Genomic DNA, 143,453 nt, shown 5'->3' on the forward strand with positions numbered 1-143,453 from the left:
CTCTGCACCGTGAAGTCTTTAAACCACAAGTTGAGGTCTTCAACAGCTCAGACATAGGTCAGGAGTTTGTTACAGGAGTGGGTGGGGGAGATTCTGTGGCCTGCGTTGTGCAGGAGGTCAGACTAGAAGATCATAATGGTCCCTTCTGACCTTAAAGTCTATGAGCTTCCCTTATCAATCTTACACACACACACACCCTCAAACCCCCCCCCCCATCTATCTATCATTTCACTTCCCCACTGAAAAAGGATGGGCTTTTACCCAAAGTTGTCCTCTTTCTCAGTGTTAGAATAATAGTTTTTGGCCATCTAAAGTCATGGGGGCAGGGCATCAGTGAGGGTCCCACAGATTGAGAAGACAGGGATTGACATGGAGCCAGTGGTGGGCAGTATGTTTTGAAGGGAGGAATGAAGGGGGGGGGGCAAGGATGTGGGAGTTGGGAGGCAGAGCTGAAGACCCCCAATACCCTCCTGCACAACTCTAACCCCTGTTTTCCTCTCCATACTCTCCTACTCTGCACTGAGCTCCTCTTTCTCCCTAGAAACAGCATCACTGGGGGAAAAGGGGTAAGCCTGGTGCCCTGTCCCATGCCTGGAGAGAGCATGGGGAAATGGGGACTTCTAGGTTCCCTTCCCCTATTGAGGAGCAGGGGAGGGAAGTGGAACCCTTGAGCTCACCCCCGACCTGGTGGAGCAGCCACAGGGAGGGAGTGTAGAGGATGTTGGGGGTATTTGTAGGGGAGGGAACAGATTGTTCTCTGGGGCTCAAAACCACTGCCAGAACAGAATCAGAAAAGGGAAAGTTGGGGGAGCAAAGGCCCTTTTGAAGACCATCCCTTTTTCACCAAGGGATCAAATTCAGTTTTTCATCAGAGCTCTAGTCAATGAACTGGGGTTTCTAAAGCCAGGGTTTAGCTGGTCCCCTACATCTTCTCCACCCCACCATATTCTTGCCTGCTGCTCTGACCACGCCCCCACTGCTCTGACCACTGAGCTATGCACCACTCAGCTGCCAGTTCCACTTTCTCCTGGCCACTCTATGCCCCTGGCAGGCCCATGCCACACCTTGAGGGGAGGTGGTGGAGCTGTGAGGAGCGCATGGACCTGCCGGAGGCAGGCAGGGGCTGAAGAGTGTAGATGCAGAGTCTCTGCTCCAGCTCTGGGCTCTTTGAGGCACAGGGGGCTCTGCACATCCATCTGCGGCTGCAGCACAGGGAGTTCTGGGAGCAGTGAAGTAGCCCATTCATCTCAATGAGGTGTTCTCAGCTGAGTGAGACGCCCATGCAGATGAATACAGTCTGAAAGAAGAGGTGTCAACCGCTGCATTCACCTTCGTGGGTATTCTCAGCCCTCCCTCCTGTGGACCTGTGCCAGGCATGTTCTCAGCTCCCAACTATGATCTCAGAGCTGCGCACTGTGCCACACACCAGACATGCCCATTCTTAGCTTCCCACTTCCGTCAGGGGCTCCTGCACACCAGTCAGAGAGCAACAGCTTTGGAAACATCTTGAGCCTGGCCCCTGGTCCCATTGCTCAGTGTCTCAGGGCAGGCCGGGGCTGTACATTTTGGGGGGTGGGGGTGGTCAGGGCCTGAGTTTTGTCTCCTTCCTCTGCAACCTAGAGCGTTATAAGAATCCAAAAATGATAAAGCTGCTCAGGCTGAACTTTCTATCTCCGGAACCCCTCATCCCACTCTCAAACGCACCCCAGGCTCCAGCAATGAACAAGGATGGCCAAGCTGTCCACCAGCTCCAGCTTCCCTGGCTCCCCCTGCATGGGGCGAAGGATGCACACGGAGACTCCAATAACGGATAAACAGAGGCTATTGCTCCATGGATTTATTACTCTAAACAGAGGAACAAAGAGAGGAGCCCCCAGAAATCTCTGCCGGGGGAGACAGGGGGCTGGCCCATCTCGCTGGGGAGGAGCAGAGAACGAAAGGCGTGACGGCAAACGGAAGCAGACGGCAGCGCCCAGCAGCCATGCAGACAAACCTGCCTACGGGAACGGGTCCTTGTGGGCACAGCTCCCAGCAGGGACAGGAGACTCCTGCAGGGTCCGGGCCAGCCCCAGGGGTGGGGGACCCCCACAGCACAGAAAGCAGGAACAAGGCACACGGCAAGGTCACCGCACTGAGCGACATCGATCAAGGCGGGCAAAGGGGGCACCAATGAGGCCACGGGCGCTGGCTATGTACAGTGGGGAAAGGCAGGTGCCCAAACGCCCCCTGCTCCAGGTCCCGGTCCCGGTCCCAGTGTGAAGCTGTGCGCAGAGTGCAGGTCTCCCTCAGCCCCGCAGACTGCCAGCACCCCCACGCCCCGCTAGCCCCGTCTGGAACCCTGCCCAGTGACCATGCAGCAGTAGGTCAGGACGAGGGGCAGAGAGTCACGCCCCTGAAGATAGCGGTGATGGGAGCTGCCCTACTGCCAAAGGGAGTCACTGCAGACAGTAGCGAGGGCTAGGGGGTGCTTTTCATGGCATCTCCTTGTGCCATGGCCATGCCTGCTCTCTGGGGCAGGGGCCGCAACAGAGCATTGGGAAGACTGCCCCCTCCGCTGCTACAATGCACATCCCATCTCCTCAGCAACAGACACACTCGAGCCCAGGATCGCAGTGGGGGCCCAGGGCTGATCTCCTGCCTCATAAAGGCCCTACCTGGATGGGGGGAGCTGGCTGCAACTCAAAGGGGCCCTGGGTTAGGGTGTGGTTCTCTGCCATAGAGGCCTTTCCCAGGCCCCAGCATGGCAGGAATCCTATAGCAGGGGGCAGGACCTTTCTTGCCCTCCCTGGGCCTCACTGCTGGCAGTGCTGCATGCTGAGCGTGGAGCTGCTGGCTTTGGAGAGATGCTGGGCCTGACTCCACCCAGAGCTGAGCGCTCGACTCATCGGCCCTGCCCCAGCCAGGGTGACAAACTGCCGGGCTGCTCCTCCCCCACCTTTGGGGCCCACAGCTGTAACAAGGCCTAGCACTGCCAGTGCGCTGCTCCCCACTCTCTGCAGCCGGGCTCAGACACACCATAGTGGTGCAGGGACTACGGGGAGATGTCAGGGGCTGGGACTGGGGCCAGGGAAGGGTCTCTCCAGAGCTGGGAGGAGCAGGTGCCCGGGCCTCACCGCAGCAGGGAAAGTGGGCAGAGTAGTAAAGGACGAGGAACGGGCTATTCTCGCTAAGGGCTCCCCTGAACAGTGTCACTCAGCAAGGACCTGCTGGCCCTGGCCTTGCAGGGAGCCAAGCAGGTGCTGCTGGTGGCTGCCTGGCGGGGCAAAGTCCCCGCCTTCCGGCAGGACGCTTGTGCTTGTGTCTAAGGAGCTCAAAAAGCCGCCCTGGAGCCCACGGGTGCTGAAAGACCAGGCTGCCCTGGCTGTGAGCTAGGTAAGAGCCTGCCTGCAGCCATGCATGGCACCTGAGGGCCCAGGAACCAGGGCCTGGCAGGGAGGAGCCACACACGGGCTGGAGGGGGCAGGGTAGCAGGGGTGGCTGAATCCAAGAGCCCTGGTGCAGGATCAGGAAGGGGAGCGGCGGCCCCTGTGCCCCACGCTGGAGATTCGGCTGGATCTTCCCTGGGAAGGACTGACCCGGAGCAGGCTCCCTGCAGAGGGGCTGTCCCCCCTGTGAGTGCAGCCGGGGCCCTCGTCTCTTTGCAGGGGAAGGCATGAGCCCGTCCACCCTGCTCCTCCCACACAAGGCTGCAGGGGAGCGAGCGCCAGCTGCAAAGCAATCATGGGGTCACCAGCTGGCCAGGAGGCAATGCCACGCCCAGGGGACCGACGCCTGGAGGAGAGGGGGTGCCACATGAGCCCAGCTACAGACCGCCCTGGGCTGGGTGCCCCCAGGAGAAAACAGAGCAGAGCCTGGCCGGCCTGCAAGGGGCGACTGGCCCAAGGCGTATTTACAGGGGAGGGGCAGCGCCAGCCCACAGCTACAAGCAGTCATCGTGTGTACAAAATATACATGGGAGTGTCCTTCATTTGCACCCCCCACCAGCCCCCTCCCGCTGGCTCCTCGGGGGGGGGAAAGGGGCGGAGGGGTTAGAATGGGAAGTACTTTAAACATCTTTAAAAAACCAACCTGTGCAAAAGTTGTGCCCATTGGTGAGGGGAGCGGCCAGTCCCAAGAGGAAAGTGGGCGCCAGGGCCCCAGGGAGCCTGGCTCGAACCTGCTGCAGGGGGCAGCGCCTGCCTTCCACTTGCCCCATTTACAGACTCATTTAACACACCTGAGCCATGATCAGAGAGTCAGTTGGGGGCCCTGCAGGGCGCGGGCGGCTCCCGGCTCCCTCGGGGAGAGGAGAGCTTGTGCATGTGGCTTGGGACGCAGTTGAGACCCCCGCAGGCCTGGGTGGAAGGAAAGGCTGCGCGCGTCCTCCCGGCGGAACCGGGGCTGGTCAAAGAGGAGGGGCTGAGTGGGACTGTTGGTGCCATGGCTTGGAAGGGTTTCGGAGTCGGACGACCCTGAACGAGGGGAGAGAGAGAGAGACAGAGACGTCACAGCCCCTGCCGCCCTCTGATCAGCCTAGGGGTGGAGCAGGCGGGCGCAGGATGAGCTGAGCTACAGCTTGGGGGAAATCAGCCAGCATGTGCACACCGGAGGAGCCCAGTGGGCATGGGACCGTTCTGGGTGGGCCAGAGGGACTCATGCTGCAAACGGGATGGTCCCCACACTCCAGCAGATGCCAGGTATGCCCCGCTCCCCTTTGCTCGGGAAGGGGACTGCCCTGCGCTGGCTCCCAGGACAGAGGGGCTGGGTGGGGACCCATAAGGATTTCCTGTCCAGTTTCTTGGCTTTGCTGATGAGTGGATGAGCCCCGTGCCCTCTGCCAGAGTTCAGCAGGACGTGGACCCAGCGGGCACCAGGGCCTAGAGAGAAACCCCCAAGGGTTTCAGGCTCTTGGCCCCCCAGTCTTTGGGGAACCCTGCGCACGGTGAGCGGAAGCAGATCAGATCAGATCTCCTTGTGTGTATGAGAGAGGAGGTTTCTGGGCCAGCTCCGCACCCTGGCCACTCATGCTAACAGGGCTGAGTTACCCACACGTTTATGGGCTCACATACAGCCATAGGGCCTCCTGCAGGAGCATTCAGCGAGGGGCTGGGGGAGGGTGCTCAGCATAGCAGGGACAGGGCTCCTCTGTTCCTGTCACAGCAGCGGTGGCTGGAGGCACCATGTGCCCCGAGTCGCAAGGAGTGGGCTGAACTCACCTCGCTCTCTTGGGGAGAGGGACACTGGTGCTCTGCCCAGCAGCCTCCCCTCGGAGCCTGGCGGGGTGCTTGGCCTGGCTAGCGCTGGGCAGAGGGGACTCAGGAATGCTGCCAGTTGCTGCCAGGGGCTGGGATCAGAGCTGCCAGGTCAGTATACAAAGGAGGCACAAGCTGAGCCGTCTGGAGAGAGAAACCCAGGGAGCAGCTGAACTCCCGGATTTCAGGCCAGTTGGCTCCCACACCCTGCTCTGGGGCCTGTTACTGCCACCCCGTGGTGAGGGGAAACCATTGCAACAATGCACCATCCTGGGCCGAGCTGGAAGGGCAGGGAGGGGAGAAGAGGCCAGCCTGGTACTGACACATTCAGCTAGTCTGCCCCCACCACAGCCCCACCCTGAAAGGCTCCTGCCGCCCCATGCAATTCCCTGCGCGTAAGAGAGAATGAGACGACGTACCAGCTTACTCCTCTATCCCAATAGAGCAGGAATCGGGACCCAGTGCTGCCCAGGGCAGGAGCAGGGAGGCAGGCAGAAGGAAGGAGACATTAGAGAGATGCTTAGAACAGACTGCGACTCTACAGGAGAGAACAGGCTGCAACGACTATGGCTGATGGAGCTGCGCTGCGAGCAGCTCAGCCACGAAGCCCCCCGAAGCGCAATCCCCCACCCGCGGCACAGTGAGTGGGGCCCGGCCTGCCCAGAGATGGGCCCCTCCCCCGCACAGGATGAGCCCAGCGCGCCGCGTGTGGATCGTGGTGACAGCATGCATGCTCAGCGGCCCCAGCGTGGCAGGCCCTGCCTCTCCCTCCCTGGGTCAGCAGTATGGAGACAAGGAGTAATAAAGCCAGGAGCCTGCACTCTTCTCTGGGTGTGCCCGGGATCTGCTGCCAGGTGGGCTCTTACCCTTGGAGGGAGCTCACAGCTGGAGCGCCAGGGCCAGTGATCAGATGTGGCCATCACTAGAGGAGGGAGACCAGGGGTTTTCAGCCCCCCACCACGTTATGCCTCAACTCATGTATGCATGAATCTTCGGTTGGGGGTGGGAGAAGAGAGAATCTCACCAACTCACATGGGGAAGCCACTATCACACTTGCAACTGGGTTGCCCTCTAGTGGCTGCAGCCCAAAGAGCAGAAAGGAGGAAAGGGGGTGGGGTGGGGGGCTGGAAGCAGCAAGACAAAAAGGTGAGGGAGGAGGGGACGGCAAAGGGAGAGAGGGGAAGTGGAGATATAGGGCAAGTTACCTCTCTGGGAGCCCCACTTGCCCATGCCCCTGGGGGCAGCAGTTAGCTCCATATGATCATGGCAAGTGGGTGCTTTAGGGGAGAGTTTCGCTCTCTGCTGGAGACGAGCTGCCTGATGCAACGATCCAGGCAAGCAAGCTGCAAGCAGGGTGGCTCAGCCCGCAGCGAGTACGCACAGCACAGACCCCTTGCCAAGCCACGGCAGTGCAGCCCCCCACCAATCAGTGCCGTGCCAGCACAAGGAGACCTCCCCCGGCCCCCGGGCTGGGCTGTTACCTGGCAGGTACACATCGACTGGGGGGTCGCTCTCCGACTGCGTAAGGCTCCTGTGCTCGCTGCAGCTGCTCTCCGGCAGGATGTCTTCCATGGAGGGCAGGCGGCTGCCTGGAGTCAGCAGAGAATGCGGACAGCTTAGTCCCGATGCAGCGAGTGGGAGCCTTCCCTCCAGAGGAGAGGCCAGTGTCAACAAGGGCCCCCACTGGCATGTTCATGGGGAGAACAGGTTCCTTCCCCACGGCCCCTTGCCGCGCCCTGCAAACGCTGCCAGGTGACACGGCCAGCGACTGAAAAAGGCACTTCTCTTGTCTGCAGCCGAGACGCTTGAAGACACATCAGGCCTAGGGAGCCCAGCGAAGTCGTGCAGCGCCTCCTGCCATTTGTCCTGCCAGCCCTGCCCTGGGCACTGATCACAGCACCAGAGGGCGAATCCTAGCAGCACTGAGCCAGCCCCACGCATGCAGGACACAGCCTGGGTCTTGCCCACCGAGCAGCGCTGGAGTGGGGAGATGGCCACCTGGCATTGGGCAGGATGGAGAACCCACCCCCGGTGCTCTCCTCCCTCCCCATGTGGAAGGCACCTCCCACAGCGGATCAACAGGCAGCCCGGTGCTACTGAGGGTTTGTCTAGGGAATGAGATCTAGGCTTTTAAGTTGCAGTGAAATTTCCCATCAAGTGTTTGGGAATGGTGGGTGCTGCCTGGCACAATGGCCAACCGAGAGCCTCTGCCTCCCTCCTGGCCCTTGAGCGCAGGCTGGGGAACATGGTGACAGCAGCAAACGGGAGGGGAACACACACAACCAGCCTGGCGCTGCACTACTGATCTGCCCCGTCAGACCACCCTGGGAGAGCTCAGCTCCAGGGAGAGCCAGCTGGGAAGGAACGTGCGAGAAATTTCAGTCACTGTCGCTTTCCTAGTTCCCAACTGGCGCGGTTTCCCCTTCAGCTTCGGCCACTGTCCAAATGCAGTTTTTAAACACTCCCTTTGGAAGATCTGAGACACGAGAAGCGCTGGAGAGTGTCGCAGCGCACAGAGCTCTGCAGATCTTGATAGTTGGGGATTGGTCCTGTTTTGAGCAGGGGGTTGGACTAGATGACCTCCTGAGGTCCCTTCCAACCCTGATATTCTATGATTCTTCACACAAAGATCCCTGTTGCACAAAGTGCATGTTTCACTGGGCCCCAGCAGACATGGGTCAGGCGCTGTGTCTGTGCACAAGCACTAGGGGGCGCTCAGTCTCCAAGGAGATCAGTGACCTGGGCATGTGATCCCAGGCTGAGACCACATCCAACCCCAAGAAGCACCTTCCAGGGGGATTAGAAGGAGCCCTGCCATAAGCCAAGAGAGCAGGGGGTCACTTCCAGCCCCAAACTCCACCCTCTAGACTGACTTGTCTCATAGGTATGGGCAGGACGTACCTTGCTGCAGGGACGAGATCTCCTCGATTTCTTCAGCCACCATGCTCTGGAAAAGGAGAGAATAGAACAATCTCTGCAGGCTGGAACCCCTCCCCTCGGACTCAGTATACTCTACCGACGCGCTCAGCAGGCTGTGCCCAGGATGGGGGCCTGTCTGATCATGCCCTGATACAGGGTGCCCACCATTATCACCACACTAGTGCCATACTGGCCTGGGGAATGAGGGTGCCCACCTGTCCAGGCACACCACCCCCTGCTGAAACCCCCTCCTGGAGGTTCCCGGGTGTCAGATGCTGATTGTGGGTGCACCGGGCAGGCCCAGGCTGGGGGGTTCAGAGCTAGGAAGCTGCAGAGCCAACTGCAGTGATTGGAGCCAGAATTAACCTAGATCTCTCACTAAGGATGCCACCCAGGAACCCTTTTGCACCGGCAGGAGCATCCCATGTTAACAAAGCCCTTCAGGCGCCAGCCCCAAGGCGTTAGAAATGCCCTCCCTGGCTGTAATTGTAATTGTTCCCATTGTGCCCGGGGGAGGGGTTGGCAGCATGGGAAACCCAAGGCATTGGGGGTGGGGGATAGAGAGCTGTGGACTTAAGGGAGGAGGGGAAGTGTTCGGGGCTCCCCAGGAGTGGACTCCGGGCTCCTTCCCGTCCTACACTAAAGGGTTTACCCTGAGCCCTGTTACTCAGGAAGAGCCTGCCCGAAATGCAGCTCCCCAGACCAGCACCCGTAGCCAGCTGTCATGCTGCAGCCCAGGGAGGGGCCCTTCGCTGGTGCAGGGCTATGGGGCAAGGAGCAGCCAGGGTTGAGCAGCGTTTGGGATGGGGACTTACTCCAGGAGAGCTGTTCTCCCTCAGCACCAGCTCGGCCCCGCTCAGCGCTGGCTGGGAGTCCGAGTCCTCAGAGAGCTTCTCCTCATCCTCTTCGTGGATTGGAGACGAAGGAGATCGTAACGCACTGGGGAGGGAGGGGGAAGAGTGATGTTGCAGAGAGCCACAAAACACAGTGACTTCCATTCCCATGGCACCTCCCAGCCCCCGGCAGGCACAGCACAGTGGAAACGGCAGAAGCCAGGAGGTGCACAAGACTGCAGGCAGGGGTACGTGGGATCACGAACCTCCCTCTCATAGAAAGGGCCACAAGAGCATAAGCAGCCGCTTCAAGTGCTCAGACCCCTGTGCGTCTCATCTGAGACACACGCCAACAGTCACTTGCACAGAACCTGCTCAGCAGGGCGAAGGGCCACCTCAGGCCTGTTGGGATCTGAACCTGGCATTCCCAGGAGTTTCAGCCCCTTCTTGCAATGCTTGTCAGGGCTCTGCTTCCCGACTGGGCCTCCACGTGTCAAGGGCAGGTTCACCTGCAGCCCTGGGCTTGGGGCGCACGATCCCAGAAAATGCTCAAAGGAAGCATGGGCATGGAACTGGGGGTGCAGGACATGCAGGGTGTGAGAGCACGGCTGAAAAACCAGCTTGAAAATCAACTTTCTTCGGCGAGCAGTGAGCCTCCATGGAGTCCTCCAGCAATCGCAAGACAGGCATTTCTAAGGCTAAACGTGCAGGCACCACCCCAACCTCCCAGCTCTGAGCAGCTGTCGTCCGCCCACTGCTGCAGGGTTAGCAGTGCCGGGAGAGCTAGGCGGCAATGCAAAGCCATGGGCCAGGCAAGCCAAGGAGGAGATGACAGGGCTGTACTGTGCTGGGGTGGACCCAAAAGGCCCATGTGAGGAGCAGACTCCTTTGTTCCTTTGTTGGGGCTGACCTGTCTGGAGATTTGCTCCGCTTGCTCTTTTGAGGGCCACTCTCCATGGCTCTGTCAATCCCGGCTAGCGGGCGGCCGGCAGGGGGCAGCCCATCCACCACGCCGGTGTAACTGATTTCCTCGTACAGAGGAGCGGAAGGGACGGATGGGGAGATGGAGCGGAGGCCATTCAATGCTTCCAGCAGCGAAATGGGCTCATATCCTGGAGGGATGTTGTCGGAGCTCTGCAGGTGAGGAAAACAGGGGTAATGTTAGGCAACGCCACAAAATTGGACCCAGTGTGAAACTGGGATCCCTTCTTTATTCTTTGCACAGTAAATCCTTTGCTCCTTTCGTGGTTAATTTAAAGGGGCACCATCAGCTTAAAGTTTTGTGCGCACATCTGTTTCAAACAACAGTCAAAATTCTATAAGGGAAAGATTAGAGAGAGCAATATCTTATGTGCTTGCTATTTGTCAGTTTATTTCTTTTGCACATCCAACAGCCCTTCCTGCTGCTTCCTCCACATAGCGAGTTTCCTTTGTTGTCTGTCTGGGTCTTTCACATGACTGGGAAACCGGCGGCTGAGGGGATATGCAGTACATGTTGATGGTGTCCTGTTAAAAGCAGCTAAACCAATGTCAACTGAACCCAATTATTAATCACCATCATCAGCGGCAAACTGCACCTCCATTCTGCACCGCGGTGCTCATGTTTTGGGGGCGGGCCGGTAAATTCACGAAGGGAAGTTTTTATTGCGCTGAGGAGGAATATAAAGAATATGTTCAGCTCAGCATCTCTGCCGCTGACTGAGATGTTATAACCAGTTCACTTTGTGATGCCTTTCAGTGCCAACAACGTCTGCTCTGACAAAGCACAAGTGCCTGGTAGAGGTTGGTGCATGCGTGCCGGAAGCGAGGCAGCGAGGTACAGCACATTGTAGGTTTAGGCACTTGGAGAGGCAGTGAGGGATAGTGGGCTAAGCAAGCAATGAAATACTTAATTGCATTGACATTAAAACTGCCCCTAGGTTCCGGGATTATTGCCCCACCAAGCTGGAGGGGCACTGTTTACAGACACCGGCTCAGAGCTCCTGTTTCAGGAGGCAGCAGACGTGAGGAGACAGTAACAGATTGGTTTATATTGGGGACGTTTTTGTCGCAGTCATGAGGGGCAAGAACCAACCTTTTGATTTTATGTTTTCTTTCTAAGTGAAAGCTCAGGTGCTGTAGCTCAGTTCTGAGGCCGGGGGTGGATCCTGCAGTGAAGTCCACAGCAGGGCCCACGCAGGGCCCTGCGAATCAGTCACTGAAATTTACACACATCTTTAAGCAATGGCTCCCTCTCGTTGGGCACTAACCACCCAGCTGTCCCTGAAGCCTATTGCTCTGCCTACAGCACCACTGCAGGGTGCCCTGCGTGACCCTCGGAAGGCTGCATCTGCAGCTTGCAAGGAGGCTGCGGGCTCTGTCAAGCTTGTATAACAGCATCAGACAACAGCCCTCATCTTTAATGAAGAGATGCAACCTGCAGAGAACACAGGTCCCAGTGTGCCATGCTCCACCATGAGCCAAGCCCCCAGGCTGCTTGGAGCAAGAGGAAGCAGGAGCCTCCCTGGTACTGAAGATGAGGGTAGATGCAGGCCTCATGGGATAGGTCTAGGGGATAAAAATGGATCGCTCCTTCCTCTCTTAGGTCCATCACTTGCATTTATACTTCAGCTGTGCTTCCCCCTCCTGCTTGCCAAGGCGCAGCCCCTGCCCGGTGGTGGTGGCTGATTCGTTGCGCTGCACCCCAAGCATGAACAAGTCCCAAGGTGCAAACACTCACTCAACTGTCAACTAGAAGAGTTTTAGAGAGGTTTTTTTAAGCAACTTCACAACCAAAGCTGTTTTGCTTTACACAAGGTGTGCAGGGGTCTCTTTCCCAGTCAGTTCTGCTTGCATCTGAGACTTGGTTTGACTCTGCTATTGTCAACCCCAACCTCTCTGAACAAGAGTTTTACAAAGAGAGCCCAACACGCCCTTCAAAGAGATCAGGGGCTAGACAAGCTCCAACAAGCAATCCCATGGGTGGAACAGGAACTCGATAGAGGCTCTTTTGCCCAGTCCTAGGAGTCTGGAGCAGGAAAACAAGAAAGAAGGGGTTGTGATCTCAGGGTTCCAGGGTGGGGGCCAGGAATCCCTGTGTTCTGATACCGACTCCCTTTGGACTTCAGGCAAGTCTCCCAAAACTCTCCGTGCCTCAGCTTACCCACTCACTGTTTCCCTTGCACATTTCCTGTTGGGTAGGGAGACAGTGCTCACTTTGGGGGATTTAAAGGGACAGTTAAGATCATAATCATACTTGAAACAAGAATTTTCCTTTCCCATGTCACTCCCAGCTGAGACCATTCCCATGGACAGAGCTTTATAACTAGCTGACTAGCTCTTCGTGAGGCTGTCTCCACCTTACTCTGCACCCTGCTTCGGCAATCGCGCTGGCTGGGGCAGGTTCATTTGCTGGGTCTCAGCACTACTCCAAGGCTGCTGGGTGAAATCTGATTGTAACTGAGTTTTTACAAAATGCCACGGATGCCCGTTTCTGTTCCCATCACAGTTTGTAAAACAATTGCCCACAAAATCCCACCTTGGCTACTTATCAGCACCTCTCTCAACGTACTGACTGCCTTTCCGAAGAGTAGCGATTGGCCAACCAAACCTGCTCTCTGCTACGCTGAGCAGAGAGGGTCTTGCCCCCCAGCCCTTTGCCCGGCAAAGCATTGGATCCTCACTGCCGACTGGAAATCAGCCCCGAGACCTTTTTTAAACCGAAACTCGCTCAGCTCAGTCAGGTCAGGGAGATACCATGCCCAAACTCTGCATTCTGGCGCCCACTTCTTGTCTGTAGTGACCGCTCCCCCCCTCAGACAGGATTTCATGAGCCAGGGGAGCTTAAAGATGAGTGATCCAGGCTCATGGGGTGAAGGGGTCCCAGTCGCTCAGTCAAGAGGGTCTATTTGTGGTTTGCTCTGCAACCACATCACTGACAACGAGCAGTGCCTGCCCTTGTGAGCAATGTTCAGGATGGAGGCTTCCATTCTAGAGTCCGCAAAGGAATGGGCCAGGACGATGGGAACTGTGTTTATACCTGCAGGCCCCAGTATTTTGGAGCACAGCAACGAGTACGTATAGCGATACGTCAGAACAAGGGCAAGGGGAGCAAGTCTCTGAACAACGCACTGGAGCCGTCTTAGGCTACACCTTCTTCCCTGACGGGGCTCGTTCAGAACAGCGAGCAATGCTGTATTTGACAGTCCCCCAGTGGTGCTGATCACACTAGCTCTGGGAGATCTCACATATCTCACTATAATTAGCCGTGTACTTACACTGGTTGGGATATGAGCTTCCCCAGGAGAGCTGCACATATAGGGTTATTAGCCAGCACACGAGCAGACCTTAGAGGGGAATCAGGAGGCCAACGGCATTTCATCAAAACAACTTGCGGATGCAGATTTACACACAAGCTCAAACTGTAACCAATTATTCTTCCAACCCCAGAGCTGGGCCACCCCCCTCCAGGACAGGCACTGTATCCCGCATGGCCCAGGGAAACCTCTTCATGCTATGGCACATGGTAGCAGTTCCCGCTCAAAGTCATGCTGGCTAACAAAAGAGCGGAGACCGGGCCTGAAACAGCTTCATAAACCTGGCGTGGAGGGTAGCAGCCATTCTGAAAAGCCACAAGCCATGGGGAGGGGCTGCTCTCCAGCTATCAAGGGGTTCAAGAAGAGCAGGAGGTTCGAATGCTCAAGCATGAAGCTGATCCAAGTAGGAAAGGTTCACCCCAAACACAGTTCGAAGGGCCTTGGCCAACAGCCTCAGGAAAGGACATCCATAGACGGACCAAGCCAATGGAAATGGAGCCTGGGCATGGAGAACAGAGAGCCTGCCCGATCTCCGCTCGCTGGGTGGGGGGACACAGGGCCAGAAGCCACACAGGGTTGTGAGTTACTTACAGAGTGCTCATCATGGTCCATGGTCTGGGCCAGGACGGGCGACAGAGCCCCAGGCTTCTTCCTCACGGCTCGGATCTGCAGCAGGGCGCGGAAGGCTAGGAGGGAACATTGTACAGGTGACTAGACGGCAAAAGCAGCGCGTCAGACAGCGCCACCTTGTGCCACAGCCACTCCGCTAGGACACGGCTCAGACACTGCGCTAGCGGGCAGAATTCACCATGGTGAGACCCTGCACCCCGGAGAGCAGGGGCTCCTGGGGGGAGCTGCCTCCAGCTGACTGGCACCAATTTCAGGCTAAGGTCTCGCAGCTGAACAGATGGAAGCCAAGTGCTGATGTCCAGTCCCCTTAGCTCATCTGCTAGTGCAAGAAACTGGAGAGAGGAGCAGTCTGCCAGCAGACAGAGCCCTTGGCCCCAAGCAGCGTCTCTAGTGAATGAAATGGCAGCTCTATTTATATGGAAATACAGCCCCATGACCTTCTGGAAGCGCCCACTCTCATAACTAACCTGGGGGGTGCTGCTTCACCTGAACATGGCCCTACATCTGCTGCCAGCACCAGCTGTGTCAGTCTGCACCCAGCCAGTAACCCGCAGGGAGGAGAGGGGCTGACGCATGGCGGGAGGCCAGAAGTTGGTACCCGAGTACACTGTGATGATCCCCAACGCAGGCCCAGGGCAAAGATGCAGTCACCAGGCCCGGGCACCTTGGGGCAGCTCTGCAAGGCCCTCAGACTGGCGGGGCCCCCAGCCATGGCTCAGGAAGACACCCTGGTGCATGGGGTGCTGCACTAGTGCTGAGAGGTGTGGGGGTGGGGCCAGGCCTGGGGCTACTCCCAGAGAAGTGGGAAGGACAAAGAAAAGCAGGCCAGGCCCTGACAGATTTGCACGCAGAGTGCCAAGGAGACCGTCAGCAGCTCTCTGTGACTGCTCTGCAAGAACTGCACCAGGGGGCAGGAGACACAGCTCCCCCTGCTATTTCTCAGCCTCAGATTTGTGGCTCCAGGCCAGGGTGGGGGTGAGGAGCTGGCCACTGTTAATGGGGCATTAATTTTCTGGTAACGGGGGGAGTTAAGCGATGACTTGTTCACACGCTGGGGTAGGAGGCACATCAGATGTGCTGAAATCCCCCAATGAACAAGACTCCGAGATGGTCTGAAATGGGTCCCGGCCCATCCCATACAAAGGGATCAAGGTGGTTAAACTCGGGCCCCCTTGTTTCGTTGCACAGAACGTTTCAGTCACAGGCTCACGTTTGCCTCCATGTCACTACCCTAGAGTCTCTGCCCAGGGTGCAGACAAATCAATGGGTCCTTTTGAGGGAAAAAAATAGATTTTTTTCTTCACTATAAATCAAGGGTTGCTATTTAAATTACAAGTTTTTCTTTTTAAAAAGAAACCTGTTTAAAATGAAATCTGAATTTAATACAAAATACGTTAAGGCCTAAACTTACTATAATTTTTAAAAACATTTAAATAAAAAATAAATATACGGATTCCACGAGCCTCTATCAAAAACTCTGAGATAAAGTGTCTGCTTTATTGGTGTAAAGCAGGGATCAGCAACCTTTGGCACATGGCCCACCAGGGTAAGCCCCCTGGCGGGCCAGGCCGGTTTGTTTACTTGCCGCGTCTGCAGGTTCGGCGGATCGCGGCTCCCACTGGCCGCGGTTCGCCGCTCCAGGCCAATGGTGGCTGTGGGAAGCGGCACGGGACGAGGGATGTGCTGGCCACGGCTTTCCGCAGCCCCCATTGGCCTGGAGTGGTGAACCGCGGCCAGTGGGAGCTGCGATCGGCTGAACTTGTGGACGCTGCAGGTAAACAAAGCGGCCCAGCCCGCCAGGGGGGTTACCCTGGTGGGCCACGTGCCAAACGTTGCTGAACCCTGGTGTAAAGAATCCAGGGAACACATCTAGCTTTATAAATATGGCACATTAGGTAATGCACTGTATTAAGGGCTTATTTTGTTTAATAAAAAATCAATTTTATGTGCTGTTTTGTGTGTTTAATTAAATTCCAGTTACCATCCTATTGCAGCTTAACACAAATTCTGAGAAAAAAGTTAATTAGCTAGTAAATAAACAATATATCATTCACCATTTTCTAACATACTAAAAATATACAATTAATAAGAATTTGAAAATATTAAGCTATATAATTGCTTAAATAAATGTATGTAGTTATAGTGTACTGTCCTAGGTAGCAAAAAGATGTCCTAAATCTAGTGTAAAGGCTCTATTTAGTTGTAAATCAACATGTTTTAATGGTTATATCAACCAATGACAAGGCACCTTTCTGTAGAAATAACTGAAGTACAGGTGGAAAAGTTGATTTAAATTGATTACTTCAATCAAGGCTGTCCATGTGACGATTTACATCAATTCACCCTGCCTCCATCTCATTTCTTGCCCCAACTCTCTGGAGAGCTCTAATTTTGTCACTTTGCTCAGACTTAGGTTAAAGGGAGCCTATGAATATACCAGGCTTGCAACTTATGCAGCTTGCAGGTTGCTTGTGCTTAAAGACAACCCAGGGATTAGTCAGTTTCCCTGTTGCACTCAGCTGCTAGCAGGGGCAGCCTGAAGCCAGAGGTTACAGGGAGTTTGAGCTGCGTTGGCTGTAACTTTGTCTAAATTCAGTTTCAGGCCCAGACAAGAGCCTCTGATCAGGATGCTGCTGCGGACTTGGATGCTTGAGGCACTGCACACTACCCAATTGTCTAGGTAAGGGACATGCTGGACACCTAGGCAGTGCAGGCAGGCCGATATACGTGCCAAGCCAAAGGGGAACACCGGGTATTGGCTGCGTGTATCTCAAGCTATAACGTGAAGGTGCTTCTTGTGGCCTGGATGTATTATCAGGAGTATGTATCCTGCACATCAAGGGCAGCATACCAATCTCCACTCTCCAGTGAAGGGTAATGGAAGCGAGGGTGACCATCTGGAACTTGATTTTCTTAATAAAAGCGGTTCAACTTCCTGGAAGTTTTGGGGAATTAGGAATAGAATCCCTCTGTGATGACAATGAACCTTTTCTATTACACTCAATTGCAGAAGAGACCGTACTTCTTAGAGTAATACACTCTTCTGAGTTGGTCCCTGAAAAGGGACAGGGAAGGTGGGCTGGGGAGAGGGAGGTGAACCGGATAACACATTTCTCTTCACAGTGCTGAGCACCCATTTGTCTGACGTTATTTCAGTTCCAAGCACTGTAAAAGTGCAATAGGCATCTTTCAAAAGGTGGGATACATGGAGAAACTGGTATGCTGTCAAAGTGACTGTTAAGAGGCTGTCGATGTCTAGTGAGAAGGGCCTGATGGAGACAAAGCCATCTGGTGCCATTGAGAAGGCCTGGATCGTCTCTTAAGAGTCCTGGAATCTCTGCTGGAAATGTGATCTGTGGTAGGGCAGAGGTCTAAACTGTTTCCTCTTTTAGATTGGGGTGTACACCCCCATTGATCTCAGTCGTCCAGGAGTTTTTCAGGGTGCACGTGACGACGTCAGTCTTTTGAGAGAACAATTCAGACTGCTCAAATGGCAAATCCCAGATTGCAGCTCCTTTGGAATTCCAGACACCTGGAGCCACAGGGAACATCTCATTGCAAGGACAGTGGCCATGGATCACAAGGCCATATCAGTTGCATCAATAGCTACGTGGAGGGATGTTTTTGCCATGAGGTGCCCTTCAGAGCCATAAACTGTTCCCTAGGCTTCTCTGGTAGTCTGGCTAAAGCTGTAAAATTAATACAATTATATTTTCACAGGAGAACTTGACGGTTAGCCACCCTCATCTGCAGAGTAACTGTAGAGTGAGCTTTCCTGCCATATATAGCCAGTCTCTTGAGCAACTTGTCTTTAAGCTTGGCTTTGAGATGAGACAGGTGGGAATGCTCATTGGCAGCCAAAACCACCAGTGAGTTGGAGACATCAGAGAGTGTGATAACTGATAATCAGAATCCATTTGAGGAGCTTGGTAGCATCTTTCCAGTCTGTTGGCTGCAGGTGGAATAGAAGCTGGGGTCTGCCCAAGGGTTTTCTCTGGCCTCAAGCAGGGCTTCTTCAATGGGAAGGACCACACTTCCCATAGCAGGTGTTTGTGCAGCATCAAAGAGACTGTGCAGATTTTCTTGAACAAACTTCACCTGCACTCCTAAAGAATAGGCCACTCTTCTCATTAGGTCCTGGATGACCTTGAAGTCCTCTGGAGGTGACTCTGCGGGTGACAGCCTTGTCTGGAGACTATGAAGAAGTGCACGGAGGGACATCCAGGGGTTACTTGAGTATCTCATCCTCCTCAATAGGGGACAGTCGAAGGAGCCTGGTGAATGGCTTCTTGGACTGGAGAAGGGGACCCCGGCTGGTCTGAGATTCTGAAGGAGGTCTCAGCTCCCTTGGAATGGGCCACGACCAGTATGGCCAAGGGGGGAACTCCACAGTTGGAGCCTCCCACAGTGGAGGGCACCATCTTGGGGCTTCCTTGAAAAAAGACAGGTCATAGTCCTTAGAATCTGTGCCCCGTCATGATGTCTATGAGGTGATCTGAAAGGTCAGGATGGTGACAGAGTTCCGAGTCTGAAGAGGGAATGTATGACTCCTCAGGGAACAGAGGGAGCATTCCTGTTGGGGCTCATAGGGGTCTTGAGAGAGATAGGCCCTGCAGTCCGTATATAGCACGGGATAAGGAGGTCTGAATGCCGATGAGGTAATGGGTGTTGGCAGTGTTGAAGTTGACTGTATCAGTGATGACAAAGGCTTCGGTTGTGCTTATCGTGCTGGCAAAGCTGACTTCATCGGTGGTCCCGGGTATGTTGAAAATACTGGCAATGTCTACCACACCAGATGTGTCTGTGTGGATGCTGCCAGGTGTGTCTACAGTATGGACAGGGCCAATGGTGCTGATAGCACTGAGAATGCCAAAGACCCTGTGGTGGTCAATACCAGAGCTGGATGCTGCAGTAATGGAGAGGCTGGTAAAAGGAGACACCCAAGATCTCTTGCAGACAGGAAGGCTTAAGGAGCCAGAGGCACTGACTCGATCATTAGTGGATCCAGCATTGCCAAGGTGGTCTGGATTGTCTGTACAGGTGAAGAGGGGCCCAGTAAAGATAAAGACACAGGACTCAATGGCCCTGGAGGAACTGGAGTCTGATGGAGCTGGTGAGTGCTTATGTTTACAATGCCTCGAACCGGTACTGAAGGACTTACTGGAAGGCTTGCTCGGTGAAGACTGAGATTACAACTGCTTGTCAGCATCGGAATGTTTCGGGTGCTTTGAGGAGGCTGACGGTGAGAGGAAGAGCAGTGCTTTTCTCCTGACTTGCACTCCGAGATGCGGGCAGCTGGAGGGGCATTCCTTGTGGATTCAGAATCCATCATCATCTAATGTGCGGGTTCAGTTCCAAGGCAAACCAACCACCACAGTGAACTTTTCGGCAGAAATCCCTCTGCTTTTTTCTTCTAGTGTGGGAAGAGATACAAACTGGATATCTGTCCCTCACAAGACCTTTCCCTAGTTAGATTAAGCAGCTTTTGTGCCTGTCCGTGCCAAGGAACAGAGAGGGAGGCGGCGGACATGCCCCTTTCGTGGCCTTGGCTCAATGCACAGGGAGAGTAGGCGTGCATGTGCCACCTAGTGGTACTGCTGGCAAAAGCCTTTGACTTGAATGCACTGGGCACCCGTATGCCTGCAGTGTAACATACATGTGCTCAATCACTTGTTTTATCTAGTAGTTATTAAAAAAAAAATATCTACACACTTCAGCGCGTCTCCCCCCAGTGTGTCTTCCTCCCAACCCAGTTCTTATCCTTTCCCCCCACTTCTGTCTACTCCTGAGTTCTACATTCCTCTACTGTCAGCAAATAGAAACACATCAGTAGGTTTCACAGCTCTCATCTCCCTCTAGTGGCCAGTTCACAAGGAAGATAACAGCCTTCTATTACTACCAGTTACTCAGCTCAAGCGGCAGAGATCTGTGCTGTGGATCTAAAGATCCCAAACCCACTGGTGACCCATGTGAGGGTCAATATGGTTCCACATGAGGGCATCAGTTTTTTCAGTAAGTTTAAAAAAAAAAAAAAGAAAATGATATAAAAGACTATGTTCAAAAGAATGTTAAGATTGTACAGTGAAGCACTCATAAGTTAGCCTTAAATCTGGTATTTCCTGTCTGTACAACCTTAATTTGCCTGCTCCCCAATGCAAATGCATTATGATATAGTCTTTAGTTACATGATCAGATGCTGTTTTTTCCACAGGATCTTCTGAAGACCCAGCTATCCTTTTTAATGGTGATCTGGAAACAAATAGGGGTTTTCTTTGTTTGCTTTTTTATGCATAAAGAATGCCTGAAAGGGATTCTGTGGTGTCTAGAACAGGAGTTTGAGAGCGCTCTATGGTGCACACTACGTTCTAGGTCTTAGAAGCCACCAGAAACCAGCCAGAGCAGCAGTATATATGAAGCCAGGCCGTGTGCGTGTGCATATATTTAATTAACATGATTATTTGGGACCCAACTGCGCCTTTGTGGCTTCGTCACATTGTTTTTGTTATGTAAACAGCAAAAGCATAAGAGTTTTCTATTTAAAAAGAGGTTACTTTTGAGCGGGGAGGGTTCTTTTTCTTGGAGTACTCTATGGATCACTTGTTGATTCCCTGCTCTGTTCATTCCCTCTGAGGCACCTGGCATTAGCCACTGTCAGAGGACAGGATACTGGGCTAGATGGACCTTTGGTCTGACCCAGTATGGCCGTTCTTATGGAGGGCTAAAGAACTAAGGTGATATCACAAGTATCAAGGAAGTGAAACCCAAGGAATGACAAGGAGAAATGATGTCTAGTGGGACCATTTAAAAGTCTCTGCTGAAGATTTAAATATCCCCATCCTTTCAATTAAGGACCTATAAAGCTACTGCCCCCCTCCCCATTTCTCTGGTCTTTTCTCAGCAATTATTTCCCTCTCTCTCAGCTCCTCCATTACCCCTGACTCCCCCCAGCCTGTGCACTGCTTCTGGGGGTGTGGGAAATATGGTTCTGTATTGCAGTTTAAATTAATTATTACTCAGAGTTCTGTATTAATATGCCTAGTAAGGAATCTATTTGTCAAAAAACATTTCCTGAATCTTTTTTTGTTGTCTGTATTGTTACAGACATACTTGCCGACAGGTATTTTGAAATAAATGACCAAAAATAATTGAAACTGGTGTGATTATTTTGTGTTATTTTGACAAATAAAATATGCAGCATTTTGCAGAATTTTAAAATATTGTGCACAGAATTTTTAATTTTTTGGCACAGAATTCCCCCAGGAGTCATATTTGGTGCATTTATGAGCATCAGAGAGAACACTATCTTCTGAAGCAGCCGGGGACACTTAAATATTTATATTGCAGTAGCACCCAGAGACCCCAAGCAGGGTCAGCTTCCCAGTATGTTGGGCACTCCATAAATGCATACCAAGACAGGCCTTGTCCCAAAGATCTTACAGTCCAAGACAGTGAGCGGGGGACAGACTGGAGGGGATCCAGGATGGAGCAGGGGGAGAGGAACTCAAGGCAACAGCTGTAAATACATGTTTGAGGAATTTGGAGGTGAAGGGTACAGGAGAGATGGGGCAGTAATTGAAGAGGTAGGTGAGTATGGAATAGATTCAATACATCGGATACCATGGTTTGATTCCTGCTGATCATATGGCTTTGGGGTGGCCAACAAACAAGCAGGGAAAGCCAACTGCTTCAGGCCCTTTCAAACCATAACACTGAGCTGCTTAGTTTAAGGTTAGCCACCCAGCCCCAGAGATACACTGGTTACAATTCAACGAGCTTGTGTCCATGCTAGGCCCTCCCGGGGCTCAGAAGAATACTCATGCCTGGAAGAGCTCATGAGAGCCCAGGTCCAACTTGCAACCCCGCAACCGGCCTGATTAGCTCACAGCATGGGGACATGCTTGTGACCTAATCCAATTTGCCGTCTGATTCCCAGGAACTGCTGAAATACTAACAGGGCACTTAACTGGAGACAGGGCTGCAGTTACTCTGCTCTGCATCAGGCATTCATTTTTTGAATGAATAGGCCCTGAATTAGCCGATATGGAAAGGATTTAACACCTCCACGTGCCGGACGAAAAGCAGGCTGGTGGCAGAAGCCGAACAGACTCCTCACTCGCAAGAGCGCCATTGATTTAATAGAATGTCAGTGAGTTAGCATCAACCCTCTAGAGTGACAGTTTACTTCAGGAAAAACGATGGTGCTTATATAAAAGACACGCCCCTTTCCTCTCCCAGATGGGGCTGCCAGCTTGACACACAGAGTGAGTGGACTGAAAGGAAGATGAAGGTACACGTTGCTTGGACACTGGGTGGAGGAACCTAAGCAGGCTGCAGTCCATCTGGACGTTGCCTCCCCTTTTGGTCCCACTGGCCAAGCGGGAGGGGAGAGAATCAGGCAACAAGTTACTGCCCCACCCACGATCCCAGGGCACCAACCAGTCACTTGTGTTGCTGGTAGGTAAAGCCACCCCTGCCCAGCTAGGTTAGGGCTTTTGTACCCGAACGGGGAGACTGCAGCTACCCACTGGATGGCAGCGAGACCAGCGCCCTCTCTTGAGTGTACTCACGCAGCCTGCAGATGGGGCAGTTGTTGGCCTGGTAGCGCAGGGTGTCTGCACAGGAATTGCACAAGCACAGGTGCCTGCAGGGCAGGATGAGGGTGTCTCGCAGGTCGGACAGGCACACCACGCACTCGTTGCTATTGTCACTGTTCTCATCGTCGGAAGGCTGTTACGAGAAGAGAGGCAGTGCCACGTGAATGTAGGTGCTTCGCAGGGATGGAAAGGGACACTGCAATCCAATGAGGTCCTTGCAGCTCAAAGGTGAAATATGGCTCAAAAGGTAAAGGGGCTGCAATCCATACTCAAGGAGCTCAATCTATTTAACTTAAAGAGAAGGTTAAGGGGTGATGATCACAGTCCATGAGTATCTACACGGGGAATGAATATTTGATAATGAGCTCTTCAGTCTAGCACAGAAAGGTCTAACACACTATACACTTTTTAACCACTGCAACAATTTACCAAGGGTCGTAGCGGATTCTCCATCACTGGCAACTTTTAAAACCAAGACTGGATGTTTAGAAAAACATTTGTTCTAGGAAGCATTTTGGGGCAGGTCCCTGGCCTGTGTCCTACAGGAGGACCGTCTAAGGCTCCTGTCCAGCCTTCTTCCCCTGCAACCGAACAGACAACCAGCAGGGGAGCTGCTGAGCAGCAGGAGGGAAGGGGCAGCAGCTGCCCACAGCTCAAACCAGAGCTGCACCGGGGATGCTGGGGTAGCGGCAGTGGGAGGTGATGGCACCTACCATCTCCTCCTGCTAATTCACATACATTAATTTCGAAGCCCTGGATGCAGCTCAGGGAGCACTGCCCATTCAGAATCCAACACTTGTGACAGTCACCCTCCAGGGCCGCAATGCAGAGCCTCAAGGGCCTCGAAGCAGCCCCGGGGCCACAGACTGCTGCAGGGAGTTTGTGGCCTTGTTCAAAGTGAGATACCTAGGGTGGGAGAGGGAAGATGCCTCCGTCCCCCTTGGTGTAACACTGGTGCAGTCTGGGCTCTATTATACGGCTTTCATTAAACAAAGCCCTGCAACTTGCAGCTGACACTCAAATGCAGCAGTTGCTACAAAGAGGAACTTGCTCCCAGTCACAGCAGCTCCCTCTGCTGGAGCCGGGGGGGGGGGGGGGGGGGGAGGGACGGGGGGATCTTTCCAGCCCAGTAGACCCTGCTCCCCCCACACCAGCACCCCTTGCTGAAGCTGGAGCAGTCACAATTGTTGGGGCCCAACCATTAGTGACCTCAGTGATGTGCACAGACATGCTCGTCCTTTCGCGTGAGTTCCCTTTGCTGACGCACACTGGGCCGCACACCGCACTGTGGGGCGACCGAGACGTAAACAAGACGACAGCATCTGCTCCTGCCAGATGAGCGAGCCAGCCCGCTGACCACGCTAGCGAGCGGCTGGAAGCTGCCTGCGCACATCGTGTGCGCTCTTGATCTATTTCAGGGTTCCTGCATGTTGCGCAAGGACGTCCTTCCTCTCCCCTTTTCACACTGGCGGCTCAGTGTACTGGAACTGAACGACAAACAGCCCGAAATCACGAACTGACTAGGCTCTGTCTGAAAGAACTGAGTCCAAGGGCTCATCAGAAGACAGCAGGAGCACAAAGAGGAGTCTCTTAGGAGACCAGGTAATAGGATCTGAAAAAAGTTCCCAGCCTCCCGATGGTGCTACTTGGTGGAGCAGCCACATAGAGGGCACAGATGGTTAGCACAGGACTGGGAAAAGGCTGGGGGAGAAGGGGCGGGGCTTCCTCTGTTCAGTTCCCTTCCGAACCCCGCTCCCTCCCGCAAGCGCAGCATTGGGGAATCGAGTACAGCACTCACAAAAGCAGTCGAATTTGTAGCAGCCAACACCTGACACTCACCATGCTTCTTATCTGCAGAGCACTTCACAGATGAATACTCTCAGCCTCTCCCCCCGTCCCCCAAACTGGAAAGGTCAGCATTACGGATGGGTAAACTGAGGCTCAGAGAAGTTACATGACTTGCCCAAGGCCATGCAATAAATAAGAACCCAGGATCAAATTCCAGGCTTGTCTTCTCAAGAAGGGGCTGATTATGTTTGTAGTTGAAGCATTTTCCATATAATCCCTTTGGCACTAGTGAGACTCCCCAGAGTCAACTCCTCCACTGCTGCAGGGACATGCAGAGAACAGCAGTCCATTCCAACACCTGCCCATGCCCAAGGGATGCACTGCACTGGCAGACCCGGCACATGGGGAATCTTAACCCCTGGCAATGAGGAGCCAGCCTGCACACACTAACAGCGCAGCCACAGTAGCAAACCTCAGGGATCACGAGGAGAGAGCCCTCCTCAGCCTGCCCTGTGTTAATGGATGAGTCAGTTGCAAGGAGCGATCTCGGGGGTTGGGGTGGGGGTGGGATCAAGGGCCACTTCCAGGGGAGGAAAAGGAAGACATTTCTGGGCTGGGAAGCAGCCTGTGCAGGGCACCAGAGACAGAGCACACAGTAGCTGAGACTGGCACGGCTCTTCTCGTGATAGATCGTTATTGGTATGGGCTATGCAGAGAGGTGTCCACTGAAACTCAGCAGCAGCTGGTGCCTAACTCCCTCTAGCTCCTTTGAACATCAGGCACAGCACCCATCCTCAGGCTGCCGAACAAAACCTAAGGGGACAAATTCACCACTGACTGTGGCATCACAACAGAAGGGCCTGGCCTGCCATGATTAGTAGTAAGGTAACATGGCCTATTTCAATCCCAAACTGAGTGAGGGGCAGCGGCTGTGAGGAGTCTCTGATCCCCCCGTCACCTCCGGTACATAAAGTATCAGCCCATAAACAAACTCCAAGGAGAAGCCAAGCCCGGCTGGCAGCACAGCCAGGCCCCGCATGTGACTCAGCGTGCAGAAGGGGGTTTCTAGGCACCAGTACCTTTGTCTCCTGGTTGTTTTTATTCTCGATGCCATAGATCTCCTGAAGCAGGTAACTCACCCGATCCACCTAGGAAAGAAAGGGACATCACTTAGCCTAGGAGTCACGGCTGCTCCATTTGAATTTATTCCATTTTAGTCACTTCACCTGTAACAAGGGAGAGAATGGGCTGGCACCCGGAGCCATGCCACAGCCTAAGGCAGGGGTAGGCAAACTTTTTGGCCCAAGGGCCACATCTGGGTGGGGAAATTGTATGCAGGGCCACGAATGTAGGGCTGGGGCAGGGGGTTGGGGTGCAGGAGGGAGTGTGGAGTGTGGAGTGTGGGAGGGGGTGCGGTGTGCAGGAAGGGGCTCAGGGCAAGGGGTTGGGGTGCAGGATGGGTGTGGCAGGGGGTTAGGGGACTCAGAGCAGGGGTTTGGGGTTCGGGGTGCAGGCGGGGTTCGGGGTGCAGGCTCCGGCCTGGCACCACTTACCTTGAGTGGCTCCGGGGTGGCAGCAGTGTGCAGTGGGGCTAAGGCAGGTTCCCTGCCTGCCCTGGCCCTGTGCCGCTCCCGGAAGTGGCCAACATGTCTGGCAGTGGCTCCCGGGGGGGGGGGAGGGGGGGAAGGGAGGGCAGGCGGCTCTGCCACTGCCCTTGTCTGTGGGTACCACCCCCAAAGCTCCCATTGACTGCGGTTCCCCATTCCCGGCCAATGGGAGCTGCGGGGGGGGGGGGGCAGTGCACGGAGCCCTCTGCCACCCCCCCCCCCCCCGGGGCCGCAGGGACATGGTGCCGGCCGCTTCTGGGAGCAGTGTGGGGCCAGGGCAGGCAGGGAGCCTGCCTTAGCTATGCTGCGCCATGGTGCTGGCAATTCCGCAGGCCAGATTGAAAGCCCTGACGGGCCGGATCTGGTCCGTGGGCCATAGTTTGCCCTCCCCTGGCCTAGGGGATGTAGCACTGCCTGGGCAGTGCTGAAGGGGAGCTAATCTATACAAACACAGCAAAGGAGAGAGTCTGGATGAGCCACAGCCCAGCAGAGCCCCTCCCTTCGCCTTCATGCTGAGGAGGGGGCTTCAGAGAGGGATGCCGGAAAAGGGGGGGCCCAGGGGGCCATTCCTGGCGGTAAGGGCAAATGACGTGAAGGGAGGGGGAGAGGAGTGAGTGGAGGCGGGGTCTTGAGGAAAGAGGCGGGGTGAGGGCAGGGCATTGGGAGCAGGAGTGGCACTGGGAAGCGGGGCCATGGTTCCGGCACCAGTGACCCCCTCCACTTTTAGGGAGCTTCCGTCGCCCTGGCTTCAGAACTGGCTGAGGGGCAGGGACAGAACAGTGGTTACGTCAAACACAACTGATAATAGTGCACTTCAAAACACACTTGGCTCATAGCAGGCCTAAAACAGGCACCTGCAACTTCTGCTAGCTTCAATGGGTGCTGCAGGACCTGGCCCCTCTCAGGATCAGGCCCTTCTTGGTGGCTTAGCTTTAATCATGGATGGCCATGCTGAAATTCAGACCCTCCTGCTCAGTTCCGTATAGGAAAGGTTGGACAAACGCAGCAGCAGCAGGCCTCGCTTCTACACTGTGGCAGCCAAGTTTCCCCAGCACTCGTTACCAGCATGTGGTGTTCTGCTTGCAGATACACACGAGTCAACAGAGACTGAGAAATGGTTCCGTATGAGAAAGCTACTTCAGAGGGTCAGGCTCCAGAGAGCGCTCCGTGAGCGCTGTGCGTTTTGTTAAGAATTTACCTAGAAAAGTGCTTGAGCCCTTGCTGTGTCTCCACTTTAGGACTGTACATGGATAATTACTGGGATGGCATGTGCAAGCGCAAAGAGGCACTGCTGGCAAATCGCGGTAACTGGGTATGGACTGTACTGCAGCTGCTATGCATCCTTGGCCTTGCCATGTGCCCAACTTAGTGCCCCTCCACATGAAAACCCGTGGAGGAGCAGGATCAGCAGCTAGTGTGGTGATGCCTTGGCCTAGAACTCGTGTGCATGTAGTAACTAAGTCATAGGTGCAGTTCCCACTGGGGGAAGGCTTCTGAGGTTATGGTTTCCCACACTGGGGAGATGTGGCAGGGCAGGGGTCTGCCACTGCATCACGAGACAGCTGGGGTAAGACGGATCTTTTCTTCTCTGTTCCAGGAAAGGGTTGAGGGGGAGATGCTGAAAACTAAAGAGAGGAAGAAGGGCTCAGTGCTCAGAGCAGACAGGGGACTTGCCAGCAGGTGCTTCTACAGAGGATGGCTGGGGCGGCCGCGCTGGCAGATGCAGTGCTAATCTCACCTGAGCCCTCTACGCACTGAAGTGCCAAGGTAACGGACACAACCATTTATCACTGCACTTTGTTGAAGATACTATACAGCGAGCTCCACCAAAAAGCAAATCTCTCCTGGATCCACCCTGTGAAAAGCCCAGGGAGTGGGCGAAATGGTGGGGCGACTCTCAGTGACATCCTGTCCAGAGTGACATCCTGAAGATGGGACATGGAAATGTTTTACTGCATATCTCAAAACTGACCCTTTGCCACTACACTGCGAAGCCACCTGGAATCAGACGGTCGAACTCTCCCACCAGTCGGCCAGTTGAGTTTTGCACCTCCAGCCAATAACAAGAACTTGGTTGTTTGAAGGGCTGTGTCTGTGACTAAGAGCTTCAGTGCTGCAGGAAGCAGCACACACAGACGACGCAGGCCAAGCCTAATTATATCCACCCTGCTTGCCAGTTTAAAATGCTCTGACTCATGAACCAGCAGCTTAATTCCAGTCTCTCCCCATTGAACTCAGCATGGAGCCTACATCCATGCTGGAGCTGCATTTCAAGGCAATGAGGTCAGTGGTTGGACTCTGGAGTGAAATCCTCCGCAGTGTCTCTCAGCTACAGGCTGGGGAGTTTTAGAATTATTGTGTGGGAGCAGAGCGTTTATAGCTGGACATTTCAAAGAGGGCCTTGTTCCATCCTCCTGACTCCTTGGGTGATCAAGATGTGCAGAGGGGGTCAGCTCCGAGGTTGCCGATGGACGGAAGCGTGGGCACTGGAATCTAACCAGAGTGATGTGTTCCCTTTATTGAAAGGTCTCTAAAATAGAATGTAGGATCACACGCCAGTTAGAAATATACGAGGCCCATTCAATTGGGAAATCCACTCCTCCACCAAGGTAGAACGCAACTCCTGCTAGAGAGACCTTTAGATATTAATTAGTGCACTACACCCAATCTAGCCAAGAGAAACTCAGCTCAGATCATTAGCTGCGGCCCTTCCACCGCCAAAAGGCTTACAGCACTGGGCAGCCAGAAGATCTCAGGGAGTAACAGATGGTTACAAGGGTAGGGAGGGAAGGAAAGAAGTCTAATGACGGTAGGAGAAAAGTTTACATTAATATACACACACCTCACTCCACTACTTTTCAGCTCATTCTATACACACAGGGAGCAGACTAATGCCACGTTCGTTTCTGCAGTACTCTGTGTTCTTGTAGGAACAGCTTACAGGTCTATTTTAAAAACCTGGGAACATTATGGGAGGGACTGTTTAACTCCTAGATTTTATGAGCTGAGGAGGAAGGGACAATTAGGAAGGCAGAGAACTGTGTCAGCAAAGAGAGACAGACAAATACACACTATTTCACAGCAGGAATGGGCTCACTATATTGTGGTAGGCTGAGAACTGTCCTGGCGGCCAGTTAAAAGGAAACAGTTCTCCATTTCAGCAGGCTAAAGTACTAAGGGAGAGCCGTGCACATGTAATGTAAGTCCGTGCAGTAACTAGCATTTATTTGAATAGATCATTGCCATGTGGGCCAATGCTCTAGCATCAAGAACAGGCTGTTTTTGTGAGCTTGTGAATGCAACATTTCTTCCTGCTTTAAAAAAAACACCAACAAAACCAACCCCAAAGAGGAGACGCTGCTGATTTCACTGTGATTTCACAGCCGCAGGACAGCCTCCGAGATGGCATTCTGCTCTACACTGCCTGGAAGTTCTCAAATTCAGAACAACGACCGTTGGGGATAATCCCTTTCTGGGCTTTACTTCACACACATCAGTTTGTTTTCTGGGCTGAATTCTCTTGCTCCATATCTTGAACCTATTAATGGGAGCTACACGACCAGAGCAGAGACTGAGTTTTAATACAGCCAAATGCAAAGGGAGACATCTAGCAACGAGGAATGCAGGCCAGACCTTCTAAATGGGGGACTGTATTCTGGAAAGCAGGAACAGTGAAAAGGATTTAGGGGTCAGAGTGGACAAGCAATTGAACATGAACACCCAGTGCAATGCTGCAGCAAAAAGAGCTAATGTGATCCTTGGATGTGTAGACAGGGGAGCAGTGAGTACAAGCAGAAAGTGATTTTAACTCTGTATGGCACTGGCAAGACCAATACTGTAATACTGTGCCCAGTTCTGGTCTCTATATTTTAAAAAGGATGTTGAAAAACTGGCCAGGGTGTACAATGATTTGAGAACTGCAAAAAATGCCTTACAGTGAGAGGCATACAGAGCTCAATCTGTTTAGTTCATTCAAAAGGAGACTGAGAGGTGACTTTGTTACAGGGTCTAAGTACCTTCATGGGGAGAAAATACCAGGTATCGAAGGGTTCTTGAATCTAGCAGAGAACGGCAGAACAAGACCCAGCGGCTCGAAGCTGAAGCCTGACATATTAAATGAGAAATAAGGCACACGTTTTTTAAGAGTGCAGATGATTGACCTTTGGAACAAACAACCAAGGGAAATGGTGGATTCTCCATCTCCTGATGTCTTCAAATCAGTGCTGACTGCCTTGCTGGAAGATATGCTTTAGCCAAACACAAGTTATTGGGCTCAATGCAGGGGTAAGTGGGTGGTGTTGGTGGCCTATGATATACAGGATGTCAGACTAGATGATCTAATGGTCCCTTCTGGCTTTAAACTCTTTGAATCCCCAATGGCCTAGAGAAGAGTATGGGCTATGGTGAACATCAGCAATTCACCCCTCATTGTGGCCTACTGCAGATGAATGCATTTCCCCACTGCTTGAGTTCTTAGATGAGTACGTTTACAGCAGCTTGAACTAGAGCGAGCAACTCTGGCTGTGTAGATGTCCCACAGCCGGAGGCTTGAGACACTTTTCACACTGCTTTGACTCTGGAAAGCTCTTCTAAGGGCTTGTCTACACTTGAAACACTGCAACTGCGCTGCTGTAGACATTACCTACATCGACAGAAGGGGTCCTCCCATCAGCGTAGGTAATCCACCTCCCTGACAGGGGATAGCTAGGTCGATGGAAGAATTATTCTGTTGACCAAGCGCTGTCTACACCAGGGGGTAGGTCGGCTTAACTATATCACTCAGGGGTGTGGATTTTTCACACACCCTGAGGGATGTAGTTGGGTCAACCTAACTTTTAGTGTAGACCAGGCCGAAGTCAAGAAGATACCGCTTTCAGCCCAGCTTCCCCAGCAGTAACGGTCTAAGCCACTAACTCCCTGCTGGCTGCAGCTTCGGAGGCAAAATGGGCCAGCTCTGATATGGACAGTAGAAGAGCCTTATTTGACAACAAGTTTCCAAGATCGGTTCCAGAGTCAGAAGTTTATTGAGAACAGCTGTAGCCATAATCTAACTGCCTTTTGTATTTGCAAAGTTTCCTGGTGTGGAGCCTATATTTTTCTTTACACTATTTGCTCCCCTTTGTTGGAACCTTTGGAGAGACACTGGGATTGAAATGAGTCAGACGGAGCTCCCCTCTCTCCCGTACAGGTGGCCCCCCCAGGTTATGTGGCTGCTCTCCTTGCTGTGGATTAACAGAAGTGTAAGGCTCCATATCCCATTTCAATTCCCTGAGTAACTCAGTTTCCATAGCAAGCCTTCTCCCTCCCCACAAGTTTCAGTCTAAAGCAATATATTAGAGAAGGGCTAGGATAGATTTCATCCTTTGTGCAAGTCTTGTAGAAGCAACTGGGAGCCAACTCAGACCAGAGAGGATGCAGTTAGTGAATAAAGACAACAGCCCGGCCAGCTGCGTCAGATGCGCCAGGGCAATAACAGTATTTACTGAGAACAAATGACAGGTGCAGAAATTAGATCACCGACTGTAGAAACAGGCAAGCAAACTGAGTTACTGTTTGCACAGTGCTGGGAAAATGTCCCTTGTTAAGTATTATGATTATCACAGATCAAAGACAGAGTCCACTACTAAAAGACCAACCAGAACAGCAACTTATTAATGACATCCACATCAAACCAAGGTATCACATCATCTCACATTTTAGGGGCTTTTTACCTTGCTATTTTTCCCCACCAAAACGCACTACCTAAAAGCTACAGAGAGGCATAGTTTTTAAACCTCCCCCACCCACCGAGTTCTATCAGGACAAAGCGCTCTAACAGGCAATGCTGTCTCTAAAGCAGCTCAAGGAAAATGCAGCTTCATTCAAAAACTGAATATTCACATTAGAAATAAGGCACACATCTGCCAGGGAAGAGCAAGCCCCAGCACCCAAAGTCTTGGGGAGCGCTGAGTGAGGTGCAAAGAAGAGGGAGACATGATTAAGGTGGGGGGAAAGGAAGAGATGGGCAGTTGCACTGTGGGTGGACTGGAACAGGGGAGAGGAGAGAAACGGGTGGGTGCAGAAGTCTTTGTTCAGTGCCTAACACAATGGGGTCCTGGGCCATGACCTTAGCTCCTAGGCGCAACCGCAATACACACCGTAAAATCAAGGTGGTCATCGGTCAGGGTGCCACTGAATGGATGAATTTGGTAGTGGGGATAGAGAGGAAGGAATGAGTTTCCAAAATGCAGAGAACGCAACAGCAGGATCTAGGAAGGGCCTGGATGGGACAAGAAAATGACAACTCAGACTTGATTGACACCAACTCTGCAAGCTTTGGCCATGGGAAGGGAAGCGAGGCTGCCAATGGAGACATGAGGGAGAAGGGGAAGAAGATCAGGCTGGGTTTTTGCCATGCTATCCATCCTGTTGCTATGATACAAAGGAGTCTAACTGTAAATAAACTGCTGCTCTTTTTAAACTCCACATCACTGGTGCCTCCGGTCCTCAGCATGAGATCTGCTGGACTAATTCCTCCCTGCCGAGCAGACTTGTTGAGATCACCAGCTCAATGTCACAGTGAGCTCGGCCAAATTCCCATGAGGGAAGGGGCCACCTGTAAAAGCATCATATAACCAGTTTAGAATGGTCTTCCAGCAAGGGCATGAGTGGAAACTGCACATGCCCAGTCTGCTTCTGGATCAGATTGAATAGCCCCTGCATTCACCACAGCTTGCTCTTTGGTCTTCCGTTACCTCAGCTGAACATCCATGTGCTGCATCTTCTTCAACACCCTGCACTGCAGGTGCCCCCAAGCCACCTCTCCTTATTCCTTGCCGAGAGATCACGTCAAACTTCTCCCCCAAAGTCTGAATTCCTTGGGAACCTTGGTGTCTCGTAAGTCTTCCAGCTCTCAGGATATTCCCTTCAACTCTGCTTGGAATTATATGATGGCTTCATTGTCGCTCATTCTGGCTAGGCAACATCCATGCCAGCTCTCCCAAGCCCCTCTGCACTGGCAGGAGGATGGATCAGGTGAGTTAACAGCTCTTCTATCTCTGCTTTCTTGCAGTAGCTCCCAGGTTTCCTTTTAGCTGCCTGTGGATCAAGCACCCTCCATTTAGATCTCCTTGGACTGCTCCCGTCACCCCAGCTGTTCCTAGGCTATCACCAGAAAAAGACTTTCCTTTCCTCAGCGAATAAGGAGACTGGACACATTGTGCAGGGAGAAAACAAGTACAGAGATCCCTGCAATTAGCTAAGACACGCAGATATGCAAGGGAAAGAGCTAACAGTTGTGAGGGGGTGGCTAACACTGGCATGGCCAAAAAATGGTCCACCCAGTTAGACTTCTAGAGCCTCTCTCACAGAACAGAGCTGAAGGGGCATAGAGTAGATTCTGAGCAGGTGGTGTTTGTGCTGCCCGACACATCCAGCAATGACGCAATTCAGACAGGCCTCAAACTGATGTTGATATAGCTTAGTGAAGACATCAGGACAGTAGATATTTCTAAGGCACTTACCACTTTGATATGCCTAAGTCTGATATGGAGACCCAGGAGCACAGAATGACAGATGTTGATCTAAACACAATGCACCACTTAAGCCAGTACAAAAGGTGCTGCCCGGTGACACTACAGGTCCCACAGTGCAACGCTGGCACCTTTTGGCTGCACAGGCCCCACCTCACAATAAAGAAGAGGAAGGCTCCAATCTGCTCCTTAATCCAGACAAATTAGGTGCAGCCCTTGGGCTCCTGGCTATCTGCCAATGCAGCTGCCCGTTGGGCACATGTGGGCATCTCTGGGATGGCAGCAAACACCTTTACCCAGAACATTTTTTTTTTCTGTAAATGATATAAACAGGGACCATATACTTACAATCTGCTTCTGTTTTAAAGGCTTCACAGAGAAGCTGCCATCCACGTGCTGGTGGGGGGAAAGACAGAGAGGTTAAACAGACTATACGGAAATAGCCAAAGCAAAGTGCAAAGACACTCAATGCACAATTAGTATGTCCACACAGAGAATGAGTGCATAGTAGCTAGTGCACCCCAGGTCCTGAGGGCTTCTTCCTTGTGTAGACAACCCTTTGATGTTGCACCAGGACTAGTCCTTACTTTATCTATCTGCAAGTGTCACTTGAGCATTACAGGACTAGGGGCCCCATCCCACAACCAGGCAGAGCTGTGGTTTTCCCAACATTTGCCAGGCGCACAGAGCATGTGGCAGAGAGTCAAACCGGACTTACAGATGGTCACCATGTGCTCCTGTGACTGCAAACTTAGTTACTGCTACCGTGCTAATGGGCCTCGCTTACTTAATCGACTGTAAAAGCTAGACCAGAAGAACAGAATCTACTCCAGCTGCCCAGCACAAGACCCTTCAGCCACAGTTCGGCTCAATGCTCTGCAGAGCCCTTTGATTTTGTAATTGAGGCAATGTGTGCTCCAAAATTACCATCAGCAGGGGGGAAAAGAAAAGCCACAGCTTTTGCTTTGGGGAAGCAGCCACGCTGCAAAAAGGGCTGTTTGGGAGTTTGCCATCCAAGGATAAAGTTACATTCACTGGGAGCACAAGCCAAAGGGTTGCTGTGAAGTCAGGAGGGGCCTCCTGGTGGGATGAGGGAGATTAGTTTTATCTAGTACCTGGGTTATTTTAAGTGGATCGTCTTACAGAGTGTGAAGGGAGTAAGAACATCTCCAGAGACCTAGTGACAAGAGGAAATACAAACACTTTCCCTGCAGAGTTTCACACAGCTTGTGTGGTCTCCTTTACAGACCTACAGGGAAGGAAGGAATCTAAGTAAACAGAACTATTTACACTGGCACTCCCCAAAGCAGTTCTGTATTGCAGGATAACGGAAGTATGTCAAACTGACTGGTAATACGTCCAGCACCATGCGATCCTGCTTTGGGGAAGTGCACCGCAGATAAGGGGCTGTAATTACCAGGAGGAGACTGCTCCCTCCACTGAAAAACAGAAGCCAATGAAACAACTATTAGATTTTTTTTTTTTTTTTTAAACTGAAGTTGTTTGTGCATTGGCCTGTGGCCTCATGGGCAAACCACACAGGCCGCCCAAGGGGATGCAGAGAGACTGACTTTTCCTTTCAACCACGATCCTGAAAACAAGTTCATTTGGGCCTCCAGTAGCAGGTCCTGGGTATCACCTGCATATTGATAAAGGACCCAGCCACAGGAAGCTGCTCGGGTCAGAAAGTCAGAATCCCTTCAAAATGTATCTATTGCCATGCCCCCGCTAGGTGCTACCCCAGTGCAGGAGACTGTTCTCATGCGACTCCCACACCAAGCCAGGAGATCTGGAGAAACATCCCGCTGCTGGGACCTTATCCAAAATGGGACATTTGCCCAGTAGGTTTCTCTAGCAGGTGATTTCCTGATTTCTGAAGCTGCCACTACACTGCTGCAGCTGCTATTGTAACATATGGAAACTAACTAAAGCATCTGTCCCTGGGACTAGACTAAGACCAGCAATGAGGTTCTCTCAACAGACAGTCTGCCTGTGCCTTTGGTGTCCCTGATCTCCCTAGAGGCTTGTCACAGACAGGGTTTGTTGGGACGCAGGAAGCAGCGCGAGTGGCTCTGGCAGGTTTTCCATGTGGTGTGTGCACAACCATGTAGCTCCCCCAGAGCAAGACAGCAGGGTCTGACTACCCTATGGGGATGACACTGTTTTGTGTTTGTACAAACTCTTAAAGCTTTCAGCTGCTAGAAAGAAGGCCCCCATATATGAACTGGCATGAAGAGAAAGCAGCTAGTCTCAGCTAAAAATTCCTGCAAATTCAGTGCGTCTTACTTTATAATTCAGACATTTCACTATGGTTTCTATCCTGCTACTTATCGACACCCGAGCACAGGAGAGGCAGGCATCAAACATTTATTAGTGAGGCTACCACAGAATTCTAGTGACATCTTTCTCAATGCTCTGTTAAGGAGGTGCTCACCTCCCGTCACCCCGCCTCTGTTACCACCTCAGTACCCGGGTGTGCTAGATGGAAATGCAAACCTGCTGAATGAGTTTTGAAGCTAGGAGCTTTTTAAAAACCTGTTAAACAATTAACAGCTCTACAAGTACATCTCTGGATGCAAAAATGACAAGTGAGAGAATTGATGTGGGCTAGAAAGAAGAAGAATGGATGTGAATGGGCAAACGTAAAAGGGCCATGGGGGGAACTTGGCTGGTGGCAGCAGCCAGAGCTGTAATTTTACCATCAAAAGGTCAGCAGGACAGAGAGGTCAGGTAATCAAAGGGGCAGCACCTACCACAATATGCCCTCTGCAACTTCACATAACAATCAGGTTGAAGGTGTGGCCTAGACCAATGGCTCTCAACCTTTCCAGACTACTGTACCCCTTTCAGGAGTCTGATTTGTCTTAAGTACCCCAAGTTTCACCTCACTTAAAAACTACTTGCGTACAAAATCAGACAAAAATATAAGTGTCCCAGTACACTATTGCTGAAAAATTGTGAACTTTCTCATTTTTACCATATCATTATAAAATCAACCAATTGGAATATAAATATTGTGCTTACATTTCAGTGGACGGTATACAGAGCAGTACTAACAAGTCATTGTATGAAATTTTAGTTTGTGCTGACTTCACTAGTGCTTTTTACGTAGCTTCTTGTAAAACTAGGCAAATATCTAGATGAGTTGATGTACCTCCCGGAAGACCTCTGCATACCCCTGGTTGAGAACCACTGGCCTAGAGGAAAGAAAGCAGGGCAGGGCTCACAGACAGACCCACGTAAGCAAAAAGTGCCCCTCTCTTTTCGAGATTTTAAACATGAAGATGCACAGCCCAAAGCATATGTTTTAAGGCCCTTGAATGGCTATCTTGTCACTCTCTAAGACCCAGATTTTCTCCAGCAGCAACAATGACAAATTGAATCCGACTTCTTGCTTTTTAGAAGTGTCTCAGTTCACGGGGTCTGGAGAATTCCAGGACAGCGCAGGAATCAGCGCTACAAAGGGACTGGACTCTCAACACAGGAAACAGAGCATGGGTCCAACTTTGCAGGAGGTTCTCACAAAGCAGAGATGGGCAGAACAATTGGGCCCAGATTAAGAAGGAGCCTAGTCTGTGAACGAAGCTTATTGGAACATCTCTGAGGGTGAGATTTACCTGTAATCAGTTTCTTAACTGTATTAGGCTTAGACTTGCGTGTTTTGTTTTATTTTGCTTGGTAACTTACTTTGTTCTGTCTGTTATTTCTTGAAACCACTTAAATCCTTCTTTTTATACTTAATAAAATCACTTTTGTTTGTTATTAAACCCAGAGTAAGTGATTAATACCTGGGGGAGCAAACAGCTGTGCATATCTCTCTATCAGTGTTCTAGAGGGTGGACAATTTATGAGTTTACCCTGTATAAGCTTTATATAGAGTAAAACGGATTTATTTGGGGGTTGGATCCCATTGGGAACTGAGTGTCTGGGTGCTGGAGATAGGAAACCTGCTGAGCAGTTTTGGTTAAAGTCTGCAGCTTTGGGGGCGTGGTTCAGACCCTGGGTCTGTGTTGCAGCGGAGTAGCGTGTCTGGCTCAACAAGACAGGGTTCTGGAGTCCCAAGCTGGCAGGGAAAACGGGCTCAGAGGTAGTTTCAGCATGTCAGGTGACAATCCCAAGGGGGTCTCTGTGACCGAACCCATCACAGCTGGGTCCTACTCCTGGCTTTGCCACAGATCGTGTGTGACCATAGGCAAGACACTGAGTCACTCTCTGCTTCAGTTTCCCCCTTCATAAAATGGAACCAATTCCCACCTGCCTCCCAGAGGCTATGAGCCTGGATGAGTTTTTGCAAAGTGTGCTGAGGTTCATAGATGGAAGGGGCTCTAAGCACTGGGGATCACTATCAACACTTGCTAAAGAGCGGTATCTCTGTGTGCTTTTAGCACCCTTTTCCTTTAGACTGCCCAGGATCATTAGCAGCAGTTTCCTAGAACCTCAGGACCACCATCCTGGCCCATCCCTCACTCTCCCCTTTCACTGAATTTTCTCCCCAATTAAGATGCATTTCAGAAGAGCCCAAACTCCCCCACTTGCCCTTGCCCTAATAAGTTCTATAGCAAGTGTCTCAGTTCACAGGGTCTGGAGAATTCCAGGACAGCGCAGGAATCAGCGCTACAAAGGGACTGGACTCTCAACACAGGAAACAGAGCATGGGTCCAACTTTGCAGGAGGTTCTCACAAGAAACATGGGAGGGAGGAAAACCAGGACTGAAGCAAGAACAGCACAGGTAATGCTCTCCTTCTAGCCAATCAAACAGCTTTGTTTATCACTTTATTGCTACCTAAGGGCTTGACAGGGGACTTCTAACTATACTGGTATAATCATACTGCGATAGCTGAACTGCTGTAGTTATACTGGAATAACTCCCCGATGTGGACATACTTATTCTGGAACGTTAGTGGCTTTTGTTCCAGTTTAGTTCAAACTCCTTCTAGAGCAACAAATTGAAACAGAAAAGGCACTCCTACCAGAATAAGAGTGTCCACATGGGGAGTTATACTGGAATAGCTACAGTGGTTTAAATTCACACTCTACCTACTACTGGAATAACTGTCCCATGTAGGCACGCTCTAAGAGTTTCATACACTTTTAAAAACAGGGGGAGGAAGGAACTGAGGAACTCTATTCGGCACTGGTGAGACCACACCTGGAATACTGTGTCCAGTTTTGGTCCCCCCACTACAGAAGGGATGTGGACAAATTAGAGAGAGTCCAGCAGAGGGCAACAAAAATGATTAGGGGGCTGGGGCACATGACTTACGAGGAGAGGCTGAGGGAACTGGGGTTATTTAGTCTGCAGAAGAGAAGAGTGAGGGGGGATTTGATAGCAGCCTTCAACTATCTGAAGGGGGGTTCCAAAGAGGATGGAGCTAGGCTGTTCTCAGTGGTGGCAGATGACAGAACAAGAAGCAATGGTCTCAAGTTGCAGTGGGGGAGGTCTAGGTTGGATATTAGGAAACATTTCACTAGGAGGGTGGTGAAGCACTGGAATGGGTTACCTAGGGAGGTGGTGGAATCTCCATCCTTAGAGGTTTTTAAGGCCCGGCTTGAGAAAGCCTTGGCTGGGATGATTTAGTTGGTGTTAGTCCTGCTTTGAGCAGGGGATTGGACTAGATGACCTCCTGAGGTCTCTTCCAACCCTCTAATTCTATGAAGACTGAAAATCAGGGCGTTAAACTTCATTTGTTGCAGATGACAGTTGGAAATGGAAGCGGAAGCCTTGCAAAGAAGTCCACTGAAAAGCAACTTACAGGGCATTTCTACCCTGAAAAGGGACGTGTCAAAACAGCCCCGCCTTACTCAATAAGCCTTCTCCCTGGGGGTATTCAGAGCCAGAACTCTTTACACACTAAAACTGATTACTCTGTTTTACTGCTAGGAGTGCTCCAAAGCCAGCCCAGCTCTGAAAGGGGGAGCTGGAATCTAGTCTGGCTCTTGCACCACCCAAATTATCTCAGTAGCATCCCATTGGAAAATCGTTGCCGATGAAGAGTGAGCCAGAGACAGCATGGGGAAGTGTGCAGGGCTGGTAGGAAAGCCATCTCTTTACTTGCCAGCTGTGTAGATTTGATCTCGAGTCACGGACACAATTAACATGGAGCCCCATGATGCCATTTTCAGAGCAGAACTGTATTTAACTCATCTAGCTGGCATGTCTAGAGTTGGAACAAGTTTACAAATTTACATGCAAAGAATGCTAGAGATGGGACTCCGAGGCACTGTGCTTTTTTTCCATTTCCTCCATGTTCCTGGGGACACTCAAGGGACAGCTAGTCAGTTACAACCCAGAAAAGAAGCGGCTGATTGAGATATTTTGGGAACGGGAGAGGAGATTTACTGCAAGACGCTTAATAGCCCTGGGAAACATCTAGCAGATCGATAGGTGTGTACATATGTAAGCACGCATCTGTTCACTGAGGGAGTCATAAAAAGGAAAGAACTGCATCATTAACATGAAACACAAAAAGACTCAAGAGCCCCATTTTCCAGTCAGACACCAAGCTGCCAAGTCTACTCCTCTGACAGAGCTGCGAGGCCAGCAGACTACACATGTACTGCCGAGGTTACATGTTTGTTTTACCAATACATAAATAGCAAATTACTGAAGCCTGCTGGTATGTCCGAGTTCTGGAGCACCCTTCTCCGCTTGCTCTGGTGACTCCCGCAGTAACTGGATCCTTAACAAACAAAACTGCTTTGGATTAATGGCCTGCACTTCAAACAGCCCAGGACCTTTCTAAGGAGAGTAAATGTGATTTAAGCAAACAAGGTTGGGGAGGGGCATGGGTGGGGTGGAGGTTGTCTGGAAGGAACAAGGCTGTGGCTGGTAGAGCAGAAAATGTGCAGCTTCCTGGTTGCTTGAAGCCTGTATTCCTTTCATGAGCAGTGTGGGGGCTGCAAGAGACATTTTGCTGATATGTTCCACCTATGCTTGGATTTGCCTTCCCTAGCCGGCCAAACATGGGTGGTGGGTGAACCGTGGGCTCGGGGAGGCTAGCCCCCGGCCTGCCCCTTCTACCTGAGGCCCCGCCCCCTTCTCCCACCAGTGCCCAAAGGCCACACACACACCCCAGGCCACCTGAGTGCCCCCAGGCCCGGAACGCCAGGTGGGCAGTGCGAGCACCAGCTCCAGCCACCCGGAGTTCCTGGCTGCAGGCTGGCCCCCACTAGCCCCAGCCTGGGGCCCCGGCCATGGGCGAAGAGCCACAGAGCGCTGGAAAGCAGGAAGGAATCTGGGACAGAGTGTGGTCGGGGCCATGCAGGGTTGTTTGGGGAGGCTCATCCTCCCCTGGCCTCTGATACCCGCCGCCCATGATGCCAAAGTCCTTAAAGGTCATTGCACCTCACAAGCTCTCTGTTCAGACTGCAGTGGCGTAGCTCAGCCTTGCGAGCAGAGTTTCGGAGCCATGACAGAATCACGGCAGGATGCTCTCTCAGGTTACAAACATGCATCACAATCCCATCAAGCAAAGTCAAGGGACCATATCCCGATTCCATGGCTCCCTTGACACTCTCTCCCGTCTCCCACCAAGATTCCTGGCTGCTTAGCCCTCTGGTGAAGGATCCTAGCTGCTCCCTCCATTTGCTCAGCAGTGGGTAGCATGCTCTGGAAATTGCCACTGCATTCTGTGCCCAATGCTGGGCAGGACCCGAATGGCAACAGCCAGCAACGTGAATTCCATGCAAGGCCACCGAGAGTCCCGGCCTGCTGCATGAGCAGTCTGAGGGAGGCCAAGGCTGCCCCTGGGGACATACACATTGCTCAGGGAATGGACTGACAAAGAACCCCCATCAATAAAACACCTGAATGTTAAAATTGTACAGCTCCCACAGTGCGCCACTCACTACCAAGTCGCCTACTGGCATGGTGCAGGCAACACTGCTCCTCAGCCTGCAAACAGGGAACCAGCTACTCCTCTTTACTGCACCACCCCCCTTCCACCTGCCCCCAGCCTGACCCTCTTTCAACCCTCCTGCACTGCAACACCTCACACAGGGCCACGGATCAGGCCAACTCCCCCACCACCGTGCTCCCAAAACACCAGGCAAAGAATAACTCTCCATGCTCGCCAGTAACCCCGGACACAGGGGACCAAACCAGGAAATAAAGGAGGTAACCTGGCCCCTCATAACATGGTCAGGGCGTGGGAGGCTCCCCAAAGAAGATGGTGTCCCACCTGACTGTCCCAGGCCCAATAGGGGTGGGCTGGTCTGCATTTAGCCTTTAAGATGACATTCAACAAGACACAGGAAACCAAGGGCCAGCTATGGGGGCAGGAATTTGGGGGGGGGGGGGGGAAGAGTATGGTTTAGGAGAAGGAGCCATGGGTGTGTCCCACCCCCAGTCTAGGATCAGCTGGGCCCTCAGCCCCTCCACAGCATGAGGGGAGCCCCATGCAGTGATCACAGACTCTCTATCACCCCAGGACTCCATCCTCCATTCCACGCTGGCTGGACTGAAGGCAGGGGCTGCTGTGCAATGCTCCCTAAAGCAGTCTGGCAGCCAAGTCTGGCAGGAGGCACTCAGGACTGCCCAGAAAAACCACCAATATCCAGGAGCAGGCTGCACCAAGGGTGGTGATGCCCAGCTGGTGGGCTAGCAAGCACAGAGCAGCTGGGCAGTGAAGAGGAATGATGGTTCACTCTCAGTCCTTGTGCTCAAACATGGGGCACTCAAGAGGTCTGGGCACTGGACTGAGCGCAGCACCACTGATGCAATGGCCCAGGCAGCTTTAGGTGCTTTTGAGTTTTGCTGACCACCTTGCTCTGCTCTCTGAATATTAGGGAGCCACTCATCTCCACCTGGCAGAAGGTGCGCTTGGCATGCTTCCCCTTCAGCCGAAACCCCATGGACCTCCACATTACAATAGCTGGAGATCTCGGTGCTCTATGCATCAGGTCAAAAGCACCCAGATTCCTTGGAATTACAGGTTCAGCCCTTGGATCTTCTGAAGCAGAGAAAATTCCAGGAGGGCTCAAATCCCTGAGATCCTTTCTGCCTTACTTGGAGAGCAAGCAACCCGTGGGCCACTTTGTTGGGGGACAAGATCATTGCTAAATTTCTGCTCCTCCCCACCGTGCGGCAACATGCCGCGTGGGTACTAGCTGCTGCCTCTCTCCCAGAGTGAGCTGAGTGTCGGTGTCACTGTGCATCCAGAGCGTTGGACTCGCTGGGGCAGAAAGTGCTATTGAAATGGAAACTATCACAGCAGCACTAATGATTTCTAACAGAATTAACATGCACCATGGAATGTTGCACCTTCCGGTATCAGTCACAGTGAGGTGCCAATTCTCACAGCTCAGGAGACAAAACTTGCTCCATCAGCCGGAGGCCCCAGGGAACAGATTTCTATAAGAAGGGTTTATTATAAAGGCTGGCCACATGGTGCTAGAATATGGTGCCAGGAATGCAGAGCCAGGTTCATTTCAGGACTCCAGCTCCGTAACCACAGGAGGCTGGGCGCTATGCGAGAGTGGTGAGCTCGGTCTTCTCAAGCGGATAGTGGCGAGACAAACCCCATCCCTCCCACTGTCCTGCATACAAATTACACTGGCAGTGGATTTGGCGCTAGCTACTGCCAAGAGGGCACGAAGGCAGCAGCGAGAGGAATAACGAAGGGTCTTTGGGGAGCAGGGAACGGTGAACGCTCCGGCTACAGATGTTAATTCACCGGGCACCATGCAACATCACTCACTTTTGTCTCACATGGAACAAAGATCTGATCCTTCCAGTAATCTCGTCATAGTCCCAAAGGGGCACCTAGAGGACTTCCTCCCGCAGGCAACAGCCTGGCTCTGATCATCGCAGGCTTCAATACCTGCCCTCCTCTCTCCCGATTCACAGTATGGGCAGGGCCAGATATACTGGGAGAGAGCAAGTTTGCTCTTCCTGCTTCCAGGAGTATTTAGAGAAGGGGCAGGAGGGAATTCCCAGAGGAGGCGAGAGCTGCCCTTTTCCTTGTTCTAACAGTTCCCTAGCTGGCAGATGGCACCCCCAGCTGTGCTCTCGCCACCCATCGGAGGGCCCCCCCACGGCTCGGAACAAGAAAAGCAAACATGCTGCTCCCTCCGATTGCCCTCCCAGCCCCTCTTGCATCACTGCACTCCCTGAACAACCTCTAGGTAGTCCCACTAAGATGCCTTAACAGCTGCAGCATGGAGCAGCAGTAGCTGTACTGCTATCAGAATCTGCCTGCCAGAGGGGGAGACGCAATCAATACAAGGACCTATCCATACAGCAGAGTTCCCTGTAATATACCATGGTTTAGGCTTGCCCTCTGGGTGGGAATAAGCTACTATTACCATGTTCCCAAACACTGTGAGAGCCCTGGTCTTCACATATGACATAGCACCAGTTTGTAACAGGATTTAGTCTCAGACCAAAGAGTCATATAGCAGATCTGGTCCTGCAGATGGATCTTAAGGCTCTGACCATACTACCATGACAGCTTTCTTTTGTCTAAACACCACCGCATTTAAACATCCTGGATGCTGGAATCATTCCAATCCTCAGGGGGCCAGGAGATGTTGCCTACAATTGGCTGGTTGACCACCACAACTCTGTACTGAATACACCTGTATGTTACGTATTATGGTAGCGTCTGGGAGCCCCAGTCCTGGACCAGGAGCCCACTGTGCTAGGTAGGAGCTGTGCAAACAGAACAAAAGACAGACATTCTGTACCATGGACACTTCCATCCATGTGGCTATGTGCACACAGGAAAGGAAGCAGAATGGCAGGGCTCATTTACCTTTTCAAATGCAGCCAGGAGGACATGAGCATGGCCAGTAACTTCAACCACCACTGGAAAGAGAACAACATTGGTTAAAACCTTGAATAAGGTCGGCAGCTCCAAGCCCACCACACACAGAGGGAATAGAATGAGGGTTATGCTTTTCACCCCCATTTTGGGGGGGGAGGGGAATTTCATGGCTATTGCTCTGTAAGGCCAATCCCCTTATGGTTTGGAGCGTGTTGGGGAGAAGTGGTTCAGCATGAAGAATGAAACAGCCCAGGTTATTATGACTGGGAATCCAGCTGCTGCACACAAATCAAATTCCATCCCATTTCCCGCTTTAACTGGCCCATGCTGCATTTTAATCTTCGTCTGCAGTGTCAAGAGCTCTCCCAGTTTATACTGTCCAGGAATTCAATTAGTGGCTTCTCCACATTAGCCCCTGGAGAATGGTAAACACTTGGGCCCAGAGAACAGCCCTGTAGGGCCAAATGGCACCTCCACCCCGCAGACAGCCTGTGAACCACTGACCACTCAGATCCATTTTACCAGCTGCATCTCTCGCAGTTGTTCCGTACAATCCGGCTTCTCCTTTACAGACACCAGTGAACCAAAGCAGTGGGAGCGAAAAGCCTGCTGGGTTTCTTTTACTCCCTAAGCTTGTTATCCTCGCAAAGAGAGACAACAGGCTGGTTTATCTATAGCTGGCAAATCCTCAATGTTTATTGCCTTATTTTACTCTAGTCCTAGGGATTCCCAATGCATTTATTAATTGTACCAGCAGTTTATCAAGTATGGACACAAACATTTTGGTTTCATTCTCTGGCCCCTTCTGTCCTCTTTCCCCAAAACAGATATCACGTTTGGCCCCTTCCCAATTGGAGGTCTCCTCATTCTTCCAGGAGAGCTCAAAAGCAACCGATGAAGCTTCCAGCACTGTACGCATGGCTCCATCAACACTCAGGAGCCAAGCAAAAACAGCGTGTTTTAGGAGTCACGATTCCTGAGCTTGCTCCCAGCACTGACACTGATTCCTGTGACCACTTCCCCTTGATGCCTCAGTTTTCTCCTATGAAAATTGGGGATAGCACTTCCCTACCTCAGAGGTTCTGGGAAGATTAACCGGCAAGTACATGCAGAGCCTCGGATGAGAGTCTGGAGGAGTCACGAGGCAAGACAAGGGGTATAACTGCCTTTGATCCTACTCACACAAACACATGCCGATGAGCTAGGGAGGCAGGGAACGTTTTGAGTGACCAGCTCCCAGGCTAGTAACAGCAGAAGGAAACGACTCAGCTTCCCAAGGGAAGGGAGCTCAGTAGTTCCTTTGCAGCCCCAAAGGGCATAAACGACAAGGTGACCCATTCATTTGATTCTGGCTTAAAAAAGCAACATGTGGGAGGAGAAACTATGGACTGTCTCTGCAAGAGTGACTGGGGACACACCGAGCTCTCATGGAGAGTCTTAGCAGGTAAAGTATAGTTGGCAAAGATAACAGTGTGTGTATGGGGGGCTGATCCCTCCCTGCTATCAGTTAGGGGGAAACAAGTTCCAGGAGATTTTTCTGCAAACAAGCCAGTATAAATTCTAGTCTGAGCAATGGAATTAACTTCAGCTCTCTCATAAACCATTTTAAAGCCAAGTTAGAGATCTGAGAACCTAAACGGAAACTATGCTTGTTCGTTCAGGCAGCTTGCAAAGCCAGAACTAGACAGTCACACACTGCACAGAAATCTCCCCTCCATTAAGGCTTTTAAACTTAGAGCAGTTCCAGCCCAGTAGCTTTATACTCTCAGTTCTGCACAGAAAGGAGGCGCCTCCTGGCAGCTTTCGGACAAACAAAGCATTTGGCTGATTGCTCTTTTCATTTGCCGTTCAATTTTATTTAATGCACATGCCTATAATTTACCAGGCAATCAGAACACCTCTGACTAGCTCTTTCATTCATTAAAAGGAAAGAAAAGGGCACATCAGATTTTCTCAGATCCCTCTGAAGGGCTAGTCTACACTTACCGGGTAGTTCGACGGCTGCGGATCGAAGTTCCGAGTTCGATTTATCGCGTCTGGTGTGGACGCGATAAATCGAACCAGGAAGTGATCCCCGTCGACTGCGGTACTCCAGCTAGACGAGAGGAGTACCGCGAAGTCGACGGGGGAGCCTGCCTGCCGCGTGTGGACCGCGTCTGAACCGCGGTAAGTTCGAAGTAAGGTATGTCGAATTCAGCTACGTTATTCACGTAGCTGAATTTGCGTACCTTACTTCGACTTGGGGGGTAAGTGTAGACCAAGCCGAAGTGTCATATACTGTGTGCGTTGATGTTTTTCCTAGGAGGGGATTTAAAAGCCATTGCCTGTCTAGGTTATTAGGACAGATTTACAGAGCTTATTAAATCAAATGAGAGTGCACTATTGACTAAGAGACACTGCAGTATGCACACAGCTGTATGCTTGCTTCCTTATTCCCCATCTCTTTTTGTTCTATTTATCAGGCCACGATAGGCATTTTTATATGTATGCACCACTGCAGTATACAAGTATATTGTCAAAGCAGTCCCCAGACAGATGTAAAAGTGTCTTTCATTATAAGAAAAACCAAACTTCTTTACCAGCGTTACTAACAGCACCTTAGATTATTACAACTGCAAACATTTTACAACTCCTTTCCTTCATACTGTATTATGCCTTATTGCTCAACTTTATGTTGGTTCATAGTTGGGGATTTTTCTCAACTAGTTTTGCTTGCCATCAGTTTCTGGACAGTTTCATGTTTCTGGTTCTTATGCCCTAGCACAACGCTGCAATGTTTGTGCTGGAAATGGAGTTACTGTAAATAATCTGTTGGTCTCCGTGACATTATTAAAAAAAAGCTAGGGTGAAATCCTGGCCCCATTGACTTCAACAGGGAAAGGACTGCATTTAGGGCAAAGGTAACCAAAATGTCTCCCATTAACTGCTGACATTCAGAAGGAGTGGTAGCCACACAAACAGCCTGCAGAGAAACAAATCTCATGCAACATGAATGGCAGTCTAGACATTATATCTATTAGCCAGCCCTGCGTCAAAAAAAAGCAATGAATGTTTTTAAATGGGAGAATGTATTAAAAATCAACAAATAAAAAGCTGCTCTGGCTGATTGTCAAGTAGGGCCGAAAGAATTCAGCTGCCCATTGAACTATCCAGAGACTTTCAACATTCAAAGTTAGGTTTCACTGTAAAAACAGTTTGATTTAACAGTGATTTGAACAGCTTGGAAACATGAATGTTATTATAACAGCACCTAAAGATTTCACCCAGATCAGAGCCTGCCTGTATTAGACACTGCACATACACATAGCCAGAGGACTTGCAGTCTGACCACACAAAGGGCAAATATTACTATCCCCATTTTACAGATAGGAACGGAGGTGCAGCGGGATGAAGGGACTTGCCCCAGGTCACACCACAGTCTGTGGCACAGCCAGGAACTGAACCAAGCTCTGACCTAGCCAGTGCCTTAGCCACAAGACCATCCTTCCTCTCCAAATGAAATCTGAGCGTAAAAGGCAGATTTGACTGTTACCTGGGCCCCTTTCCCACGGATGTTTAAGTCATATTCCTGAAACATTTGAAACACATGGAGTCATTAAGCCCAACCCTGCAGGAAGCACGTGTTTGGGGGTCGCGCCCCTCTATGGCTATCTCTACATTGCAAGCCAAGGGTGTAATTCCCCTGCTTATGTACATATACTCATGCTGGAGCTAGCACAAGTATAAAGAGCAGGTAGCCGCAGAAGCACGGGTACTGGAAATGGAGGCATGGCTGAGTCGTGCTGAGTCCAACCCCCACCTGAAACTGGTGGGTACGTACTCAGCACGGCTCAGCCATGCGGCTGCTGACACCCCTTGTGTTACTGTGGCTACACTGCTATGTATGCTCACCAGGGCCGGCTCCAGGCACCAGCCCTCCAAGCATGTGCTTGGGGCGGCACCTGGAGGGGGGCGGCGCTCACCCGGGGAGAGTGGGGCCGCCGCCGGGCTCGCCGCCCTCCCCCGGCACTCCGGCCGGCTGGGAAGAGCGGGGCCGCCCTCCCCCAGCGCTCTGGCCGGCCGGGGAGAGCGGGGCCGCGGCCGGGCTCAGCGCCCTCCCCCCCCCCCCGCACTCCCCGCCGGGGGGGGGGGGGGGAAAAGGCAGCGGGAGGCTTTTTTGCCTGGGGTGGCAAAAAAGCCAGAGCTGGCCCTGATGCTCACGGTAGCTTGAAGAGAGCTAGTGTATGTGTATGTGAGAAGGGAACTCAGCCCCCCGAGCTCACAGTGCAGACAAAGCCTACAAGGAGCTTGGAGAAACAACCAATCAATGAAAAAGCATCTAGCTTACCATCCCCTTCATCCACTACGGCTTGGATCACCACAGGGAACACGCCACGATCCAAATCAAAGTTCAACTGAGAAGAAAGAAAAGAGGGTTTCAACAATGAGAGCCAAAGCCCACGTTAAGCCAACGTCAGGAAAGATTGAAAAGTAAGGCTCAAGACTGGTGGCTGGCTATGGGAACTGTACCGGGATACAGAGCATGGCCCACAAAAAGTGATGATTCTTTGCTAGGCCTGGGTGGCTGAGCTCCCCTCCCAGCTTTAGGAGGTGGGGCTGCCAGGGTAGAGCAGAGGCACTCTGGTGGGGTAGTATAGGGGGACGCCTCCCCGGCCACCTCCTGTGCTGTACTTGTTCTGTGGAGAGAGGACATCATTCTGATGGGCTGTCAATCCTCACTTTCAATGAATACAATGAATCCGTACCAAACATAGAAGACGCTTATCTTCCAGAAGGAAGAAATGAACATATTTATTACGGGTACGGTGATTAAACAGGAAACATAGCTAGCAGACTAAGGAACCAGAGCAATTTGGATTTATTTGCATCCCACCAATTCACATATCCAAAGGAGCTCTTGTGCAATTTCCAGCTGCACAAAGTATCTAGAAAATAACTAATGCCTTTAGTGATGTGTCAGAACGGTACACTATAGTAGCAGTATCTAATTGTAGTGTTGCAGATTTTGCTTCCTGCTTTATACAAACGAAGTATCACAAACTAAATATGAGTCAATAGTGAAATACTGCTGCAAAAAAAGCAAACATCATTCTGGGATGCATTAGCAGTAGTGTTGCAAGCAAGGCACGAGAAGTAATTCTTCTACTTTACTCAGCACTGGAGCACTGTGTCCAGTTCTGGGCAGCCCACTTCAGGAAAGATGTGGACAAAATGGGAGAAAATCCAAAGAGGAGCAGCAAAAATGATTAAAGGTCTAGAAAACATGACGTGCGAGGAGTGACTGAAAAAACGGGGTTTGTTTAGTCAGGAGAAGAGAAGACTGAGGGGGGACATCATAGTCTTCAGTATATAAAAGGTAGTTATAAACAGGAGGGTGTTAAATTATTCTTCTTATCCACTGAGGACAGGACAAGTAATGGGCTTAAATTGTAGCAAGGGACTTTTAGGTTGGCTATTAGGAAAAATTTCCTAACTCTCAGGGTAGTTAAGCACTAGAACAAATTACCTAAGGAGGTTGTGGAATTTCAGTCAAAGGAGGTTTTTAAGAGCAGGTTAGACAAACACTTGTCAGGGATGGTCTCTAGATAATCCTTAGTCCTGCCTCAGTGCAGAGGACTGGACTAGATAACCCACCGAGGTTCCTTGAGTCCTGCAGTTCTGTGATTCTATGACAGCAGTAATGTCCTAAGTGTAGTGGTACAGATTTTGCTTTCCACTTTATACCGCAGGACAGTAATAATAGGCTACAGCATTTTAAAAGCATGTTTTTCAGCTGATAAATTAGCGACCCTGCTTATGACACAAAAGAAACCCAGAGTGCCACATACAGTCCTTGACGTTAGATTAGCACGCAGCAGATCAGTAAACTTGCAATCTGGCATAAACCTCTCCCCCTGAATTCAAAGCTCCCCGGAAACACAGCACACGGATTTTCCTCTCCTGCCATGTTGTACACACAGTAGGTGAGGAACATGAATTTCAAAACAACAGCTGACAGTGACAATTTAAAATCTCACTTGAGAGTGCACAGCATAGGCCCAAATGCTTCCATTGCCTGAATTTCATATAGCACTTTAAGAACTGCAGGGAATCTTGTAAATTACAGAAAATGGAACTTTAAAGTATTGTCAGATGCCAGGAGAGGAGGTGTCTCAAGGATTGATTTCTGGGGTTTTCTGAAACTACTGCATCAGTTCCCCGGCTTCAACTTGCAAGCATGACTAAGGAAACCTGTTAGCTACAGAGCTCTAAGTAGCTGCAGTTAGACACTAAGCCATGGCTTCTCTTGTGCTCAGGACTGGCCATGAGATCTCCAAGGCAGAGGAGCAGTGTGAAAGGGACTGGCTTCCAGCTGGAGAAGGCACCAGCCCTGGGGGAAGGATATGGAGGAGGGCAAGAAACCCAGCACCTGAGGCTCTTGAGGCTGGGGTGACCCAAAACAGGCTGGGTTTCTTGCCCTCCTCCATGCCCTTCCCCCCAGGGCTGGTGTTGTCCATGGCCCCACTTGCCCTCTAAGGCTGTTTTCAATTTAAAACTGAAGGCTGACTTGAGAAGCCAGCCAAACCCTTCCTTTTGGGCTCCTAATGAGCAAGAAAGAAGAGTCCCATTGGATAAAGATGGGGCCTATTTTCACAGGAGCCTTTTGAGGGACCACAGATTTATTTTAATCTGAACAAGTGATCATCCTAGGTCAGACTATCAGAAATGACCCTTCCAAGGCCTCTTCCTGCTCTCTGAGCCCTCCACAGTTCAGAAAATAGGAACATTTAACTACAGCACCTATCTCACAATAGTACCCAAACACTGTGTCCGACCCATCAATGTCATACACACTTACGGCACACCTGCTGTCAGATGTGCACAGGGGATCTGAACTACATGAGCAAGGCTCACACAGATATAGTGGACTACCACAGCCAAGTTCCAATTTGCAGACCAAGAGTTCTCCCCCTGCACTTCAGGATAATCACCATTGTTCTACAAAACAGCACACACATTCCCCCAGGCACCCATCTATGGCGGTATGAGAAATGGCGGTCCAACTGATAACGTACTGCATTTGGTGGGAGAAAGGATACATGGTTAAGCATTAAGAAAGCCCCTGAGCCAGACCTCTGAGGTATCCAATGAGTCCTCCAACACCAACAATATAACAACGAAAACCCAATACTCCTACGGAAAAAAAATAAGCAGAAATTTCCTTTTAGGCCACCTTTACATAAAGCAGCAAAACGACCTCACAGTGCAGACACTTTTCCTCTTTTATCAGGTCTCATTTATCAAAGCTACCAGGCCAACCAAATGCCACAGGCAAGGAGACCCTATTCACGTGTATCTCCCCGGACAGATAATTTGAAGTTCCCTAGCAACTAATCAACTTTGCCTGCAAACAGAACCATAAAGGGCTGTTGCGGGCAATATGCTGCTTTCAAAAGCCATCTCAAGTTGTTAGTTGCCATTAATGGCCTCATCATTATAGCTGTTTACTGCATAAAAAAAAGCACTGAAAGGAGCCAGCCTTCTGCTCTTGCTGGCAACTGAAAGCAGTGCCTTAAGTGACATCTACACCACGAGCTCGGGGTGCGATTCCCCTGCTCATGCTACCTGAGTATAACTAGATGGGTAGCCACGGTAGCACGGGTAGATGCAGCAGAGGGATGGCTGAGCCATGCTGAGTACATACCCACTAGTTTCAGGCAGGTTTGGCTGAGCCGTGCCTCCACAGCAGCTACCCATGCTATCAAGGCTACACTGCTATTTATATTAGTACTAGCTTGATGAGAGCTGTCATGAGCGTGTGTACACGAGCAGGGGAGTCACACCTCTAGCTTGTGGTGCACATGTAGCCTTACACACACACACACACACTTTGGACGCTAGGAATGCAGATGCCCCAATGTAGCGAATTAACAAAGTTGGCAGGAGGGGGGCCTGCTGATTCAAAGGAGAGAAGCTGGAAAACAACACACGCCGGGGAAAGATGTTGCCAGGCTCACGAGGTTCAATGAACATCTGGTCTTTCCTTCCAATAGGGTAAAAATGGACTTGAAGTGCTCCCCCCACCCCAAACGCAAACCCTAGAACTCCTATGCCTTCAATTTCACAGGAATAAAGAGACCAGAGCATGCGTCTGTACAGTATGAGAAGAGACCGTAGCCCTTTAAGCATCGTTTCAGAAACATAAATGCTGTATTTTATAACCTCTACACTGGAGATTCTTACCGCAGCGTCTTCAGAAGTGGCTGATAATGCAGCCGATAATATGAAAAAAATCTCAGCCTGCCGCATGATTCTACAGGTCCCGGACCTTGTTTGCCAAGGCAGGGCAATGTCACATTCTTTAATGGTAATCTATTAACTCCAGCTAGATAGGCATCAATTGAAGATTGACCTTCCCACTGCCCTGGAATGAGATCTGTTGAACCGCAGTAGAAAGCAAACAAGGTACCGTTATTGACATACATCTGAGTCCTAGCTTAGACAGCAGCAACTCTTTTGCTGCAGGCTGGGGGCTGTTTACATTGGCTATGCCCTACAGTAAGTTTGCTCAAGGGGCACACACACAAGTTTGCATATTAAAGAAGGGGGAAAACTGATGGGCCAAATCTTGTAGTCCTTGCTCAAGCAGAACCATCCACTGATCTTGGTTATAATCATTAGTGAGGAGATCAATAGGGAGCTGCACAGGATTTGGCCTCACCGTAAAAAAATATCTAAAGTGAAGGCAAATCCCCCAAAGCACTGGAATTCTTGAGGTTGCTAAAATACCCTCAACTCTGTCCACTGCAGTGCACATGGGACAGAGGGTAGTTCTGTACTTTCAGACACTTGAAAAGAGATTATGTGTGCTTCAGTGTTTACAGAAAAACTACTGTTTAATCTCTATAAACTGCTGCTCCATCCTATAGCCTAAATGGCTTGTTTCCAGGCCCTGCGAAAGAGTGTACTACCTCTTTAAGAGACAGGCTGGAGCACATAACCCAACAGCCTGGATGTAAACAAGGAGGCCTCCTGCCCTGCCCTGGCGCTGGGTAATTTAAACAGGACAAGGAAGCTGAGTGGGGGAGAAGGGACTAGAAGTCCTGCTGACTGCACTCTCGCTGGGTTTTGTGAATCAGGCTCTGAGTGAGTGGGAAGGCAAAAATTGTATTGCAATGTTCAGCCATTAGGTGGTGCCATGTGTCACAGACCTTGCCTCAGCTGGTAAAAGCTGTACCAGGCAGTGCATTAAAGCGTCTCAAAGAGAATCTCTCTCTTGTGGCTCTCTGCATGACGGAAGCTCTGTCCAAATCTGGTACAGAAGCCTGACCTGCTAGTAACAGCCCTGCAGTGCAGCATGTTCAAGGAGTACATGACATTGAGGTAAAGACCTTCTGAACTTTGTTCAGGTTCCTCCTTCCCCAGACCTTCCTAATAACGATCGGCTTCCCCTTGCTCAGGTCCGTATAGAGCCCATGTACCCTGTAACAAGGCTGCATGGTTTCTGCAGCACTGCGGGATATTTATACCAGCTTCAAGTCAGTTAAAGATGTGAGGTCTATTTAAATATGAAAACAAATGAGCCAACTGGCACCTTGAGCGAGTTGTTACAAAACTCCATTCAATTTCTTTTATGACTGACATCTGCCATGGGCCGCAAAACATACTGAAGATACAACTGCATCTCAAATGTTGTGGGAACGAGGGGAAGAGGAAACATAAAATTATGCCAGCTGGGGATTTTGGTACTTGGGATACTAGGAGAAGCAGTTAGTGATTATAGATTAGAGCACCTTAGTTGAATGTTTTTGCTAAAATGATCAACAGTGAAATCATTAATGCTGATAACAGTCACCCTTATGCTTCAGAATCCACACCTTATTTAAATGCCTGGGGCAGTTCCACCATGCAAAGCTATTGTATCTGCCTACAGACTCAGGAAGATGTCGCTACATTGGTTACAATGAGTTCATATGTTTAAGGTTTTCTTCATGGCATGGGCTAGAAATAGACTTTAAAAGAAAGCTTAGAGTTTAGAGCAAGGAGAGTGGATTGTGAGGCAAATTCCACAGCCATGGAATTGCAGAGCATCTGAAGTCCTGCTTATTTTATTTGCCTCTGGCACCTGGGGTCATAGCCTCCCCCAAGCAAACTGGCACTCCAGGACATTATATTTCCATGAAGTCATCTCCTGCCATACAGGAACTGGCTTCATCAGTCCATTTAACAATCCCACATGCTCACTCACACCAAAAAGGAAATGTATTTAAATAAACCATCTCTTCTGGTTTAAATAAAGGATCACACACAAAGAGCTTCAGCAACATAATCAGTTTTAGCACAGAGCGGTTTGTGAGTGGCCTGGTTGGATCTACAATACCCAGAGGCCCGCACAAAGGTGAAATTATCTCCTACAAGCCTCCAGGTCAGAATGTAATTGATCCATTCCTGGCCACACAACTGTGCTCCAGAACCTATCAGTACCTTCATTTTCTAACATCATGTTTATGCCTTGACGTTAGCAAAGTAACCTTGGAAATGTGAAGAGAATGCAAGTTGCTTCAGCACGGCCGTTCAGCTCCTTCCTAGCAGCTTCTAAGACGCAGCTGTAACCCATGAGTCAGTGCATGTTACGAGTCACCCTCCGTGCCCAATCCAGAGGTGTGAGTCTGTTACCCTTGTCAGAGAGAGCCTAGCTCATGCTGCAGAGCCTCAGGCTTTTAACTCTGGCATCCCCAGTTCATTGCCTGGGGCCCGTTATGCATTTTGGATACAAAGCGCTGTGGCAGACCCTAAGATGAAAAGGTGGGAAGAGAGTAAAATAAATGGAACTGAACACATGCACACAGATCACAGAGGTACTACTGTGTCAGCTGCATTATTCGTTTCCAGCCTGCTTCCATTCAAAACTTCAAATCTGCCACCACAGAATTCCTGATCTGACGCACCAGCTGAAACCATGCATCTTACCGACGGGTTCAGGTTCTGCTGGCCCAGCAGGCTGTGGTTCCACAGCGCTCCCCTCTGAGAAGGTGCTACCATCATGGCGCCTCTGAGCCACTCGCAGAACTGAACAAAATAAATGGATCCTTTGTCCTATTTTACACACAGGCATCAGATTCAGAGCGACTCTGCCAAAACACTCCAGCATGTCCAGGAGGCGGCGCCAAAGCTGCAGCACTAGGGCAAGTTACAGGGACCCAAGTGCTTTCCTAGACACACAGAAGGCCGGGTCCCAAGCTCACCCCAACTCTGCCAGATCTCATCCAATCCCTGGGTCGGGGGAGAGGTGCCTCTGCACAAGGAGATTCATAAGAAGAAGTGGGGTTTAAGGAGGAGAGGGGGTGATGGGCATTTGGGAAGCGAAGGCCAACCCCAGAGGGCAGTGAAAGCAGGCGCAGAGCCAAGACCTGGAGATGGTTCTAGGATAGAGAGGGGCTAGGGAGCAAGAAGGGGAGGAGGGGGAAATCAAGGCAGAGATGTAGACAGGCGGGAATTAGAGCCCTGAAGGGGAGAACTAGCAGCTTGAATGTTACACAGAAGAGGGAGCCAGTGAAGAGTAGGGCGGCGCAGAGCCCATGGAGACAGCTCTCCAGGGCGCAGGTGTGGTTTGAGCACACTAGATACCAATCTCCATTAGCTACTCATTAAGTCATATTTTCAACAGGGTTCACAGACAGACATTCAGCTGCCCTCTGGATGGAGCCTCTATGCGAAGATGCAGCCTGGACCCAGTGTTTTTTGCAGCCATATAAACTCCCAAAAGTAGGGGATGATGAGTGAGCTGACAGTCCCTTAACTCAAGCACAGCTATAACACTGTGCTATTCTTGGCCTCAGCTCAAGAGTCAGGGGAACTTGCTGCCATGCAAGAGACAGGAGTGGGAAGGATTTGAGGAGGTTGGTCCCTTGATAAGAGGGCTGGGACTGTCAGGGAACACACTCTTTTCCCTAGGGGAAAGGGGAAAATGCAAAATATCGCGCTTTCTACCCCTTCCTCTTACATCTGCTTGTGGAGTAGCAGTGCTGCTGAATACTGCGTATCCTCCTCGCCTCAGAGCGAGTCAGTCAGGCATCAACAGGGGCTGGAAGAAAGTGAATGTACACAAGTAGAAAGGGACAGAGAGTCCTTCCCACGGTCACCTGCTCATATCCCAGTTCCACACCACCAGGCGGGCATACGCTCAGGCATGCAGCAACAACAAACTAGGCCAGCGCTCAGAGCAGCTGGATCTGCTGCTTATGGAGGTTGCAAAGTTCCATTTCTACGGCAAAAATACTGACCAAATGGAGCCGGTAGGCAGTGTAGGAGCCATATGACCAAAAGCTCAGTAGTACGATTCTTAATTACTTCTGCTCAGCTGCAGTTCACAAAAGCTGTGCCAAAATCTTCCACTCTGACACCCTCAAAACCTGGTCAGCGTCCTTCAGTCAAGGAGGGGGGGCCTCTCCAAATACAAACAAAATTGAGCGGCAGGCACCAAGCATGAGATACAGTTGTTTTACCCTTTGGGAGGCTGCAATCCTGCCTAGGGCTGAGGGACCATTTAAGACAGGGGCAGGCAAACTTTTTGGCCTGAGGGCTGCATCGGGTTTCGTAAATTGTATGGAGGGCCAGTTAGGGGAGGGGGTCATGGCCCAGCCCACCTCCTATCTGTCCCCTCCCCCCCCCCCCGAGACTCCTGCCCCATCCAACCCTCCCCCCCCCCCGTTCCCTGACGGCCCTTCTGGGACCCCTGCCCCATCCACACACCCCCGCTCCCTGTCCCCTGACTGCCCCTGGAACCTGTCCCTGACTGCCCCCTGCTGCCCCATCTAACCCCCCCTCCTTCCTGACTGCCCCCCTGGGAGCCCAGCCCCCATTCAACCCCCTGTTTCCCCCCAACCCCTATCCACACCCCTGCCCCCTGACCACCACCCTGAACTCTCCGGCCCTCTATCCAACCCGCCCTGCTCCCTGCCCCCTTACCGCGCTGCCTGAAGCACCGGTGGCTGGCGGCGCTACAGCCGCGCCGCCTGGCTGGAGCCGGGCGCCGCTGCCGTCACCACACAGCACAGAGCACCAGGTCAGGCCGGCTCTGCAGCTGCACTGCCACCGGAGCTCACAGCCCTGCCGCCCAGAGCATTGAGCCGGCGGCGGAGCGAGCGAGCTGAGGCTGCGGACGAGGGGGAACAGTGGGGGGGAGCCGGGGGCTAGCCTCCCGAGCCAGGAGCTCAGGGGCCAGGCAGGATGGTCCCGCGGGCCGGATGTGGCCCGCAGGCTGTAGTTTCCCCACCCCTGATCTAAGAGCTACTGTTCAATGAGTCAAGCGAAGCAAATTCTGTTCCTAATAATCAGAGCCCATCAGTGAGAGGCCACAGGCAGTGCCTCATGGAGACCGACCTCCCTTCTTGACCTAGACCTGGCCCTCAAGTAAAGTTGCCAACATTGTATTTAAAAAATAAGGGACAAACCTCAGATGGCCCCAGTCTGACTTGAACCTCTGAGGGCAAGTCCCTTTCTCCCCACCCCCATGCTTCCTAGGTTTCTCTCTCCCAGCTCTGGATGCTGCAGAGAGCCCAGCGCGTCAGAAGCTGGCCAGCAGCCGCTGTGACTGCCGTTCAGGGTCTGCACGGGCGCCAAGAGCCGAGTTGGAGGCTGCATGGCTGGTCTTTGCCTGCTGCGGCGCTCTTGCCAGACAGAGTTCCTTCCTGACCCTGGCCCTTCAGCGCAGCACCAGGGCACGCAGCCCTGACCACTTGCCCTGCCAGACAGAGCCTGTGCAGGGAAAGCAGAGGGGACTGTGCTCAAGGACTGGAGTCAGCAGGGGGCCATACTCATGGGTGCATCTGTCCACTCCCCTCCCGGCCCTGAGCATGGCCCCGTCTGCTTTCCCTGCGCAGCACTGAAGGGCCAGAGTCGGGAGGGGAATGGAAAGATGCACCCGTGAGTACTGGCCCCCTGCTGTTGAAATACTGGATAAAAGGTGTCCCAATTTAGTATGGGACGGGTAATTTTCCATTTAAATAAGGGATGTCCCTTGTAATACAGGACTGCTAGCACCCTACCCTCAAGCTAGGCTGAATCACAATGGCAGGAGGTAACAGAGGTGCGAGGGGATGACACTGCCCAGGCTCATTCCATGGCTACCTGACGGCTTCACTTTCCAGCCCTGCCAATCCAGCTGTAGTGACAATAAAGAAATCAATGCCTGCATGCTATGGGGCACTGGAGTCTCTCAAAGCCACAGGAAGACCCGATTCCAGAAAGGGCTCACACAGCTGCTTCACAAAAGCAAAACACTGTGAGAAAGGAAAGTGTCTGTGTCCGTTCTGAAAGGACACATCCCCACATGCCAGTGTCGTGTGCGCGCACTGGAAAAGGAAGAGAACGATGAATTCTTGCAGGAGGTTACAAAAAAGTTCCAGATGCTCAAGGTTCACTCTGGAAATGAAGGCATGAGAATGATGGTCCACAGTATAAGATGGCTTATACACCACATCTCCTCCTTGGGTCACAGACAGGCATCCAGATACGCTCCCCCTGCTAGCTGTACTGATGACCAGCTTCTCTGGATCCAACATCAGGTAGCTGTTAAATAGACACTCTCTCTCTCATTGGGTTTGATCAGCAGCAAAAGGTCAGAACATTTTAATCTTTATGTTTTGCCATTCTCACCCAATGAGTCAAATGGGAGCAGCTCACTCCTCTCAGAGGTATTGTTTCAGGCTGTCTGCAGCCAGAGGCAGACAGCACTGCACAGTGTTACAGGCAGTTTGCAATTTGAAGGTTATCTTCATGGGGCTAGAGATTTAGGCCTTGGCTACACTTGCAAGTTAGAGCGCATTAAATCAACCCCGGGCACCCTAACTCCTGAGGTGTCCACACTGGCAAGGCACGTAGAGCGCCCGGACTCCGTGGCTGGAGCGCCCCTAGTAATCCACCTCCATGAGAAGCATAGAGCTTGCTGTGCCCCGGAAGGAGCGCTGCGGTGCCAGTGTGTATGCCCTGGTCTATTAATGCACTCTGATCGGCCTCCAGAAGCGTCCCACAATGCCTGTTCTAGCCACTCTGGTCCTCACTTTGAACTCTACTGCCCTGCCCTCAGGTGACCAACCATCAGACCCACCCTTTAAATTCTCTGGGAATTTTGAAATTCCCCTTTCTGTTTGCTCAGAAAGGCATGTAGTGCTCTCAGCGCATCCTTCCAGGTGACCATGCCTCCACGTGCCAAGTGATCCCCAGTATGGAGCAATGGCAAGGTGCTGGACCTCATCAGTGTTTTGGGGGAGGAAGCAGTCCAGTCCCAGCTGCACTCCAGCCATAGGAATTACGATACCTATGGGCAGATATCAAGAGCCATGACCGGGACGCAGTGCATTGTAGGGTTAAAGTGAAGGAGCTGCAGAATGCCGACCACAAAGTGTGGGAGGCAAACCGCCGTTCCGGTGCTGCGCCCACAACCTCCTGTTTCTACAAAGAACTGGACGAAATACTTGGGGGCGACCCCACCTCCACTTCGAAGAGCACCATGGACACTTCAGAAGCCGTGGCAGCCCAGAGTTCAAGAAAGCAGGAGAAGGAAAGTGGGAGCGAGGGTGCTGAAGAGGAGGGGGGCCCAGAGCCAGAGGACAGCCCAGTATCCCTAGATGCATGCAGCCAGGAGCTGTTTTCAAGCCAGGAGGAAGAGAGCCAGTCACAGGGGACGGTGCTTGTGGAAGAACAAACAGCAGAGGAGGTGCCCGATAAGCGGCTTTTATTTTGGGAAGGGAGTTGTTCGGTGTGGGCTCTTGGGGCGAGGAGGGTTGCCGAAAAAAGGGTTAGGGCTGCGTGCATGCCTAGATGCGGATATAGGGCACTGATGTGCTCTTTCACATCGCGATAATCGGCCTTAGTGATCTCATCAAAGGTCTAATGCAGAAGCTGGGCAATCCGCTTGCGCAGGTTCCTTGGCAGAGCTACTGTGCTCCTTGTCCCAGTAAGGCTAATATGTTCACGCCACTGTGCCGTGAGGGGTGGGGGGACCACTGCTGCACACAGGCAAGCTGCATAAGGGCCAGGGCAGAAGCCGCATTGTAGTAGAAGACCCTCCCTTGCTTCCCAGGTCACCCTCAGCAGCGAGATATCTTCCAGGACGAACTCATCCTGTGGAAAATGTGGAGACAGTGTTCAGTATAGAGGCCCCTGCAGCTGTTGGCTCTTCCAAAGGCACAGAACCCCAGAGAACAGTACGGCCCTGAAACAATCAGTCCCCCCTTGCCCCTGTGCTTACTCACCATTTCAGGGCTCTTGTGGGTTATGTGCACTCGCTTTAGGACAGGCACTTTCTGCTATTGCGTGCACTGTGCTTGTCTTTAAGTTCGGCCGAATCATTGCTCTGTCTAGTGTGAACAATGCTGCCTGTGTTAAATGTTGCATTTTGGCTTTACAGATGCAACCTTTAGATCCCAGCCATTCTTGTTATCAACAGCCAAAAGGCTGCAAAGAATCAGGAAGCGTCCGCAAAGAAGCAAGGAGGACCTTTCGCATGAAGTCATGCAGCAGTCCCTTACTGAAAATCAAAAGTACAGGAGTGGCGGGTGACCAAAAGGAGGCTCCGCCAGGAAAATGCGGATCGCCGGCAACAAGCCACGGACTGGCTCCTAAGCATTATGAAACGCCAAGCGGACTCGAAGCAGGCCCTCATAGCACTGCAGATGAAGCAGATCCGCCTTTCCCTCTTCCCCCCAACAGCCCTTGTCACAAAACTCTTTCCCTTGTGCCCCCTTGTCACCGCCAACCCACTTTCCCCAACATCTGGTTTCTTATCGCCACCAGCTGCCTCCAACACCTGTAGCTTCACCACCCAGCCCTGCAAACTACGACCCTTACCCACTACACTCAACCCCCATCAACATGCGTTTTAGCCAGCCTGAAGTGCAGCGCTCATTGCACGGCACTCCAGACAGGAAGGCTGAATATGATAACAGGACATACGCAAATCTGTGATTGTCCCGTTCCCCACCCCACCCCCTTCCCTCCTCCCACACAGCACAGATGTATCATGCCATGTATGTTTCCCCAGCAGTTGTGTTTCTTTTCAATAAATGAATTTTTTGACTTTGCAAACATTTTTTATTGCATTAAGTAAAAGATAGCATAGCCCAGGAAAGCAACAGGCACTGCAAGTCAGTGCATCATACGTAGCAAACACAGATGCCTACTAGCATTGGAACCACTGCACTTTATTCCCGTGCAGGGCACCAAACATTACTGGTGTCTTTCAGCATCAAATTGCTCCTTCAAGGCATCCTTAATCCTTACAGCCCCGCGCTGGGCCCTTCTAATAGCCATGCTCTCTGGCTGTTCAAATTCAGCCTCCAGGTGTTGAACCTCCATGGTCCATGCCTGAGTGAAGCTTTCAGCCTTCCCTTCACAAATGTTATGGAGGGTACGGCATGCGGCTATAACTGTGGGGATGTTGTCATCGGCCGGGTCCAGTTTCCCATACAGACAGCACCAGCGGCCCTTTAAACGGCCAAAAACACACTCAACAGTCATTCTGCACCAACTCAGCGTGTTGTTGAACCGCTCCTTGATACTGTCAAGGCTCCCTGTGTAGGGTTTCATGAGCCACAGCATTAAAGGGTAAGCGGGGTCTCCAAGGATCACAATGGGCATTTCGACTTCCCCTACGGTGATCTTCTGGTCTGGGAAGAAAGTCCCGGCTTGCAGCTTCCTGAACAGGCCTGTGTTCCGAAAGATGTGTGCGTCATGCACCTGTCTGGACAAGCCTGCGTTAATGTCCATGAAACGCCCACGATGATCCACACCGCCTGGAGAACCATCGAGAAATAGCCCTTCCGATTTATGTATTCGGAGACTAGGTGGTCTGGTGCCAGAATTGGAATATCCGTCCATCTATCGCCCCTCTGCAGGTAGAGAAACCCATTTGTGCAAAGCCAGCCACAATGTCACATACGTTGCCCAGAGTCACGGTTCTTCTGAGCAGGATGCGATTAATGGCCCTGCACACTTGCATCAACACGATTCCAACGGTCAACTTTCCCACTCCGAACTGGTTAGCGACCGATCGGTAGCTGTCTGAAGTAGACAGCTTCCAGATTGCAGTAGCCACGCGCTTCTCCACCAGCAGGGCAGCTTTCAATCTCGTGTCCTTGTGCTGCAGGGTGGGGGCGAGCTTAGCACACAGTCCCATGAAAGTGTCTTTCCTCATCCGAAAGTTCTGCAGCCACTGCTCGTCATCCCAGACTTGCATGATGATGTGATCCCACCATTCAATGCTTGTTTCCCAAGCCCTAAAGCAGCATTCCACTGTGGTGAGCATGTCTGTGAATGCCACAAGCAATCTTGTGTTGTATGCGTTATGCGTGTCGACACCATCGTCTGACTCCTCACTGTCACTTTGTAGCTTAAGGAGTAACTTGACTGCAATTTGTGACGTGCTGGCGAGACCCATCAGCATATTCCTCACAAATTCAGGATCCATTCCCGCAGACCGAAAGGGAAGACAGAGCGTGCAGTACAAAAACTGTTGAAAGATGGCGCCAAATGTGGATGGAAGCACAGGGATTGCTGGGATGCGAAGCAATGCATCACAGGGCACTGGAACAGGATCCAGGATGCCCCGCGCCCCCCCTCCTCCTTCCCACAAGCCACAGTGCCAGAATGGGAAGAGGTGCTCTGTGGGATAGCTGCCCATAATGCACCGCTCCCAATGCTGCTGCAAGTGCCACAAATGTGCTCACGCCACTGCACTTGCAGTTGACAGCGTGAACACATGGCAGCGCTTTCCCTGCTGCGGTCTCCGAGGGCTGGTTTAACTCCCGGCGCTCTACATCTGCAAGTGTAGCCATGCCCTTAATTTCAAAGCAACAACGCTTATTTTATAGAGCACAAGATGCCCACCAATGAAAAAGCAGTGCTCACGGAGCAGCCATGAGCCTGTCCAATTGGACCCCTTATCTTGTTTTTTCCCCAAGACTTCATCTAGGACTGATTTTATCAGCTAGTATCTCAAAAACAGAATGCTTTATAACTGTTGACAACTGGAATTCCAAACATCCAGAGCACTCCTTTTCAGCTGTGTAGTTTCTCAGCAGGAGACCCTGAGTACATCTGGCAAATAGGGGGGGAGGGGGAAGGGGAGCAGAAGAGGAGAAACAAAAGAGTAAAGTCCCATGTAGTTAAAAGCATAATACCCAAGAGAGCGTGTGTATGGATAACTATCCTGTACTGAACTTGAAGTTCTAGTGTGTCTTTCCATCTCTAACTGCTATGAGCTTAATTTTATACCTAGTATCTTACCCACAGTTGTTCATGATGTTCCTTCAGGGCAGCATTTAGCATGCTGAGAACGGCTTCAATTTCAAACCACGGCACAAGGGGCACTTCTATAGAAAACAGAGACCCACTGTCCCATTATCTTTCTCTGTTCAGTGTGCTTCCTTCCATTAATTATAACCTAATATTAAAAGGTGTAACAGTGGGTCTCTTAGGCCTGCTCTACACTAAAAAGTTAGGTCGATCCCGCTACATCACTCAGGGTTGTGAAAGATCAACACTCTGAGCGATGTAGTTTAGCCGACCCAGTACAGAGCGCGCTAGGTTGATGGCCTCATAGGTAGTAGAACCTCTCCCACTGGTGTAGGTAGGGTCTACACTGAAGCGCTATGGCAATACAGCTGAAGCTGTGTTGCTGTAGCGTTTCAAGTGTAGACCAGCCCTGAAGTATACTAGCACCACCTACCAACATGGCCCATTAAATACCCTGCTGCACTGCCAACAGACAGGCACCATAAGTAATATCCTAGGCATATCAGACTGCAGCAAGCTCCCAGAGTTAGGGTAGATCTTCACTGGAAATGCTGCAGCAGCACGGGGGTTCTTCCCTCGCTTAGTTAATTCACCTTTCCAAAAGGCGGTAGCTAGCTCGATGGGGTCTACACTGGGGTTAGGTTGGCTTAACCATGTCACTCAGGGGGTGTGGATTTCTCACGCCCCTGAGCGAGGTAGCTGGGTCAAGTCAACTTTTTAGCATAGATCTAGCCTTAGTCCAGATTTCCACTACAAACTTATGTCGACTGAAGTTAGGTCGGCACAGAGCCGCTGCAGTTGGTACATTGCTCATGTGCATGCATACCGGCCCCTTTGTGTTGGCAGTGTGCGTACTCACCAGGACTGCTTGTCTCGATGCAGAGTGTGGTGCATCCTGGATAGGTATCCCACTATGCAACTCACCACCTTCCAGCACACAGTATTTTGGGAAGTCTTGGCAATGCATGATGCTGCCAAAAAGAGTCGCACAAGAGTGACTGGGAGAATGGGGTCAACTTCCCAGTTTGCAACTGTCTCCATCCCATAATGTTATCTGTATCCCAAAATTTTTGCACCTTTTTTCAAAATCCCACAAACCCACACGGCCCTCTTTGCTGTCCGCCACGTCTGACAGAAGCATGGCACCTGAATAGCTCTGCACTAATGTCATGAGCGTTGCAAGCACAGGGCGCCTGATCCTGCGGAATTTGCAGAGATGAAAGAACTATGGAATGAGGGAGGAATGTGATATTTCCCTGGAGGGCAGATTGCTGTGGGCCATATCGAGAACCAATTCAAGTTTGTCGGCGGCATTTGCGGAGCAGCTGCAGATGGTGGAGCGCCACTTTTGGGACTGAGAAACAAGCACTGACTGGTGGGATCACATCTTAATGCAGGTTTGGGATGAGGAGCAGTGGCTGCAGAACTTTCAGATGCGCAAGGCCACATTCCTGGATCTGTTTGCTGAGCTTGCTCCAGCCCTCCAGCATAGGGACACCAAAATGAGAGCTGCACTGGCAGCAGAGAAGCGAGTGGCGATTGCACTGTGGAAACTTGCAACGTCAAATTTCTACCGGTCAGCAGGAAATCAATTTGGAGTCGGGAAATCCACTGCGGGGACTGTTGTGATGCATTAATCGCCTCCTGATACGCAGGGATGTGATTCTCGGCAATGTGCAGAACATAGTGGATGGATTTGCAGCAATGGGGTTCCTAAACTACGGTGGAGCAATAAACAGCACGCATCTCTCTATTCTGGCACCAGACCACCACGCCACAGAGAGTGTATCAACAGAAGGGCTAATTTCCACGGTTAGGCAAGTGTTGATGGATCACGGGGAACACTTTACTGACATCAATGTGGGCTGGTCAGGGAAGGTGCATGATGCTCTCATCATTAAGAACACAGGACTGTTCAGAAAGCTGCAAGCAAGGACTTTCTTTCAGCATTGCAGAATGACAGTTGAGCATACTTTTGGTCGTTTGAAGGGACGCTGGCATTGTTTACTCAGTGACCTCAGTGAGAAAAATAGCCCAATGGTTATCGCTGCCTGTTGTGTCCTGCATAACATCCGTGAAGCAAAGGGGAAAAAGTTTCTGGTGGGTGGAGGCAGAGCAGCTGTCTGCTGAATTTGAACAGCCAGATACAAGGGCTATTAGAAGAGCTCAATCCAGAGCTACACAGCTCAGGGAAGCTTTGTAAGACCATTTTAACAGTGAACCAGAGTAGCATGTGTTGTTGTAGTGGGCTCTACCTCACCCTGCTTTTTAGTGGCCTGGTAGGAATCGTGTGGTGACTGCTGTACATGTAGGAATATAACATTGTCAATGCACCTATTAATTTTGTTTCTGAATGACCTTATGAGTTGTGAGACACTGTGCAGTAATAGGTAATTGGTTATTGGTTGCTTTCAGAACTGCTGAGCACTCAGCACCATATGTTGTGAACTAATAAAAATGAATAGTTACAAATAATAGAATTTTATTCTGTAACAAATTCAGTGCAAAAAGAACCTGTGCAATTTCAAAACAAATCCATTAAAAACAGAACAAAACTGAATTTATTAAGAGAACAGAACTTGTGAAGGGGAAAGAACATTCATGCTCATTTCAGCTACAAATACACCGACTGTGGCTGTCTCGGGTCAGTGTATGTAAAGCTGTGATTGTTTTTCCATGTGCCCCTGTGTGGAGTGGCAAGGGTACTGCAGTGACCCTTGATTCCGCGTGGAATGTTGAGGGGGGGGGGGTAGAAAGGTCCCAATGTTGGGCTCTCAATGGGCTGCAGAGAGGCGCGAGCCTGGGATTGTTAAACCTGCACCAGAATCTGCAGGATCTGTGTTTGCTGCCTGAGAAGCCCCATTATGTCCTGGTGCATCTCCGTCTCCTGGTCCTGCAGGGACTCCTGAGCCTTTCTTCTCCACTCACTCCTTCTCCAGGCTGTCCGCACAGTTCATCCTCCAGGCCGAGGGCTCATGGTACGGTGCAGTACAGGCTTGCAGGATCTCATTAAAAGAGGTCATCCTGAGATCTCCTTTTTCTTCTCCTTATCTGGCTCCACGGGTGTGGAGTGGGAGACCCTGAAGGTCGCAATGGCAGCAGCTGCAGATAAAACACACAGAGGTACCATTGTCAGCATATTCACTACAGAAAGCGAAACTTAAGATGCTGAATTCACACCCCTTGCTCCTCTAAAGTTTTAAGCTCTGCATTCTTGCTTCTACTTGGGATTGCTTGTGCACGGCACCCGTCACTGCACCAGCCATGGTGAGTATGATCCATTGGGGATAGGGGAAGTGAGGAGGAAATTGTTTGATCACATGATTCTAGCCATACAGGGCAATGGCACTGAATACTGAATGGCACAGATGGTGATGATTTTAGCTGATATCTCAGCCCTGAGGGTAACAGAGGCAGAGAGACTACAGCTGCTGCTGGCGTCCCAAAACTGCCTGGCCCATATGCTGCTAGCCTGTGTACTGCAATGGTGCCTGCTAAAATGATCACCAAGTGGCATGGGACAGTGTCCTACCACGGAAGAAGAAATAAGACAGCCCTCCCTAGCAACCTTCAGCTGACAACGGAAGAGGACTGCCATGAAAGTTTCACTGCGATCTCTATGGAGGATTCAAGGGACATCCCTGTGTACATAAACAAACTGCTCCACGTGGCCCCCTCGCCTAACTCTAGAGGGGAATGAAAACCTGATAGCAACTCTAACTCTCTTGGTTGTAGCACTCCCTCTTCTACATGAGTCAATTAATAAAAATGTCCTGCTACTTTGGGGATGCCACCCCTGTAATTTAAATATTTATCCACAGACACTTACCCAAGGCTCCTTCCCCTTCAATGGGCTTGCCCGGGATCAACAGGCGGGACTGGCTGGATTGCGGTGGAATCAAAAACAGGTCCTCACTGTGCAGCTGGATTCCCCTGGTCACCTGTCTCCCATATCCCTCCTCCTCCTCTTCCACCTCCTCCTTGCTGTTCATGGCAGGGACCTGTGACTCAGGCTCCTCAGAGAAATCCACGGTGCTGGGGGTGGTGGTGGGGTCTCCACCGAAGATGGCATACAGCTCTTTGTAAGAGCAGCAGGTCTGTGGCTCGGCACCAGACTGATTGATTGTTGGCCTTCCTGGCTTTCTGGTACATCTGCTGCAGTTCCTTGATTTTCATGCGGCACTGCTGCTGGTCCCTGGTCATGACCCTTCTCTTGCACCCCCTGAGCAATCTGCTCATAGATGTCAAGGTTTCTACTGCTGGTTCGGAGCTATGCCTACACAGCCTCTTCTCCCCACAGGCCCAGGAGAGCCAATATCTCCTGCCTACTCCAGGCAGGAATGTGCAGCCGGCATGGTCAACTGGGCAGTTTCAATCAACAATAGAGAGCTGCTAGGTGTGGTAGCCAAGCCAGGCAATCAGGAAAAGGAATTTCAAAAATTTGCAGGGCTTTAAAGTGGGGGGACGGGACATCCGGTCTCCGTGACCTCAGGGAAGCAGAGTTCACATTGGTGATGAAAGCAGTCAGCGTTGGGCATTGTGGGACAGCTGCTGGAGGACAGTTAAGGTCGACTTAAGTAACACAGCGTCTACACTCACACTGCATTGACCTAAGTAAATGGCTATGGCTCTTCGCTGCTTGGGACGCTGATGTTATTGTGTCAGCGTAATGGGGCGCTTACATTGGTGGGAGACAAAGTTAAGAATAGACACATGCACAACTAGGTCCACGTAAGCTGTCTTGCATCGACCTAACTTTGCAGTGTAGACCAGGCTTTAGTTACTTTGTGGAGTGTGCGGAAGAATAGAAAATTGGGAATCTACTACCTTTTTGTTCCTAGCTTCAGTCTAATCATTACAGAGGCCAAATGTTCTAGGAAATGTTTAACTATATTTAGTCTACAGGCTTCCTAGAAAAAGTCCCAGTTCTCAATTATCTAATGACACTACTGTGTATCAATTCAGACCAGTTGCTATTAAAGGTCTTGTGACTGCAACCACTTCCTGTCTCAGCTCACCCTCAAACACTGTGAGATCCTCTGCAGGGGTACGCTGCGTCTCTAGCTAGCCAGTTTCAAACTACCATGTCTCGCTCCAAACATTCTCAACTCATTAAAGATAATTGACTACGGTGTTGCTGAAAGCAGCTCTTAGGTTCCTGCTCCAATCTACTATTGCAAGAGCACAGCTACATTTTTGCACATTTGGTGGAGAAAGCATAGGCCAGAACTACTTTTGCTTTACAATCTGAATTTGTGCCACATCTGAATGTACAGTCTCCCAAAGGCTGCACTTCACATTCACTCTTGGATATGTAGAAGACAGTCTTTTGACAATGAAAGCCTCTCAGTACAGCTTGCCAATGAACCAACACATTTGTAAAGACAAAGTAAAACATGCACTTAGTAAAGTTTATCCAACCAACCACCCCAGGCAATACCACTTTCCATCCTGTCATCTGGTCAAGGGCTATGTCATATACAAGCATTACAGTAGGCAAAAGCATGAACTCCATCTTATTCTGACAAACCAACAGTGAAGCTGGCAAGCAGTCCACAGGGTTTAGGAGTATACAGCTGAACAGCAGCACACAGTTTGATGTCAGACATAGGAGTGCTGCATTTCAGAGAGTAGTTAGGAAGATCTAGCCACATGCATGTTATTGGGCATGGAGGGGGGGAAGGGAAGATAGAGACACACACAGAAACCCTCCTCTGAGCCATGTTTCCTGTTCTACATTTGCTCCCCAAGCAGAGCTCCCAGTGAAGTCAGTTGCACAACTGCCAGACAGCAGTGCTGATTATGCAACAGATCGGCAGAGAGGATCAGCAGAATTTGGTCTGAAGAGGGGATGGGAAGGGGGTTTATAGCTTACATTTCTATAGTACCTCTGACTCCAAAGAGCTTTGAAGACTTGACCAACAGATGCGCAATACACAGATCGCCTCCACCTCTGCTGACACACAGCTGTTAAAAGATGAGCTGCAAAACTTTTGCTAAGAGTTAAAAACCTGTTTGCACAACTACAAGTGACTCTGGCTGGTCAGAAATGCCATTAACAGAGGATTTGAACAAATTTACTTTTCTAAGAGGCTGAGAGTCTGGACTGCCAGCATCCTGCTTCCTTCGTCAGAGTGAGTGACAAAGGGAACGAAAAGCAGGGCTGAGAATGGGACAGTTCTTTCAGGCCATCATAGGTGTACTTGTGAGGTCATCTATTGGCAGAGAAGCCAGAACATCTGCAGCCCAGATTTCTGAGGATCATGGGGAAGAGGCTGGTAATTGCCTTGTGGTTTGTTTTGAAACTATGGTTAGGGGTGTATTTTACCAATGGCTATTCGCTCTGCTGGGATTGCACAAAATATACAGGTTTTTTTATTCTCTTACCCCCCCCCCCCACCCCCCATTTAACCATGCACTGCAGCATTACAACAGTTTGGGACAGGAAGTGAATATCATCATATCCAGTTGAGCATGGACAGTAGGGTGAGGGTTAGAGAAGGTCCCTATCTTGGTTGGAATCTGGCCAAGACACCCGGATTAATAGCACTCATAATACTCTTATGAGAAGAGAGCATCATTAACCACAAATGGCCAAGACCTTGGTATTATGGCTCATCAACAAGGACAACAATTCTAGCAGCACAGCTTCCCACAATTCCGTGCTGGGTCACTGGTATGTTACTGACTCAAAGGACTATTGGGTCACCACCACTTCCTCTAGCACATAGGCGAGGTAAGTACTTAGCTAAAGAAAACCCAGCCTTCCATAGCTAGTGATATGTGACAAGTTCCGAGGATAAGCTAAAGAAAATGCTATCGAGGAAGCTAGTCAGATGCGCCTATTAATCTTGTCCCAAGAGACAAAAACAAAGGGAACTTAGGAACTGAAATGAGGCAAATTTAAAACCAATCAGAGAAGATGCTATTTTGTACAGAGTGTAGTTCACGTGTTGATCTCAATGCCACAGATGCAACTGAGATAGACTTCAGCATGATTAAAATACCAGGCAATTTATATGAACAGAGAAGTCTTAAAGATCCCTAGCTAGGTTTAGAGGGATATTCACCATCAGTATTTTAGTAATTTGACAACTGTACCGTCCAAGGGTGGTTAACGTCAGTTATGCTAAACACAGTATTTTAAACTGAGAAAGATCCCACCCAATATTTACTTAACTGGCAGGTGCTGGGAAAAATGGAAACAAAACAAAAGAAATGCAGTGACTGGCTCAGTCACCTCTGACCTCACAATCCTCCTCTGTAGTAAGGCGCCATCATTTTGAAATTAAATCAGCAGACATAAAAGCCTCACCCGAAGGGTGATAAACCAGATGAAACAGTGAAATTGAACATACCAAAAGTGCTGTTAAACATACAAAGAACCCCAGAAAAAATACCAGTATTTTTTCTCGCTAATCTCTCAGTTCTAGGAAAGTAGGTAAGTTACTTGTAATAACTGTAACTAACATGTCACACAGAGTACGATTTTGGAGGTGACATATCCCTTTACGTTTTGGGCCCACAAGACTTGGTAGAATCCCTTTCATTTTCTTGTAAGAATCTTCTTATCTATCAGATACCAGGCAAAGGGAAGCTTATGGAAGGCTATACATAAATGCTCACTTTCCCAACCAACACAGCTTCAGTCATGGTGATCTTGAGTTCTTTGAAAGCCTTGAATGAACGCAGATATGCCTTATAGGCTCAATTACCTTTGTATCATCTTTCCAAAGGGGCTGTGGTGAATTCTCCATCACTGGCAATTTTTAAATCAAGATTTGGAGGATGCTTTTCTAAAATACCTGCTCTAGTTCAAATAGGAATGATTGTGGGGCAGTTTTCTGGCCTGTGTTACACAGGAGATCAGGCTACATGATCGCAGTGGCCTTCATCCCTTCTGACCTTGGAATCTATGAATACATATGCCCCCCCTCAATATTCTGTAACAGACACACACTAGGAAAAAACACACACACACTGATTCATCAGTAGGACATTATGAGAAGTGGAATACTAATACTAATTCACAGCTCAGAACACAATTCAGAATTGTACTCTTTTCTAGAGAAGATAAGTATTTATTTTCAAAGCGATCAAATTCAACCCTGCTTGGACGATTCTGACTTCCTTTGATGGGGTAAAAAAAAAAAAAAAAAAAAAAAAAAAGTCAATATTGTAACTGGAGACTCTCTTTAAAAAGAAGTTTACTTATCAATCACGTGGTTAATACATTTGCTACAGAAAGGGGACACCAACTTTTCTGCAGGCTGTGTGTAACCAGACATTTTATTAGGCAATAAACGCCTCTCTGAAGGGGACTTACGGTCCTGAGCTCTCACAGTGCCCTGATCAGTTGGGAGAGCATCACATCAAGACTGGCTGAAAAACAAGCAGCTTCCTTTGGAGATGGCACCAGTATCATTCACCCCGAGAGCTGTAGAAAAGTTCCATCCTACGCCAGGTATCTGAGATCTCGACAGACAGTCCAACCTGCCCCCATCCCATGCCCGTTTTTTTTTTGGGGGGGGGGGGAGGGCAGGGGGAGGGAGGCTTAATGTACCTACCCAACAGTTGTCCCGAATATTTCAGATCCATTTTTCCCAGGGCCCTTCACCCCACGCTGACAGATCATGCCACGGCAGCTGTGACTGATAATTTTCTAGCTACAACTCAGGAAGTTAAACAAACAGAGCCCAGTGTTTCTGGAACAATAGGGTTTTGGAGAAGAGGGAAATCTAAGGAGAGATTTACCTCATCGTCCTTCCAGTCTGAGAAATCAATCTTGAAGGAAGGCAGGGAGAATTGCTGGCTCACCCCTCTCTTGTAATGAACAGTCTCTGACTGCAGAGAAGGATTCTTTGTGCTGTATCTGGAGAGGGGGCAAAAAAGAAAACTCAGTGTAACAAGTGATTGCTCTGTGCTGGACTCTAAGAAAGTCATTCACGCCTGCAGCCTCCCAGGAATCACAAATGGCTGCTCTGAGAAGCGGTGCTGGCAGGGGCTGACAGCCATTCACTCTGGACACAAAAAGGAAGGGAAAGTGGGCTCAGGAGAGGGAAACAGCACAGGAACACAGCCCTGATCTGCAGTCAAGTTGATCAGTTCCATAGTGGCCTGGCTGGGAATATTAGTCAACAGGGCAGCACACAGCACTGCAGACAAGGGGCCCAGGCTAGCAAAGGCTGACCCCACAGATCTGGAGTATGGGCACTGCCGGCACATGGTTTAGCAGGCTCGGGTCTCCTCAATACTTTTGAAGAGGAAGCCTGGCCCCTCCCCTCACACGCACAGCTGAAAGCTTGAGCAGTGATTTAACAGTGATAAATCATTCCACACCTCCCCCCATTTGCTGACAGGCTGCCTGCGCCCCGCCTGCGAGATGGCATTTGGTGCCCTCTAATGGCTGCACACAGAGAGCAGTGGCAGCTCAGCATTGGATCAGCATTTGGGCCAAGCAGCAGGAACTAAATTTGACATCCTCCTCCCACACCCAAGTCTCCAAGCCCCGTGCCCCCTTCCCTCCCTGCAAGAGAAGCACCCTTGATCTGAGGGCAGTACGACTCCACTAGCTCAAGGGCATCCCCCACCAGTTGCACCAACACCAGATCCACAGGTGTTGGCCAACTCTCCCTCCACACCTATGGTGGAGTGACAGTTCTTCCACTGTATAGGGTCTTACTCTGAAACCAAGGCATCACCTGGAGCAGTAGGACCAGCTGCCACCCTCCAGGCCTTCTGCACTTGTAATCAGCTGGGTTCTCTGCCCTAACCCAAGTTAGAAGTTCCAGCAGGGCTGTAAGCATCCAAGGAAATTTCCGCCTGGTGCAACTATTTACCATGTCCAGGGTGTAAGTAATGTCTTACAAATCACAGGGGAAGTAAAGGGGTGTTTAGCAGAGTTCAAACCCAGGACCTACAGTCCAGACCTTTATGTACTTGAGTTAAAGGAGTAACTCCATTGGTTAGCCATAGTAATAGGCTGTTATCCTCAGTATCCTCCATTGTAAGGGAGAGGAATAGCAGCGGCTCTGTAAAAACAAATGGTTTGAAACAGGGGCTTTGTGCTTGCTCAAAGAGCAGGGGATGGAGAGAAACCAAGCAAGGGAGGCAAGGAGAATGGGAGGCGAGGCTCCTGAGGTGAAAGAGAATGAGAGAAGGGCAGAGGTGTGCGAAGGGCAAGACCATGGCTCTGAGGAAAGTGTGCAAGGAAAGAGGAAGCCAGGGAGTAGAAGCATCACTAGGAGATCTGGATTCAGCATCTTAAAAGGATTAAGGATCTGATTAGCCCTTTTGTGATACAGAAGCGGAGCTCGCAGACTGTTGGGAACTAAAGCCCCTGCTGTGGCTAGGAAGCACACTTGCAACTTCCACAAAGTACAACTTGGCCAAGGTAACTAATGCAGCGCGTGCAGAAAAGAGATGGTAAGGCACAGCTCCCAAGAGGGCTCTAAAGAACACGACAACAGCCACCACCACCTACTGTGCCCTGCCTCTACTCCAGCCAGGAGCACGATGCAGCTCCCACATATTTACACAACAGCAGTCATCTCCCTCATGTTTTCTGTCTTGAATTCAGAGCTTAAAGCTTCCCAGAGCTCCATAGTAATGCTTTTGTTGCCATGGTTGCATGGTACAGTTGGTTGGCTCCTTAGATGAATCTTTAACTAGCTGACAGTTCCATTTCCAATTTGTTGGTTGGCAGTCTAAAGCAGGGGATGTTCTCTTTGGAGTCCACAGCAAGCTGTTCCAGGACAGCTACACCACTCACCCACCTAACAGCCAAGAGATTTAATGCAGTTCTGACACACGTGATCAATAGTTAGCTATCCCCGGCCTGTTTTGAGCACCACTGCACACCTACCATTAAAGAGCACCAACCCAGGGAAAGCGCCTGCTCATCTGCCCTTACCCTTATGCGCTCAGGTCACTACTTTCAAACTGGGGGGCCTAAAGTTAGGCTCCTAAATCCACAATCAAGTCCTTAGGATTTAGTCGCCCGATTGTCAGAGAAGCTGAGCACTTACAAATCCCACTCAAGCCAGTAGGAGCAGGAAGCTTGGAGAAAAAGAGACCACTTCTATTTTAGGAGTTTAAACTTCTGATTTTAGGCCTTCCAGTTTGGCCTCAGCTATCTTGGTGATGAGCACAGCATAAATGTCTGGAGGAGAAAGAACTGAGGATGTCTTACCCAGCCGGCCTGAACCAAAAATTACATGCCCCAGGCAAATGAGCATACAGGACCTCCTCCCCAGTTGGTGTACACTGGCATAGTTACACCGGAAATCCATTGCCACGACACTGACACCAGCTAAGGACCTGGCTGGTAGAATTTTGCCAGGCTAATTAGACGGTCAGTGGACTCACTTGCACGAGGTGCAAAAGACTGATTTTGCAAATTGACAGGTGGGCAAATAATAAAAACAATCCAGGTGACTGCACTAAAACGTGCTTTGTTCATTCTTGCTGGGGTAGTTTCATTTTAATGATTTATGACAATACTGTACAAGGTACTAAAAAATGTTCAGAACAGTACAGCATAAAAATAACACAGCTGTAGTAATAGGAGATCTTGCTGCAACCTCTGTTATTAAAGTGCTGTGGGGAGGTGGGAAGTGACAGCTGCTTTGTGTGTGAATTATAGGGTACGCAGGTGAGTGTGGTTTTACTTACCGTACAGTCAAATCAGCTAAAGCGAGTACATGGTGTCCCTGTCTGACTCCTTCCATCAATGACATCAAAGAACCAACTCAATTGCTAGCTAGGTGTTAACGGCCCCATCATACAGATGAGGAAACTGAAGCGGAGAAGGAAAGGGACTTGCCCAAGGTCACATCCAACTGGGAGAAGCACTGGGAATGAAACACAAATGCCTCAAGTTCCAGTCCCCATCCCCTGAGCTAATCACTAGACAATTCTTAGGACTTGCTAGAAGAGATGAGGGAGAAGACAGCCTTCCCCAGCCACAAGACTGTACTTCATTGTTGCTTGCACAGCATTTGGAGCTCCTCAGACAAGACTGCTAGAGAAGGCAGACGTTCTCATCATCGCAGCTAGGAAGACATTTTATCGATGGGCACAACTACCACCACATGGACTGTCAGCCAGTGTAGTTAGCATTCCACACCAGTCCCACATTTAGAATTATCTCGCTTCAAAAGCCTGTATGTACCGCCTGTGTGCAGCCTGCAGTACAATAAGCACCACAGAAGACAATTTAAGAGCATGGGTCTGCCTTTTGGGGATGCACTTGAGTTCCACCTGCAAGTCTGAGTGTAGGCAGCTTGCATTTTGGTCTGGGTGTTCTTGGTGGATTTTCATGCTGAGAGCGGCAAGAGTTGGGAAAGCCAATAGTACTTTGCTGATATTCTGAATCCCAGGAGTTGGCATAGAATTGACACCCCGCTCCCCCATACTGCATCCTCTCCTTTCACCTAGGAAAGGGATCTGCAGTCAACTTTATTTCCCCTTCAGACATAAGCGTAACAAGTCAGGCATAGGCATCACTTCAATTCATTGAGATTTTATTGGCAGAATAAGCTAGACAAATGTTGCTAAACAGCTGAGTATGAAAAGCCAGACCCCTCAGGTCTCTGTCAGAGCAGTTAGGACCCATGCAGGACAGGTCACACACAGTGTTTGGGGTTTGATCCCGTGTCCATTTGTGTGTCCATTCCTGACCTGGTGGCAGGTTGCCACATAGTGCAATGTCATCTCTCTCCTTTCTCCCAGGAAGAGGCACAGCTTCTCCGCACCAGCCCCAGAGAAACTCTGGCCTGCTGAGTGTGTGAAATCTGCCCTTTGGCAGGCAGGTTTCACCATCCCAAGACTGTAGCTGATCTAGATTTGCTAGCTGGACTTGCTGTGTAAGAGGTGCTACATTCATATTTACTGTAACCAGCATGCCCAAGTTGCTCAGTTTCTCTGCAGCTGCACTAGCATGTAAGGCAACAGGGGGGTAAACTCTTATTTACCTGTGAGCAGTGAAATCTCCGGAATTTAGTTTTATGGCATATGAGTTCCAAGCACTACAGCATTTCTTTGGGGGCTGCTATCTGTATGGCTCAAAGCAGGCTTTGGCCTTAAAGACAGGAGTAGGCTTATGCCCAGCAGCAAATACCCAGCCCTGGATTGCTTCACACACTTCTCCTTGATTGTACAGAGAAGCCAAATTAAGCATGAGTGTCTATAGCAGAAAGGACTTTCACAGGCCATGAATAAGCATGAGACTATTAAGTGACCAGAGGCTCATCTAGTACTGCTGCCTCCTTTTTGTACACACTCAACTGAATGCAGCCAGTAGGCCAAGCCATACATTTGATTAGCTGGTTCACCGCCATCAAAAGGAATTAAGTTCAAAATCCCACATGCAAACAGAATGTGTAACAGGTAAGTGACCCGGTGTCACATGTGCTGTCAGTTTAAGAGAGACTGGGTTGGGTGAGGTGGTTTTGCAACACCTAATACTAATAGAAATGAAATGTAATAAATCATTCCAATGAAATCAGCTGTGCTTCATTGTGCCTGCAAGAAAACAGTGCAGCATAAGTAATCCAGGGAATAGTATCTCTTGTCTCTAAAGCACATGGAGAGGAAAAGCTCTGCACAAGCAGTATCCTCACGCAGAGTTAGAAACCAAGACTATCAGGTTACCTTTGGCAGCACAGAATTGGTCCTTAAAGCGCATGTCCAGCCCAGATGACTAGTTTTAAGTGACTCCAGTCATGGGGCTGACTCCAACTCTTTCCCTTAGGGGACTACTGAACCCTCTGACCTCACAGTTAGGAAATGGTTCTGTGAAATTAAGCAAGACACCTGCAGCTGGAAAATCCCTAGGTACCCTGTTTTAACAAAGAGCATGACATGCCAGTGTGGTGTGAGGCTTTGGACAGATGAGGGAAGGGATCTCAAAGCTACTAATCATGCAATGAAACACACAGGCTGCTCATACAACACACACATGCCATCTTCCCCAGCCTAACAGATTCCAGAAAACGCAGCTGGTCCCATGAAACAGACAGACAAGTCTCAGACAGAGAAGAGACAAGTGTCCCCTCCTTGTGTCTTCAAGATGGATTCCCATGGTACTGATGTCATTCCTTTTTCAATTGGAGTGCTGAGCCATTCCAGGAGGAGATTTCCTTTTGTCTGTGAAATGGACCCCAGTTCTCTTAGCAAAGGGTAGAAGACCTATTAGCTCTGGATAGAGCTGTAGGATAAGCAGGCCACGGGGGGTTGTGGTCCATGGATGAATGGTCTCTGCACAGGATGCCTCTCCCCAAGACCTGAGAGTCCCTCCTCCAAAATGCAGCAAAATGTCTCTAAGAGGCCCAAGCCACGCTCCAAGCAGGAGACTGAAGCAAACATCATGTTAGTGTGATTAGGGATTGTGGGGTGGGTCTTTCAGCAAAGCAGCCAGGGAAGTGAGCTTCAGCCATTTAGAACTTCCAAGGAGCACACTGCAGGCTGGTGGTTAAGAGAACACGTTCGCCTTGGCACCCTTTGGAGGAAGCCTCTCCTGCTTCAGAGATTGGCTTCCACTTAAGAAGAAAAAGTGAGTTTGGTTTTCAGAGAGATCCTGCTCCTCCCCCCGAAGCGCTGGGCATATCAGTCTGAAGGCGGGGCGTTGATTCTAAAACACACAACAGTTCCACACACTGACCCTTCAGTTTAGATGTTACCATCAAACCAATGGAGATAAAGTACCCTCAGTGATCGTGCACTCCAATTAGTGTGCTAAAAATGCAGCTCTCCACTTTGAGGTGTTCTAAAAATGCAGCCCAGAGTTGTTTTTTCCACCAGAACTTGAAGAAAATAAATCAAAGTAATTACAGTGTTTGCCCTTACAGAACTGCTTGGCAAAGCTAAAATCGGGGCTTTAAAAGAAGGTTTTTAGTAGCAGCATGCTAAATCCAGAGAAGCAGAGATACCCACTTTGGGCAGCTGCACAAGCCCCAAGATGTGCTTACAGAGCCGCCGCCACCATCAAATGGGAAAATAGTCTGGGTTGAATTAAAGCAGTTTATAAAGTCTATATTTGCTGCTCTCTTCCCCAGATCCCTATTACCTACCACATCTGCATGAAAACAGGATCTTGGCTTCAGAAGAGTCCATCGGCTTCTGTTGCAACTGTAACCACCACCACCAGTCATAAGCCCTCATTATCCTCCTTGTATGGGTGGGGAAACTGAGGCACGGTTGATTTGCTCAAGGGTCAATGAAAGGCAGGAACAGAACCCAGCTGTGCTCTTTCAGTCTAAGGGCTTGCGCACTGGACAGCTATGCCACCCCAACATAAAGGCATAGTCCCTAAAGATGGTCCCCTTTCCAGAGCAAGGGCGAGGGATATTCTGCAGGGCAGTAGGAGGGAAGCTGGCACTGCTGCCTAGCCATGTTGCACCAATTTTAAGGACAGAGGACTTCAAGTGCCAAGAGTGTCAAGCCAAGACCTTTGCTAGCACTAAATTCACAGGAAACATTTTTAAAGACTTACGAAAACATAACCTGGAAACAGTTAGGATTTCTAGGAGCCTGCCTATACACTGCACTGCTCAGGAGAAACTGGGGCTAAAGAGCCGGGTTTTCAAAGCTTCCCAAGAGGTGCCAAAGCTCTGTAAGAGGAGCTAATTTATTACTTTTCACAAAGAGTAAAGACAGCTGCAGGCTTTAACAAAACTAGAGAGGAGCCTGATCAAAATCCTGACTTTGGACACCCTCCAAGTTTGGAGGAATTCACATCTGGATGGGAATGTTCAGCCTTTGGCCTCATTTCTAAAAATAACATTCATTGATCATTAGCAGGATGTTTATATTGTGCCTAAAGCAAGTCTTTTGACATGAATTCTGTTTGATTTTTTTTCGCTTTAATCATCAATAGATCACTTATCTTAAATTACACAAGTTTCCTTTGAAAGCCAGTATGATGTAGAACACAATTGCAGAAGCCCTTAATGCTAACTGTAGAGACATGTCAGTCATCAATTATAGTTCTACATTAAGCTTCTCCAGCTTGCAGATTTCTGTTAGCAACAAAAGATCCTGAGCTATTTATAAACAGAGGGGTCTAAAAATCATGCCATCAGAGGCCTGCAGTAGTAAGTCACCAGGCCCCCAAATGTGTACTTAAATTGCATGGAAAAAAAGAGCACCCTAGGTCTTTAAACACAGAAGTGTGTCCCTTGAGACTAAAACATCCCCAAAATATGAAACTCCGCCTTGATTGGACACAGCCTAGATATGCTGACCTAGATTAAGCATTGCATACTAGGACTTTGAGTCTTCATGACTGAACTATATTGACAATACAAGCCACACTAAAATTGCATTGGTTGAACTTTGACCACCCCCATCGACCATGCAAATGTTAGAATAGGCACCTGGAGGGAAACATCTAACAGGCAATACTGCCTATAAAACACAGGAGAGCCCCTTCAGTATAATTAATTGTATAAGATGGTCATTTAACCACAAAAGCAGGGGGGAGGCGGCTCAATTCCTTACACATTTTTCCCTCTCCTGATCCTTGAAGGGCGCTCATTCTCACCGCATCAGTTCCATTGACCCAGGGGTCCCAATGAAAAGGGACATCCTCTTCAAATCTAGTCAGTCAATTTAAAAAAAATGAGTTTACACCTTCAGGAGTTACACCTTGTGTCTCCCTGTCAAACTGTATGGTTTTAGTTTTCTTTTCCCAAATGTGCATGGAAAAACCCACACAACCAACTAACAGGGGAAACTACTAATATACAGAGCTGCCAAATGCACAAAGCAAGCAAACTGGAAAGGAGAAACCTCGCTCTCTCTCCTGCCTCCTTAGGTGTTACTTGTACCAGGAGAAAAATTTCAGACAGACTTGTGACCTGTAAGTCGCCAGTGCCCCTTTAAATCTGTTTTCCCATGACTTACACTGCCATGCCACTGATGAATTCCTCTGTAGCCTGGCAGTAGATTGTGATGGCAACACGGGCATCAGCATCAAAGGTGAATTCTAGGCTGTACAGGACTTTCTGCTTCCCGTTCTCCTCAGTAGGACTGTCTAGGTCATCTTTATACCTACAAGAAAAAGCCAGAGTCAGGACAAACATTACAGATGGAAGAGACTTACTATCTCACCTACTTCATCCCCAGAGGCCAGTGCAAGAGTGTTCCTAGAGTATGTTAAGTTTTGTCCAGTACAGTCTTAATGACTCAAGCGATGGGTCACCATGTCACCGCAGAGAGTTCCACCGTTCCGGCAGAGCTCACTGTCAGGAAGGTTTTTCTGATATTCAGCCTAAATTTCCTTGTTATCTGCCTCAGATCAAGATACCCCCCTAAACCCATCCAAGTCACCAGTTCTTGGGAGTAACCCCAAGAAGCGCAAGTCTCACTGAGATGAGCATTTAAACCAAGAGGAGGAGATCTGCCCTAAGAAGCACCTGTATCTCATTCAGAGGTTATCTAACTACAAAATGCCTGCTATTGACATCTGTTAGCTGATCTCAGTGTCACTCTATTCAGTCCCTGGGAGGTGACATTCACAATCCTACAGAAGAGAAAGCACTATATATGAAGTTATCCACGCAATGGACAATGCACACTACAGCCTGGTTCCTGCCGATGTAAGTGCCCTAGTACACCAACATAATAACTCCATCTCCACGAAAGGCATAGGGCTTACGTCAGCGTGACACTGTTCCTTACATTGGCTGCCGTTGGCTGTCATTCTTGTCAATTTCACGGCTCCGCTGGAGCCATGAAATTGACAAGAAAGCCAGCTCCCAGCTAGGCTGCTGCTGGGTCTCCACCCCAAGCTGGGCTGCCACCCAGGCTCCTGGCTTAGGCTACCACCCGGGCTCCCCAGAGGGAGCCCTGCTGTCCCCTGGTGTCTCGACTCCCTGCTGGGAGCATGGCAGCTGACCAGACTCCGGGCATGGATCACGCCGCTGGAGGTGAAACACACCGGGCAGCTTCCCCTCCACTCTCAGCAGGGAGGTAAGAAGGCCTGGCCAGGCAGCTGGGCTCCCAGTGGGAAGCAGTGCAGAGCTGAGAGCCCTGGATCGCAGCCCCCCACACTGCCCCTCTTCAGCCAGTGGAAGTGCTCCTAGTGAGGACGCGCACCACCGACGGGAGGACAGCGTGGACATCAGCCATCACATTAATTACTGCGGTGGCTGTAAGTTGACCTAACATAGGTCAATTTAAGATTGTAGTGTAGACATGCCCTAAGAGAGAGACACAGAAAGGACAAGATGCACTTGGAAATCAGAGAAGTATGTAATTTAAAATGCTACTCCACCACCATCTTTATGTTCTGAGGGCCATGCTTCAGGGTTTCAGCTGGACACCTGCAGGGGTCAGGAAGGGATTCCCTCCACAATATATTTGGGGAGTTTTTTTTTTTTTTTTTTTTAATATCTCCTTCCTTCATCAGCGATGGGTATGGCTGGAGATGGGACACTGGGCTCTGAGGTGGCACCGAGCATTCTCTCTCTCACGTGCTTAGACGGCTGGCTGTTGCTCACATGCTCAGGGTCTAACTGATCGCCATATGGAGGGTCGAGAAAGATATTCTCCTAGGTGAGATTGGCAGCGATTTGGGGCATTTTTCACCTTCCTATGCAGTTTGGGGTGCAGGTCACTTGCCAGGATTAGCTGGGTCTATCTCACTTAGTTCCTTGCCATTGCAGGGGCCTCAAGCGCTGGGCATGGCCAGAGGGCCATGCCCAGAAGAGGACGCTGCGATCCAGGGAGCAATGCAGGTCTTAGAGGTGGAGCAGAAGTGACGGCGGTGAGATCCTACTAGAGGAAGGCTCACCGGCAACCAAGAGCTAATTCCCAGCACAGCCAGCAGGAGGCACCGAGGTGGTGAGTCCCGCCCCATTACAGTGCCTTAGTTATTTATGTGCTTGTAGAAAAGTTATTTCTGTGGATCAGTTTTAAACAGATTGCCTTTTAAATGCCTATAATGATACTGAGCTTCCTGCCCAAGCCCAGCCTCTAACATTCTACCAGTAGCACATCTGAGGCTCAGAAGGTTAAATTAGGTGGACAAACCATTCAGGAAGGTCTGGATAACAAAGGGGCTTTTGCCTAGAATCCTTCTGGCTCTAGAGCACCTGTAGATCTTCTCCCCCAAATGGCCATATAGAGCACTGTATGAGGCTATCCGGAATACACAGTAGATGTAGCTAGATGTAACTTTAGCAGGATGTCTCCAAGGGAACCCATTTAGACCTCATTCAGTGAGATCAATAACTGCTGCTTCCTCCGGACAACACCAACATAAATTCCACCTTAAGCGGGCATTTAATAGGTATGAGGTTTTAAAGCATCAACGATTTAATATAAAAGCTGCCAAATAAAGATTAAAAATAGTCAAATTAAACAAGCAATGCAGGGAATGGTTACAGCCTTATTTTTATTTCCTTAGTGCACAGCTATCTGGAATATTCCACACAAATCAAGCAGGAGATGACAGACCTTTCTCCAGGGTTCACCTAGGTCAAAACAGGAACTGGCTTCTTCACCAGAGCTTTTCCAACTTGCTAGATTAAAAAGGACAAAAGCAAGAAATAGCTGCCATTCTGAAACCGTGGCTGCTGTGACCTATATAAGGCAGCCAAAGAAGAACGTGACCAGGTTGCGTTTGCACGATTATGCAAATAGATAAAGACCTGATTTAAGTGTGGTTACCAGTGCCACTCAAGAGAATAAATTCACGGCAAAGCTCAAGGCTGTAAGCGTGGCAAGACATAGCCAGATCAGCAACCTCTCCGAGCGAGCGCGAGTGTAACTTCGGAATTTCAAGCAGACCGACAGCCTGGGAGACTGAAGGAAGCAGAAATCTCTAGACCAGCAGTTTTCAACCTTTTCCCACTTGCAGATCCCTACAGAATTTCAAATGGAGGTGCGGACCACTTTAGAAATCTTAGACAGTCTGTGGACCCCCAGGGGGCTGCAGACCACAGGTTGAAAACCACTGCTCTAGACAGGTACAACACAGACAGCAGCAGTGCAAGCTTCCCTGCACCATCCCATGCCAGTGTGCCTGCCCCTGAGCTCGAAGAACCCCCCCTAAAGGCTCAGGAGAGGTCTGTCTCCATGCCACCACCCACCACTGACATGGGGGGAGGGAAATCAGTACCAATTTTGAGGGGGAAGGGGATGGTGATGGGGACACCTCTCCAGTGGGAAATGTACCAAAACCTAGACCTCATTTCACATAGGCAGCCAGGCAGGCATTGGCCAGGAATATCACAGGCGGAGGCACGGTATAGGCCAGTTTAGGCTAGATCACTGTTGCAATATTTGTGCTTAATGTTAATGGTGCACAAGGCATACCAATATATTTATATGTTGCAGATAATATATGTTAGTGTGTGTACACACACACACACACACACACGTGTGCACACATGCTAGCCGGCATATATTAGCCAACAATTTTAATCAAATTTCTGGAAGTAAATATAAATCTATTGATGATAAACTTGCAGATGACACAAAGATTGATATAATGCGAAATAATGATGGAGGACAAGGCAGTCAAACAGAGCCATTTGGATTGCTCATTAAACTGTGCCCATTCAAACAAAACATGTTCATCCAGCCAAATGCAAAAGTTACATGCCTGGGAACAAGGAATGTAGGCCAGACCTCCAGAAGGGGGACTGTATCCTGGAAAGCAGTGATTATGAACAGCATTTAGGGATTATAGTGGACAAGCAACTGAACATGAGCTCCTAGTGCAATGCTGTGGCAAAAAGGGCTAATATTTTCCTTGGATGGCTAAACGGGGAGTAGTGAGGAGTGGAGAGCGTTTTCATGGCATTGGCAGGACTGATACTAGAATACTACATCCAGTTCTGGGGTCCACATTTTAAAAAGGATGTTGAGAAAATAGGAGAGGGTGCAGAAAAGAGCCACAAAAATGATTCATAGGCTGAAGAAAGTGCCCTAGAGTAAGGGACTTAAAAAGCTCAATCTGTTTAGCTTATAAGAAAGATTGAGAGGTGCCTTGATTACAGTGAACAGGTATCTTCACAGGGAGAAAATATTGAGTACTAAAGGGCTCTCTAATCTAGCAGAGAAAGGTGGAACAAGAACCAATGACTGGAAGCTGAAGCCAGACAATTTCAAACTGGAAATAAGGCACAAATATTTATCAGTATTAACAACAATAATAAAGTCTATTTCTTATAGAGCTTCTTTTATCAGCAGATCTCAATGTGTTTCACAAAACCTCTTGAGGCGGAGAAACATCATCCCCATCTTACAGATGGGAAATTGTCGCACTGAGAGGCTTGCCCCAGGCCACACAGGGAGACCATCGCAGAGCAGGTAATTGAAGCCGAGTCCCCCACATCCTTAGCCAGTGCCCTAACCACTGAACTATCTTTCCTCTAGTGAGGGTAATTAACCATTGGAACAAATGACCAAAGGAAGTAGTGGGTTATCCATCTCTTGATGTCCTCAAATCCAGACTGGTTGCCTTTTTGGAAGATGCTTTAGTCAAAAACAAGCTATTGGGCTCAACACAGGGGAACTGGGTGCAATGTAATATGGCCTGTGATATCTAGATGATCTAATGGTCCCTTCTGATCCCTGCCCCAAGGAGCTTACCACCTGATTCCAGAAGTGATACAAGTGAGAGAAGCAAATGCCATGCGTGACGAAGGAAGGGGAGAACAGGACTGTGTGGCCCCTAAAACAACCTGGGCCAAGTTAAATGAAGTCACACAGGGGTGAAATAGCCCTGCAGCTCCCAGTGCTGTCAATGAGAGATGCATAGGCAGTTGATTTTCTGCTGAGCACCTACACATTCCAGGGCTGCTTTGATCCGAGCCGCACCCACTGCAACATGGGTTCCTCTGCTTGTCTCTCTTCCTTGAAGTTCTCTCTTGGGGACAGCAGGAGTTTTACTTTCTATCCCTTGGCCTGTCAGTTCTCAGCATGAGCTGGCCACGAAGCAGGAGCCGAGTTACAGAAGTAGGGTGATGCGACAAAGGGTACGTCTTCACTACCCGCCATATCGGCAGGTAGCAATCGATTTATCCGGGATCGATATATCGTGTCTCGTTAAGACGCGATATATCGATCCCCGAACGCGCTCACCGTCGACTCCGGAACTCCACCAGAGCAAGCGGCGGTAGCGCAGTCGACGGGGGAGCCACGGCCGTCGATCCCGCGACGTGTGGACCCCAGGTAATTCGATCCAAGATACTTCGACTTCAGCTACGCTATTCGCGTAGCTGAAGTTGCGTATCTTGGATCGATCCCCCCCCAGTGTAGACCAGCCCAAAGGTGCAGGCCTCAATTACAAACAAGCAACTATTCGCTGCTAGCAAGTGCCAGGTAAATCGCTCTGGGCAGACTCCCAAGCGGTATACTGCCTGCCTCTTCCAGCATTCCCATGCAGCCTCCCTTTGCCCCCACAACTCAGGCAAGATGTGGACAAATTGGAGAAAGTCCAGAGAAGAGCAACAAAAATGATTAAAGGTCTAGAAAACATGACCTATGAGGGAAGATTTAAAAAATTGGGTTTGTTTAGTCTGGAGAAGAGAAGATTGAGAGGGGACATAATAGTTTTCAAGTACATAAAAGATTGTTACAAGGAGGAGGGAGGAAAATTGTTCTTCTTAACCTCTGAGGATAGGACAAGAAGCAATGGGCTTAAATTGCAGCAAGGGCGGTTTAGGTTGGACATTAGGAAAAACTTCCTGTCAGAGTGGTTAAGCACTGAAATAAATTGCCTAGGGAGGTTGTGGAATCTCCATCATTGGGGATTTTTAAGAGCAGGTTGGACAAACACCTGTCAGGGATGGTCTAGAGATAATATTTAGTCCTGCCGTGAGTGCAGGGGACTGGACTAGATGACCTCTCAAGGTCCCTTCCAGTTCTATGATAAGTCCAAAGAAAGCAGCAGCGGCAGAGGGCAACAAGATCCCACCACGAGATGGCCTCTTTCCACACACATAATGCACCTCAGGACTCTGAATCTCCCTCCAAGAACTGGAGATGCCATCCAGGTTAGAAGCTGCTGACCTACGCTGGCTTCCTGACTTACTTTCAAACTTATTCACAGCACCAAGAGGAGAAAACTTCCTCAGCCATTTGACTCCCAGGACTTTGCATGGTGACAATTTGCTTGCAGCTGTTCTGTCTCCTGTGCGGACTCAGCAGCTGGCAGAGTTCCTACCAGGAACTCACAGTCAGCGTATGACGTGGCAGGGCAGGAGGGAAGTGAGGCCATCTGACTCGGTTACATTCAACAGGAGAGTCCACCCCTGCCCCTTCTGAAGTTAACACAGTCTGGTCCTGGCAGGAAATCAGGAATTCGCAAAAGTTCTCAAAGACACAGAGGTTCAGGCGGGAACATTCATGAGTGTGGAATTTCTTCAGGTGACCACCATAAATACTTCAGGATTGGCAACACTCTGAACTTTGCTCACCAGTCACAGCATGGCCGGGAGCCAGAGTGGAAGTTTCCTCACACCCTCCGCCAAAGCTCTGAACTGCAATCTAGAAGAATCACCTCACCCTCTAGACAGGTGAGACTCCGGCTAACAATCCGGAGCCAGGGAAAGCCAAAGAGCTGGTGGGAATTTTACAGTCAGATCTCACCTTCCATCAAAAAGTGAGCCAAATTCAGCCTCATTTTACAGGGACAGGAGAGAGAGAAGAGGAGAATCTCCAGAGAACTATGAACTGGCTGTTTTTCCATGTTTGCAATCACAAAGAAACCCTTGCTGGAGAGGTCAGGGAGGGGCTTTTGCATGTTCCTAGAGAGAGGGGTCGAACTTCCACTCAGGACAGGCAGCACAATGCAAACTGAGACTGTTCCCTTGTGAAAAAGACTGCTAACCCTTAAGTGTTAAAATTCCTTAAGTATCTGGGTCACTAGAACTCCTAAACATACTGATCTCAAGAGAAAATTAAACAACGCAGCGCTGACCGTGCTCTGGAGCTGACCCAGGACCAGTAAGACTGGCTGCCATGTGAGAGGCCAACTCTTGAAAGCAGATAGTGCTACCACCTGCATCTACGTGGGTTCATCGCTGTGGCACCACTAAGCACCTTACAAACAGCAATGCAGCCTCAACTCCCCCTCAATCTCATTCTCCCCACTTGACAAATAGGGAAACTAAGTCACAAAGCAGGGAGATGACTTGTCCATCAGCAGGCCAATGACAGAACTAAGATTAGCACTTACAAATTCCTGTACTAGCAGCAGGCCCTTTCCACAGATGTAAGACTGCATATCTGAGAGCTGGTGCGTTGCTAACGTATGCTTCCTAGAGGACTAAGACACTGTTTACAGAGCGAGTCCTGGCTTCAGAGGAAGCAGAAACTAAGGTGTTATTCCAATGGAGACAGACATACCCTTTGGCTGGAAGAGCCAAGAGATCTTCAGAACATGGACGTTTACCAAGGCCCACTATCTGAGCAGGCGCGTCTTCCTTCTCCACCTGTCCAGCTCATTCTGAGACCATCACTTTGAGTTTTTGACCATTAAAAAAGACAAATCAGAGTTTTCAAAGAAAAACAAGGTTGATCAGTTTCAAGTGCCGTTCTGGCTAATCTAATCCCTTTTCTACCAAGACAGACAAGGTGGGTGAGGCAAATTCTTTTATTGGACCAACTCCTGGTGGTGAGAGACAAACTTTCAAGCCACACAGAGCTCTTCTTCAGGGCTGGGAAAGGTACTCCTAGTGTCACAGCAAAATGCAAGGTGGAACAGAGTGTTTAGCATAAATAGTTAGCATATATCTTATGTTCTTATGACCATTCAAGGTGGTCATAGTACAAAAAGAGGGGGTTAGTAGGTTACAGATTGTTGTAATAAGCCATAAATCTGGTGTCTGTGCAGTCCATGATTGTTAGTGTCTAGCAAAGTAATAAATTTAAGCTCCCAGCAGCTACAACTACACTGCCATACACTTTATACCAAGGCACCCAAACCTTGCCCATCCATGACCTGAAATTGGCAACTTGCCAGGAATGCACAAATTTCCATAAAATGACAAACTGCACAGAGACTCCAGGGGCTGTATGAAATGCTCCATGCAGCTGCCAGGCTGCTCAGACTGTATGCTGGGACCTAGATCTACCCCAAGGCACTACACCTGTATTAAACAAGTACAGCCGCAGGCTGATTGTTAAGACACTCCACAGCTACGTTTAATCCACAGACCAAACTCTAGCTATCGCTGCACTCGATTTAGGCGCAGAGCAGTGAGATATAGACCCGTTAGGCTGGATGATCTATTTCCCTACAAGTGTGGGATACAGTCACCTAAAAGCGTGTGGATCAAGTGGGACTACACTGTGTCTTAGCCAGCAAGAAAAATCTGAGGCAGAGTTTTATTCAAAACTAATCAGTCCTCCTTGCCTGGGCCTTGCACCAAAACCAACTTCTAGCTTTGCAAACACAAAAGTTCAGAAAGAAATCTGTCTGCAGGTTTAGTGACATGACTAATATTTTCCATTTGTTTTAGTGTTCCTGAGTGAGACCCAAGTGTCACAGCTTCCTACAAGGCAGCATTTGCTCTACTCGGCCTCTGGAGAAAGATGCCTCCCCAGTGCTGGTTAGAAATGCTGATTACCCGACTCTAGGGAAATAACTAATGGGAGTTATCTGAAAAGCCCTGGACAGCACTAATCACATGTGAACCCTGAATATTCTGACCTCCCTTGGGAGCGTCACTGGAATAAGGACTTGTCACTTAGTGCTCTGAAGAGAAGGCCATCAAATGTAGGTATGATCCACCCTTTGCCTTCAACGCAACAAACAGTTTGGTCAGTAAAGGTACCTCACAAGACGTAGAGAATCTTTGCGGATATTCACCAAACTTCTCAGCGTCTTCACAGGCTCATGTGGGGCTGGTGTGACATAGGGAAACTAGAATGAGAGGCAAGGAGTTGCTTTGTTAATATACCAGCTTGAGAATTAACACTTTAAACAAGAAGCAACCTATCTAATACAAGAAACATCCACACTGTCCGAGATCATGCTTATGTCAACACTGGGCTGCAACCATCCACAGCTGGCACTAACCAGCAATCCCACTGGCAGGCTCAGTAGAGAGACTCAAGCTGAATAGGCCAGAGAGACTAATCAGTCCTCTCCAGCTCAGCAGCAGTCCCCACAGCAGAGTGTATGCACACTGGCAGGACACAGTGCAGAGCCTGTCCTGAAGCTGCCCATGCTGTCCCAATGCAGCACTTTTCACCACAACCAGACATCCATCTCTTAAATACCTCACAGCTCATGCACATCTACTGTTAAATTGTCTGCCACAGGCAGGAGGAGGCACCTCTTCATACTTGTGCTTTCTACTCCCCTCCTGGAAAGTTTGGTATTTGTTTAGTCTAAAATAAATCTCCATCCTTAGTTTGATAAGAAGGAATGTAACACGTTCCTAAGTACTACAGCCTAGGTTTGGCCACCTGAGCTCTTCTCCTGCTCAAAAGGGGGAAGTCTGAGGAAAAGACCCACGGGGAAATCCAGGACCAAGACTACTGTCATTATTCAAGAGAGACCAATTTACTTTCTCTCCCAGTCAGAACCAATAGCCTCAGAGGTGCACACAAAGGGGAAAAGAAAAAGGTCTTGGACAGGGTCTTTGGCAGCAGGGAGTTGGCTGAAAGCCTGCACTGAATTTATCCCCAGGTCTAAAACCTCCCTGCAGGAGAATCCAGGAGGTTATTGCAGTGCAACAGGTTTACAAGTGACTCCAAGGTAACTATACGGGAATCAGTGTCTCTCATCCTCAGTGCTGACATCAGGTCAGAACTACTCAGCTCAGCAGTCTGCATTAAAGGGTAAAAGAACTAATAGCAATTAGGCTATTCATATCAAGGCTGTTCATAAGGCTTGGACGCTTGTATAAAATGCCAAAGTTGAGAGTCAGGAGCTGTCACCCGTGACAAACTGAACCATGCAGCACTGTTACTTCCTGTTCATACCAAAGCAATCATGAGATGAAAAAATCTCTCTCCAAACAAAGCATTCTGCAATTCCATATTGCTGTCCATGCCAGGATCTCAGACCTCTTTACAGTCTTGTCAGACACCTGAGAGGTAGGCATTATCCCCATATTGCAAATTGGAAAACAGAAGCAGAGACAGGCTATGTGATTTGCCCAAAACCTGTGCTGCAGTGGGGCTGGATTGTGGCAGGATGGCATTTTTGCCACATGGAGGATGCCATTTTGTTCTCAAAATGGCATCCTCCATGCTGATGGGGGCTTTATACCAGATGCCCACTCACAAATATACCACTGCCCAAGATCACACAGCAAGTCACTGGCAGAGCCAGAAATGGAACATCCTGATCCCCTAGTACTGTGCACCAGCTCCAAGACAATGCTCAGTCTCCTCCTGGGTAAGTATCAAAGCTGGGTTTCCTACTGACAGACACATACAGATGTGAAATTCACAGCACATGTGAACTTGCCTGAACAGGTCTGTTCCCCAGGAAGTTTAAATCCATGTTCTCCCCAAAGAGGTAACCCTCGGGATGTGGGGTATCAAACTTCTCACCTCCCATGAAAAAGTGACTTGCAAAGTAGTTTCCTGGAAAGAGAAAAATAATAACGTGAGATTCATTCCTGGAGCATGGCAGAAATGTGCAGCATTTAGTTGGGGGGAAGGTGGCTGAGTGGGGGAGCATAAGACACAAACAAGACTTTTTTTTAGGCAACAGCCATAAATCACAGTGCCGCATTAGACAGCTCCTGGCAACGCTGCATCATGCGGAGTCAGCGCCAACAGCACTGGGCAAGAAGCAGCAACCAGAACCCTACAGAAAACAAGTCACTGGACGTTTTTCATAAAAATATGCCCTACTTCAAATGGGACTTATATCAGGGACGTTCTCTGGCCTGTGTCATACAGGCGGGCAGATGAGAGGATCACAGTGGGGCCTCATGGCCTTGGAATCAATGTATTACAGGGTTGTTAACCCTATCGTAAATTTCTCCCCCAAGGAAGGAAAGGGGCAGATTCTTCACAACACTGCTGAATTCTGGGAATTCTCCCACGTTCCAGCCTCATTTTCAAGGTCTGCCATCTGCCTAGCCAATGAGGAACAGACACATTTCCTTTCAGATCCCATGAATGTAGTTCCTCATACAGCCAGAGGAGTGACTGTCAAGCAATGCTTGGTTCTCCTCCCCTCCCCATGCTCCTACGGTGAAAACACATTAAGTCTTTACAGATAGGGTGCTAGAGGTAACCCACACAGATGCATGCCTTGATTAAACACAGACGGCTATAACTGTAAAAAACACAGACATCTGTAAGAGATAAATCCCAAGACTGAACACAACTTTCCCTCACCACAGATTCATCTAATTCCATTTCAAGGGGATGCACTGAGGCAGCAAATGGTGTGAGACGAAGCTGGGTGCAAGGTCATTGAAACTCCCCCCACCAGCAGTAACTGAATTACTCACAATGCCACACTCAATCTAGTCACTTGCAGAAAAGAGCTAGCCGCTTTGGGCAACTGCGGCTCTCAAATGCAGCTGTCACATGTTCACAGCACAGAGAAGTGAGAGGTGGCACAGACCTATTAAGACCCATCCAAGCAATCTTCCTGCAGTTTTGAAATGGGGCTTTTCCATGCCCACAATGAGAAAGGAAATGGGCCGAATATAGCTTCACTGTCTTGGCTCGGTGCAATATACAGGAATTTTGGGCCCCTCAAAAGAGCACTACCTAGAATGACTGCATCTGGAAGGTTATGGAGAGGAAGGAGAGGAATTCGATGGGCGGGATTCTCCATCCATCTGGCTAGCAGAACTGGTGAGTTGCTCTCTAAAAACAAGAGGGGTTTCATGAAAGGTTTCTGCTTTTTCAATTATATTTGTTCCTTTTGGCTCCAAGAAAGGCTTTTTTTTTTACCCTTCACAGCTGGTACCACTTTAATGATGAGCTCCCCACTGCTGAGCTCAGCTAACAAGCTCACAGACCTCCAGATGTTTGTATTTTAAAAACAAGCCTGCTCCCTGGATACACCAATCACAAGCTTCGCCTAGGTCCAGAATCTAGCTGGTACCAAGTCCACTGCAGCAGCATGGCAGTATTGAGGTATCCCAAACCACAGACCCCCAGGCAACTAGGAGCAAAAGGAAAAGCTATTCCGGTTACAAATCCAAGCCAGATTTTCTGCTCAATATAGCCACCCAGCCAAGGATGCATTGTGATATTTATGCTTATGCTGTGGTTTGTGAAAGCAGGATTTAGGAATCAATTTTACATTTTATGTAGGTCACGCAGGAGGATGTTTTGATGCATTTGATCTGATTAACTCCAAGGAAAATTCCTCTGCAAGAAATCTCAGAATTGCAGTGGCTGATTATCCTGGCTCAGTGTCAGATGGCTTGCTCTGCTCTGGTTTGGTATTCTGTGAATGGGACGTGTTAACAGGGTTATAGCTCATCTCAGTGAACCTGGATTTATGTGCAGTTCACATTAACATTACTGTACACAAATCCCCATATATTCAAAGGAGGTTGTATCCTTTAGTAGCGTCATCAGAGCATCCATGGTGCCTTTTCTCCCACAAGAACTCAAAGTGCTTTATACAACCATGAACCAACCTTGCATAGACCTACTCGTGTGAGTAAGGTTTGCAGGAGCAGGCACTATCCCCACATGGATCACTTTGCCCACCACTGATATGCAGCCCCAGCAGCTGTTCAAAAGAGCACAGCAATGCTACGCTACGTAGCAGTTCCGGATGAGAAGTAGGGCAGAATATCATAGCCAACTGGAACTGCAGGAGGGATTTTAGGAAGGTGGAACAGAACTGGCCGACTGTAATCTGGCCAGGACATTGCAGCTAGTATTTTCACACTTCTGAGAAGTGCTATTAGGATCTTTAATGTCCACAAATGATTAGATCTCTGTTTTTGTTCTCATCCAGAAGATGGCCCACCTAGCAACACAGCCACCCTCTAATTGCAAGCTAGAGCATCTGTTCGGTACTCAGTCAAGAATCTCTCCTCCATTATATTACATCCCGGAGCACCCACGATTTTACCTAAGGCAGTGGTTCTCAATCTGTGGTCCCCAGACCCCTGAGGGTCTGCAGACTATTTCTAAGGCAGGGGTCTCAAAGTCCCAGCCCGCGGACCAGCTGCGGCCTGAGAACCTCCCCAATGTGGGCCGCAGGGCTCCAGAAATTTTGGGACCGGGTCTCTCCCTTGGTCCCGCCCCTGGGCACTCCCCCTCCCCCGTGCATCCCCCAGGCAATTTAAAATGACCTGGGGCCCTGGCCACTACCGGCAGCGGAGCGGAGCTGAGCTGAGCGGCTTCCTGCGTGCTCGCTCCACGTGGCTGCTGGCCCCTCCCTGCTGCCCCAGGGCGGGGCAGGGCTGTGTCTCCACATGCTGCCCCCACCCCAAGCGCCCCTGCAGCCAATGGGAAGCTGCAGGGGCGGAGTCCCCCCCAGCACGCCCCGCCTTGGAGCCCCAGGTAAGCACCACACCCCCGGCCCCCTCCCAGAGCCTGCATCCCCATCCCCTCCCCACATACTCCCTCCCGCCCCCAAACTCCCTTCCAGAGCCTGCACCCCCTCCCCCTTCCCACACACCCCCAACCTCCCTACCAGAGTCTGCACCCATCCCCCCTCCTCCCTCCCAGAGCCTGCAAGCCCACCCCCTCCTTCTGCACCCATCCCCCCTCCTCCCTCCCAGAGCCTGCAAGCCCACCCCCTCCTCCTGCACCCCCACCCTCTGCCCCAGCCCAGAGCCTGCACCCAGCACCCAAACTCCCTCCCAGTCTGCACCCCAGACCCCCTCCCCCACCCAAACTCCCTCCCAGAGCCCAACCTCTCACCCCTTCTGCATCCAAACTCCCTCCCAGAGCCTGCACCCCAATCCCCTACCACAGACCTCCTCTCCCACCCAAACTCCCTCCCAGAGCCTTAGGCAGGTGGGGGGCAGAGTTTGGGGGGTGGGTTCTGGGCGGCATGAGTGACATTATTGGAGGATTTGAGGACTGGCACTGGCCCTAAGGTAAATTGAGTTTGAGACCCCTGGTCTAAGGGGTCCATGAAAGTTTGTTGTTACCATAGAACAGTGGTTTTCAACCTGTGGTCATTGGGCCCCTGGAGGTCTGCAGACTATGTCTAAGATTTCCAAAGGGGTCCGCATCTCCATTCAGGGCTGGCTCCAGGCACCTGCTAAGGGCTCCAGGCACCTGCCTGGGCAGCACATGCTAAGGGGCGGCACTCCGTCCATTCTTGGGGCGGCACAGTCCGGGTGGCAATAATGGTAGAGCCGGCCCTGTTTTCATTCAACATTTTTTAGGGGTCTGCAAACAAAAAAAGGCTGAGAACCACTGCCCTAGAGGCCTCTCATTCACAAGTACTGCCCAGGCCTGACCTCATTTAGCTTGCAAGATATCTGACAATATCACAGCCCTACCTCAGATGGGTGTTGGAAGGATAATGAATGTGTGAGGCACTCAGTGCTACGGAAAAGTCTATAAATAAAGCTTGCCATACTGATGGCAGGCTGTATATGCCATCCAAAGCTGGGGAGGACTTCCAAGTCAAAATGTGAATTCTTGCTCTGCGGATGGCCCTTCTGCCTTAAAGTAGTAAGGGTCTGCCTTGAGCCAGAGGTGCATGGTCCAGAGGACAGCCATTATGGGACCCCAAACACTATTCCTCTACTCCTCCCCTAGGGCAACTAGTAGATGTATGAGTGCACAGGCATGTAAAGTGCTCATTGAAAGGCAGGCATTCCAAGCAAGAAACACAGCACTGTGCAAATCCTAGAGAGCACAGGGCAAGGGGTTTATAGGAACTAAGAGGAAAAGAGCCAGAACAGCATCAGAAGCCCTTGGGGGTACTGGTAAAGACTTGGGGAAATATACTAAATTAGTGCTAGATGGTTACCTAACAAGTCAAAGCTGGCAGTTACCTGTGGTGACAGATTCATAATACAGTGTGCAATAGTCAGGAAAATATAAGGAGGTGAACACTGTGACCGGTTGGATCACAGAAACCCCCTTGGGAGCTGCCACCTGATGTGCAAAGACTACCCCTGCTCCTGTTTTCCCTGTCAGCTCAGGACTCCAGCAGCCTGTCTTGCTGAGCCAGACACTCCCGTCTGCTCCAACCCAGACCCAGGGTCTGAATTACTTGCCCCAAAGCTGCAGGTTTACCTGAAAACAGCTCACAGAAGTGTGCTTGTCTTTAGCACTCAGATGCCCAACTCCCAATGGGGTCTAAACCCAAATGAATCCATTTTACCCTGTATAAAGCTTATGCAGGGTAAACTCATAAACTGTTCGCCCTCTATAACACTGATAGAGAGAGATGCACAGCTGTTTGCTCCCCCAGGTATTAATACATACTCTGAGTTAATTTATAAATAAAAAGTGATTTTACTAAATACAGAAAGTAGGATTTAAGTGGTTCCAAGCAGTAACAGACAGAACAAAGTAGAGTTACCAAGCAAAATAAAAGAAAATGCGCAAATCTATGTCTAATCAAACTAAATACAGATAAGATCCTCACCAGTTCCAGAATGCTCCCTTTTACAGGCTAATTTCCTTTTAGCCTGGATCCAGCAATCACTCACACCCCCTGTTGTTACTGTCCTTTGTTCCAGTTTCCTTCAAGTATCCTGGGGGGGGTGGGGGGTGGAGAGGCTCCTTCTTTAGCCAGCTGAAGACAAAATGGAGGGGTCTCCCACAGGTTTAAATAGACTTTCTCTTGTGGGTGGAGACCCCCCTCCTCACTCCTATGCAAAGTCCAGCTCCAAGATGGAGTTCTGGAGTCATCTAGGCAAGTCACATGTCCCTGCATGACTCAGTCTTTACAGGCCAAAGCCATTGTCCACATGGTATCTTGTATGTCTCCAGGAAGACTTCTTATGTGGATTGGAGCATTCCAAGATGCATTGTACCCCAAGTGCTTCCTGATCAGGTACTTAGCCTTGCGAATTCCTTCCTAAAGAAGCTGACCAAATGCCTCACAAAGCTTACTTAGAAACCAAGCAAGTATACAGCCCATATTCTTAACCTCAAGTAGAAAATGATATATGTGTACAAATAGGATGAACAGATATAGTAGACCATAACCTTTACAGAGAGATGTTGCATGGCACAGGCAGCACAAAACATATTCCAGTTATGTCATACATACATTTATAAGCACACCCACCCCCCATAAAGCCTTATGGGGTACACTGTCACAAACACTTTTCACAAAGCGATCACTCTATGTCTGACCTATCAGGCCTCATCCGCAAAGGAAACCCGCTCAACACTTTCAAAAGATGAGCTTGGGAGCTTAAATTCATAACTTTGCTAGACACTAATAATCATGGTCTTAATAAAGACACGGTATTTATGGCTTATTACAACCACCTGTAAGCCATTAACCCCAGTTTTTGTCCTATGACTACAGGGGTGTTAACGGGCATCTTCATCTTTATTGGTCCCTTAGAATATGTGCTAACTACATATGCTAAACTATCTGTTCCACCTGTGACACTCTTAGCCCTGGTCTATCCTACAGAATTACTTCGGAAGAACTGTCGTTGAAGAGCTCCTTGTTGCTGTCCAGGATTCCGGTGTAAGGCTTTATGAGCCATGGGGTTAATGGGCAATGTTCCCTCTAATTAATTACATCCATGTGCGGAATGAATTTTGTTATGTGCACCAATATGGAGGTGATGTGGGGAGGGGCAGGGGTTCGGAGTGTGGGAGGGGGCTCAGGGCTGGGGCAGAGGGTTGGGGTGCGGGCGGGGGGTGAGGGCTCCGGCTGGGGGTGCGGGCTCTGGGGTGGGGCTAGGGATGCAGGGTTCAGGGTATGGGAGGGAGCTCAGGGTTGGGGCAGAGTGTTAAGAGTGTGGGGAGGGTGCGGGCTCTGGCTCTGGGGTGGGGCCGGGGATGAGGGGATTGGGGTGCAGGCTACCCCGGGGCTGTGGCGAGGAGAGAGGACTCTGCCCAGCCCTCTCGCACCGCGGCAGCTCTGGGACCAGGGGAAAAGGCGCCTCTCCCTAGCCGTGGCACCTCTGGGGCCGGTGGAGAGGCGCCTCTCTCCTCTCCAGTCCAGGCCCCTGTGGCTGCACATCTGTTCAGCCCTTGATAGCCTGCTGTGTGGCCGTGCGGCTTAGAGGAAACTTAGGTAAGGGGTAGGCTGGATCTCCCAAGATCACGACTGGCATTTCAACATCCCCCATTGGAATCGTCTGGTCTGGAAAGAAAGTCCCTGCATATAGCTTTCTATACAGGCCAGTGTTTCTGAAGATGCGTGGGCCAGGCACCCTCCTTGACCACCCCACGCTGATGTCAGTGAAATGATCCTGGTGATCCTCCAACGCCTGCAATACCCTAGAGAAGTAGCCCTTTCTGTTGATGCACTCCATTGCAAGGTGCTCTGGGGCCAAAATTGGGATATGGCTTCCATCTATCACCCCACTGCAATTAGGGAATCCCATTGCAGCAAAACCATGCACTGTTTCCTGCACATTGCTCAGCGTCACAGTCCTTTGCAGCAGGAAGCAATTAATGGCCCCGCACACTTGCATCACCACAACCCCCATGGTGGATACTTCCCAACTCCAAACTGACTTGTGAGTGACCGGTAGAAGTCTGGAGTTGCCAGCTTCCACACAGCGATCACCACGTGCTTTTCCACTGTGACGGCAGCTCTCATATTGGTATCCTTGCGCTGCAGGGCAGGGGTGAGCTCCGCACAGAGCTCAAGGAAAGTGGCTTTGCACATCCGAAAGTTCTGCAGCCACTGCTCCTCATCCCATACCCGCATCACAGTACGATCCCACCACTCAGTGCTTGTTTCCTGAGTCCAAGGCCAGGTCTACACTAACCCCCCCACTTCGGACTAAGGTACGCAAATTCAGCTACGTTAATAACGTAGCTGAATTCGAAGTACCTTAGTCCGAAGTTACCGCGGTCCAGACGCGGCAGGAAGGCTCCCCCGTCGATGCTGCGTACTCCGCTCGCCGAGCTGGAGTACCAGCGTCGAAGGCGAGCACTTCCGGGATCGATCCGGGGCACTTCCGGGATCGATCCGGGATCGATTTTTCGCGTCTTAACCAGACGCGATAAATCGAACTCAGAAAACCGATTGCTTACATCCGGACCCGGATGTAAGTGAAGACGTACCCCAATAGTGACAGTCCACCGGGTGCAGCTGTTCCATGAATGCCAACATAAGCCTTGAATTGTTTCTTTCCATGGCACAGAGCAGGGCAGGCAGCACAGATTCTTGTTCAGATTCACAGCTCATGAAATACTGCAGGATCAGCCGCGCTGTGTTCATAACGCTCAGCACAACACTGGAGAGCAGTTCAGGATCCATGCTTTCAGGCAGAGATGGCGGGCACACAGTTCACAGGGGCAGTTGAAAAATGGCACGAAATGTAGTCAGCCGCCCATGGAACAATGAGACAGAAAAAACTGCATCATGGGGTGGTAAGCCTGCCCCTATGATCAGGGCCGACTCCAGGGTTTTTGCCGCCCCAAGCAGCAAAAAAAGGGGGGAAAAAGCCGCGATCGCGATCTGCGGCACTTCGGCAGCAGCTCTACCGCTGCCACTTCATTCTTCGGCGGCAGGTCCTTCGCTCCAAGAGGGACTGAGGGACCCGCTGCCGAAGAGCCGGACATGCTGCCCCCCTCCGTTCGCCACCCCAAGCACCTGCTTGCTGAGCTGGTGCCTGGAGCCGGCCCTGCCTATGATGCACCGTGATCCATTCCCAGAACTCCTTGTGACAGAAGGTGGTGAGTTGCACACTGGGGTAGCTGCCCCACGGTGCACTGCTCTCTCTGTCAGTGCGAGAGCACAAACTGGGGACGTGCTCCACCGACACAAGGAGTGTTGTGTGAATGTGCACAAGCAATGTAATTACAGCGATTTGTGATCATCAACGTAACTTAAGTCAACTTAACTCTGTAGCATAGACATGGCCTAAATTTAAACCTCTACTACCAATGACACAAGCTGCTCAACCACAGTCACAGCTGACTTTTGAAGCTTGCCCAAAATAAAGAGAACACAGAACTCTTTATAAAGTCCTTACCCTGTTTAACTAGCACCTCAGATTCTTAGAACAAGGAGAATTTGAAGAGAAAAAAAATCCAATTGAGTTTTCCCTGCTCATGCTGGGTTTGCTTCTTTGCATTTTCCTCTGGACACATACTAAATTAGTCAGTTTCATTTTCTGGCTTCCATGTGTTTAGCACAAAGTGATAGGCTTCCAGTACTGTCCTGGAAGGTTTACACTACATTAAAAGAAACTTTGCTATTCATTGAACTTCACTGTGTGCTCACCCATTCCCCCCTACCATTTTTTTTTTTTAAGCAAAATTCAGATTTTGGGCTTGATTTTTGTTTTAAATATATTTTTAAAGACCCAAACGTCTTACCTAGTGCTACTGCAACTTTAGCATGCTTGACTTCAACTTTAGAGTCAGAAATTCCAAACATTCAGGGTGGGGAACTCAGAACTGCTACGCATCCTATATGTTTCATGATGCAAACATTAAGGTTTCACCCTTTAACAAGAGGAATATAAAATGCTCTTGTTTATTTTGGTGACATATAAAATTCACCCTTCCACGTGCCCATAATAGAATTTTTTTTTTAAAGTAAATCTCTGTCTTCTCACAGACAGAATAAAAATAGTGCACACTTATTTTGTGACTGAGTTAAAGGTGACCTGCAAAGAAAAAAAAATCACGTTTTTTTCTTTTTAATTTGTTTCTTCAGAATGTATAATGGCAGCATGAAAGTTGGGTGGGTGGTTGTTTTAGTTGTTTTCTGGTTACTTTTTACATTAGAAATGCAGGTCTTGTTTACCCCAGAATATTCTACAGAGCATTAGAGAACTGATAGGGTTACCACAAAACCACAGTACACACAAGTGAAATCTGACAGACATGGGAAACTATTTTTATTCATACTAATTAAATCTTTGTTTCTTTTTGTTAACAGCTATTTAACTCAATTGCCCAACATGCTTGGGAGAAAAGAAGTCTTTGTTAAATATTTAACATTTCCCCCCCCCCCCCATACTCATGCACTCCTTCAATGAAGGACCAAGTAGGAATAAATTCGACATGAATAGTCCTACTGAAGTCAATGTGTGTCAAATTGTAAGTGTTAGAGGCCTCTGCTTACAAAAACAAAACGCCTACTAGCGATAGCAAAAGTCTGTCATACTCCTTGTATACAGTATTTGCTTCAATAGAGGAATGTTTATTAAAAAAAGCAGGAGCTAGAACTCAACTTTCATTCTAGCATCTCTGCCCATCACATTATCGTCTTGTGAATGACTAGCATCTCTCGCTCCTTGCTGCTGGCCAAGTCTTGCTTAACAATTGCCAGCTGTGCTAAAGGATTATGCTCAACCCTTTGGCCCAGTAGCTGGAAACTGGGGCTCAGCAGCTTGATCAGAGGAGGAAGCTAAGGAGGCAAACAACAGGGTACTGCATACAGGGTTTGGAGAGAAGCAAGTGATGCTCCAGGACAGGATCCAAGGGCTTGTCTATACTTACGCGGTAGTTTGACGGCTGGCAATCGAACTTCTGGGTTCGATTTATCGCGTCTTGTCTGGACGCGATAAATCGATCCCGGAAGTGCTCGCCGTCGACTGCGGTACTCCAGCTCGGCGAGAGGAGTACCGCGGAGTCGACGGGGGAGCCTGCCTGCCGCGTGTGGACCGCGGTAAGTTCGAACTAAGGTATGTCGACTTCAGCTACGTTATTCACGTAGCTGAAGTTGCGTACCTTAGTTCGAATTGGGGGGTTAGTGTAGACCAGGCCCAAGTGAGTTAAATCAGTATTTGGGAGAAGTCTAGGCAATCTTGACACTACGGTGACACTTTTAATGATGGAACCAGAATAGTACAGTGAAAGCATGCCTCCATACCCCTCTGGTTTCTAACAGAGTTTGCTAACTAGGAAGGATTCCCATTAGACACTTTGGCCCAGAGCCACAAAAGGACTTAGGTATTGCAATGCCCAACTTTCAGGCACCTAGAAAAAAAAATCAGGAGCAATACTGCAATCCACAAAGCCTGAGTTAGGGGCCTTGTCTCCATATACACAATGAATGGTGAGAGAGCGACGCCTTAGAAGGCAATTCACAAAAGCCAGCTCACTAGGCAGGGAGCCAACAAAGCTTATCAATTGGAGATGCCAAGGAGAGGGGTGTGTGCTAAGCCTTTTCCCTCTCTCTGAGATAGGTAAGTAAGTTCAGGCTGCAGGGAGGTACTGGTCTCTGCTTAGCTACCCACAAACAGGAACCTCCCCTCCCCTCCCCGCCCCCCACTCCAGTCAGGCAGCTGCACCTATTGTGTTTCTTGTGGGAATGAGTGAGGCACCTGCCTTGCTCCACACAAAACGGCCAAAGGAAGAGGCAAGCATCTCTGGGTAACATGTGCAATGAGGTTTTTGCTAAGAAGAACAAAACACATGAGAAACTGCCACCAAAAATGGCCTCCTTCAGAGAGCACCTGAAAAATGCAAATCATCAGTCAGTCATATGGAATCATGCAACAGTTCAGTATCTTCACATGTCCCATCTGCAACAGATGGGTGATAGACAGCACGGGACATCTTGTTCCGAACACGATGGTGCTGCCGCCTGCCCCAGAAACCATCCTCACCTTTGTGCAATGTGGCTGAGAGTGTACCAGTGCAACAAGGAGACGCAAATGTCGCAGGGAAGATTTGGTGTGCTCCAACGCATGCAGCTGGGACAGTGACAAGTGTAGCAACAGACTAACGAACTCATCAGACACAGATTCTGAGGGGGAGTAGAAATGTATCAACTATCTGCAAATTACTGTGACTATTTTTGTGAGTAAATATAGCTTGAAGGGGTGTTGCATTAGACTTTCACTAGCTCATCGTTATATGTAGGAATTACATAAGAGTACGTGGTTATACTTCGTTATTCACAAGGTATGTTCAAGACATTCTACAGCCCTTATACAACACTAATGAGACTTAGACGCCGTTTACACGTACTGTTGTATTCAGTGATAGCAAGAAGATAATTTACAGTTGTACCACAGGAGCTTTAAAGCAGATATCAAAAGTATGTTATAATAAGGGGGTAGGCCTGATCTGCCTAACTGCATAAAAATAGACAGAAAAACTTCTCTCCAATCAGTCCATTTTACAAATAATGACAAGTACTTTGATGTATTACATGGTACAAACAAGTTCATACTGTCATAGGACTACAAACTTTGTTTAACCGAAGGCAGAAAAATACAGGAAAATGCGTATCACCTGGGGCTAAATATTTCCTGAACTTTCCAAAACAGTACAATTTGAGCACCAAGTTGCATTAATTGGATTTAGAAGCTTTCTGGCCATTTTGGTCAAAGTTAAACTACATTTCTATGAGTTACTGCCCTTTTTGAAAAAAGAAGAGGAGTACTTGTGGCACCTTAGAGACTAACAAATTTATTTGGGCATAAGCTTTCGTGGGCTAAAACCCACTTAATCAGATGCATGGAGTAGAAAATACAGTAGGAAGATACATATATACAGAGAACATGAAAAGATGGGGGTTGCCATACCAACTCTAACAAGACTAATCAATTAAGGTGGGCTATTATCAGCAGGAGAAAAAAAACTTTTGTAGTGATAATCAGGATGGTCCATTTCAAACAGTTGACAAGAAGGTGTGAGTAACAGTAGGGGGAAAATTAGCATGGGGAAATCGTTTTTAGTTTGTGTAATGACCCATCCACTCCCAGTCTTTGGTCAAGCCTAATTTAATGGTGTCCAGTTTGCAAATTAATTCCAGTGACTGTCCGGTTTGGCCAATGTACATGGCAGAGGGGCATTGCTGGCACATGATGGCATATATCACATTGGTAGATGTGCAGGTGAACGAGTCCCTGATGGTATGGCTGATGTGATTAGGTCCTATGATGGTTACAAATAATAATAAATTCCAGAAACCAATGGAAGCTTGCACAGCTCTCCAACAGCTTCTGTACATGGGAAACCAGGTGCAAAATGGGCTAATGTTTCCTCTCTCCCACCTTTGTCTGTCTTGTTTATTTATATTACAAGCTCTTCAAAGTAAGGTTTCTGTCTTATTTGAGTATGTGTAGCCCAAATGGAACCTCAGTTCTAATTGAGGCCTCTCAGTGTTGTTAGTTTATAGTAGCAGTAATAAAATAAAGGGAACCAATCACTTTTTTTGGCCAGCCAAACAAAATACCAAGAAGCAGCTACTAACATTTGCCAAGTAATGGACTCTAAGTAATGGAGTCAACTCCATTATGCAGCGCTATGGGAGGAGGAACATTAAGCATGAAGACTGCACCAAGGACTTGCGTGTTATGCTGCTGATCGAGCCAGAGCTGCAGGAGGGGACTCAGTTGTTCCCCTGTGATTGCCTATTTGTGGCCCATTTTGTATGGGCACCACTTCCCCTTCCCCACACAAAAATTTGCCGGACCAGCTGGCATGTGTGCCCATTTCTGGCTTGCCCCTCAAGCTAGTTGGCCATCAGTAGAGCCAGCTCAGTCTCCACCCAGCAGATGAATGAGGCTAAAAGGTACTAGTAAAAAGGAATGAAAGGAGATCACGGGTTTTGCTCTAGTGAAGGAGTGCTTAGAAGGGTGGGCAAAAACTTTTTGGCCCGAGGGCCACATCTGGGTATGGAAATTGTATGGCAAGCCACGAATGCTCACGAAATTGGGGGTTTGGGTGCGAGAGGGGGTGAGGACTCCAGCTGGGGGTGCTGGCTTGGGGGTGGGGCCAGAAATTAGGAGTTCAGAGTGCGGGGGTGGGCTCTGGGCTGGGACAGGGGGTTGGGGTGCGGGGGAGAGGTGAGGGCTCCAGCTGGGGGTGTGGGCTCTGAGGTGGAGCTGGGAATGCAGGGTTGGGGGTGTAGAAGGGTGCTTCGGGTTGGGACCAAGGGGTTAGGAAGGTGGGAGGGGGATCAGGGCTGGGGCAGGGGGTTGGGGTGCGGGGTGCAGGCTCCACATGGCGCTTACCTCAAGCAGCTCCCAGAAGCAGCGGCACGTCCCCCCTCTAGCTCCTACGCAGAGGCACAGCCGGGCAGCTCTGTATGCTGCCCCGTCCGCAGACGCCACCCTTGCAGCTCCCATTGGCCTTGGTTCCCAGACAATGGGAGCTGTGGGGGCGGTGCTTGGGGAGAGGGCAGCGCGCTGAGCCCCCTGGTTGCCTCTACATGTAGGAGCCAGAGGGGGGACATGCCGCTGCTTCCAGGAGCCTTGTGGAACCACGGCATGCGCGGAGCGGGACAAGCCTCCGACCCCACTCCCCGGCTGGAGCACCGGAGCAGTGCAAGCCCCCAACCCCACTCACCGGCAGGAGCTCAAGGGCCGGATTAAAACATCTGAAGGGACGGATATGGCCTACGGGCCGTAGTTTGCCCACCCCTGGTTTAGACAGAATCCTAACTCACTTCACCCTGCTAGGCTGGGAGCTCACAGCACCAAGGCAGAGCTCCAGGTCTTCTGCTAGCACATGGAGAAGGCAGCTGAGGAGTGGGAATAGCTAACATGGTGCTCTGCTCCTGGAGCGACAGCTTTCATCTACTTTTGCATGTCCAGCAACCGTAGAATGACTGCGGGACTAGCAAGAGGTCCTTCTCTTCCTCTACAAATCCCTCAACAGGCAAGATCCTCGCTGTATCAGTGCCTGTCTTGTCTCCCCAACTCCCTGAGGGACAATGCGGCCAGCCAAAAAACTGACTCAACTCTCTTGGGGGTGCAGACGGTGTTTTCAGAGAAGTCTTGCTGTAGAATGGTGTATAAGCATCTCCTCTACAAAGATAGCTGGTAAAAGGCCTGGCAACACTTCACTGGTAACCATCCTCCAACATGATCCATCAGAAATACAAAAAGAGACAAAGAATATGGGACAAGTTGGACGCAGCACCAGTGCTCTGCTAACTCTCCTGCATAGCTATCATAGCATAGGCACATCAGAAGGGCATACATGAAAACCAAGTATTCATCACAGCCCTCGTATCCAGTGATAGCCCACCAAGGTGCTGTCACTCTGCATGACCTGGCAAGCTGTCATGTTCCTTTCAACATGAAGGTTGTCATCTTTCTTATTTAAAAACTGCATTATTTCATTATTTCTAACAGTGTCCTTTCTGGAAGCCTTCTTTAAAGCCATTTTTGGCCTAAAGGATTTTGTCCCTAGTTGAAAACTTGAGTCTTTGCAAATGATCCAGAGACTGGTTCACTCGATTTGAGCTGTCGCAGCAGCATGTCATGCACACTCACAGTGAGCCTGTAGGGGCTCAAATCACAGGTGGCAGAGAACCTGATGTGCAACAGGAGACACTTGGAGACGAATTAGCAATTAAAATAGGATAGAATTTGTGGATAAAAACGTCAGCTGAGATGTTCTGAAAGACAGCCAAAACCACAGTATATGTACTCAGGAGACTGGTCAGGCATGTGCGTGCATGGACACACAGCAAAACTAAAGAAAATACAAAGATTCCTTTTAATATCTCTATCAGTAACAGAGGTAGATGCAAAGGGAAAGCATCAAGTTAAAAATCTTATTAAAAACAAGTTTTAACTACCGCATCGTGATCCACAAATAATTAACATATAATTGCTTTGCACAGTTTAACTTTTGTATTTCTCCCAGCCTAGACCATGAAATCAAAACTAGTCACCTGCATTTGTTTCTGGTCTATTTCATTTTCAGTTCTCAGGCCCTGGTCCTCTGGTAGCCTTTCAGCCTGAGGGCCAAACATGTTAGTCCCAAAAGTCAAGGGTCACAAATCAACAGCTCAGGGACAGATTTTCTGCCCTATTTTGCTCCCTTTGCGCTGCTTAGGTGGCGCAGAAGAAGCAGAAGCTATCTGCGGACCCCTGCTGTGGATTTATTTTTTGCTGTATTCATAACTTTTTGTCTCCAAACCAGGAGGCGGCTGTCTTGGTTCCTGGTGAATTATGTCTTTTCTCAAAGGGATCAACCTTTAATGTTTATAGAACACTAGGGCAGCAGCTTTTCCATAAATGCTCCAGGCTCTAGATTTTCCATCTCCGCTGGACAGCCCCGAATACACACGTTTTGGGATTATGCTTGGTCTACTGGTAGCTCTACCTGGCTTTTCAACCCAGCGCTGTCTTTTGTCAGTCCTTTGTTCTAAGCAGTAACCACCACTGAGGATGGAGTTTGTACATTCACTCCAGATTGATCCAATTCAATCATTTTAATTTCTCCTCCAAAGAAGTCAGAGGGTTGGAGTTTACCTAGTCCAGAAGTAAGGTTACTCTAAGGCCTGGTCTACACTACAAAGTTAGGTCGACGTATACCACCTTGTATTAACCTCGCTGTGCATGTGTCTCTACACTTAAATTTGTCTCCCACCGATGTAAGTGCTCCATTACAGCAATGCAGTAGCACCACCTCCCTGAGAGGTGTAGAGCCAGGGTCGACATACTGAGATCGATGCAGTGAAAGTGTAGACACTGCATTACCTATGTCGACCTTAACAGTCCTCCAGCAGCTGACCTTTAAAACCCCGCCATTTTTTGAAATGCCTATTCCCGATTGGACAGCTTGGCAAGCACACCTAGCAGTCATCTACTATTGTGTGCAACTGCCCAGCGGTCTATGCCTGCTACATGCATCCAGGGGCTCCAGCTATACCTCAAGCCAGTATCCGTTTGAGACTCTACTGCAGTTCAGTCAGTCATGGCATTGAGCACAGGCGAGCCTGATGCGGGGGAAGGAACATCAGGTAACCGTGTAAATGTATGTCCCATTATAATGATATACTGATGGCACCCCTAATGTAGCAGCTATCGACTTTGCATTAATTTACTTATACTAGGAGAGGTAGAGGAGTTCTCTGCTTTTCATTGCCCTGTACAGTTTGAGAAAGGGGGCCATACAGAGCAGTTTGTGTGCACAGGGATGTCCCCTGAATACTCCCGAGAGCGCTCAATGAAACATTCCTGGAGGTACTTTGCAGTCCTCTCCCAAAGGTTTCTAGGGATGACAGCCTTATTTCTTCCTCCGCAGTAGGACACTTTCCCACACCAGTGGGTGATAACATTGCCAGGCACCATTGCAGCACACAGGCTAGTAGCGTCACATACCCTGACCTATGAAAGCCACGGTTGCTGTATGTGTAGCCAAAATGGACATGAACGTTCTTTCTCCTTGTTAAGTTCCATTCATGTATTAAGATTTTTATGTATTTGCTTTTAAATTGCACACGGGTTTTGTTACTCAATTAAATTCTATTGTTCGGAAAATAATTCATGTTTATTAATTCCCAAGATGTGCTGCAGAATGCCTACCAGAACTGAAAGCATCCACTTACTTGTTACAGTCAGCATGACACAACTCATAGGATCAGTGACAGCATAATAATCATAAATGTACAGCAAGCACCACCAAATTAATAGGTGCACTGGCAGTGTTATATTCACAGATGTACACCAAGCAGCACACAACTCCTAACAGTCCCCCAAAACAGCAGAGCCAGGTAGAGCACAGTACACCACAATGCATTACTGAAAGAGCGTTTTAACCGTGAGCCACAAGGTCTCCCTGAGCTGTACAGCTCTGCACTGAGCTCTTCTAATAACCCTTCCATCTGGCTGCTCAAACTCAGTGGACAGCTGCTTCATCTCCATCCTGGCAGCAACTTTTCCCCTTTGCTTGACAGATACTATTCAAGACACAGCAGGCAGCTATAACCATTGGGATATTTTTCTCACAGAGATCCAATCTGGTGAGTAAACAACGTTAGCATCCCTTCAAGCTACCAAAAGCACATTCAACTGGGATTCTGCACCTGCTGAGCCAATGAATCTCTCCCTTGGTGCTGTCCAGGTGGCCGGTATACAGCTCCATGAGCCAGGGGAGTAAGGGGTAGGCTGGATCCACCAGGATCATTATTAGCATTTCAATATCACCAATGGTAATCCGCTGGTTGGGAAAGGAAGTCCCTGCTTGCAGCTTTCTGAACAGTCCTGCATTCCTAAAGATGCGAGGATCACGCGCATTCCTGGACCAGCCCATGTTGATGTTGGCGAAGCATCCCCCATGATCCACCAACACTTGCATAACCATAGAGAAGTATCCCTTTCTGTAGATGTACTCTGGGACAAGATGGGATGGTGCCAAAATCATACAGCCACCGCAGTTATTAAATCGTTTGTGTGCACACACTTGGCTTCTTGTGTCGGCGGTGCGCGTCCTCCCCAGGAGCACTTGTGTCGATTGTACTATCAATGTGGGACAGATCCTGAAACCCAGTAATAGTTGACATAAGCAATGCAGTGTCTACACTGACACCGCGTCAACCTAATGACATTGACCATGGCTCTATGCCGCTCAAGGAGGTGGCGTTACTAAATCGGCGTAGAGAGGTCTGTCGTGAGGAGCCAAAGTTAAGTGAAGACGCTTTCACAGCTAGGTCGACACAAGGCAACTTACTAACCATGTAGTGTAGACCAGGCCTGAGTTTCAAGCCTTTTTAGGCAGGGTCAGGATTGTGCATGCCTTTAGGAAGCAGGCCTATCCCCATAGAACACAATGCTGAAGGTGGCTGTCCATCTCTGGAAATTCAGGGTCAGGAGTTCTGTACCCACTGTGGGAAATAGAGAACTGCCTGGGGACCAATCAATGAACATCCCTATAATCAAACTGCTGCAACTACTGAGAAATGTCTCACAAACAATGTCTTCTGTCCATACATACTCTGAGCCTCTTCAAATAAGATGAATTAGTTCATCATTCCCTCTGAAGAAACATCACAGTAATCTAAATGCCAGCAGGACTGACAAATTACAGCCGTCAGGAGCCTACATCTAGAACCCACTGTGATAACCGGCCTTACATCCCAATTACACAAAGCAGCACCATAAGTCTCTTGCTTTTTCAGTTAGTAGGCTGGTTCCCCTATACATTTCAAATCACCCCAAGACCACCAACATCCCCCTTCCTTTCCCCCTCATCAGGCCATTTAAAGACTCTATTGATACACTGGTTTGACCACTGCTGACATATACCAGTGAACAGTGCCTCAGGTTTGTTGATCACCGCAGTCTCTCTCCAGAACAAGCACAAGGGCATCTGTTTAAGAAGCCCTTGGGAAAAGATGCCAGAGACACAGAGCTCTTTGACAGCCACCTCTTAAACAGTGGAACACAAACACTTCTGCCCCCACAGAAAGCTTCACCATTAAGTCTAGGTGCCACAAGTACTCCTGTTCTTTTTGCGGACACAGACTAACACGGCTGCTACTCTGAAACCTATCTAATTTAACCACATCTCTACAGTCCCATGGCAACAGATGCCCCTGATTTATTTGGATGCCAGTTAATTATCCTGGGGAGGGTAAGAGACACAAAGGATAAAGAGTCACATGGCATTGGCAACACAGATGTTTGTGTGTGTTTGTCATTGCTAGGAGAGCAGCTAGAAGGCCTGATAAAAATGTTTCACGTTAACAGATAAGTTAACACATCAGTCTGGTTCCTATCTTCCCTTGCAAACCAATACTCAGGAGCAACTTTTAGGTGAACCTAGAGTCTTGAAGGCTGTGGGGATTCAGGACTGGATGTCCCAACCTAAATTCCCTGTAAGCTGTGCCTATTAAGCACTGCACAGGCACTCAGGGAACCCACCCGGCCAGGACCTGCCACGGCCAGGGAAGAGGTGCCTCTCCCCCAGTCCAAACCCAGCCCCAGACCTGCCACAGCTGGGGCACCCCTCCCCCAGCCCTAACCTGCCACAGCCGGGGGAGGGGCACCTCTCCCCAGCCCCAACCCAGCCCAGACCATGTGTGGGAAAAATTAGAGGGAACACTCCCAACTCTCTTTAACCAGTGACAGGCAATCACATCTTCAGTTCAGATTTGTGCAACCTTCAGGCTGGAGCTTGGTAGTCACATTCTGGGGTCTCTGGACCTCCCAGTTTGAGGAATTCACCAATCAGAAGAATCAAATGACCTTGTCCCATGGACTATAGACAAAAATCCCTCCGTAAGCAGAATTAATGACACTGAACAAGCCTCACATTCATAGGAGAAAGGAAGAAAGGAAAACGATGGATGGAGCAAAACAGAAGTGGCAGGCTGGGAGCCTTTGCAGCCATACAGGTCCCAGGGAAGAGTGAAAGGGAAAAAAAATCAAACAGAACCTTTTTATTTAAGCAATACATTTATACTGTCAGGCGAAAAAATCCTTTCCGTAGAACTTTTGGGGCCGGACAACCTGGAAGTTACAGATTTATTGATTCAGTAAGAATCAGGGTTTCTCCCTGCTCTGTGGAGGCATGCGTTTCTTGTTAAGTTCTGATGGTGCAAGGGGCTGTCTCCAATCCATGCAGTGACAGCAGGAAGTATTTAGTCTGAGGAGATGCTGTCCTCTTACTGCAAGGTGTTGCTTTCTGTGTCTTTAACCCTGAGGTCAGATACTGGCCGGAAGGAAGCATTTCCCTGACAGAGACCATTATCCCACCCAGTAATTTTTGTTGAGCACCACACACCCTGTATTGTTTACACCATACAAGAAGGAAGTTAAATGCAGAGATGGGGAAATAGAGAACAGCCCTTATGGTGTAAAGAAGTCAAATGCTCTGAGTTTTAGAAGAGCAGGGCTAAGCCCCAAAAGCCCATGAAGTGCTCTTAAAACTCCACTTGCAGATCCACACCCATTCTTTTCCCAGGGAGCTCCCCTCTCCTGTACTATAACACAACCCAAAGGACTCCTGGCAGGCATTACAGGCCCATCATTTAAGTGTTTGATAAGCAAAGGTCTCTATAAGTTCCATGGTGAAAAAAAATCTTCCCATGATGTAAATTCTCCCATCATGTGTGCAACCCAAACTCTGCACCCTTGGGCTAGGACAGGGGCCCCAAAAGAGGGACCTGGCCGGCTGCGTGCCACCCAAGCAGTGATAGCAGCAATCAAACTGCACAGGTGAGGCCCAGCAAGCTCTGTCTGAAGTAATAACTTCACGGTCAATAACACAAGGGGGGGTGTGCCGGATGGGCGTTAACTAGTCAGTGTACCTTGGGACTGCGCTAATCACACCTACACAACTGCATCACACAGTGGCCTTTAACCTCCAACCTTCCCAAGGCCCCGGGGAACGGGTGCAAGGTGAAAGCAACCTCCTGGGGGCAGAATCGGGGGCCAAGCCCCAAACCTGAGCACCGCCAAGGGGGGCCAGGGCCCAGGGGAGAGCGTGATGCTCAGGGGCGCTGGGAGGAATGGAGGGGGCCGAGGCCCGGGGGTAGCGCTGGGGGGCTGAGAGGAGGTTGATGCGGAGACAGGGCGGGGGGTCGAGGCCCGGGGGGATGGGGGGAGGGCCGGGGGTCGAGGCGCTGGGGGGGGGGCTCCCCCGGGCCGAACCGCCCTTACCGGACTTGGGCGGGTAGCGATAGGCCGAGTTGGCCTGGATGTCGATGTCCTCCACGCCCGCGATGCGCCGGCTCAGCAGGGAGCCCATGGCGGGACCGGACCGGACCGGCCGGGGACCCAGCAGCGGCGAGAGCGGCCAGCGAGCGCCCCGGACCCAGCGACTCGCACCACCACAGCCAGTCGCGGGGCAGCACGGGAAAGCGAGTCCGCCCGCCCCGTCGCGCAAGGCAGCTCCCGCCCCCTGGGACTACAACTCCCAGCAGCCACCGCGCCCGGTCCGCCACACCACAGCCCGACGGCTCGGCCGGGCCGTACCAACAGCGCAGTTGGAGGTGCGAGCAGGGGCTGTGCGTGCCCCCTCACCCAATGGACTCTTCCGGGAGTGTGGGAGCTGTAACGCGCACAGCCGCCAGCAGAGGGCGCTGCCTCCTGTCTGGCAGACCAGACCAGCCTGGGAAGATTGAGCTTGCTGCAGCGGGGTCAGCTGGAGCCGCCGTGGGCCGCGCCCAGCCCCCCGCCGGGCCCACCCCGGACCGGCAGGGCGATGGGGATCTCTGATAGGGCCCACCAGCATGGCTGGATAGGGCGACGGAGCCTCCCCGCACTGGGATCCCCGTAGCATAACCAGACCACCCCCAGCACGGTGGGGGAGGGTGACAGGGTGCCCCCAGGCAGAGCATCCTAGGGCATGCTACATATAAAATGATGGGGTCTAAATTAGCTGTTACCACTCAAGAAAGAGATCTTAGAGTCACTGTGGATAGTTCTCTGAAAACATCCACTCAATGTGCAGCGGCAGTCAAAAAAGCAAAGACAATGTTGGGAATCATTAAGAAAGGGATAGGAAATAAGACAGAAAATATCATATTGCCTCTATATAAATCCAGGGTACGCCCACATCTTGAATACTGCGTGCAGATGTGGTCGCCCCATCTCAAAAAAGATATATTGGACTTGGAAAAGGTTCAGAAAAGGGCAACAAAAATTATTTGTGGTATGGAACGGCTTCCATATGAGGAGAGATTAATAAGACTGGGACTTTTCAGCTTGGAAAAGAGATGACTAAGGGGTATATGATTGAAGTCTATAAAATCATGACTGGTGTAGAGAAAGTAAATAAGGAAGTATTATTTACTCCTCATAATCCAAGAACTAGGGGTCACCAAATGAAATTAATAGGCAGCAGGTTTAAAATAGGGCTGTCGATTAACTCACAGTTAACTCACATGATTAACTCAAAAAATTAATTGTGATTAATCGCAGTTTTAATTGCACTGTTAAATAATAGAATACCAATTGAAATGTATTAAATATTTTGGATATTTTTCTACATTTTCATATCTATTGTATTTGGTGTTGTAATTGAAATCAAAGTGTATATTATTTTTGCTTACAAATATTTGCACTGTAAATATGATAAACAAAAGAAATAGTATTTTTCAATTCACCTCTTACAAGTACTGTAGTGCAAGCTCTTTGTCATGAAAGTGCAACTTACAAATGTAGATTTTTTTTGTTACATGACTGCACTCAAAAACAAAACAATGTAAAACTTCAGAGCCTACAAGTCCACTCAGTCCTACTTCTTGTTCAGCCAATCGCTCAGACAAACAAGTTTGTTTACATTTAAGGGAGATAATGCTGCCCGCTTCTTATTTACAATGTCACCAGAAGGTGAAAACAGGCATTTGCATGGTACTTTTGTAGCCAGCATTGCAAGGTATTTACGTGCCAGATATTCTAAACATTCGTATGCCCCTTCATGCTTTGGCCACCATTCCAGAGGACATGCTTCCATGCTGATGATGCTTATTAAAAAAAATAAGCATTAATTAAATTTCTGACTGAACTTGAGGCAGAATTGTATGTCCCCGGCTCTGTTTTACCCGCATTCTGCCATATATTTCCTGTTATAGCTGTCTCGGATGATGACCCAGCACATGTTCATTTTAAGAACATTTTTCACTGCAGATTTGACAAAACGCAAAGAAGGTACCAATGTGAGATTTCTAAAGATAGCTTCAGCACTCAACCCAAGGTTTAAGAAACTGAAGTGCCTTCCAAAATCTGAGAGGGATAAGGTGTGGAGCATGCTTTCAGAAGTCTTAAAAGAGCAACACTGATGCGGAAACTACAGAACCCGAACCACCAAAAAAGAAAATCAACCTTCTGCTGGTGGCATCTGATTCAGATAATGAAAATGAACATGCGTCGGTCCACACTGCTTTGGATTCTTATCGAGCAGAACCCGTCATCAGCATGGAAGCATGTCTTCTGGAATGGTGGTTGAAGCATGCGAATCTTTAGCACATCTGGCACGTAAATATCTTGCGACGTCAGCTACAACAGTGCCACAAGAACGCCTGTTCTCACTTTCAGGTGACATTGTAAACAAGAAGCGGGCAGCATTATATCCTGCAAATGTAAACAAACTTGTTTGTCTGAGCGATTGGCTGAACAAGAAGTAGGACTAAGTGGACTTGCAGGCTCTAAAATTTTACATTGTTTTATTTTTGAATGCAGGTTTTTTTGTACATAAGTCTACATGTGTAAGTTCAACTTTCATGATAAAGAGATTGCATTACAGTACTTGTATTAGTTGAATTGAAAAATACTATTTCTTTTGTTTTTTTACAGTGCAAATACTTGTAATCAAAAATAAATATAAAGTGAGCACTGTACACTTTGTATTCTGTGTTGTAACTGAAATCAATATATTTGAAAATGTAGAAAACATCCAAAAATATTTAAATAAATGGTATTCTATTATTGTTTAACAGTGCAATTAATCATGATTAATTTTTGTAATCGTGCAATTAATTGTGATTAATTTTTTTAATCGCTTGACAGCCCTAGTTTAAAACAAATAAAAGGAAGTATTTTTTCACACAACACACAGTCAATCTATGGAACTCTTTGCCAGACAATGTTGTGAAGGCCAAGACTATAACAGGGTTCAAAAAAGAACTGGATACGTTTATAGAGGATAGGTCCATCAATGACTATTAGCCAGGATGGGCAGGGATGGTGTCCCTAGCCTCTGTTTGCCAGAAGCTGGGAATGGGCAACAGGGGATGGATCACTTGATGATTACCTATCAGAGGGGTAGCCGTGTTAGTCTGGATCTGTAAAAAGCGATAAAGAGTCCACTACATGTGTCTGATGAAGTGGGTATTCACCCACTAAAGCGTATGCTCCAATACATCTGTTAGTCTATAAGGTGCCATAGGACTCTTTGTTGCTTTTTGATGATTACCTGTTCTGTTCATTCCTCTGGGGCACCTGGCATTGGCCACTGTCGGAAGACAGGATACTGGGCTAGATGGACCTTTGGTCTGACCCAGTATGGCCGTTCTTATGTTCTTATGACATGATCTGCAGGCTGGGGGCATTACAGAGACAGGTAGACCTAGCTGCCAGAGTAAGGGATTGGTCTTGCCCGGCAGTGCTCAACCATGGGCAGGGTGCTAGCTGCCGGGATCCCACAGGCATGGGGCCATTCCCCCAAAGGGGCCTGGCACTCTCTGTGCCCACTAGCTTTGCCTGGATCAAGGGGGACCCGTCAGGTACTCAGTGCAGACCCAGGGATGTCATGGGAGGAATGGGTGAGGTTGGAGGGGACATGCCCTGGACAGGAGATGGCTTGGGCTGTGGAATCGTCTCCCACAAATGGCCTGGGAGCCCCTCACTCGGGACAGTTGACACCAGACCAGTGAAGCACTGGCAGATATGCAACAGGGAGCAGTCCTGTCCCAGCCCGGGAATGGAAGGAGGGGGCTCAAGGACGATTCCAGCTCTGACTGCTGACAGGTGATGGATGTTGCTGGAAATGCTACTTCTCTGCTGTGGGTCCTGCGGAGATGACTGGCCCCCGAGAGGCGCCATCACAATCCAGGCAGCTGATTAGGGTGCAGTGTCTAGCTTGGATCGTGGTGGGCTTGGCCTCGGACTATGCTGTGGCACGTAGTCTCCAGGGACCCTCGCTGTGACTTGAATGGAAATACGATGCTCCATGTTCATGCTAACTAAAACACCCACCCAAGGAACAGGTGCGTCACATGACTTTTACTGCCTCCCCTCATACAAAGTTCTCAGTGATCCGCCCAGGGTGGGTCCCCATTGTGCACTTTGATCTGCAATTGTCTCCTGCCGGAAACCTGTGGAGGCAGCCTCTTTCCAGCCTGGGGACTCACATCACAGCACCCATCTCTGGTCCTGATCCTGCAAAGGGCTGAGTGCCCGCAGCTCCCATATTCACAGGAAGAGGAGGATGCTCAGCACCTCCCAGGATCTGGCCCTATGTGAGGGTTGCACCGGCAGGACATGTGAGAAGGTCAGAAGTACCTCGCGCCTCCCAAACACATATTTGTTTAGATACATTCACCTGGGCCGTGTTACCAGAGATGCAGCTAACCTTCAAAGGGACCAGAGATTCGCCAGTTCAGATTTCTCATCAACGGGCCAGCCCAGCTCCCCAGCTGGTGTCAATCACTGTAGGTCTATAAACTCAATGAGCTACGGTGATTTACCTCGGCAGAGGAGATGGCCCTCCATAGGAAGGGGTCCAGAGCAGGGGTGCCAGAACAGGAAGAGCCAAGCACCAGGGCCGGCTCTGGCTTTTTGGCCGCCCCAAGCAAAAAAACACCAAACAAACCTGCAGCGCGGCCGGAACGCAGGTGCATGGGGGGTTGGGGGGGGGGGGAAGGGGGAGGGAGCGGGCGGGAGAGAGAGAGAAGGGGGCAGCCAGGGCTACAGCAGGGGCGCTGCCACGTGGCCCCTCCCGCTGCGCCGCCTCTTGCCGCCTGCCGCGAGGGCTCTGCTCCAGTCGGTGGGGAGGGAAGGAAGAGGACTGCCCTGCAGGGCGCTCCGGTCCTCCGCGCCGCCGCCCCCTAAAGGGCGGCCGGAGTGGAACAAAAAAAAAAGCGGCCATGCCGCCCTAGGATTGGGCAGAATGCCGTCTCGAACAATCTGCCGCCCCAAGCACCAGCTTGCTCAGCTGGTGCCTGGAGCCGGCCCTGCCGAGCACCACGCCCTTCGCACTTTTAAAAGAGGCAGGGCTATGCCCTTCCACTTTTTATCGGCCCTAAGGATGAACGACTGGGGGGGCGGGGTTTTGGGGGGAAGAGGCTGTGTGGAAGCAGGGCTTCTGGGGAAGGGGCAGCATAAGGGCAGGAGCTTGGGGAGAAGGGGCAGTGTGGGGGTGTAGCCTCAGGGGAAGGGGTAGTGTGAGGGTAGGGGCTCAGAGAGAAGGGACTGGGTGGGGTGTTGGGGAGAAGGGGTAGGAGCTTGGGGAAAAGGGGCAGGGTGGGGCCTTTAGGGAAGGGGCAGGGCAGAGGAGAAGGGGCAGTGCAGAGGGTGGGACCACGATTTGGGCACCAATGGCCCACCCATTGTTAGAAAGCTTCTTGGGGTATACATTTAGTTTGAGCCTCTGTCATGGTACTTTAAAAAAGTTTCCATGCAGTTTGCAGGCATTTCAATCGTGTGAGTGTTCCTTTTAATATCCATTTAACTAGCTTCCTCATTTCTCTGTAGTTCCCCTCTTTGAAATTAAATGCTACTGTGCTGGGTTTCTTTGGAATTAAGATGTTAACACTAATTACATTATGGTCACTATTACTGCACGGTTCAGCTATATTCACCTCTTGGACCAGATCCTGTGCGTCACTTAGGACTAAATCAAGAATTGCCTCTGCCCTTGTGGGTTCCAGGACAAGCTGCTCCAAGAAGCAGCCATTAATGGTGTCTAGAAATTTTAGCTCTGTATCCTGTCCTGAGGCGACATTTCCCAGTCAATATGAGGATAGTTGAAATCCCCCATTATTATTGGGCTTTTTGTTTTTCTAGCCTGTCTAATTTCCATGAGCATTTCACAGTCATTGTCACCATCCTGGTCAGGTGGTTGGTAGCATTTTCCTACTGCTATACTCTTATTATTCAAGCATGGAATTTCTATCCATAGCGATACTATGGTATAGTTTGATTTATTTAAGATTTTTAATTTATTTGACTCTATGCTTTCTTTCACATTATAGTGTCACTCCCCCACCAGTGCGACCTATTCTGTCATTCCTATATCTTTTGTACCCTAGTATTACCATGGCCTATTCATTATCATCATTCCACCAAGTTTCTGTGATGCCTCTTATATCCATATCCAAATTTAATACCAGGCACTCAAGTTCACCCATCTGAGTATTTCGGCTTCTAGCATTTGAATACGAGCGCTTATAAAATGTGTCACTATTTAGTTGTTTGCCTTCATGTGATGTAACTGAATGGGACTTTCATGCTTCATGCAGTGATGGGACTGGAAACAGGGACCTGTGAAAGCCAGGGAGGCAGGCTCTGACCACGGGGAAAGCTGATGGGGGAGAAAGACAAGGGAAACTGGTTTGATCCATTCACAAGCCATGTAAGCAGAAGAGTTGGGGGGGAGCTGAGTGATGGGGAGATTGAGGGCCAGGCGGATGATCGGGAGAACAGGTGTTGTGGGGGGGTTGCTAAGGCAAGAGGCAGGATCTGAGGCATGTGGCAGGGCAAAGGAAAGTGCAGCATTAACACTCTTACTGAGGGGACGGCACAAGAGTCAAGGTTTCTGGCTCCCTGTGCCAGTGGCTGAGCTGTGAGTGCAGGGGAAGTCCCAGGGCTGAACTTTGTGCTCCTGGTGTGTGTGCAGTCCCAGAGCAGGGAGTGGAGACGAAGGGCATGCCCTCGTCACTAGAGGAAGGCCTGGCTTGGCTTTCCCCTTAGCTGCTTTTCATCTGCTTCCGTGACCTGCTGGTAAGTTGGGCAAAACATCCCATCAACGCCTCCCTGGGCACCAGCTGTGCTGCTGCCTTCTCACCTCTACCCCACCCACACATACATCCTCTGCTCCCCCTCCCCTTCCCACATCAGCCAGCCATTCTCGGAGCCCTCACCTCTCTACTTCCCAAGCATTCCACCGCTCTATGGCTGTGCCTACGTAGACAGCTAGCTAGCTAATAGATCAGGTGTCAGTAGATGGCGCTCAAGAACAGAGGCCCTGGGTTTGGCCCTACGGAGCTGTGCCAGCAAGTGGGTCCGTACGGTTATACCAGTATAATATACAGCAAGGTATAGCTAGCATATAGGATACCGGTATAGCTATACCAGCCAAGTGCTTGCCCTGGTGTAAACAGTGCTAGAATGGTGGAAGAATTCTTCTGTCGACCTACCTACCGCCTCTCAGGGAGGTGAATTAACAACAGCAAGGAGAGAACCCCTCCCGTTGCTGTAGGTACTGCCTATGCTGCAGGGCCGATGCAGAAGTGCAGCTGTGCTGCTATAGCATTTTAAGTGTAGGCACAGCCCTAGTCTCACCATTGCTGGTGCAAGAGCCTTCTTCTCTGCAGCGTCCATTTGTCACTGCAGCCTCTGATGATATCAGACTGGCCCACCAGGTACTTGCCCAGTGGGCCTGTCACTTTCTTGGCTGTAGGGCCAACCTGCCCCTCTCCTCACTGACGATACCTTTGTCCACATGCTACTGCATGAATGAACAATAGAGAAGAGGCAAGAGCCCTGGGGCTGCTAGGTGTTTGGCTGTAGGGGAGGGTGGATCAGAGAGTGTGGGAGAGAGTGTTTTTGGATGCAGATTCTGTGTGCGAGTGGGATGTCTGTATGTGGGTGAAAATGTATAAGTGGGTGTGTATGTGGAGGTATGGGGGAGGATTGTAAATGGTCCAGGCCAGACCAGGATGAGGAAGCAGATGACATCCTAGTCTCCATGGCTGGGTCATAAGCAGCTACTTAGCTGGGAAGGAAGTAGCCAGCCAGAAGAAATCTACGCAGAGTGCATCACTTGCTGTGACCATCACTGGGCAGTGTGAGAAGCCAAAAGCAGCCTGATCTCAGTAGAAAAAAACTACAACCCACAGATGGGCCCAGAGGGACATAAGAGCAATCTAATCAGTGTCAGGAGCAAAGCAAGGGGCTTGCTGAGCCGTTTGCTGAGTCCGTAATCGTTCAGCAACTGAGCTGGGAGTGTCAGAGACTGAAGCTGCATTTCCCTGGCTCTTGCTCGTTGTCTCTCTCTTCCCCTTTGTGCACTTTTGTCTGGATTCTCTTAAGAAGAAAGAAGTTGTTAGACCTTAAGAGCAGAAGTTCAGAGCTACCTCACATATTTGGGAGGCAGTGAGGTCTAGTGGACAGAGCACTGGACACAGGAGACAAACAAGAGGAACTGGAATTGCTCATTGATTAGCATAAATTTCATGTAGTTGCTATTACTGAAACCTAGTGGGATGATTCCCATAATTCAAATGTTACAAATCAATGATCATAATAAGATGGATCGAGTGGGCAAAACGGAAGAGGGAATGACACCATGGGTGGCCAGTGACCCAGCCCTTGGGGGAGGCTAGCCCCCGGCCCTGCCCCTTGTGCCCGATACCCCGCCCCTTCCCCTCCTCTTCTGCCACCCATCCCCCACAGGAGCCCAGAGCACCCCACTGCAGCCCCTGGCCCCAGCCCGGGTGGTCGGTCGGTGCGGTTGCAGCGTCCCCACCCCTGGAGCACCGGGCAGCAGCGCCCCCAGCCTCAATGCGCCACATGGCTGGACAACATGGTTGCAGAGCCCCCAGCCCTGGTGTGCTGGGCAGCCAGTCCCACAGTGCCGAGTGGCAGTGCCCCCAGCCCCGGTGTGCTGGGTGGCCAGGCAGCTGGGTGGCGTGGCCACAGCATCCCCAGCCCTGGTGTGCCAGGAGGCCAGGCAGCGTGGTGACAGCACCCTCAGCCCCGGTATACTGGGAAGTTGCCCCCAGCCTCGGTGTGCCGGGTGGCCGGGCATCATGGTCCAAGTGCCGGGCGGGAGGCAGGCTGGCCAGCCCCTGCCAGCCTGGGCCAGGGCAAAGTGCCGGAAACTGCCGGAGAGGGCCTGGGGACGGAGCATCGGCGGGGCCATGCTAGGCTGTTTGGAGAGGCACAGCCTCCTCCAGCCTATGAAACCTGCCGCCCGTGAATGACACTCTGTCAAAAATGTCATTACCTGTTTCCAGGTCTCGAATAACTCACAAGAAAATGATCTTGAATGCTTATGGGTCAATGTCCTACCAGATACAGCACAAGATGGGGTAGTAGCTGGTGTCTGCTATAGATTGTCAAATTACACTAGGGGACAGAAAGACATTGGAATTTCTAAACTTTATAGATGACAATTTCCTAACTCAAAGTGTTGCATCCCACATGGGGGAATTCTGTAGTAGCCCTCCTCTTGAGAAATAAAGAGGAACTGATTACAGAACTAAAAATTAATGCTAACTTAAGTACAAGTGATCATGACTTGATCCCATTTATAATGTGTGAACAGAATAAAGTCCTAACCAGTGATATATATAGTTGATGCTTTAAAAGGGCCAAGTTCACAAAGATTAAAACAATTATGAGCCAAATCAGCTGCAAGGAAGAATGTAATCAGAAAAATGTGAATGATAATTGGGAATTGTTTAAGAACACCTCACTAGATGCCCCAAAAAACCCCTCACAATCCTCCAATTGAGGAAGAAGTCCATATTGGTTCAAAAACTGACCTGATTTAGAGGGGAAGTAAGGCAGTTATAAAAGTATATATATAAAACAAATGGAAGAAAGATGAAGTTCATAATAATGAATATAAATCAGAAGCTAGGAATTGTAGAAAATAGCGAAGGGAGACAAAGGGACACAAGGACAAACCTGTGGCCAGCAGAGTTACAGACAATAAGGAGTTTTTTAAGTATATTAGGGACAAAAAGGATCCTAACAATGGTATTGGTCCATTACTAGGTGGAGATGGTAGAATTATCAATAATAATGCATAAAAGGCAGAAGTATTCAATGAATATTTCTGTTCTGTATTTGGGAAAAGAACAGGTGATTAGTTATATCATATGATAACACTCTTTCCATCCCACTAGTATCTCAGGAGGATGTTAAAAAGCAGAACTTGCATCCAAGAGTTTTAAAAGAGTTGGGTGAGGGCCTTGCCGGACCGATAATGTTGATTTTCAATAAGTCTTGGATCACTGGGGAAATTCCAGAAAACTGGAAGAAAGCTAATATTGTGCTAATATTTAAAAAGGGTAAATGGGACAACTTGAGTAATTACAGGCCTGTTATTGATCCTGGGCAAGATAATGGAGTGGCTGATACAGGACTCAATTAATAAAAAATTAAAGGAGGGGCTTCATGCACTGCCCCCGCCCCAAGCACTGGCTCTGCACTCCCATTGGCCTTAGCACCCCTTCTGCACTGCTGACTGGGAGCCTCCCCAAGTAAGCCCACTCCTGAGGGTTTATTTCTCATCTTGGAGGCCAGGGGCCTGGGTTATAGAATATCTGCATATGGGCCCTGCTGTACAGAATCCATGTGCTAGAGCAGGGGTCCCCAACGCGGTGCCCGCGTATTGGCCGGTGGACGAGCATCCGCCGAAATGCCGCCGAATTTCGGCGGCATTTCAGCGGCGACGCCTCTGGATGCTGCTGCTTGTCGGTGGCATTTCGGCGGATGCTCGTCCACCGCCACGGTCCTCCATGGCTCGTCGTCTGGCGCCCGCCAGACAAAAAAGGTTGGGGACCACTGTGCTAGAGGCAACAGAGAATTGCTCCATTAATCACATGCAGGAGCTAGGATTGGATGTTGCCCTTCTGCTACAAAACCCATAGACCCAGAATTGCTTGAGCTAAAGAGCACCATCCTCAGCTGACAGCAGTAGCGGGTCCTTTATCCTCTGTGGCCCAGGGGCTGTCACACACAGAAAGCCAGGATATTACAGCGAGTGGCATGTTGAAAGCAGCAGGAACAATTCAAGGTCAGAACAGCAGCACAACACACGGTCACATAGAGATCTGAGCCAGATCCCGCCACCCTGGGAATGCTGAATGGGGGCTGGCTTTAGCTGTTGGGAAAGAAAGGGGAGTGCTTGTGACCAGTAGCACCCCAGCAGCTGTGCATGGCAAGAGGAGAGCAATCAGGTCTTCTGCTTTTGTGGGCAGCATGGTCACGGAGGCTAGGAAGGAACCTTCAGTGCTGGCCAGGTGAATTGGGGCAAAGGGTCCTTTCTTCATAGAGCAGAGGCAGGATGTGCACCTCATGCAGCAATAGCCTGCTCCTGTCCCATGAATCTGAAGCTTGGGTTGTAGTTTGACTGAAGTAAGCAAGCAGGCTGTCATTGCCGCAGGGACGAGTCTGGCACAAAACACAATGCCCAGCTCTTATCCTCAGGGGATTTCAAAGCACTTTACGAAGGGGCCAGCGTCATTATTCACATTTCTCTGAGGCGGAGAGAGGGAACGTGATGTGCCCACGGTCGCTGATCAGCAGAGCTGAGACTGGAACCTGAACTCCTGAATCCCAGTCCAGTGCTCTATATACTCAGCCAGTGGTTTTCAACTTGTGGGGGTCCACAGACTACATCTAAGATTTCCAAAGGGGTTCACACCTCCATTTGAATTTTTGTAGGGGTCCGCCAATGAATAAAAGTTGAAAACCACTGTGCTAGGCCATGCTGCCTCCCTAAGGAACTGAATACGCTGCAACTGGAAGGGGTTATTGTGCCCATGTAGACATTCCCAAGCTAGCTGTGATCTAGCCAGATCACAGCTAGCTTGAGTAACAATAGCAGCAAAGCCCCCTCAGTCTCTCTGCTGAAAGGAGCTGCAGCTGGACAGGTGAGTGAGCCCTCATTTGCACACTCACAGAACACCAAACAGTGCCCGTGACCATTTTCCATTCTCTGACCAGATCACACCTGGCATGTAAAATTTGGCCTAAACTGAGTTCTGAAATCTGACTTCACTTACCCCAATGTGAATCAGGAGTGACCCCAATTAAGTTTATGGAGTTAAGTGATGTAAATCAGGACAACTCCAGTGACATCTAGGCAGTTAACTGGTGTTAACTCCAGTGAAGTCTACCTGCTGTGAATCAGGAGTGACTTCGGTGAGGCGTATGGAATTTCACCAGGATAAAGTGGAGTAAGAGGTAGATAAGGCCCTCAGTCTTTATTAACACTGCTAAAGTATTTCTCCAGCTAAAAAGAATTGCCCTTCAGCTGCCTCCTGGGCTATGAGGGAGGCGTGCTTGTTTGAATAAGGAAATGTGTTTGCCTGCAGACCCTAGAACAACAGAGTGGCTCATCCAAAGTCCAGTGCTTTAGGATTTTATTACCCACTAAAACAATCTGATTTGTCTTTCCTGCTAGGCAGCTGTTTCCCCCTCACTGCCACTTGTGTTCCAGCTGTAAAAGCTACTGTTCACCACCTACTCCTAGAATAACAAATACACGTCCTGGAGATTCAAGGCAATTTATTTGTGACCGAGGAGTCGGGACTGCGACCTCTGCCTCTATAAACACCACCCTGCTCCCAAGGGCTTTGAACACTCCTCTGTTGGCTTAGGGCCCAAAGCCTCCCCCCTCTAAAAAAACAAACAAAGGTAGTTTCTAAAAATATCTATTTTTCTTTAATTAAACCAGCTTTTGGGGGAAATTTGTTTTCCCTGCCGTGTTTACACCTTGTCGGCTAAAGAGCCCTCTGGGCTGTTCTGTGGGGGCTGGCTTGACCTTATAAAAGCACTAGTCGCATCCTGGAACACGGCACACTTCTCCAAACTCTGTGATGGGCCCGGATGGTAACTGTCCCATACAGTGCACTGCTGTTATTGTATGGTCACCCCCTAGTGTAAATGTAGACCAATGGGATCAAGTAGGTGTAAGGCCTGCCCTGCTTTGCACCGTGACTGCAGCGCACCCTAGTACTAGTAATGGACAATACTGTGGCATGTTTGTATAAAAGCAATGGAAAGCACTGCAAATCACACAGGTTAGATATGGGACCTGCTAGAGCGCTTTCCATGAACCCTTCTGGCCCTGACGTATATGCGACTGCACCCAAAATGCAGCCAAGGGATGGAGGAGTTAGAGAGCGATGTGCTCAGATGGCTCCTAGACTAGTGCTCTGCACCCACCACAAAACACAGCAAGGAGGCCAGAACTAATCAGCCATTGCTGGGGGCCTGCGTGCTCATTGCTAAGCACAGGGAGCATTGTGGACTTGGGAATGTTTTTTTTCCCTTTCAGCTCCACTTGCCATTTTCCCTTTGCTTTATTATCTCCCAGCCCTTCACACTGAATGTCCATGCCTGCTTATCATTCCCTGGTACTTAGCAACGCCATTATTTCCTTGTCTCCCTCGCTGATAGTGCCGAGTAGCCCAGCAGTGCCTGCCTGGCTGCGTGCTTTCTTCTGCTATGGTAATGCTGGGTTCTCAAAGGAGCCTTTCATGTCACCAGGAGCCCCCGGCCACTTTCCAGAGCATTCAGCCACTATGGGCTCTTGTTTTACAACTTGACAACTATGTAAATGGAATGGGAACATGTTCAGCAAAGCTAGAGACGTGAGAATGGGCCTGCAGGCTGCGCAATTCACTATCTTGCATTACTTTTTATTTATTAGTAGTATTTATTATTATTTATCATTTGTGCTGTGGTCACACCTAGGAGCCCCAGTCATGGGCCAGGACCCTGTTGTGCTAGGTGCTGTGCAAATATGAGAGAGAGCCATTGTAACCGGATGGCTTGCCCTGCTGGGCTGGAGACCTGGGGCTAAGCCAACCCTGGCTTTGGAATGAGCCCCACCTGAGGGGAATCAGGCACTTCCCTATAAAGAGAACCAAAAAATGAGAGAAGACTCTGGTAGCAGGAGCTTGGAGGGTAAAGCCCAGTGAGCAGGAGGCAGCGGGCGAGGGGACCCCTGACTGTGTTTGGGACTGGATGTCAGAGCCCCAGGGAGGGAGTGCTGGGAGGACTGACCAGGAGCTCAGAGTTGAAAGAAAAGCCCTGGGACTGAGAAAAAATGCCAGTGCTATGTATAGACTTCAGTTGGGGACTCTGGGTTGTTGTGAACTGGTTCTGATATTAAACTAGCTGCAGGCAGGGGTATTGTTAAGTAATCAGAAAAAGTCTCTGTGAGTTCTTAAAGGGCCCCGAAGAGAGGAAACAAACAGAGGTGGGGAGCCTGCAGAAACACCTCTGCCAAGGAGGGAGTCCTCAGTAAGGGGCCACCCCACTACAGACAGTCCCTGTCCCAAAGCGCTTTAGTTCTGCTTGGGTAGTGATGGGAGCAAGGGACACAGTTTGGATCTATATCACAGATGCTGAAGTCCGGGGATGCAGGACCGCAGGGAGGGGATGTTAGTTCAGCCTTGAGCAGCTTCTGTTCTTTCTAGTTACTAGTTTGGTGCCAGTCGTGTGCCCAGAAATGCACACAACACAACAGAAAGACAGTCTCTGGCCCAAATGCTTTGATACAGAACATCATGTTTGGGGGTTTGGGGAGCTGGGGTTCAGTTTGTCCTATTATGCACCTGGAGCTCACTTGAAGAATTGGAATCCGGATAAGGATTTGTCTTCCCAAAGCTCAGAGACATTTCAATTTGGACAATAGGTTCCAAGGCCACTGGGAGACCATTGTGATCAACTAGTCTGGCCTTGTGTATAACACAGGCCAGAGAACTGCCCTACTGAACTCAAACCTGTTTATCTGAGGAGTTGGATTCCTGACCCCTGGTGAATGTAGCATACAGATCATTACTGTGTGTATGAGCACCATAAATGACAATGTACATTGAGAACACATCCACGATCCTCCTAATGGACAATGCAGCTGCTCATAATAATTAATTCACTGCTGTAGCTTTCCCTGGTTAAACATTACCCTGGTTTAACCAGAACAACATATTGATTGCCCCTGCAGATTTTCATGTGGCAGTAGAACCTGGGGAAAGCTAAAGTGTATACTCCCCAGTCCTGTCCTGCAGCCAGCTAGAATCCAGGCACCTATAAAACGTCCTTGTGAGTCTCATTATCAATGTGGAAGTCGGATCAGAGGTGACAATCTCCAGCCTGCGATGCTTCCTGCTTGGATGCAGATAACACAGTATCCTGGAACCTGTCACTGCCGTTCTCAGTGTGTATGGGGAAGCACAGATCTGTTCCCTTTCACATCCTCGGCTCCGGGCTAATCAGCTCTTAGCTGGGCAGCACTTGGGCATGGGCTGTATGACAGGGCCTTCCCATAGGGTGTATGGCATGGAACCCACCGTACCTTGGCGTTCACCCAGCTTTGGCCTAGTTTCAGACAAGGGTTTACACACAATATGACTTAAGCCAGATCCTGGTGCCTGGAGCCCCTTTGTGCTAGTGCATTGGCTGCAGCCTGAACCTCCCTGCACACAAACAGGAAGCTGCATGCGGCTGATTGTAAACACTGCGAGCCTCCCTCCCATGCTATTGCCATGCTGGCAATAGGCCCAGGCGCAGCAAAGCCAGCCTCACTACAACCCTGGGTGCTCCCAGCCCAGCCCCGCGCCCACCTCCCTCGCGTTCTCATTGGGGCCGCCAGATTTGTTTACCTTATATGGTCAGGTACTAACACAGCATGGCCGATGACTGGCTGTCCTGACACGTCACTCAGCACACGTCAGCCCCCCCCTGCAAAACTATGCAAACAAACCAAGGGCTCCTGGGAAACGTAGTGCTGGGTATCTTACCTACCTCGAAACGGGGTGTCTGCTGGCTGCTCAGCCTGGTGCAGGGTGGGGACTGACTGCTTGGCAGTGCTGGTACTAGCCCATTGAGGGCCTTAAGCAGGAATATTTGGGGGGGGCCTGCTCACACAACACATACTATAATTAATAGGGGGCTCCTGGAGCTGTTCCAGGTCTGAAGCAGTTGCTTTGGCCGGTTATGCATAACGCTGGCTTTGCTGGCCAGAGTCAGCCGCTTTCCTGCCCTGGGAATGAGCGCTGCCGTTGGGTCTGAGAGCAGCTGGCACAGCAGACAGGGCTGCTACTACTGCCCTGGCTCCCAGGCACAGCTTCACACACTCCATGTGATGTCCTATTTCTCAGCTACGAGTGTGTGCAGGGTGAAGCCCCCCTGGGCGTGGAGGGGAGCCCACAGAGCAGCCCTGCGGTGCTTTCTGCTTTTAAAACTGGACCAGGCAAAGGAGACATGCTAGGAAGCAACGCTGCTATGGCCTGGATACCAGCGGTGGGGCTATCCCCACCTCCTTAGCCAACGTGAACAACTGCGGCCTTGACACAGCCTAGGATACCCTTGCGTAGGCCTGGCTAGCCCATCAGCCCCTGGCAGCGGTGCATGGAGTTGAAGTCCTGCAAATAACCCATATTGCTCTGTGGCGCGCAGAGGGGGACTTCCTCTGCAAGCCTGCCTGTGTGCACGGGTGGGTACCTCCAAAGCTCCTCTCTCTCACCAAGAGAGGCTGGTCCAATGCCAGCTGTTACCCCACCCGCCTGGCACTGCAGCTAGCCAGCCCAGCCTCTGGACTACAGCTCCCAGCCTGCCCGCCCAGCCCCGCCCTGGCTGTGCCGTCAGGGAGGCCAGGCTGGGTGAGTCAGTCCCCTGCCTCCAGTAAATATTTGTATTAGCAGGAGCCGGCTCTGTAATGGTGGCTGCGCTGTGAGCGGCGCAGACCCAGGGACCCCAGGGCACTGCAGGCAGCGAGCGGCATGTCGGTGAACATGGACGAGCTGAAGCACCAGGTCATGATCAACCAGTTCGTGCTGACCGCGGGCTGCGCCGCCGACCAGGCGAAGCAGCTGCTGCAGGCGGCGCACTGGCAGTTCGAGGTGAGCCCCCGGGGCGCGGCAGAGCTGGGCGTCCTGTCGGGGGCCCCGCGATCGCAGCCCATTTGCAGCACCGGCGAGGTCACGGCTGGCCTGGCCCTGCAGCCTGGGGCTCCGCGGAAGGGCTGGAGCAGCCCTGGGGCAACTGGCGAGCAGACCCCGCCGAGCCGGAGGGCGCGGGTGGGGCCGCGGGGCAGGAGGGGCTTCCTGGCGCTCTGCTACAGCCCGCGCCGGTGGGGGGGAGCTCAGCCCGGCCAGCCCCGATCGGTGCCTCTGGCGCCCCAGCCTGCACCTCGGGCGGGCCGGGGGCTCGAGCCTGAGGGGGCGGTGGAGGCAGGAGCTCCCGGGCGTGGGGCTCCAGGGCCTGGGCAGTGCCGCTGGGGGGAGGAGCCCCAGTGCTGAGCCCTAGTGCTGAGCTGGGGGGTCAGTCCGGGACAAGCCTTGTGCCCAGGGAGTGAGCCTAACCATCTGATCTGCCCACCTGGCTGCCTTGTCCAGAGCAAGTCCCCAGTGCGCTCACAACCGCCCTGAGCAGGCTGCGATGGAGTGATTGTGGGAAGCGGGGTGCCTCGGAGGCCCCAGTGCCATGTGCACCCATCCTGCCCATTAGGAGGCTAATCCCGGGCACGTCCAACCGGCCTCAGCTGCCGCCAACCGCTGCGGGTGCCCCAGGGTCTGGCGGAATGGAAGGCACCATGGTTGGGGGTACCGCCACCGTTCAGGGAGTGGGGGGTGGGACTGGGAGTTGTTTGGGATACGACCGCCTGTGCCAGCATCTTTGTGCTGCCCTGACAGACATACGTGTGTGTGCCGTGTGCGTGTGCTCAGCACACCCACTGATGGGGAATGCTCCATGCTGTCATGGTGTTGCTGTTTGTCAGGCCCACACTGGTCAGCCTCCCTAGGCCAGGGGTGGCTTTTCTGTCTCTAACCCTTCTTGGGAAAGGAGACTCAATCAGTACTATCACTCCCGGCGCTGTTTTAGTGTTGGTGTGAATTGTGTGTGTGTACGTGGATGGGGTATATGTGTACAGCTCTGTGTGTATTAGACGCGTGTGTAGGAGTGTATATATGTCTAGTGTGTGTTTGTATAGACAGCTGTCCATGCATGTGAGTACTATATAGCAGGGGTGTATGTCTGTGTATGGGGTGTGCTTGTCTTCTGCCTGTGTTATTAAAGTGGGACTGTTTTTCATTGCTCCCAGATGGTCAGGGTTTCCCCGGGCTGACTGTAGCAGATCTGCAGGGGCCACCCACCCCTTTGTGGGCGCCGCTCAGGAGTGGATTTGCTTTTAAAGGGTAGCAGTATTGGGGCGAGCTCTGGCACTGCCGGGGCAGTCTTTCCGTGCTCACCTGTACTTGGTGGGAGCATAGCAATAACTGACCTTATGTGCACTCCCCCAACACCTCCCCGTTCCCTGCAGGCAGAATGACACCCCTTAGTGGCTATGGGTTGAAGAGCCCCAGTCTGGCCTTTCCTGTGTTCCTGTCCCCTGGAGTTTGATTCCTAAGGCAGCACCAGGAGAAGAGATTTTGCTGGTTAAAACTTCATTGGCTCTAGCTGCTTATTCCTCTGGCCTGGAGTCCGGATCCTCTGTGACATCAGCAGTGATTGCTGGGGAAGTGACTGTGATGTCACACGCGGGATTGCAGCTTCAGGTGGGGAACATGCAGGCGGACTGTGCGGGCGCAGTAGTCCTGCGAAGCTCCCTGGTGGTAAAGAATGGGAGTGTGTGCATGCTCAGGGGATGTAGCAGGGAGGGCTGTGTCCAAACAAAATGTTTTCCATGCGGCACCAGCAGCTCTTTGCAGCTCAGTGTGATGGTTTTGTCACTAATGGCACTGTTGTAATTAGCGTGTCTGTTCTGTGACACAGAAGGAGATTTGAGTCCGTGTAGAGAGCAAGAGGTTTCTATTACACACATTTGCATGGCTGGGGCATCCCTTGTTCTATATGCACTACAGCCCTGATCTGTAAAAGAAACAATTCTGGGTGCAATTTATAGCATGGAGTCATTTGACTCCCTGCGCTGCTGGTTTGATCAGGTAGTTCAGACAGCTACATACTGTAGTCACAGGTTTTCCGGGTGCAAAATCAGAGGCTGCTGGTCAAAATCAGACTGTGTGTGTGTGTGCGCAAATCCAAACAGATGAATATCTCACTCTCTCTCTGTGCACTGTCTATGCATACTGAGAGAGGCACCCACAAGGCAAGCCTACCTGCATATTTGCAGATTTTGCAAAAGGAAATATTGGACACATTTACATATGTAGTATGACCTTGATTCTGTTCACCAGTGTAAATCAAGAGCAGCCCTACTGGACATTGTAAGACAGGTGTGAGAGAAGGATCAGACCCTACCACCTTTTACAGGTGAAGCACCAGGAGTAGGAACTTGCGACAGAAAGTTATTGTTTCAATTACATTTTCCAGAAATTTGCTACTATTTGGCAAGTTGCACAAGTGGAAACAGCAGTGTGCTGGCCGCGGGTCTCCCGTGCTGGTTTGGCACTCGCATGACTCAGAGGAAGCTCAGCTGTAAACAACCCAATGGGACAAGTTACCAGTCACTTTTGGTGCAAAATGGTCAGATAGTTCCCTTTGCAAAATGGTTGCTGAGCATGCCCCCTTCTCAGAGCTCTGCTCTAGGAGTATTGTCTTCTGGGTACTCCAAACCCCTCTTAGTCTGAGCCCATGATCTGCGTTTGGAGAGTATTGTTACTCCACCCCCTTTCACGGGTGCCCTTCTCCAGGCTGGACCAGCTCCTCGGCGTGTATGACTCCGTGGAGTTCAGTGGAGCTGTGCTAATTTACACCTGCTGAGGAGTTGGTCCACTGAGTGGTCTCCTTGGTTTCAGAAGCATTCCTGCTGCAGCAAGGGATTGCTCAGTGTGAAGGTGGCAGAATCACACTCTGAGGTTATTGATGCAAACAATCTCTTTCACTTGGGGGACCACATTGCTCCTGTTACTCAGAACTCCGTAACCCATGATCCCATGAGCTGTGCGCCGAGAGCATTATTACCGTGCCACTCCTGCATCACACCATGGCCCAGGGACAGAGAGCGCGGCCCAGCCACCAGTGTTTCGCTGGCAGCTGATGCTCCCACTCTCTTTGGGCAGGATGGTCCATTCCCGTTTAACATTTCAAGGTAATAAATTGCCTGACAACGAAGCTGAAATGAGCCGGAGGGTCTGGTGACAAAGCAACAGGAGTTGGCTGTTCCTGCTGCATCTTTGGGCTTGTCTAGAGGAGAAATTTACCAGCATAACTCTACTAGTATAATTCTACCAGTCTAGTTACACCAGTATCACCTCTTGTGTGGACACTCTGATATCAGAATAAGGATATCCTTCTGGGGTTATACTGGTTTAACTAGAGTGGTATCATTACACTAGTAGAGTTATGCTGGTAAATTTCCCCATCTAGACAAAGCCCTTAAATACATACAATCTGCCCCATTTACAGCCCTTCCGGACTGCTCCACGCAGCAAGGTAATGCTTTAACCTTTGAACACTGTGCTGTTTCCAAGCATGTGACACCTGGGCTGTGCTCACTTAAGGGCTGGAGGGAGTGGATCTGGAGGTTGAGAAGTATTTCCAGCTACTGGGAGGCGGGTTGCACAGGATCACATGAACATACAATGCAAACTCTCTGGGGGCAAGGGCTGTCTGTGTTTGTACAGTGCCTAGCACAATGGTGGTCCTGCTCCATGACTAGGTTTCTGGGCCCTGTGGTTAATGCACATCATACTAATGAGGGGGCATTTCCTTCTGCAGGGTTGGGAGGCACAGCACGGGAGGGAACCAGCAGTGGGTGGAGCGGCCAAGTTGGGGTGCTCTGGGGCAGGGGAACTGGAAGGTAATCTTGATGGGAGGGAGCAGGGATCAGCATTTGGGGGAGCTGTAGGAGGCATTTGTCTCTGAGGACAAGCACATTTATCTTTAGTTCCTTTGGGGTGAGCTTCACTTGTTCTTGGCATTGTAAGGGTTAGTAGTGAATTTCTGGGCTCCTGTCATTTTGCCACCCAGCCTCTCTGGGCTATTTGGGAATTTCCCAATCTATGCATTCAAACAGACGAGAATTCTGGTCCCGTAAGAGCCCTGGTACCCAGTAACCCACACAGGCTCAGGGAAAAGCTGACAGACAAACCAAGGGGCTGGGTGCTCTTGATTCACTGGAGCTGGGGATGGTTGGTAATTTACTCTGTAAAATGTGTGTTGACTTTGGCCTAATCAGAGGCTGGTCTCCAGAAGGGATTTATCCAGCATTTCCCAATGAGTGAAGCTAAATCTGTTGCCAGCAATGCCGAGATTTCAGGGATCCCATCCGCTCAATCATAGCGGTGTACTTCAGGAGGAGACTCACTCAAGTCTATTGAATTGTTCCAGATTCATCCCAATGTACCTGAGAGTAGAACCTGGCCCTGCCTGTCAATTGGTAACTGTTGGTAGGTGAAGCACCTTCAAACCCACATGTTGACATCCTTGTGCAATGCAAACATTACTGTGTTGTGATGCACTGCCATGGTGTCAGAACACTGCATGGGCCCCAGCCATGTTACATGATGCTCTCAATGTCCTGCAAGTCTCTATACAGCCCTGTCAGATCCAGCAGGCCAGGAGCTCCCAATAGGTGTCTCATATCAGTGGGGACGGAAACATCACCAAAGACAACACACGCTTGTGGGGCCAGAGGTTGGGAAACTGTTAGATTGTATCCGTGTAAGAGGATCACAGCCTGTAACACATTAACAAAGGCCTGAGAAGGAAACCATTAATTTTGAAGGAACATTTTTCTGTCTCTGGGGATTGGGGTGGCTCTGGGGAGTTGGGGGTATTTTGAGGATTCCATCACTGGCTCTTTCACTAGCCCTAAATTCTCTCCCATTTGAATACGAAAACCAGGGCAGATTTTTCTCTCTGTGCCTTTTTTTTTTTTTTTTTTTTAAGTTTGCTGCTGTTGCAGTGATGTCAACTTTGTTGCCACAGTTTAGGGGGTGGGATAGGGTGTGTGCCACCAGGGGATTGGCTGTTCCCAGTGCCCCTCCTCCTGGTGGAGGCGTTCTATCCTTGGATTAGACTGGTGGCTTTCCAGAGCTCAGGGAGGGGCACGTTCAGGAGCCGCTCTTGGTGGGTGACTCTCCCCATGGGCCAGGCTGTTATCGAGGGGCCAGGAACAGTAACTCCACCCAGCCAGTGGAAGGACCTGAAAAGGGTTTTGCTGAGATATTTACAGAGCACACATGGGGCTGTTTGTGAAATATAAGACCTTGCAATAATTCCTAGGGTTCGATTCCTTTCTGCTGCTGTAAATTGGGGGGAGGAGAGGAGGAAGAGGAGAGACACCACTGAAGTCAGTGGGGCTGCACCAGGGTGAAACCAGAGTGAACAAGAAGAGGATTAGTTGCTTCATTTTGCGTGTGTGCACGCACTTCTGTGTCCTGACTAGATTCATGTCTGGACCATCCACTTCACCCACTTACATTCCTTTGTTGCTGTAAGGTAGGGCAAACCGCAGTCCTGCCCAGTGGCCATATCCTGCTGCCCTTCTCCCCCAGACTCTGAAACTGCAGCCCGTGCTTGCCCTCCAACTGCTGAACTGATCTACTGCCCGTTCTGTTGCTGGGGAACACAGCTAACGAGCAATTATTGGGCATCTCTGGTGAAAGGCAGGAAGGCTAGTAACTCTGCCAGGTGCCTTTAGTAGCAGTGGGCACCAGGATCAAACAGTGCCTGGAGTCCTGTTTAAATTAACTAAAACCAGGGAGTCTCACCCTTCCTAGCTTCTGTGTCCGAGCTCCTTGCACGCATCAGGGGCTCCCTGTGGGCCATCCTCCCACCTCCCAAGTATTGCAGGGACTTGCTACAGACCCCCACCTCCTCCCTCATGCCAGGGCCACTGTGGCCCTCCATTGCCCCCTTGGTCACATGCCAAGAGCTCTGGGCCCTCCAATCTCCCCACGCCAGGGGCTGTTTCCTTTTTCTCTCCTGCTCCAAAGGACCTTTCATCCCCCTGGACAGAAGGGAGGGGCAGGCAGCTGGTGTCCTCTCCTCCTGCCCCCAGCCTGGAGCAGACTTTGGGCAGGCTCCTTCGCTCTCTTTGCCCTCCAACTCCCCTGTTGGCTGAGCACTCACCCTGCTGCTGGGAGGCAGCTCAGCAGGGAGCGCAAAGAGCCATTGTTAACTGATGAACGCTTTTAGCTCTACTGGGGGCTTTGGGGGCCCCTCCCCCCCACCAGGGGCTCTGGGGGCCCCTCCCCACTGACCCTTTCCCCCATGCCAGAGGCTCTTTGTGCATTCCATTCTTCCCACCCCCCCATTCTTATTTCCTTTCTGGGTGTCAGAATTTTAAAGTCCTTGGGAGGAAGGGCAGAGGTGAGATGGGTTATTGTGCTGCTAGAAGGTTTTAATGGCTCCATCCACCAGTTCTTTGATCCTCCAACAATTTCGGACCTGATTACAGCTGAGGGATCTGCCAACCAGATGCCAGGGGCTCCATATGTCCCCTATTTTCCCCCTCCCAGTTTTCCACTTTCCCCCAAATCAACAGGGTTCTGCCCATTGAGGTCTAGAATGTTGCCTGGAATTTTGCAATTGATCAGATTTAGCATTTAAAAATTATCACTTTACATCCAAACAGCCAAATGCCAGCAAGCTGAGTGTAGGGCCTCAGAAGCTCAGCCAACGGAGGGTGCCTACCCTTAACTAAAACCATATGCCCCTCAAGGGTTTGGGACCAAAAAAAACCCCTTAAACTCCTTAGTCTCCTTCAGCAATAATTACCTTCCCCTCTATGAGTTTTATTAACATTTACGGGGATATAACGAGCCAACTAAACGACTACTAGACCAACCAACTGGCTGGTAGCCAGCTCCCATAAAACCTGAGCTCCCAGCCCCACCTCAGCCATCCACCCCATCTCATGTGACTTCTCTCAACCGATAAGCTACCCTCTGCAGTTCCTCTTGCCAGGGCCCCAGCCCCTGTTTTAAGGTATGTCTGCCTTGTAATCACGGTATAATTACAGTTTGAGTAGCCGTACCCAGACTAGCTTTAATCTAGCTAGGTGAGGTCCCAGCGCAGCGAAATTGCAGCTGTGTGTTCTCAGCATAGGCTGTACAAACCCACCTAGAACCTGCACAATTAGCCTTGGGACGAGGCTGTAGTGACACATTGCCACAGCTTCACAGCCACAAAGACCTGAACTAGCGGGATTAAAGCTAGCTCAGGACTATCATCACACCCAGTGATTACAGTATAGACAGACCCTCAAACAAGCACCCAAAGCTTGGTCCTGGCTACCCACTTTGGGCCCATTTCCCCTATTAGGTAACCCCAGGTGTGTTCACATTCACTTCCCCCTTCACATACCTGCCATCGCACAATAAAGAGATCACAGTTCGGGAGTGTAGGGAAAGGCCAGACTGCTCAGTTTGGGGCATGCTATTGAACCCCCAGAGGTATAGGCAAACTATACCTGCCAGCAGGTACAGAGACCCTCAGCTTTCCCAGTTTGCCTATAGGGGGAGCCAGAGAGCAGCATATGAATATTAGTCTGTTATCCGGTAGGAGCCCATCCTGTCCTCCCATATCACCTCTGGAGAGAGGCACACCTGTTACCCCCATCCTGGGCTTACACAAGCAGCTAGCCAAGCAGATGCCACCATGGCCCTCAGTATTGCAAACATTGGCACCTCTGCACTAACTGGGCATGGCACACTCTTCACTTCCGCCCCTGAACTATTCTGCAGCATTGCTGTTAACAGCTGCTGTGGTTTAGCCCAGAAGTGGCTGCATTTTGGGGGGTGGTCAAATTGATTCCTACAAGGATATTGTTTGAGACTCTGTAAAATGCTGCAAGGGTGGCAAAACTTGCTATAGAAATCAGTTAACAATATGATGAAAAGACACTGCACCGGGGACATACAGTAAAACACCACAGACCTGATTCTTCTCTCATCTCTGTTTTTATACAGTGTGAACCACTGACTTACCTGGAGTTACTCCAGATTTACACAGTGGGAGAGGAGTGTCCAGCCCCTTCCATCCAACACTCCCTCTGGTCTGTTTGATTGTTTAATTCTCCAGAGTCTCTCAAACTCCCAAATGATTTGGATGTTCCTCAGAATGTCAGCTAAATGGGGATTTCTACACCAGTGCCTCAGCCTGGTGTTAGGGGGTGCTGTGCTGCTGGAGGTGAGACATAACTGCGTGTGGTCATTATAAATTCCCTGGCACTTTCCATGAGCGTAGGAGTGCTCGCCCTGGTCTCCTTGTCTAATTCAAGCTTGGGTAATTACATTCCACTAACCTAAATTCTCCCTAAAGCCCCAGTTGGATTTGGTATTCTTCTACACTTCCTGTGCCAAACGGCTGCATAATGTAGTGCTGGGCTCCACCCCAGAAGTAGCTGCATTTCATCAGTGAGTGAAGTCTGTCCATATGTGTAGCATCTGTCTGTGAAACTAAATGGCAAACACCGTTCGCTCTGCAGGGGCCCTTGGAGCTGTTCCACATGCAGCGTTGTGTATGTGTTTTTAAGAAGAAGTGGCAGTCTGGGGGGGTTTCTCTGGAGCCATGGCATGTGCTGACCAAGGAGCCGTTCCTGTGTTTGCACGGCATGGAGGCCAGTGCCCAAAGGGGCTATTTCAGGGTGGTTGCAGGGTTCTGATCACATGAGTTGGGTTGGAAGTGACGCAGGATCCAGAGTTTGGTGGCAAACGGAGGGGCGATTTTGATTTTGCACACACACAGGTGGGCTTCTTCTCTGCTGCCCTGCCTGCTCCGGGAGCCCCACCCACCAACAGAGAGCTGGACGCTGGCAGTCGAGAGCCACCCATGCTGAGCCGAGAGTGGAGCTGTGCCCTAGGACCCCGATCCCAGAGCCCTACTCTGGGAATGAGGGAGCTAGACCAAGGCCTAGGCTTGTGCTCCAGAGGGCCAGGTGGGAGAGAGCGTCTCGTTCCCAGCCAAATGATAAATCTCTTCCTTCCTCTTTTGCAGACTGCGCTCAGTGCTTTTTTCCAAGAAACAAACATCCCCTACAGCCATCACCATCAGATGGTAAGTGCTTCCCCGACCCTTCCCTCTGCTAAATCGGTGCAGCAGCAGCGCTGGCATTGCACGGCTGGGCTGATGTTGCTAATGTCCAGGCCTCTGTTCCACCCCTATGGGAGGGAGGGCAGAAATAAACAGCAAAGCCATGGGGCAGGGGAGGCGGGAGGGCAGGAAGCTTCCTGCCAAGAGAGAGAAGCTGGGGGCGGGCTGTGTTCTGGAAACATCGCTTGGGGGGAGCCAAAGGCCACAGGCTCGTGCATGCAGTGTGGCTTATTTGGGGTGAGGGTAAACGAAGCCTGCAAGCCAGAGTGCAGCAGCATGCAGTGTGCCCTGTACAGCAGGGGGCGCTCTATACGGAAATGGGAGGAGGAAGAAGCTGTAATTTTCACCTGTTGGATAATGCAAAGCAGAGACTGCGGCAGGAGGGAAGGGAGGGGTGGGCAGGCGTAGCAGGTGGGAGGGAGCAGAGATGGGGGGCAGGCTTAGAGGAAGGGGCTGGGAGGGGGGCACTCAGAGCAAAGCCAGGCTTGTCCGGAAGGCTGATCCTTAGTGCTCTGAGTGCAGGAGAAGCAGGCAGAGAGGCGACGGGAACAGGGCCCGCACCCAGCGGCTTGGAGCTGAACCAGACTCACTCCCTTTGGCCCCTCATCCCCATTAATGGGCCACCCTTCCCTTCCCCTCCTGGGGCTCCAGCTGTGAGAGCCTCCCTGAGAGCTAGAGAGCCATGAGCTGGCTAGCTCCATCAAGTCCCCCACTCCAGGAAGGTGCCTGACAGAAAACTGAACCCTGCTCTGCCCAGTGGAAAGCTTTCTCCCAAGAGTCCTTCTGTGGGGGGTGCTGGAGGTGATGCATCCATGGAGTCCAGCGTAGTTCAGTGCACTGGCCACAGGCAGGTGTTGGTGGCCCACTGCTGTTTGTGGTGGCCCTGAATGTCCCATGAGCTACTGTGCTGCAATGAGCAGGCAGAGCAGGAATGTAGCAATTTCCTGCCCCTCCTACTGGGTGCTGGGGCTAATCCCATTGCCCTGCACTGCCGGTGGCCAGCCAGGCCCTTACTGCTGCTGGCTGGGGAAGTTTGGGTCCCAGGAGAGCCCACAGTGCAGCCCACACCCCTGACACTAAGGCTGCACAGAACCGCAGTGTTACGGGAGCTCCCAGCGGTGCTTGGAGGAGCTGCCAGCTCCATGGAGGCCGCTGTGATGCTCTCTGGCCTGGAGACCCTTCTCATGTCTCCTGCAGCCTCTGTGGTGTGAAGGGGCCAGGTGGTCAAGGCTCCGCATCGCTCTGCTCTTTGCACTGCCGATGGCACCTGTCCCGTCTGCCCCGCCACAGGAGGGTTCAGGTGAGCGGCCCAGCGGCAGGGCCGGGGATTTGGGATGGCAAAGCCAGCTCAGCCATTTCACCTCCTGGGTGCAAACAGTCCCCCCAGACAGCCAAGGGAGCTGCTGCCGGGTGGGCCCTGCTCCAGGCAGCGCAGAGAGGGTGGCTGGCTCTGGAGATGGTGCTGGAATGTGTGGGGGCGGGGGGTGTCTGTGAGAGTCCTGAGGCTCTGAGCATCATCAGCTCCTCCCCCGGGCCAACGGCCTGGGGGCAGCGACTCGTGTGGCGGCTCCTGGCCTGTCTCCTGGGTTGCTACAGCAGAGCCGAGCCCCAGTGAGCGGGCTCCAGGGCAGGGGGAGGTTGCGCTGCTCTTGGGCACTGCCTGGAGGCCGATTGAGGAACAACAGAGCAGCCTGCAGGTGGGCGGGGCTCTTGCAGCCTCCCACAGAACCCCTGGCCCTGACAGGGCCACCCCTGCCTCCCCCGCACAGGTCCAGCAGCACTTGGCCGCCATGTGCTGAGTGAGGTGAGGGGCGGGCGAGCGGCATCCCAGACAGGGGGGCAGTGGCTGGTTAACGCTCCCTGGCCCGCTGAGCAGGGCTCCTGGCTGCCTGGGCCTAACCTGTAGCCCAGCAGCGGGTCCACACGTCCTGCACGACCCAGCAGCACAAGGTTGGCATCTTGGTTGGGCCACTCAGTTCTGGGGGAGCCCCTACCCCCACCAGCGCCCCTGGGGCAGGTGTGCTGAATGGAGTCCAGGAGAAGGAACTGACCCCCTCAGAGATGTGGAGCCTAGAAAAGGACCTTGTGGGCCCTAGTGTTGGTTCCACGGTGAGTCCACGGCAAACCAGTCTGCTCTGTACCTACCCTGCTCCTCCTTGGGAGCTGAGGCTGGGCTCTGCTGGCAGGACAGGCGAGAACAGAAGGACCCTGCACTTGTAACGTAGCAGATACACGGACATGTACAGAGACGCAGAAACACATGTATGCTCTCACAAATGCCTGCTTTCTCTCTCTCTCTCTCACACACACACACTCTCTCTCTTCCCTTTAAATCTCTCTTCCCAGCAGCCCCTGGGCTGCCCAGCACTTTGCCAATTTGCTTCTTGACAGTCTGTGACCCCCCCCCCCCCCTTATCCTCTGCCCAACGCTTTTCCCTGTTAAATCTCGCCCCCAGCAGCCCCTGGGGTCCCTATGCTCTGCCCCTTCAACTGTCGTGCCTGGGCAGCCGTAATCTGCCTGTGCAGATGGGTCCCTGGGATTTGCTGACTGCCGTGTCCTCATTTGACTCTGCCGTTCTCTGGGGCAATCAGGGATTTGGAGCATGCAGTGAGCATGCAGAGCGAGCACCCAGCAAGAGCCACGCTGCAAAGAGCCTCCAGCGCTGGCAGCCGAGGGGGTGGGGATGAGCTCACCGCCCCCTCCCATCCCCAGCGGGGAGCAAAGCCCTCTTGCATGGGGCTGGACATCCTGGAGACAGTTGGGATGCAGACAGTGAGCTCAGGGCAGGGGCTGGCTGTGTGGAGATGCTGTCCTGACCAGCTGATTCCTGGGGTGGCACAAGCTCGCAGGTTAGGGGGAGCCCTGGCTTTGGAGACCAGTCCATCCCAGAGCAGGGGCTCTGAGGCAGGGGGGCCACCCCCCCATCCTTCCTGAACTGAGTGATGTGTCCCCAGCTGGTTAGATGGGAGGGGGATCCTGCTATGAGCTGGATGATGGGCAGCAGGAGCTGAGCATACGCCAGGGGGCCAGGGCATCTGGACTGAGGGAATGGGGTTGTATTGACAGTTCCTAGAGATCTTTCTGTGCATCAGAAGGGCCCCTGGCATATGTCATAAACCACAGTGGGGCTGAGGCCCCCACTTACCCCTCCCCTTTCTTCCCTCCCAACGCAGCTTCGCCGTTCATATTCCCTCATGGGCACCCCGAAGGGTCTGTCCCCGGGAGGGATGAGGGTGCAGGGAGGGGCTGGATCTCAAGGGTACCATGTACAGCTCCTGTCTGGGATGTTTGACATGAGCTCTTGAAAGAGGATTAGTCCTCGGCGGCCTGAAATAACTGCTTCTTGCAGGGAGCAGCCTTGATAGGAGCTGGCAGCCTGGCGGAGCCACCCAGACGTGCTGGCTCCAATACCCACCCCTGCCGAGCGCCTGCTCCAAGCCGCTTACCTGCCTGCACGGACCTGCGGGGAAGCTGCTGCCATGGGCACTGGGCCACCTGAGGAGGGGGAGAGGCTGCAGGTGCAATCGCCCGCCCCAGCCTCTACTGCAGCCCCTGTGCCAGGACCCAACAGAGCCTCAGCCCCTCCTGAGTGCAGCGTGCGGGGCACCTTGCTGCGCCTCGCCTGGCCACTCCCAGATACTGGTCAGAATGACGAGTGATGTAATCACTGCATTGGGGGGGTTCTGAGTCAGCACTGGCCCCCGTGCAGTGCTAGCGGGCACTGTGCTGCAGGGAGCGGGATGGGGGCTCAGTAGGGGGTGCTCTCCTTACGCAGTCAGTGCTGTCCCCAATGCAGAGCTAGGGGCGCTTTCCCTTCCTAATGCGGACCCCAGGGCATTACAGGGTGCAGTGCTGCAGCAAGCAGGGTGGGTCAATAGGGGGTGCTCTCTGCTGGCAGTGCTGAGTGCACTGCGGTGCTAGTGGGTGCTGTCCTGCATGGGGCTTTAGGATGAGACATAAAATGTCTGTCCTGCACCCTTGTGGAGTAAGGCTCTGAAACGGGTTTCTCGAGTAATAACAGTGTAATGCTTAGTACAGGTCACCTAGCACAACTCACAAGCTGTGCACAGACATGTGCGAGCTGCCATCTGGGTGTTAATGTGAATGTTCATGTCAGCGTTTGGACTGAATTCCTCCCCAAATCTACCCCCTGCAGTTTCAATTGGGTACGGCGCTCTTCACTTCCCGTCCCAGACTGTGGTGAGGTGCTGCTTTGCTGCTCAGGGCTACTACACACCAGGGGTGGATGCATTTGACTGCTGAGTGATGTGATCCCCGATTATCTCGACCTTGGCAGGCTTCGTTAAAGCCCTGGAGGGGGAGGTGTTGTGGTAGCAATAGCGATTACTGATTGGAGCTTGCCATGGAGTTACGGGGTGGGGTGCTGCCTGTCATGCCCGGGGGTTGGATGCTGGGATCCTCTCTGGCCCAGGTTGGGCTAACACAAATCAGTCGCACCCTTGCCCCAGTGGTAAGGGAAGACGACAGCTCCCGGCAAGTTTGTCAGGGACGCAGCGACCCCGAGTTCTGCGAGTGCTCCTCGTGCCCCGGACGGTCCCTGCCAGTGCAGGCTGTGGGGAGGCAGAGGCCTGCAGTGTGGAGGCCACATCTTCCCAAACACAGTGACGGGGAAGCCACAGGGACCTGCCTGACCTTGCGGTGGCTCCTAGCCAGCTCCAGGTTCTGTGGAAGACCAGCACTGCTGGGAAGGCAGAGCAGGAGAGGAGTGCAGAGCCTCTGACTCCACCGGGCAGCAGTAGAGGCAAAGCAGGCCTGAGGGACCTTGGCAGAGCTTTATGTGTGTCTGGGTGTGGGGGGAGCCCAGGACTGGAATTGCAGGGGGCTGTGGTTAGGATAGAGCAGGGGTTCTCAAACTGGGGGTCGGGACCCCTCAGGGGGTCGTGAGGTTATTACATGGGGGGTCGCGAGCAGTCAACCTCCACCCCAAACCCCGCTTTGCCTCCAGCATTTATAATGGGTTAAATATATTAAAAAGTGTTTTTAATTTATAAAAGGGGGTCGCACTCAGAGACTTGCTATGTGAAAGGGGTCACCAGTAATAAAGTTTGAGAGCCACTGGGGTAGAGGGACACCAGCAGAGCTTGCCCAGCAGCACCATGGCCGGCTCTAGCTAGGGCTGCGAGCCCCTTGCTTCCAAAGGCATCAAACTGAGGCACAGATTCAGCGCTGGACTACATGAGGAATGTGCCAGCATACCGGTACTGCCGTAATTCTGCTAGCAGCACTCCCCGGGGGGCACTGCTGCTCCCGGAGTTACCCTGGTATAACTACCGGGGGCTCATTATGCTGATGAATTTCCCTGCATAGACGAGCCTTTAAAGATAGATAAATGTTCCATCCCTGGTGCCATCTTCCAGCTGCTTGGCCTGCGCCAGCTCTCCCCCAGCCCTGCCTGCCTGGACCTGGCTAGTGCTTGGGTAGAGACCACCCAGGAAAGGCCCAGGTGTGGCAGGGATCTGTGCTGGCAATCCAGCTGCTGGTGCTCTCGCTGAGTTAGTACTGATGCCCCGTGTGGTGCTGTGGGTCCTGGGCTGCTGGCTTTTGGGGGAGACCCTGAGCCCTTGGGTCATTAACGGCATCCTGCAGTCAGCCTCCCTAACTGCCCCTGCAGCCTCCCTTGGACGTAGTTCTCGCCCTCATGACTGGTGGGGTGTTTCCCTGCTGTTACACTGCGCCCATGCTCTGCCCCAGAACTGCTGTGCACTGCACTCTCTGGCCCTGGGGGTGAGGGGCTGCGTCTCTGACTAGCTTCTGTCTCTTTGTTCCCCTGCAGATGTGCACTCCAGCCAACACGCCCGCCACGCCCCCCAACTTCCCCGATGCCCTCACCATGTTCTCCCGCCTCAAGG

At 50.5% G+C, this 143,453-nt stretch overlaps 2 protein-coding genes across 2 annotated transcripts in view; one reads left to right on the forward strand and one right to left on the reverse strand.

Moving 5' to 3' along the window:
- Window positions 1–5,654: 5,654 nt before the first annotated feature.
- MGRN1 (mahogunin ring finger 1) lies at window positions 5,655–111,938 on the reverse strand. Its single transcript, XM_065412015.1, has 16 exons — window positions 111,834–111,938; window positions 90,890–91,008; window positions 89,244–89,332; window positions 80,356–80,502; window positions 72,205–72,322; window positions 48,503–48,569; window positions 44,164–44,216; window positions 33,757–33,804; window positions 25,370–25,438; window positions 22,476–22,635; window positions 13,870–13,964; window positions 9,894–10,117; window positions 8,966–9,089; window positions 8,129–8,178; window positions 6,713–6,816; window positions 5,655–5,695 (listed from the first exon to the last, which is right to left on the reverse strand). The coding sequence occupies exons 1-16, from the start codon at window positions 111,919–111,921 to the stop codon at window positions 5,655–5,657; spliced, it is 1,596 nt and encodes a 531-aa protein (XP_065268087.1). The 5' UTR covers window positions 111,922–111,938.
- A 16,339-nt stretch (window positions 111,939–128,277) lies between these two features.
- Window positions 128,278–143,453, forward strand: part of UBALD1 (UBA like domain containing 1) — a 16,343-nt gene continuing 1,167 nt past the window's right edge. The window contains exons 1-3 of the mRNA XM_065412187.1: window positions 128,278–128,482; window positions 137,487–137,546; window positions 143,378–143,453. The exon at window positions 143,378–143,453 is cut by the window's right edge and continues 1,167 nt beyond it. Of these exons, the coding sequence (XP_065268259.1) occupies window positions 128,363–128,482; window positions 137,487–137,546; window positions 143,378–143,453 (256 nt within the window). The 5' untranslated portion in view covers window positions 128,278–128,362. The remainder of the gene's footprint in view (window positions 128,483–137,486; window positions 137,547–143,377) is intronic.

This window comes from Emys orbicularis, chromosome 10 (genome assembly GCF_028017835.1).
Source record: "Emys orbicularis isolate rEmyOrb1 chromosome 10, rEmyOrb1.hap1, whole genome shotgun sequence".
Lineage (NCBI taxonomy): Eukaryota > Metazoa > Chordata > Testudines > Emydidae > Emys > Emys orbicularis.

Excerpts from the sequence above, each read along its gene's own strand:
- MGRN1 (XM_065412015.1), bottom strand. The coding sequence starts at position 111,921 with ATGGGCTCCCTGCTGAGCCGGCGCATCGCGGGCGTGGAGGACATCGAC. Across the intron at positions 33,805-44,163 it reads TCCTGGCTGCATTTGAAAAG|CACGTGGATGGCAGCTTCTC; the intron begins GTAAATGAGCCC and ends TCCCCCCACCAG. Across the intron at positions 13,965-22,475 it reads CTGCCCCATCTGCAGGCTGC|CCTTCCGCGCCCTGCTGCAG; the intron begins GTGAGTACACTC and ends GTTCCCTCCTAG.